The sequence below is a fragment of the Tachyglossus aculeatus genome, chromosome X1 (assembly GCF_015852505.1).
Source record: "Tachyglossus aculeatus isolate mTacAcu1 chromosome X1, mTacAcu1.pri, whole genome shotgun sequence".
Taxonomy (NCBI): domain Eukaryota; kingdom Metazoa; phylum Chordata; class Mammalia; order Monotremata; family Tachyglossidae; genus Tachyglossus; species Tachyglossus aculeatus.
The window spans coordinates 111,523,086-111,636,799 of NC_052101.1; the positions used below are offsets into that span (position 1 = coordinate 111,523,086).

Consider the following 113,714-nt stretch of genomic DNA (forward strand, 5'->3'; position numbering starts at 1 on the left):
AGGGGTGGCAGGTCTTGCAGGATGAAAGGGGCTAGGCACCCGGCTCCTCCGGGGACACAAGTGCACTGCCAGTGGTCCAGTGGTTGGCACTGCCAGTGCTCCAGTGGTCAGCACTGCCAGTGGTCCAGCGGTCAGCACTGCCAGTGGTCCAGTGCTCTTCACTGCTGAGAATGGGGCTGGGGTGGCTGGAGAAGCTGCGGGGACAATCCCAGAGAAAGAGGCTCTCATGTCCAGCTAGCAGAAGGTCCTGGAATTACTGGAATTAGGATGAGCTGGAACACTAGAGTAAACATCCGGGAGTGTGTGTTCCTGCATGTGCACGTGTGTAAATGAGGGTGTAGATGTGAGGAGCTTGGTCCCTAACCCGTGGCTAACATGCAATTCAGACAGGCCCAAATATACCAGGGCTTCCGGGGAAACCAGGCAATCGGTAGTCAAGGAATTGAATAAATTCTCCTCTCCTCACTGTGCTCTTGGAGTTAAAGCCCCCGTTCCTGCTCCTCCCAGATTTCTCTCCGGGGAAACTGAATATCAGAACTGCAGGTGGGTATCTGGGAAAGTGGATGGGCGTGGCCAGTACCAATTCTGCAGGTTGATGATGGCATCTTCTGGCCAGGAATGAGTCAGAGTTATCTGCAGACATTTCTTCCCCTCCCCACACTGCCAGTTCCTTCTTTTTCCTCTCCCCCACTTCCCCAGACCCTCCCCGCAAAGAGGCGGGCCAAGGGCAGATTGAGTAAAATCAACAGAGCCCCAGAGAAGTTAATTGATCTGCCCAAGGTCATGCCCATATATCCCCTTGTCCTAAAAAAACCCTCCCTTGATCCCACAGCTCCCTCCAGTTATCTTCCCAACTCCATCCTACCATTCCTCTCCAAATTCCTTGAGCAGGTTGTCCCCTTTGCTCCACCAGAAACTATCCTCTCAAAGGTCACTAATAACCTTCTTCTGCCTTCAACACCAAGGACCACCGCCTTCTCCTGTAAACATTATCCTACCTTGGCTTCACTGACACTGTCCTCTTCTTGTTCTCTTCCCAGCTCCCTGGCTGCTCATTCTCAGTCTGGTTTTCCTCTGCTCCCACCCTCTACCTGAGGGGGGTCTCTCAAGGCTCAGTTCTGGGCCCCATTCTACTCTCCATCTATACCCACTCCTTTGGAAAACTCATTCACTCCCACAGCTTCAAATACCATCGCTATGAGGATGATGGCCAAATCTACCTCTCCAGCTCTGACCCTCTTTCCTTTTTTGCAGTCTGGCATTTCCTCCTGCCTTTGGGTTATCTCCTTTTGAATGTCCCGATGACACCTTAAATTTAACATGTCCCAAAAAGAACTCCTCATCTTCCCACCCAAATCCTGTCCTCCCCATTCCTGTCTTTCCTATAACTGTAGAGAGCACCCCAACCCTCCCCGTCTCACAAGCCCATAACCTTGGCATTTTCCTCAACTCATCCCACCCATTCAACCCACATATTCATTCTGTCACTAAATCCTGTTGGTTCTACCTTCACGGCATCTCCAGAATCTGTCCTTTCCTCTCCATCCAAACTGCTACCACACTGATCAAGCACTTATCCTATCCTACCTTGACTACTGCATCAGACTCCTCTCTGACCTCCCTACCTCCGATCTCTCCCTTCTCCAGTCCATATTTCATTTGGCTGCCCTCATCGTTTTTTCTGAAAAGCCATTTAGTCCATATCTTGTGCTTCTCCAAAAGCTCCAGTGGTATCAATCAATCAATCAGTAGTATTAATTGAGAGCTTCCTCTAGGCACTTGGGAGAGTATCAAAAAGTCGATAGATGTGATCTCTGCTTTCAAGGAACTTACAGTCTAGTGGAGGAGGCAGACACTTAAATAACAGATAGGAGGGAATAATAGAGCATAAAGACACGTACATAAGTGCCAAAGGAGGTAATGAGTACTTAAGTGCTTAGGTGGCATGGAAGTGCTGAAGTGGCAGTTGGGGAATATAAAGTGGAGAGATTAGGGATTATTTTGAGCAGGGCTCCTGGAGAAGACATGATTCCAGAAGGGCTATGAAGCTGGGGAGACAAGAGGAGTTGGAGGAAGAGGCAAGAATGAGTCGCAGTGATCAGGTTAACTTGAGACGAACAAAGAGTGTGAGCTGGAATATAGTGGGAGAAGTAGGAGAGAGAGAGCCGATGGGGTCCTTTAAAGCCAATGGTCAGAGGGATTTAGGCTTGATGTGTAGAACAATGGGCAACATTGGAGATTTATGAGAAGTGGGGAGATGCGCAGAAAGACATTTTAGAAAAAAGGCCTGAGCAGCAGAGTGAAGTTTGGACTGGAGTGGGGGTAGATTTGAGACCCGGGAGATCAGTTAAGAGGTTGATGCATTAGTTGAACTGGCATATTACAGGTGCCTGGAACAGTGCAGTGGCTGTTGGGATGGAGAGGAAGGAGAGGATCCTGAAAATGTTAGAGAAAAAGAACCAACCAGATTTGGTGACTGATCGAATAGGAGGGTGGAAAGAGCTGAAGGAGTCGAGAATAATGCCAGGTTTACAGACACGCGAGATGAGGAGAATAGAGGTGTTGTCAACTGTGATGGGGAAATTAGGTAGAGGAGGGGAAGGAAGTAATGTTCGATAGTGTTTCCAGGAGAAGGGAATGATCCATAGTGTCAAAGGCAGCCGAGAGGTCAAGGAGAATCAAGACAGAGTAGAACCAGTTGGATTGGGCAATTAATGGGCCAGTGGTGACTTTGGAGAGTGCAGCTCGGTGTGGAAAGAGCCATCAGAGAGCATATGGTTGAAGATGGTAGTCAGGGAGGAGAGAAGAGTGGGCCCTAGTCTTCTTAGAAGATGAGATTGGATGGGATGGGATTAGAGATTTAGAAACCAGGAGGGAGAGACGACCAAGGAGGATGAGAGAATGAATTTGTGGGTGGGAGGAAGCTGGGAGGCATGGAGACAATTTGGGGGGCATTATAATAATAATAATTATGGCATTTGTTAAGCGCTTACTATATGCTAAGTAGCGTTCTAAGCATTGGTAGATACAAGGTAATCAGGTTGTCCCACGTGGGGCTCACAGTCTTAATCCCCATTTTCCAGATGAGGTAACTGAGGCATAGAGAAGTTAAGTGACTTGCCCAAGGTCACACAGCAGACGAGTGTCGGAGCCGGGATTAGAACCCACATCCTCTGACTCCCAAGCCCATTCCCTTACCACTAGGCCATGCTGCTTCAGATTATGCCTGATGGTTTTGATTTCACCCACAAAGTAGTCAGCAAAATTATCAAGGGTGAGAGAGGGGCGCAGGGCAAGCTGGGGGTTGGAGGAGGGGGTTAAAGGTCTGGAATAAGTTGGTGCAGGAAATGGATGCGGGAATCAAAGAGAGAGGGAAAGTAGTGTTGCTCAGCGGAAGAGAAGGCAGAGTTATGACAGGAAAGGGTCACTCAATAGTATTTATTGAGTGCTTACTGTGTGCAGAGCACTGCACTGAGTGCTTGGGAGAGCACAACAGAGTTGGTGGACATATGCCCCACCCACAGAGTACTTACAGTCTAGAGGGTGAATTTTAAGTGACTGAAGTCAACCTGGTGCCTGGTTTTCTGCCAAAAGTGCAGGAGTGGAGGGTGTCAACTGTGGAGGGGATCCAGGACCGGAGGTTGGTAGTGTGCGACAGATGGAGGGACAAGAGGGAGAATGTGGAGTGTGGGAGAGAGAAGGGAACTGAGGGTAAAAATTTGTACATCAAGAGAGGGGAGGTTAGTTAGAGAGCCCAAAGGAGGTATGATGGCCAGGGATGGGGGGAGGAGGCCAAGATATTTGGGGCCTCAGTGGGGGTACAGGACAGTTCTACGGCAAGGGGCTGTGTGGGAGAGAAGGCAGGTGAGGAGGTTGTGATTGGAGAGCAGGATTTTGGAGTTGCAATGACTAGGGAGGGTGAGATCCAAGTGGCGTCCAAGTGGGTGAGAGGGTTGGGTGGGGTACAGCAGGAGGAAGTGGGCAGCTGGGGGTAGGGTCATCAGGAGCATCCCCACGGATATTGACTTCCCCAAGGATCAGTGTAGGGGAGGAGAAAGACAGAAGGAAGGTGAGAAAGGCCTCATAATCACTCAGAGGTTTGCAGGTTCAACAGGAGCGGTGGTGCGGTAGATGAGAAGCAGAGCACGGGCTAGGGAATCAGAAGACATGGGTTCTAATCCCAGCATCGCCACTCATCTGCTGTGTGACCTTGGGCAAGCCACTTAACTTCTCTGGGCCTCAGTTACTTCATCTGTAAAATGAAGATGGACTGTGAGCCCCATGTGGGACAACCTGATTACCTTATATCTTCCGCAACACTTAGAACAGGGCTTGGCACGTAGTAAGTGCTTAACAAATATGATCATCATCATGACTGCAACTAGTAATTGTAGTGGGTGGTAGAGAGGGATAATGTGGGCTTCAGAGGAAGAGAAGGTGAGAAATGGGAGGGATGGGATGGTGCAAATATGCAAAAGCAGTCTTGGGGGCAAAGAGCAGGGTGACACCCCCCACCTTCCCCAGTGAATGGTCAGGGGGTGGGGGGGAGGGAGAAGGAGGAGAGACAGGGGTGGGAACATGAGAAGATGAGCCCTCCTCTGGAGAAAGAGGCAAGGGAGACAGTGTCATTCAGTTGGGGATATGGGATGGAGAATTGGATGGGAATGAGTTGACAAGGTTGAGTTGACCCCGGGGAATCTGGGAGGTGGTGAGAGAAGAAGATGTGGTGATCAGAGGGTGTTTTGGGAGTGGTTATGGTGAAGTCCTGCAGTGGCCAGTCCCTAAATGATCACAACTTCCAGTCTCAGCTTGACGGTACTGCAGTGGTCCTCCGTTTTGCCCTTATCTGTCTCCACAGTGACCTCATAAGGGCCCGGCATCACAGACCTGCACTTCAGCCCTCTCTGAGCTCCTGCCACCTTTGGTGTCAGGCATTCTGGCAGTGTCCTTGGCCAAGGTGGCATGTGGGTCCCAAAACATTCAGATTGGTCACAAGACCCCAGAATTCTGTGGACCTGAACCATGGGATTGGGGGGAGGGGAACTGTTTAGAAACGGAATCCAATGACGGAGAAGGATGCTGCAGCTGCCAGCAGAGCAGCCAGACTGGGCAGGAGGGTGAAGAGGAGGGGGGTGGAGCTAGGTGGGTGGGAGCCCCTGGAGCTTCTCTTCTCAAGAACAGCCCCAGGATCACCCCCACCCCTGGAATCGGAAGGTCAAAGTTCACGATTGCGGAAGGAGCTGAGTAGAGACAATAGCAGCCCTCTCCCTTCTTTCCCTCTATTCCCCTCACCACCCCCTCCACTCATTCATTCATTCAATCGTATTTATTGAGCACTTACTGTGTGCAGAGCACTGTACTAAGTGCTTGGGAAGTACAAGTTGGCAACATATAGAGACAGTCCCTACCCAACAGCGGGCCACCACTTACTCTCTGGCTCAAAGCCTTTGGGGACCCTGAGGGTGGGGGAGGGAAGGGTGGAAACAGGGCCAGGCATTGCCCAGACACTAGGTGTGCAGAACCCAGCGCTTAGAACAGTGCCCAGAGTTTAGAACAGTGCTTGGCACATAGCGCTTAACAAATACCATCATTATTATTATTAACCTGGGTCAGGGCTCTGAAGGCCATAGCTTCTGCCTTCTCGGGCATGCTGAAAGGGACACGGGACCTCCCAGGCAGGGGAGGGTGGGATGTGGTCAGACACAGTTGGATTTCACAAACACCAGCAACCCCACTTCACCCACTTCCCACCGCAACGAGTCTAGGCTCAGTGCCAAAGGCAGCAAAACAGCTCCGTCCTCCGGAAACTGGACCAAGGGGTTGGGACAGTGGTGAAGACCACAGTCTGAGTCCAGACCCACCAAGAGACATTTGCCCTCCTCAGGGATAATCTCCAACCCTTAGCCCAACAGAAAGGCAGCTTTGGGAAAGGAAGGAGAGAGGCTGTGGGGAAACCAAGGCACAGAAAGTTAAGCGGGTGTGCAAATGGGCAGAAAAGCCACACCAGATGCCAGACCCTGCGCTTCATATGCTCGAACATCAGCTCTCAAGAGAAATAAATCTTGCTCCTCCCCGCTAAGTCCACTGGGTTTTCCCAATTTCCATTTCCAACGCCAGAGCAGAGGAGAGTTGGGACCCCAGCCGACCGCCAGATTCAGTCATTCAATCATATTTATTGAGCGCTTACTGTGTGCAGAGCACTGTACCAAGCACTTGGGAAGTCCAAGTTGGCAACATATAGAGACGGCCCCTACCCAACAGTGGGCTCACTGTCCAGATCCCAACCTAGGTCAGCTCACTGCCCTGTCCACAGGCCCGCCGACTCGGAACCAGGACTCAAAGCCCAAGACAGTGAGGGGAGGGGCCAGGCTGGGCAGGGCAACGGAGCGGAAGAAACTAGGGAGCCTGAGGCCTGGGCGCACACTGAGGCGTCTATTCTCCCGGCGTGTTTGTGTTTCCGGAACAAAGAGGCTGTGTGTTGGGATGATGGGATGATCCGGGGCCGGGCCCCCTTGGGGGGCTGGGGGCAAGCCAGGCGGGAGATGGGCCAGACTGGGAGGGGAGGGCAGTGGGAGGGGACCCGGAGGCCACTGGACCAGAGCTGCCCCCTGCTGCTTGGAGCCTCAGCTTCTTTCTCTCTCCTCCCACCTGGGCCACTCAGACATCCGAGGTCCCATCCCCAGCCCCCTTCATCCGGGGGATGCCTTGCCTGCTAAACCACCACCGGTCAATCCACTGATCAATGGTATTTATTGAGCACTTACTGTGTGCAGAGCACACAGGTTGGGCTTCAAGGCTCTCCATCACCTTGCCCCCTCCTACCTCACCTCCCTTCTCTCCTTCTATAGCCCACCCCTCACCCTCCGCTCCTCTGCCGCTAATCTCCTCACCGTACCTTGTTCTGGCCTGTCCCGCCATCGACCCCCGGCCCACGTCATCCCCCGAGCCTGGAATGCCCTCCCTCTGCCCATCTGCCAAACTAGCTCTCTTCCTCCCTTCAAGGACCTACTGAGAGCTCACCTCCTCCAGGAGGCCTTCCCAGACTGAGCCCCTTCCTTCCTCTCCCCCTCGTCCCCCTCTCCATCCCCATCTTACCTCCTTCCCTTCCCCACAGCACCTGTATATATGTATATATGTTTGTACATATTTATTACTCTATTTATTTTACTTGTACATATCTATTCTATTTATTTTATTTTGTTAGTATGTTTGGTTTTGTTCTCTGTCTCCCCCTTTTAGACTGAGAGCCCACTGTTGGGTAGGGACTGTCTCTATGTGATGCCAACTTGTACTTCCCAAGTGCTTAGTACAGTGCTCTGCACACAGTAAGTGCTCAATAAATATGATTGATTGACTCTACTAGGCGCTTGGGAAGGACAAGTTGGCAACCTATAGAGATGGTCCCTCCCCAACAGTGGGCTCACAGTCTAGAAGACTTACCTTATCCACAGTCTTATCCCTCATGGGGCTCGCAATCTTGACCCCTTTTTTACAGATGAGGTAACACTGGCACAGGGAAGTGAGGTGACTTGCCCAAGGTCACACAGCAGACGTGTGGCAGAGCTGGGATTGGAACCCATGATCTCTGACTCTGAGGCCTGTGCTCTTTCCACTAGGCCATGCTGCTTCTCTAAGTACTAAGTCCGGAGGTAGATACAATCAGATCGGATTAGACACAGTCCCTTGTCCCACATGGGGCTCATTGTCTAAGGGGGAACCAAAACAGGAGAACCTGAGGAGAACATCCTCATTTTATAGGCACAGAGAAATGAGGCGATTTGCCCAAGGTCACACAGCAGGCAAGTGGCAGAGCCACCACCGGTCAATCCACTGATCAATGGTTATTTATTGAGCACTTACTGTGTGCCGAGCACTGTGCTAAGCTCGGGCCACTCTCCTCCCAGAGCTGAGGAGGTCACTGAAGCTGGGGTTCAGCTGTAAGGGCAGGAGCCGGGGAACTACGTGAAAGGGGCAGGACCAGAGCATTAAGGGCAGAGGAAGAGGAGCCAGGGCAATAGATAGAGAAGCAGTGTTGCTGGGTGGAAAGAGCACAGGCTTTGGGGTCAGAGGTCATGGGTTCAAATCCCGGCTCCACCAATTGCCAGCTGTGTGACTTTGGGCAAGTCACTTCTGTGCCTCAATTACCTCGTCTGTAAAATGGGGATTAAGACTGTAAGCCCCCCGTGGGACAACCTGATCACTTTGTAACCTCCCCAGCGCTTAGAACAGTGCTTTGCACATAGTAAGCACTTAATAAATACTATCATTATTATTATCGGGCAGCGGGGAGGAGAGGAGGGATCAAGGGCAGCAATACTGCATGGGCAGGGGTCAGGAACCGTGGAAGGAGAGGGGCAAGTTTGGTGGCCACTGGAGGGAGAGGGGCTAGTGATGTCAGCTCCTTTTGACTGCCACTTCAAGGCATAGCAATCCAGCAGTCCTCAGCTGTTGTTTCTTGCACCTCATCCTGTGGGTGAACCTCCCAGTCCGGCCAGGCTCCTCTTCCGTCCTCCATCCAAAGGCTCTGCCTGAAGCCCTCAGTGCTCATGGTGGAAGGGGTGGAGGAGGAGGTGGGGGCAGTTGGAGAGTGACAGGGCTTGATGGCCAGTAAGGCCATCAGGTTTCCCCAGACCTGAGATGGGAGGGGGTGGGGGAAGGATTGTGGCAGAGTGCAAGGCGGGGAGAGATTTAGGAAAGGCAGGGAATCCCCAGCATCCCAACCGCCCCGGCCCCACACACACAGGACACTTCATAGGAGGAGCACAGAGCCCAAGGAGGGCATGTCTGGAGGTCAGGGGAAGCTGGGAGCTAGACATCCTCTGGAGATGCTCGGGGAGCTCCCAGGCCTGGGATGCCCTGAGGATCGTCATCGGGCCCACAGACACGGGGAGGATGAATGATCTCTCAACTCCGGGGAAGGAGTCACGAAGTCAGTTGACCACCTCCGACAAGCAGAGCAGAACTGATGCAACCTCCCTGTTTGGGGAGCTGGCAGCTGGGTGAGGGGAGCAACTGTTCTCCAACCTATTTGACTATAAGTCCCTTGTGGTGCTCATGTAGCAGTGTGACTCAGTGGAAAGAGCACGGACTTGGGAGTCAGAGGTCATGGGTTCGAATCCCAGCTCTGCCACTTGTCAGCTGTGTGACTTTGGGCAAGTCACAACTTCTCTGTGCCTGTTACCTCATCTGTAAAATGGGGATTAAGACCATGAGCCCCACGTGGGACAACCTGATCACCTTATATCCTCCCCAGCGCTTAGAACAGTGCTTTGCACATACTAAGTGCTTAACAAATGCGCTTAGTACAGTGCTCTACACAAAGTAAGCGGTCAGTAAATGATTGAATGAATGAACAAATGCCATTATTATTATTATGTGGGGCAGGGACTGTAATCCTCTGATTAACGTCTATCTACCCCAGCACTTAGATCAATGCTTGACATATAAACGTGCTTAACAAATACCACACACACACACAAAAAAAAGCTAGGACAGGGAGCAGCTGAACACCTTCAATCCTGGGCACTGCCAGACTTAATACTACCACCACCACCACTACATTACTACTACGACTGACTACTGGCAGGTGAGGGGCCTGGAAGATGCTTTGGGTTAATTCTGGTATGGGCAGGACAAGGGATCTAATAATAATAATTATTATTATAATAATGATGATGATGGTATTTGTTAAGCGCTTACTATGTGGCAAGCACTGTTCTAAGCGTTGGAATAGATACAAGCTAATCAGCTTGGACATGGTCCCTGACCCACATGGGGATCACAGTCTAAGTAGGAGGGAGAATAGGTATTGAATTCCCATTTTATGGCTGAAGAAACGGAGAAGTGAAGTGACTTGACCAAGGTTACACCACAGGACAGAACCAGGATTAGAAACTTCTGACTCCCAAGCCATCGCTCTCACCATTAGGGCATGCTAAACTACTTCCCACCCCTTCCCAGCCTTGTCCGTGGAAGTTCAGCTCACTGGGTACCATGCCCCCACCACACCCTGCTCCCCATTTCCATTCCCGCTCTGGGTACAGGGGATTTCAGATCGCAGAGAGCTTGGCAGGGCCCATGGCTTAACTTGGGCAACTGGAATGCTATACATTCAAGAAGCAGGTCAAAATTAGAGAAGCAGCGTGGCTCAGTGGAAAGAGCCCGGGCTTGGGAGTCAGAGGTCATGGGTTCTAATCCCGGCCACTTGCCTGCTGTGTGACTTTGGGCAAGTCACTTAACTTCTCTGGGCCTCAGTTACCTCATCTGTAAAATGGGGATTAAGGCTGTGAGCCCTACGTGGGACAACCTGATTACCTTGTATCTACCCCAGTGCTTAGAACAGTGCTTGGCACATAGTATGCACTTAAATATCACCATTATTATTATTTGCAGATATCAGCAGCCCCTCTCTCTCCAGTGGCTCCGGACCTTGTCCCACTCCTCTCCTGCCACTGCCGTGGCCCCTGAGGATGGAAAGTGGGATGTGATGCTAATTGAAGCAGCATGGTGATAGAGCATGGGCCTGGGAATCAGAAGGACCTAGGTTTTAATCCCAGCTCTGCCACTTGCCTGTTGGGTGACCTTGCGTGAGTAACTTCTCTGGGCCTCAGTTACTTCATCTGGAGAATGGGAAGTAAGACTGGGACATGGACTGTGTCCAACCTGATTTGATTAGTTTGTATTTGCCCCAGCACTTAGTACAATACCTTCCACATGGTAAGTGCTTAACAAATACCATGGGGGGAAAAAAAATGAAAACAGCACTCCACCTCAGACTCAGCTGCATAGCAAGGACCAGTGTAGGCTTGGTTCCTGCCCAGGGCAAATTGACATTTGAACCCCTCTTCACCCTCACTTCCCCTTCAATAATAATAATGGTATTTGTTAAGCACTACTATGTGCCAAGCACTGTTCTAAGGTGGGATGGATACAAAGTAATCAGGTTGTCCCACATGGGGCTCACACTCTTCATCCCCATTTTATAGATGAGGGAACTGAGGCAGAGAAGTGAAGTGACTTGCCCAAGATCACACAGCAGATATCTCTTTCTCATTTCCTCCTCCTCCCCCCACACCTCTTTCTCAACTTGCTCCCCTTCTCTCCCTTCTTTTTCCTCTTCCTCATTTTCATCTCCCATTCTGCAGAAAATCAGTCTATCCATCCATTCCCTTGGCCATCCTCTCGTTCCCTTACTCACTTGCCTGGCTTCGGTTCACAGGAGTAAAGTCATCTTCATCCCCGCTCCAAACAGCTCCCCTCCGGTGGTGACACATTCAAGAACTTCTCAAACCCAAGTGATCCAGATCTCCCCACCCACCACAGTTGCTGGATCCTACTCTACTACAGGGGAAGAGATCAATGCATACCAGAATCTCCCAGGTAGCCCCTGGTGGGGTCCGGGGGAGTTGGAGTGGGGGGTGGAGGTTAATGAGCCAAGCCAGTATTGTGGGGGTGGGCAAATTTAACAGATTTAGGAGTGGGAGAGGAAAGTAGAATCGGGAGGTGTCAGCGGTGTAGACATTCCTTTCCAACTCTTGCAAATAACCTCCCTCCCCTCTTCCAATCTCCTGAGCCCATCCAGCATCTCCTTGGCCTCTAGGAGCAGGAGGCTCTGCACTCAGTCCCAGTGCTTTCTTACTCACCTTCAGTCCTGATTTCTAACTGCCCCATCTCTACGCTCCCAGCCCCAGGAACTGCAGCACTGATGGGATCAGTGGGATTAGAGAGGAGGATGAAAAGGGTCTTGGGAGGGGGTTGAAGGATAGTGGGGAGCCCCCTCCATCCTGCTCTGGTGGTGGAGCCTCTAAGGTGGAGCCCAGAGTGTGGAATGGAGGAGTGGCAATCAGCTCCCCACCAAACTCAGAAGAGAAACTCCAACAGTAATCATTCCCTGCCCCCCACCCCCTTCCTCATTCAGTTTGGCTAATCAGGGCCAATCTGCCTGCCTCAGCAGGTAAAGGGAAACAGGTGAGTCTGAGGGTCTTGGCGAGCTCTGGGGAAAGGGCACTTCCTGGAGCTGGGGGGAAGCTCCGCTTCAGAGAAGCTGTCACCCACATTGGATGGGCGGGGGCAGGGGGCAATCTGTCCCACAGTGCCCAAGGCCCTCTGCTCTTCCCACAGCAGATTCATAATAATAATAATAATAATAATAATAATGGCATTTATTAAGCGCTTACTATGTGCAAAGTACTGTTCTAAGCGCTGATCCAAAGTAACTAATTCCACTGGCACAAACTGTAGACCCAAGGCCAGTCAGTGGGGTGGGGCGGGGGTGGGGGGGAGGAGTGTGATAGGGAGCAGACTGGTAGAGAATGGTCGGGGGTGGGGAGGGGGGAGACTCTCTATCTCCCAGGTGTGCATCAAAGGGGGTGTGTGTGATTACAGTATAGGGCACACAGTAAGTGCTCAATAAACACTATTGATTAATTGGTTGAATGACAGGTGAAGGGGGTTGGAGAGAGGCCAGAGAGAGACCAGGTGTTGCCTGGAGGGAAGGTGGGGGGATGGGAAGGTGCCAGACTGGCCTTGGCTACAGCAGCAGCAACGACTCTTCATTCATTCAATCGTATTTATTGAGCGCTTACTGTGTGCAGAGCACTAAGTGCTTGGGAAGTACAAGGTGGCAACATCTAGAGAGGGCCCCTACCCAACAACAGGCTCACAGTCTAGAAGGGGGAGACAGACAACAAAACAAAACACGTAGACAGGTGTCAAAACCATCAGGATAAATAGAATTATACCTATATGCACATCATTAAAAGAATAAATAGAGTAGTAAATATGTACAAATAAAATAGAGTAATAAATATGTACAAATATATAAAAGTGTTGTGGGGAGAGGAAAGAGGTAGGGTGGGGGATGATGGGGAGGAGGAGAGGAAAAGGGGGGCTCAGTCTGGGAAGGCCTCCTGGAGGAGGTGAGTTCTCAGTAGGGCTTTGTAGGGAGGAAGGGAGCTAGCTTGGCGGATGTGTGAAGGGAGGGCATTCCAGGCCAGGGGAAGGACGTTGGCCGGGGGTCGACGGTGGGACAGGTGAGAACAAGGCCCAGTGAGGAGGTCAGTGGCAGAGGAGCGGAGGGTGTGGGCTGGGCTGTAGAAGGAGAGAAGGGAGGTGAGGTAGGAAGGGGCAAGGGGATGGACAGCCTTGAAGTCGAGAGTGAGGAGTTTTTGCTTGATTTGTAGGTTTCAACTCCTCATTGAAAAATGAAATTGTTGGAGTCTTTGGGGCTGAGCCCTGCCTAGAGCGTGGTGGGTGGAACCACTGCCAGAGGCTAGATGCTTTGAAACTCCTAGAAGGCATGTGCGTCCTGACAGAATGCGCTAATTAAAGGTGCTTCTCCCCTCCTTCCACCCCTGAGAGCAATTGTCCCTAGACCTTGAAGAACAGACCAGACTGAGTGGGCACCCCTAGGTGGCTGTGGAGATGGAGGGACTAGTTAGGCCATCAGGAGGGAGGGAAGGAAGATGGATGAGCAGCCACCCCCATCCTACCCCAGGCTCAGCCCTGGCACCGCCAACACCCTCCAGCACCAAGTGCTCCCCAAGTCTCCCTCCCCTCTGGCTTGGGAATCAGGGGCTGGGGATTCATTCATTCATTCAATTGTATTTATTGAGTGCTTACTGTGTGCAGAGCACTGTACTAAGTGCTTGGGAAGTACAAGTTGGGTAATAATAATAATAATAATGAAGGTATGTTTTAAGCATTTACTATGTGCCAGGCACTGTTCTAAGCACTGGGGTAGATACAAGGTAATCAGGTTGCCCCATGTGGGGCTCACAGTCTTAATCCCCATTTTACAGATGAGGTAACTAAGGCCCAGAGAAGTGAAATGAGTTGCCCAAGGTCACACAGCCGACAAGCGGCAGAGCCGGGAATAGAACCCATGACCTGCATGTCGACATGTAGCTCTCCCAGTCCCGTCCTATGGATATGGGTAGGGCTCCAGCCCAGTCTTCTGCCCAGGAGGCTGAATGGGCCCCTTTGGAATTTAGGGTTCCTCTCCATGGGGCACAGCACCCACACCACCTCCAGATCCCCAACATGGCCTCACCTACTCATCCTGTACCCCAGAGATTCCCCCACCACCCCCCAGGGGCTGAGTCAGCCAAGCTGCAGAGACAAAGGGAAACCACAGCCAGAGCATCCTGGTGGGAGGGGGGTGGGGCACAGAAACCCACCCTAACAGGGCGGGACGGAAAGAGCCAGCTCATACAAACCACTTTCTCCCCAGCCAAACCTCAGAACTCAGTCTGGGGCCGTCAGGCCCCCACACAGCACATAATAATAATAATAATGGCATTTATTAAGCGCTTACTATGTGCAAAGCCCTGTTCTAAGCGCTGGGGAGGTTACAAGGTGATCAGGTTGCCCCACGGGGGGCTCCCGGTCTTAATCCCCATTATACAGATGAGGGAACTGAGGCCCAGAGAAGTGAAGTGACTTGCTCAAAGTCACACAGCTGACAATTGGCAGAGCCAGGATTCAAACCCATGACCTCTGACTCCAAAGCCTGTGCTGTTTCCACTGAGCCACGCTGCTTCTCTAAAAAAAAAATAATAATAATAATGGCATTTATTAAGCGCTTACTATGTGGAAAACACTGTTCAAAGCGCTGGAGAAGCTACAGGGTAACCAGGTTGTCCCACGGTGGGGCTCACAGTCTTAATCCCAATTATACAGATGAGGGAACTGAGGCCCAGAGAAGTGAAGTGACTTGCCCAAAGTCACACAGCTGACAATTGGCAGAGCCGGAATTCGAACCCATGACCTCTGACTCCAAAGCTGCCCCTGCTTCTAAGCGGGGCCAGAGAGACCCCCAGATTGAGGCTCTGTGTAGCCACTCCATCCTGCCTCCTTTTCATCCTCCACACTCACAGTGAAATGTTGTCATCCATGGTTCAGACTACATAACTTCCCACCTCCTTCAGCTTTTTCCTGCGAAAACTGTCCCCCCAGCCCAGTGACGGACCCCAGGACCTTCCTCGGGCCCCTTAACCCATCCTGAGGTCCACACTCTCCCCGCCACATCTAGCCTGCCGCGATGGCCATGTTCGCCAGCCCCTTTGGAGCAGCATGGCTTGGTGGATAGAGCATGGGCCTGGGAATCAGAAGGATCTGGGTTCTAGTCCCAGCTCTGCCTCTTTTCTGCTGTGTGACCTTGAACAAGTCATTTCACTTCTCTGGGCCTCAGTTACCCCCTCTGTAAAATGGGGATAATGACTAGGAGCCCCACCTGGGACATGGACTGTGTCCAACCTGATTGCCTTGGATCTACCCCAGTGCTTAGAACAGTACCTGGCACGTAGTCCCCTTACTGTAGGGGTTCCTTAAGGGTCAGTTCTTGGTCCCCTTCTGTTCTCTATCCATACTCACTCCCTTGGTGAACTCATTCGCTCCCACTGCTTCAACTATCATCTCTACGCTGATGACACCTAAATCTACATCTCTGCCCCTGCTCTCTCTCCCTCCCCTGAGGCTTGTATCTCCTCCTGCCTTCAAGACATCTCCATCTGGATGTCTGCCCGCCACCTAAATCTCAATATGTCCAAGACTGAACTCCTTATCTTCCCTCCCAAACCCTGCCCTCTCCCTGACTTTCCCATCACTGTTGACGGCACTGTCATCCTTCCCGTCTCACAAGCCCGCCACCTTGGTGTCATCCTCGATTCTGCTCTCTCCTTCACTCCTCACATCCAATCCGTCACCAAAACCCGCCGGTCTCACCTCCGCAACATCGCCAAGATCCCCCCTTTCCTCTCCATCCAAACCGCTACCCTGCTGGTTCAATCTCTCATCCTATCCCGACTGGATTACTGCATCAGCCTCCTCTCTGATCTCCCATCCTCCTGTCTCTCCCCACTTCAGTCTATACTTCACGCTGCTGCCCGGATCATCTTTGTGCAGAAACGCTCTGGGCATGTTACTCCCCTCCTCAAAAATCTCCAGTGGCTACTAATCAACCTATGCATCAGGCAGGAACTCCTCACCCATGGCTTCAAGGCGCTCCATCACCTTGCCCCCTCCTACCTCACCTCCCTTCTCTCCTTCAACAGCCCAGTCCGCACCCTCCGCTCCTCTGCCGCTAACCTCCTCACCGTGCCTCGTTCTCGCCCGTCCCGCCATCGACCCCCGGCCCACGTCCTTCCCCTGGGCCTGGAATGCCCCCCCCTCCGCACATCCGCCAAGCTAGCTCTCTTCCTCCCTTCAAAGCCCTACTGAGAGCTCACCTCCTCCAGGAGGCCTTCCCAGACTGAGCCTCCTCCTTCCTCTCCCCCTCCCCATCCCCCCACCCTACCTCCTTCCCCTCCCCACAGCGCCTGTATATATGTTTGTACAGATTTATTACTCTATTTTACTTGTACATATTTACTATTCTATTTATTTTATTTTGTTAATATGTTTTGTTTTGTTGTCTGTCTCCCCCTTCTAGACTGTGAGCCCGTTGTTGGGTAGGGACCGTCTCTATACGTTGCCGATTTGTACTTCCCAAGCGCTTAGTACAGTGCTCTACACATGGTAAGTGCTCAATAAATACGATTCAATGAGTGAATGAATAAATACGATTGAATGAATGAATGAATGAATGAATGCACTTAACAAATACCATTAAAAAAAAAAATCAGCCCCGGGTCCAAATCAAACATACCTTGTGGGACTCTCCCTGGCCAAGGGCACCGTGGAGTTGGTATCAGGGGTTGGCTTTTCTGGCCAGGACCCCTAGGAGTCTGGAAGATCACATCACCCGCTTCCTCTGTATTTCTTCTGGCCTGGATTCCGTTCCGGCAAAGGATCCATTCATTCATTCATTCAATCCTATTTATTGAGCGCTTACTGTGTGCAGAGAACCATACTAAGCGCTTGGAAAGATCCAGATATACCCCTCCCGAGCCCCTGAACAACAATCTCCCTTTGCGACGATGAATTATCTGTGGGTCACCTTCTAGATCGGGTCTTACTCCTAGACAGCACACCCCCCACCAGCAGAACTGTGCCCACCCAATGCCAGGTAGGGCCAGGGAAGCACCATATGAGGGGGTGGAGGGGGTACTAGTGGAGGAAGATGGGGAGGAGGGCGAGGATCTGGATTCCGTTGTTCCTTGGGTGCAGGCAGAGAGCCGACAGTGGCAAGAGTGTAACTTGGGTTGTTTCGGGGGCTCCCAGCCACAGTCATACCCAGGAATGTAAACTCCAGCTCCGGCCCCGGCCCCGTCACCGCGATCACTGTGGACGAAGTGCATGTAGCACCCCGTTCCCAACCCCACCCATAAATGACTCCACAGTCCATCCGGCTCAGGGTCCTGTCTCCGACCTCAGCACCCAGACACTAGGAGAGCGGTGATTCATTCAATCGTATTTATTGAGCGCTTACTGTGTGCAGAGCACTGTACTAAACGGTGATCTCCTCAGGCTCCTCTCCTGGATTCCCCCCCACACCCCCAGCTGGGGATCGATCATCCACCACCCATGATCTCTCCAACCACTTCTTGAACCTATTGAGGGTTCGGCCTTCCTGTGGGAACAAATTCCACCGGTTTCCCCTTCTCCCCACTCAGGGGGGAAGAAGTGTTTCTTTTCATTTGTTTCGAACCTGCCACTTTTGCAATTCAACGGGTGCCCCTTCAACCTGGTGGCAGGATATTTGGGGGAATCAATTCCCCTTTTTTTCACTCTGCTTTGCTCCCGTTCACTGAGGACTTGCAAAGAGCCAGGTTGTTTTCAGAAAGGTGTCTGACTGGCAGGGCAGGGAGTAGGGTCAGGGAGTATTGGGAGCTCAGAACTGCAATCCCATCCTAGGCCAAAGCCTTTTTGTAGCTAGCCTGGCCCCAAGGTTAGATGAACCAGAAGCAGCGTGGCTCAATGGAAAGAGCCCGGGCTTTGGAGTCAGAGTTCATGGGTTCAAATCCCGGCTCCGCCAATTGTCAGCTGTGTGACTTTGGGCAAGTCACTTCACTTCTCTGGGCCTCAGTTACCTGATCTGTAAAATAGGGATTAAGACTGTGAGCCCCCGTGGGACAACCTGATCACCTTGTAACCTCCCCAGCGCTTAGAACAGTGCTTTGCACATAGTAAGCGCTTAATAAATGCCATCATCATTATTATCATTGTTAATCCATCAATCAATGGCATTTATTGAGCGTTTACTATGTGCAGAGCATTGTACTACAGTACTACAGCACAACAGTGCTGTGCACATAGTAAGCGCTTAACAAATGCCATCATTATTATTATTATTATTACTAAGCACTTGGGAGAGTACAGTAACACACAGAGTTGGTAGAGACGTTCCCTGCCCATCAGGAGCTTACAGTCGAGAGGAGGAGACAGACATGAAAATAAGTTACAGTTACGTACGTAAGTGCTGTGGGGCTGAATGTGAAATGCTTAAAGGAAACAGATTCAAGTGCAAGAGTGATGCAGAAGGGAGAGGAAGTAGGGAAAATGAGGACTTGGATGAAGTTTCAGGAAAGCAGCAGCATGGTCCACCGGGAAGAGTATAGACAGGGAGTCAGGAGGACCTGAGTTCTCACCCCGGCTCTGTCACTGGCCTGCTGTGTGAGCTCAGGCATTTCGCTCAACCTCTCTGTTCCTCCGTTTCCACATCAGTGAAATGGGCATAGCAGAGTCTGCCTCTCCCTACCTCAAAGAGTTATGGTGAGGGGAGAATGAGAAGTGAAATAACTTCGGAAGCAGCGTGGCTCAGTGGAAAGAACCCGGGCTTTGGAGTCAGAGGTCGTGGGTTCAAATCCCGGCTCTGCCAATTGTCAGCTGTGTGACTTTGGGCAAGTCACTTAACGTCTCTGTGCCTCAGTTACCTCATCTGTAAAATGGGGATTAAGACTGTGAGCCCCCTGTGGGACAACCCGATTGCCATGTAACCTCCCCAGTGCTAAGAACAGTGCTTTGCACATAGTAAGTGCTTAATAAATGCCATCATTATTATTATTATTATTCGGAATTCTACTTTTACTCCATTCATTCATTCAATCGTATTTATTGAGCACTATGTGCAGAGCACTGTACTAAGAACTTGGGAAGTACAAGTCGGCAACATATAGAGACGGTCCCTACCCAACAACGGGCTCGCTATTGTAGTGTTGCTTAGTGCAGTGCTCAATAAATATCACCGATTGATTGACTGATTGATTGATTCTACAAAACGCTCTACAAATGGAAGGAATTGTTATGTAGGGCCCCCTGCCTTTCCATCTGGCTGGGGGGAAGCCCCATCGCATCCTCCCTCCTCCCCACCTCAGGTCTTCTTTCTCCACATTCTGGCTTGGGTTTGAAGAGCGCGTGGACTCCAGATACAGGGAACCCGATCCTTGCCGAGCCGGAGGAAGCCGGGGGGAGGGCCAAGAGCGCCAGCCGTCCGGATGAGCCGCTTTCCTGAACAGCAAGAGGGGCTGGCAGAGAACTGGGTGGCATCGGGGGTGGAGTCTAAACACAGCCGATTTTGATTTTTTTTTCCCCATCACCACACTCCTGGGCATCTTCTTGGTTTCGGGAACTCCAGCCCACCCACCCAAGTTCTTCCAGACCCCACAGACAAACAAGTCCCAGTTGGAGTCTGCGCTCTGGGCTGAGGAAGATTCTTCCAAAGTCCCTCAGGGGGAGGGTTTGGTGTGGTGGGGGCAGGGAGGGGTGCAGGGTATTTTTAGATAGTACAGAGAGAGCCGATCTATTTAGACAAAGGCTGAGCGCCGCCCACCCGCCAGGCGGGCCCAGGCCCCCCGGGGCCAACTCAGCAGCATCAGGCAGCAATGCTCAGCCCTGGGTGGGTGGGAGGGTTGAGAGGTCAAGGGACCTTCAGTCACCAACTGGCTCGGTGCAGCTGCCCTGGGAGGGAAGGAGGGGAAGGGAGAGCATCTTGCTGTGGGCATCCTCCTAAAAAGGGTACCACCCCCCCGCCCTGCCAGTCATCCTCACCGTACCTCGCTCTCGCCTGTCCCGCCATCGACCCCCGGCCCACGTCATCCCCCGGGCCTGGAATGCCCTCCCTCTGCCCATCCGCCAAGCTAGCTCTCTTCCTCCCTTCAAGGCCCTGCTGAGAGCTCACTTCCTCCAGGAGGCCTTCCCAGATGGAGCCCCTTCCTTCCTCTCCCCCCTCGTCCCCCTCTCCATCCCCCCATCTTACCTCCCTCCCTTCCCCACAGCACCTGTATATATGTATATATGTTTGTACATATTTTTTTACTCTATTTAATTTATTTCTACATATCTATTCTATTTTATTTTGTTAGTATGTTTGGTTTTGTTCTCTGTCTCCCCCTTTTAGACTGTGAGCCCACTGTTGGATAGGGACTGTCTCTATATGTTGCCAATTTGTACTCCCCAAGCGCTTAGTACAGTGCTCTGCACATAGTAAGCGCTCAATAAATACGATTGATGATGATGATGATGATCTGGGCACACAAGGCAGGGGATGGGGCATGGTGGGGGGCAGCAATCCATCTTTGGTGACAGCCAGGGACTCTCCTGGTCTGGCCTGGATGACCCTCAAGGGAATCAGACCAAGGGAAGCACGGCCTGAGGAGAGGCGAGGGTCCCAGTGGGGTGTGGGGGCCTGAGCCGCCGGATGAGCTTGGACCCCGGTGTTTTCTCCTCCCCTCAGACCCACCTAGGAGTAATGCCCCCTGCCCTCGGCCCTCCGTACCTGGCCCAGTTTACAGTTGGCGCACAAGAGACATTGACCGTTTCCCAGAGGGGTGCTCTGGCTGGGCTACTGGGGTAGGAGAAAGGGATCCTTGGGAGAGAGGATTCGGCTGTGGGAAGAACAGGGTGAATCCAACAGACCTTCCCAGAGGCAGGGGCTTGGCCACAAGCCCCACGGGCCACGGGCCACACGGGCCACAAAGAGCCAAGAGAGGGAAAAGAGGAGGGGAATAGAAGGAGGTGGAGAATGAGGAGGAGGAGGAAAAGGAGCAGAGGGGGGAAGGGAGTTCCCAGCGTGCTAGCTCAACTCAGAGGCTGGCCCTCTGTGTCTGGAGAACTGGGGAGCAGGGGTAGACTGGGCAGCAGTTGGGGTGGTGAGGGTGGGGGGCCGACAGCTCCCTCTCCCCTGTCCCAAATCACCCGAACGAGCACCCCTTCAGGACGCATCAGAGTCTCCAGATGGACACGGCAGGGTCCCGGAAAGCTCCATCAATATTTTATATAGATATAGATATAGTTAGATTCACATATATAGAATATCATTTCCTGTACATTTTCAGACAGTGGCTATACGGTGTGTGTACAATCCCATCCCACCCAACCGTGCGCCGAGGCTCCGGCCCCCGGAGAACCACCTCCTCCGGGGCCTGAGAGCCTACGGGCCCCACCCCTCCCCAGCCCGACAGACCGGCCGTCCGAACAGCACCGTCCGTCCTCCTCCTCCACCTCCTTCTTGGACGGCCCCGGCTACAGCCCTCCGGAAAGCGAGAGCGGAGCCACCCCCTTGGACACGAGCTTGCCGAGGGGCCCCGGCCTGGGGTGGGAGAGGAGGTAGCCTGGGAAGGCTTCGTGTAGGAGGTAGAGTCCTTGGCTTCCGATCGGCACGGCGTCTCGGCCCCCAAGGGCTCCCACCCAAGGGGAGAAAGCGGGTGGCGCCGGGCCTGGGGGGCGGGCGGAGGAAGGGAGCGGGAGCCCCGCCGGAGTCCAGCCGTGCCCCTGAGGTAGATGACCCGGCGGCCCAAGAGCCGGGCAGGGTCGGCCCAACACCCCCAGAACTCCTTCGCCGCCCCCGGCCCAGGACACACGCAGCCGCACTCCTTGGCCGAGAGCTCGCTGACCGTGTGGTAGCGGTTCTTGGAGTCCAGGAAGGAGACGCCCTCGTCGTAGGCGAGGGGGCGGCAGCAGGGCTGGGCTCGCACCTTCTCCTTGCGCACCCGCCGCTGCTCCCGCAGCCGGCGCAACCCCAGGTCGTAGACGCGCACGGCCGTCTCGCACGTGCCGCTGCAGTAGCGGAAGAGGACCGTCTCATCCGACACGTAGCCCAGCCCCAGCTCGTTCACGCTCACCTCTAGCTCCCGCAGCCCGCAGGGTTTGTGACGGGCCCGGGCCCGCTTCCGCCGCGCCCCGGCCCGGCCCGAGAGGGGCAGCTCGTGCCCGCCGGAGTTCATGGTCGGGCTGTAGCGCTCCACCAGCGTGGCGACGAGTTCGCGGATCTCGCCCTCGGTGTAGCTCTCGAACAGAGCTCGGTCTGCAGGGGGAAACGGGGGGCGAGGTGGGCGGTCAGTGCGGTGGGGCGTCTGGGGCGGAAGAGACCTCGGAGGGATCGGGACTCGGCCTCTCCTCCTCCGCTGACCGCACAACCAGCCCGCCCTCGCCATCGTCGCCAACTGGCCAGTGATGTCAGGCAGCTCACCCCGGCATCGGGAATAAATACTTCGTGGGGTCTCCATCCCAGCCTGCTTCCCTAGCTGCCCTCTTTGCCCACCCCACCCCGCTTCCTTGGTTCGTGATCTCCGCTCTTCCCAAGCAGACTTCACTGTCCCTCGCTCTCCATCCTCTGGCCCACTGCTCCTATCTCCCCCAACTCAGAACTCCCTCCCCTCTGGGCCTCACCAAACCATAGCCTCCTCCAACTTCAAAGCCCTCTGAAAAACCTCTCCCAACAAGTCCTCTTGATAGATCCCAATCAATCAATAGTATTTATTGGGCGCGCCCCTCCCCCTCCTTGTTCTAATCACTCCATCAGCCACTCAGCACACAATTATGGATTTTTTTGTTTTGATTTATTGACACGTGTCGATTTTGTGCATGTGTGTGTGTGTGTAGCCTCTCACCCTTAACTGTGGCATATTCGTCGCTTGGTATGCCCCCCACATTAGACACTGAAGCAGTAGCGTGGCTCAGTGGAAAGAGCCCGGGCTCGGGAGTCAGAGGTCATGGGTTCAAATCCCTGCTCTGCCAATTGTCAGCTGTGTGACTTTGGGCAAGTCACTTCACTTCTCTGTGCCTGAGTTACCTCATCCATAAAATGGGGTTTAAGATTGTGAGCCCCACGTGGGACAACCTGATCACCTTTTATCCCCCGGGCGCTTAGAACAGTGCTTTGCACATAGGAAGTGCTTAACAAATACCAAAAACCATCATTAGTGGAAAGAGCACAGAGCCGGAACTCAGGGGATCTGGGTGCTAATACTGCCTCTTCCATTAGCATGTTGTAATGACCTTGGGCAAATAACTTCACTTCTCTGGGCCTCAGTTTCCTCATCTGCAAAATGGGAATTAAATACCTGTTCTCCCTCCCCCTACTTAGACTGGGAGCTCCGGATGGAACACAACTTAGCACGGTGCTTGGCACCGTGGCAAAGTGTTTAACAAAAGCCACTATTATTATTATTATAAGGTTCAAGAGCAAGGATCACACATTTTACTCCTTCTGAATGTCCCCTAAGAGCCCAGTTCAGTGGTCTAAATACAGCAGGACCCAGATAAAGTGCTCTGCATGCAGTAGCACTCAATCAACATTGGAGATATTCAGGACCGCCCCTACAGTTTGGGTGGGGTGTGGTGGGGGGAGGGAACAGATGCAGGGCCTGGGCAATTGAGGCTGTGAGGGCCCTGTTGACTGGGGGGAGAGTTTAAAGGATGAAATTTCCACACTTTAATCTCCACGCAACACACACTCCTTTTCCCCCGGCCTCGGGAGTGACGCTACTGCTGCAAATGCCCAGCACTTTCAAGAGAACCAAGCTCTGGACAGTTGCTGCTGGGCCGGGTGGCAGAGGGAGGTGGCGGCATCAAGGGGATGCTGGGACTTGGGCGCGAGCCTGCGACCGCTCTGACCCACCCTTCATCATCCCTCAGTCCGGCTCACTGGGAAGGGCAGGGCCCCTAAGGCTTGGGGCCCCAGGGCAAGGGCCCCAGTTGGCTCACCCTTCAGGACAACCTGCTGGTACGGATCCCATTACAGTTACTGATTTTCATCCCACAACTTGGTCTGACCTTGGACAGCCACAGAGGCCTGGTTCCCCAGTCGGGGTTTCCCAGATGCCAAACTCTCCCCAGCCCTGCGCCCCACCACTCTCCAGACGGGCCCAACCCCACCCCCTCCGATCTGTGGGGAAGGGGGTGGGGTGGAAGTGAGCTGATGACTCCCAGCTGTGGAGCACCACTCCGCTAACAGGTCAGGAGGATTTTCTTGCCACCTGCCCGCCCGAGACACTTTATTTACAGAGAGCGGTGCGGCTTCTCTCTCCCACGGGCCTCCCGCGTGTCCCAGCCCAGAGCTCTGTGATCGCTTTCACGGCTGTTGTGTCTGTGGGGCCAGCGAGGTTCCAGATGTTTCACATCTGGTTCCAGCGGTCGACCATCAGGGACACTCATCGGCCCCAGTACCCCAGGGGGGCTGGGAGGGCTGGGGCTCTCTCCCAGATTGGCTGCAGTCTCAGGGCGCACTATCAGAGGGGGTTACAGGATAGCAGTGACTGAAAATGTAAAAGCCCCACCAGAGTTGGAAGCGATGATGCCGTGTTCACAGGGATCTGGGAGGGGAATGCAAAGGCTCTGGAGCACAGCGGTGGGGTCACGAGCCATCCTGGAGAGAGTCATTTGTCTGACTCCCCCATTAGAGTGTAAACTGCTTGTGAGCAGGGAATGTGTCATATGCTGGCTTTGTACTTCACAAGAACCCAGTACAGTGAATTGCACCCAGTGGATGCTCAATAAGTGTCATTACTACTACTGCTGTTCTAGGTTCATGTAAGTATGGGTTTGGGCGGATTCAGGTCACCTTCCGATTGGCTATCATCGCATTATGCTGTGGGCCTCAGGGCAGCCAATATCTGCAGCCGGCCATAGGGGCAAGGGCAGTATAGATCATGGAATGCACAGGCTATAAGGCAGGGGGGGCAAGAAAGGAAAGGATACTCAGGAGTATTGTGGAAGCCAGTATGGGGTCACTGGCCAAAACCCTTTTGGGCTGAGAGTTGGGAGACCCAGGCTCTGCCCTTGATCTGCTGTGGGACTTTAGGCAAGTCACTGACCCTCTCCGTTCCTCTCTTCTCCAGTCTGCTCAAGGAAGGGCAACCCCGCTTCCCAAGTGAAAAATTGACGGGGAAATCCCCCAGAAACAAAACCACTTGAGGCTCTCAGGGAGTTTTCATTACCAAGCTGGTAACGATTACTTCTGAGTTGGATTCAACTTCTTGGAAAGAGACATTTGATTCTACATCCCCCCTGGAGCTTTCCTTTCTCCTTTCTTCATTCTCCTTTCCTTTCCTTTCTCTCTAGACTCCAGCTAATCAAAGGAAGGGAGAAGCTGGTACTTAGGGACTCCAAGAGGAGTAGACAGGCCACACAGACCAGGAGATTTCAAATCCTAAAGTAAAGCACAGGCCAACCTGGGCAGCATACACAGGCCCCAGCCTATCGGTGAAAAGATACAGCAGTATTTCTGACCACCTCCTCCCACAGGGGTCCAGGAGCAGCCAGAGGCAGGATGTGTCTGTGAAGACACTGTCTCAAGTGTAGCCCCTATTCATCATTCATCTCAACCCCCAGACCTACCATTTCAGCCCGGAAGCCTGGAGGCAGTCCTGACTCTTTTCTAATTCCCCTGAGGACCACGGGCAGAGAGACGCACTGGGTCCTGGGTTTGGATGAGGGTTCAGCCTCTTTGGGTTAAGCATTTGGACAATGGAGGGAGGCAGAGGGCAAGGGGTGTTTGCTGAGGGGTGGGAGTCTGTCCCAAGCCAGGTTGGGGAACTGGGGTTGGGGCGGGGGGTGGAGGGGAAGGGGGCTGGTGGCCTTCCCCCAACATCTTCAACCAGCAGGGAAATCCGTTCTTACAGAAAGCCGAACCAAATAGATATGAAAGTTCGAGGGGTTTGGTGAAATCCATCAAGTGGTCCATAATGGGTCCCTAATGGGAATGTTAGGGTTGAGGAGAAAGTCAGGGGTGTGGGATGACCCATCCTTAACCATAGAGATGGGGGCAGAGATGAGAGGTCCAGGCAGACTACAACTAAACAGTCCCTCTGAGCATCCTGGTGCTGCTTTCAGGATGGACCCTGGGGCAGGGGAGGGGAGCCTGAGTTGGGAATGGCAGCTTTTATGTTCTCAGGCCTCAGAGTTCACTTTTACTAGGTAATTAGGTTCAGCGCAGCTCCCCTAGGGCAGGAGCCAAGGGATTAGAGGACCAGGGAGTGGGGAGAAGGGGAGTTGGAGACCAGGTGACTGCTGGGAAACTCTGCTTTCATGATTTAAGGAGTGACAGGGAGGAAATCCTGGGATTACATTTTTCCTGGAAGGCTCACCTGGATTTCAGAGCAAAGGAAAAATGTGCCCAGGGGGCAGAGGAATCCGGGGCGGGGTCAAAACCTCGCGGACCCACCCAGCATCAGCACAACTCCCTGCCCGTGGGGCCGGAACCCATCTTCTGCCTGGTGTGCGGAGCTCTCTAGGACCCACAGGGCGCAAGCCTGGATGACAGAAGTTCTCTGGCACCAACTCTCTCCATCTCCATTATGAGAAGCAGCGTGGCTCAGTGGAAAGAGCCTGGCCTTTGGAGTCAGAGGTCATGGGTTCAAACCCCTGCTCTGCCAATTGTCAGCTGTGTGACTTTGGGCAATTCACTTAATAATAATGATAATAATAATGGTATTTGTTAAGCGCTTACTATATATAAAGCACTGTTCTAAGCGCCGGGCCTCAGTTCCCTCATCTGTAAAATGGGGATGAAGACTGCGAGCCCCCCGTGGGACAACCTGATCACCTTGTAACCTCCCCAGCGCTTAGAACAGTGCTTTGCACATAATAAGCGCTTAATAAATGCTATTATTATTATTATCTCCCTTTTTCTGGCTTTCTCCATCTCTCTGTCTTCAACACTCCATGCTTTTCCTCTGTCCCTCTCTTCATGCCTCTATACCTGGTTCACCTTCATCTTTCTTGTCTCCCTCCCTGCTTCTAACCCTGACTCCCCCTCTCTCTGCCTCTACTTCCCTGTCTTCATACTCTCCCAAAGGCTTAGTACAGTCCTCTAGACTGTGAGCTCATTGTGGGTAGGGAGTGTCACTGTTTATTGTTGTATTCTACTTTCCCAAGAGCTTAGTACAGTGCCCTGCACACAGTAAGCGCTTAATAAATACAACTGAATGAATGAATGAAAGCTCTGCACACAGTAAATGCTCAATAAATGTGATTGATTGATTTATAAGTAGCTGTACCTCTGTTTCTTCCTAGCTTTTCTCTCCCTCTCTCCCTGCCCCCTTCTTCCTGCCTCTTTGCCCCTCTCTCCCTGTCTCCTTTTCCTCTCTCTCCCTCTCCTTTTCTCTCTCTTTCTCTCTCCTCTCCCTTCTGCCTCCAGGTTCTCTTTGGCTTTAAATGAGAGCGACGTCAAAAGCATTATGAGTGGGATTTAAAATCCCTTATTTAAACAGGCTGCAACCACTGCTGTAACCCAGGAGAGGGATGGGGGTGGGGAGGGGGAGACTTGGAAAAGGAGAGCGAAATCTCACTCAGACGAGGGAGACTTGGCTCCTCTGCACACAGGAAGCTGGGAAGGGGCTGAATAGCAGGGGATCCCAAAAGGGAGGGGGCTCAATCAGCCCAGAGGCAGGGGAATGGATGAGATGACCTCTCCAGTTGATAAAATCCCTAATCCCTAATCTCTTCTAGACTGTAAACTCATTGTGGGCAGGGATTGTCTCTCTCTATAGCTGAATCGTACTTTCCAAGTGCTTAGTACACTGCTCTGCACACAGTAAGCACTCAATAAATACGATCGGATGAATGAATAATTACACTGACAATTCCTTTTCCGTTTTCCCTGGGGACGTGCTCAGGCATGAGTTCCGTTGGGCTTCAGGTGTGCAGGCATGCAGAGTCTCAATTATAGATTTCCAGAGCTGGGGGGTTGGGGGTGGGTGTGCAGGAGGGAAAGCAGGAGGAGGGTTCTCCAGATGTCAAAGGGCATCCTGTCCTTCCCCCTGGCTCAGGGCAGACCTATCCCTCACAGGTGGGAGAATGTCTCTTGAAATCTGCCCCTGGGACATCAGTGGACGTGTTTCTTAAGTCCCTTAAAGGTGAGAAGATCTAAAAATATCAAACCATCAGATCCACTAGTGGGCTGGGCCCCTCTGGACACGTTTGTCTGGCCATGGGAAAGCAACAAGCTATCCCCCTCAACTCTTTCATGGAATCATCCTATGACAGGGACATGTTCGTTGTTCCATCACTGTGGGCAGAGTCCTGGCCTGGAGGCTGGGGGCAGGGACAGAGGGAGGAGAGGCTGATAGGGGAGATGGGACAGACATAAAGTCACAAATGGACAAGTAGACATAAAGTGCCAATGACAGGGGCAGAGAACTTAAAAGGAACAGAAGAGCGCAAATAGCTGAAACCCAAACATGGGGCAAAGTGTCAGCTCTATACCTGAATGCAGGGGACACAGTGAGGGATCCAAATAATCAGAGTCAGGAAAGGTTCACGGAGGAGGGAGGGTTTGAGGAAAGGGAGAGAAGGAAGGAACTTGAGGACAAGGCAAGTAGAGGACACTCCAGATGGGAGGAAACGCAGTGAACACAATAATAATAATAATAATATTATTAATAATGGTATTTGTTAAGCACTTACTATGTGCCAAGCACTGTTCTAAGCACTGGGGCAGATACAAGGTGATCAGGTTGTCCCACATGGGGTTCACAGTATTAATCCTCATTTTACAGATGAGGTAACTGAGGCACAGAGAAGTTAAGTGGCTTGCCCAAGGTCACACAGCAGACAAGTAGCGGAGGTGGGATTAGAACCCAAGCCCTCTGATTCCCAAGCCCACGTTCTTTCCACTAAGCCACACACAATAGCTCAAATGCAGGGGACAAGAAGGAGGATTTGTCTGTCTGTCTCCCCTAGCCCAAGTATTCCCCGAGGACACGGGCTGTGTCTTTCTTGCCCGGCTGGTCTCCTTCTGTAGGCCCAAAAGTCTAAGCCACTTATTTTTTCCAACCCTACCAGAGGACTGGGTGGAGTCCCCTTGACCTGAGCAGTGGCTGGCACTGGGAAAGTGGGGCGAGGGAAACAGCATCCAGGTAGCATGGCCCCGCTGGCGAGACGGCCAGACCCAGGCAACTAACGCTTACAGAACTTAAGGGTTGATACAGCAGCGTTGGTGGAGGTGCCAGCTTTCAGCAGAAAGGATACCAGCTAGACATCAGGAAGACTTGCCTAGCAGGGAGGGGCTGCCGATCCCTGGAATAGGTTAGGGAAAGTATCTTCCCTAGAAATCTCTGTCCCTTGGCCCTGCCCCTAAATTGGGCAACGGCCAATCTGGTTTGGAGGCAGGAGGATGGGAGACGTGACCTCTGGAGCCTCCACACTATTTCGGCAGGTTCTTAGGCTTCCAGGCTCCACAGGGCCTGTAAACTCCCTAATGGTACATTTCCATCCAGCCACACACACCCACGCTAAATGACTTGCGGACCCCTCTCCGGGAAGCCCAGGTAATTAGAGGGCGGGGTGCCCGGCTGGAGCTGGGCGCTCAAGGGAAACCTCTGCGTGGCTCTGCGGGTCAGATGAGCGCTCCCTGGCCCCTTCTCTGTCCTCTGTGACCCATCCGTGGCTCCCCTTCCTGTCCACACCCTCCTCCAGCTGGGTAAACAGCCGACTCTGGCTTAGCCTCCACAGAGACCCAGGTCGACCCAGGGGAGGGCCCCTCTGGAGGACGTCCCGTCTGGGCCGGAGCGGGTTCGGCCGGGAGGCTCGTGGCTTCTGCCCGGGCACGTGGTTTCCAGATGGGCTACTCACCTTGCGAAGACCAGAGGCTGGATTGGACTTGGGCGCAGGCGGCAGCCACACAGCACAGGTGAGGCAGCGAAGGGCCCAGCTTGGGAGGTGGGAGGGGGAGGAGGAGCTGGGGGCCCTGGACGATTGCATCCCCCAACTGTAAGTCCCAGGCTGGGCTCCTGAGAGAAGCAGATGGCAACAGCAGCCAGCCAGTCAGTTAGCCCAGGCCGGTCAGGGCAACCAATTCCCTGATGACTCCCAGCCCCAACAGCAGGGATCGGTGACGGCCAGCCAGCCAGCCCTGGTTATGGGGACTCTGCCTCCTGACGGCATTCAGTGGATTCTGATCTCAACTGAATACACTGAGCAATCAGGCTGGGGACAGGATGTTCAAAGATTTTCCTCAACTCTTATGTCCCATTTCAGTACAACCCCACAGGTAGTGCCTAGCCTCCATCCCCAATTCAGGAGCCTCTAGCATATGGCAAGGTCAGGACCTGCCCCCACCACCTCCCCCTTGGCAGGGCTCTGGACCGAAGTGTGGGATTCCTGCTCTCCCTTCCCATTATGGGACCAAGAGACCCTGGGCCCGTGGGCTGGATTCCCGGGAGGGGGTCTGGGGCCGGGGGACCAGGAGCCAGAGAGAGTGAGTTTATTTGTGTTCAGTTGATTCTCCGGTGCAGTTGGCGGCATGGTGACTGCCAGAAGACTGGACGTTACCCAGGGTTGTGGGGAGGAGGTTATATATTTCACATTTTGACTTCATTTGGGATCTGCACTGAGCGACAGGGAAACCTGGCCTATGTGCCCTTCAGAGCTCCCTGGGCTTTGTGCAGGGGGAGCAGCAAGGCCTTCTCAGAGTGATGGATGAGACCCTCTCCCTCAGCCCCCTGCTTAGCAGGCGGGGGGAGTGGGAGCCCAGGGCGGGGTTGCCCATTACCGCCACCACTTCTGCTACCCCTGCTAGGGCTTTCCCTCCCTGGGCCGAGGCAGATAACTCTGTCCTGGTGGGGGCTGGAGAATGAAAATAATAATAATAAGAAGAAGAAGAATATTTGTTAAGTGCTTACTATGAACCCAGCACAATACTAAACGCTGGGGTAGGGACAAGATCAACAGGTCCCACATGGGCTCACAGTCTAAGTAGGAGAGAGAACAGGCATAGAATCCACATTTTGCAGATGAGCGAACTGAGGAACAGAGAAGTTAAGTGACTTGTCCAAGGTCACACAGCAGACAAGTGGCAGAGCTGGGATTAGAACCCAGGTCCTCTGACTTCCAGGATCGTGCTCTTTCGGGCGGGGCATGAACGGGAAGCCATCTGGACTGGCAGCGGGTCGGGCATCCGCACCGGACGCGGGAACGTATAGGTGCAGTGACAGGGAAAGGGAAGTCATGGTCGCCAGCTCTCTGACGCCCAGTGTTCCACCCCCTACCTCCCCAGGGGTCAGGCAGGGGTCGGAGGGCCACACTGGAGCAGGCCTGGATGTCCCTCAGGGGCGGACAGGCCCCAGCTGCAGGGAAGGAGACCGCCTGGGGTTCTTACACTGAGAGATCAGGGGTCTCCGGTGGTCCAGGGCCCGGGGGGATCTGCGGAGGCCTCCCCTGTTGGCGGGAGGCCGAGCGGAGCTGAGTTGTCGGCCAGTGCGAAATGTGTCTCTACACACGTAGACGGACAGCATGGAGCTGCAGATCATGGAGACGACAGCTGCCAACTTCCATAGCTTCATCTTAGAGCGGGCTGCTCAGGACATCGAATCTGCAAAGACAAAGTAGACATCCTTACAGGGCTGCCCCCTTCCCCACCCCCCACGGGCGGGGGGCAGGACGGGGCTCCTTTTTACTCCAGGGGCGGCGGTGCTAGGCGGCAGGAGACATGCATTCTACTGCCTTCTCTGTGACCTTGGGCAAGCCCCTTAAACTCTGGGCCTCGGTTTTCTCACCTGTGAAGCAGGGAATTCACCCCTTCTCCTCTCTTCAGGCATGGCCAATGAAGGCTTGGGCAGGGTGAGTGGGATTAGGTGGCCCAGCTGAAGCTCTCCTCACGGGCACCAGGATGAGGTGAAAATTTTGGTATCATCTTCATCATCGACATCACCGTCACTATTATAGCTACCGCTACTAATTAAGGACTTTGGTTTCTATGGCAACCTCCATCTCCAAAATCCTGGCACTCAGTTGAACCAGAATTTGGATTCACGAGGCACAGAATAGAGGGTTTGCTGGCTGCGTGAGGTGGCGGATCCCAGAGCTCAGTGCTCCCAGCAGTATGACTGGTCCCAGGCTTCTCTGCTCAGCCATTTCGTGGGGTTGAAGGAGAGCGGAGGAGCAGACACACTGGGGGTCCTTGGATTTCCGTCACTGTCCCCGCCCCTCCACCCCCTGCACCATCACCAGGGACCTGGGGCTTTGAAACCAGCCATCAGGATCCAGGATCACTTAGCGTATTGGCGAGTTCCAGAGCAGAGTAGGGAGGGACCTCGAGAGCTCATCTGAGTCAGTCCCCTCCCTCCCTTCAAGAAGATGAATAATTGAACCATCCAGGAGAGACGCAGCGACCACACTTTATCCAAGACCTCCACGGTCAGAGTCCCATCATCAAGGTTCCAAGACCGTTTCATGACGGTGTGACCGGCCAGATGTTAGGACCTCTGGGAAGCTCTCCCACCTCAATAAGCTTTGGGCATCAACCAAAGTTCTGGAGATAGTCATTCAAGAATTGCTGTGGAGGCACACACCCAAGAAGTCGTGCTAATGATTGAAAACTGCTTGGCCAAATCATCCAGGCATAATGGGATGAAGATCAGTCTAAAGAAGACTGAGGTGATGTACCAGCCTGCACCAGGGAAGCCATACACATGACCAAAAATTCATATTGACAGCACAGAGCTAACCGCCGTCACAAAATTCTGTTACCTAGGCAGCACGCCGACCAACGATGCCACAGTAGACAAGTAAGTAGAAAAACGAATCAAGATAACCAGAACTGTCAGACCGAGTGTAGCGACGGCATAGTATCTGCTCCAGACCAAATCAAAGGTCGACAGAGCTGTAGTGCCATCCCACTCTCTCCTCGGCTGTAAGACCTGGACAACACACAGACATCGCATCCGGCCCCTTGAGCTGTTACACCAGCGTCTTCTACGGGCTACACTCGGCAACAAATGGCAAGACAGCATCACAGACAATGAAGTTTCCAAACAAAGTCAGTCTTTTGGCGTTGCAGCCATGCTTACCTCCACAAAGCTCCGCTGGGTGGGACATGGGAGGACAATGAGCACCAGCAGGATACCCAAACAGCTGCTGGATGGAGAGCTGATATTGGGAAACCGAAAGCAAGGAGGGCAGAGGACATGATTTTAAATGACCTGGTAAAACTAAGCCTGAGACTACGCTGCATCTCCGTTGAAAACTAGGAGTCAATTATGTGGATAGACCAGCATGGCAAGTGAGAAAGGAGTGGCTCTTTTTGATCAGAAGCTTTGTAAGGATCAAGAGACTAGGTGGCAAAACTAAAAACAGTGCCAGGCACTACAAATATCAAACATGACAGCACAACATTTGAAGTGTGCTTGGCATTGTGTGTCCCGAATTTGCCTTTTAGTCAACCCCACACCGATAAACTTCACCATCAGTGGCCTCTTAAGTACAAAGGGATAGGCATGTGTGTGCGTGTATCAGATGACAGGCCTTCTCTCCCTTCACCCTCTGCTCTCCAGGGGAAGGCGGTGATGGGGCAGTGAGGGAGAGGAGGCAGGGCAAACTCAAATGAAAAATACGGAAACAGATCTAGGTACAGAACCCAGCGCAGCTGTTCATAGCCCATTACAGTTCTGGCTTCCCACATTAAGGGTTGCAGTGAACATTGCCAGATGCTGGGAGCCTGGGGAGTTTCCCATGGGTGAGTGTTGCAGTTTCAGGGGAGGTGAGGGACAGAGTCAGGGGCTGGTGTGGAGTGGAGTGGAAGAGAAGGGAGGGTGTGCCGAGTAGGGGGATTGGAAAGGACAGGAGTTCAGAGGCAGAGGTGCGGTGGCTGGAGCTTGTCTGGGAGAGCAGGACTGGGAGGGGAGCAGGGGAGAAGAGCAGGTAGGTGGGAGGAGATGGGGCAGTTGGGGGAGCTTGAAAGCCCTCAGCCTTCGCAGGGCTTGCCACTGGGCATAGATACCAACTTTTCATTTTGAAGTCACATGAAAAAGGAAGCATGGCTTCTGGGGGACAACTAGTGGGACAGAGCTGGGCATGAACAGGGGAGGGCAGGATACGCAGAACTAACGAGTCAGAGAGAACTAATTTGGAATCTTTCCGGCCCCACTGGGCTGCTCTCAGGTCTTGGAATGCGGGGATCCATGAGGCTGGTAGATGGTGCCTGTGCCATAGTATTTCAATCAATCGATTGTAGTGGGAAATCAGGGAGGTGAGGTAGGAGGAGGAGAGCTGATTAAGTGCTTTAAAGTTGATGTAAGGAGTTTCTGTTGGATGCAGAGGTGGATGGACAACAACTGGAGGTTCTTAAGGAGTGGGAAGACATGTGATGGGAAAGTTGGGTGGAGGAGAGGATTTGGGAGGGAAGATGAGGTGTTCAGTTATGGACAAATTGAAGCTTGAGGTTCTGGCAGGACATCCTTGTGCAGATGTCCTGGAAGTAGAGAAAATACAAGATTTGCAGAGGGGGAGAGAGGTCAGTACTGGTGAGGTAGATCTGGGAGCCGTCTGAAATAGGGGTGGTAGTCAAAGCTGTAGGAGTGGATGAGCTCCCCAAGGGAGTGGGTGTGGATTGGGAATAGAAGGGGACCCAGACAGGCCACTGAAGGACACCCAATGTTAGGTGGTGGGAAGCAGAGAAAGAACCTGAGAAAGAGAGTGAGAAGGAGCAGACAGAGAGGTAGGAGAACTATGAGGAGATTGTGTCGGAGAAACTAAGGTTAGTGTTTACAAGAGAAGGGAGTGGGCCACAGTGTCTAAGGCAGTCAAGAGGTTGAGGAAGATTAGGAGGGGAAATAGAGTCCCTGATACTTGGTAAGTAAGAGGTCCTTGGTGACCTGGGAGAAAGAGGTCTCAAACCATGATATTTATTAAGCACTTAACTCTGTGTCAAGCACTGTTCTAAGCACTGGGGTAGATACAAGTTAATCAGGTCATAGTCCCTGTCCTGCATGGGGCAGTCTAAGTAGGAGGGGGAGCGTGTATCGAATCCCTTCATTCATTCCATCAATCGTATTTATTGAGCACTTACTGTGTGCAGAGCACTGTACTAAGTGCTTGGGAGAGTACACTATAACAATAAACAGACACATTCCCTGCCCACAATGAGCTTACAGTCTAGAGGGTGAGTTTACAGGCTAGAGATTGAGGAATATGAGGCAGTGAGAAGGTAAGTGACTTACCCAAGGTCACATAGCAGGCAAGTGGCAAAGCCTAAATTAGAACCCAGGTCCTCTAACACCCAGGCCTGTGCTTTTTCCACTAGGCCACACTGCTTCTCGATGGAGCAAAGAGGGAGGAAACCAGATTGTAGAAGGTCAAGGAGAGAATTGGAGGAAAGGAAGAGGAGGTAGTGGGTGTATACAACTCATTGGAGGAGTTTGGTCAGTAATGGGAGGAGTGAGATGGGGTCAGAGCTGGAGGGTCATGAGGTGTTTTTAGGATAAAAGAGGCATGAATGTGCTTGAAGGGAATGAGCCATCAGAGAATGAGCAGTGGGGTTTGGATGGCTCTTTGTGGGCAGGGAATGTGTCTGTTTAAATTGTTGTGTTGAACTCTCCCAAGCACTTAGTACAGTGCTCCGCACACAGTAAGGGCTCAATAAATACGACTGAATGAAGGAATGAATGATTCTGGCATAACTCAGTAGCAGGGCAGGGGGGTGAAGTGGAAAAGGACAAGTAAAGGGGATAAATCAGAGAAAATGGAAGGGAAGAAGGCTCAGTTTGGCTTGGGAGGGAGGGACGAGGGAGGGAGGAGGGAGGGAGGGAGGAAGAGAGAGAGAGAGAAATCAATGGAGTCTCTAAGGAAATGAGGCTGGATGGATTATGGGTTAATTAGTAAGAGGAGCAAGGAGTGGACCCATAATAATAATAATAATAATGGCATTTGTTAAGCGCTTACTATGTGCAAAGCACTGTTCTAAGCCATGTGTCAATGATTGGGACATCCAGGGCAGCTAAGGGCTCTTCCTCAGTTTCTTCCCTCCAGACCGAGGACTTGTGGGTGGCTTCAGGGAAGCTAGGACTGGGGAGGTAGGGTAGAGAAGGGAGCCGGGGGGAGTGGCACATGTTTCCACCAGATTCGGAGGGAAGGGGAGTTAGACTGGGAGATTGTGAGGATCCAGTGATTGCCTTTTCCCAGCTGAGACTGGGGCTGTCAGTCAGTCTGTGCAAAATAGGATACAAAGGAGCTCACAGCCTGGAGCCCTGTCACTCCCCCACTTCCTCCCCCTCCACACTAGATTGTCACTAATCCCCACCTCCAATTCCACAGAGCTCTGAAAGAGCAAGAACCAACCGACCCCCTCTACATCCCCTCTGTGTTCAGCCCCCCTTCCTGCCCCCACACTGCCTTGCCCCCTTACGGTACCAGGGTTCAATACGCTGCAAGTGAATTGACAGCTTTAGGAGCAGAACAACAGTGACACAGTCTCGATCAGCGCACCCCAGTACCCCCACCGCAAATGTGATCTTGGAGCCAAAGACCTTGGGTCGGGGGAGGGAGAGGAAGGGGGGGTCGTCCTGTGTGGGCCCTTCCAGTCAAGCTCTGCATGTCCGTGCCTGCAGCCAGCCCGGCCCCAAGTTCCAGAGATGGGAAGAAGGGTGTGCAGGCTTGGGGTGGGGGATGGAGAGAGGTGGAGTTCCCAACCAACCAGAGGTTGTTCCCTTTCCTTCCCATCCCACCCAGAAATTGCTAGGGTGGAGTCTAGCAGGGAATATTGGGGGGCACACCCTCACCAGGCCCTTTGGGTGGAAAGCCCACAGATCCTCAGAGAGGGTGGGCAAAAGTCAAGATTCCCCTGGGAGTCTTCCCTTCTTCCCTTGCCGCTGCTTGACTCCCCGGTGGCCCAGCTCTGGGGTGAAAGGGCAGCCAAGGAAGGCTGGGCCAGACAGCAAACTCATCCTCATCATCGAGAGGCAGCGTGGCTTAGTGGAAAGAGTGGAAGTCAGAGGATGTGGGTTCTAATCCCGGCTCTGCCACTTGTCTGTTGTGTGACCTTGGGCAAGCCACTCAACTTCTCTGTGCCTCCGTTACCTCATCTGTAAAATGGGGTTTAAGACTGTGAGCCCCACGTGGGACAACCTGATTATCTTGTATCTACCCCAGTGCTTAGAACAGTGCTTGGCACACAGTAAGTGCTTAACAAATACCATTATTATTATTATTATCCTCTGAGCAGGATAGAGTGGAGGAGGAAGGGTTGAAGACAGAGAAGGGGAGAGAGAGCAAGAGGGAGATGAAGACAGAGACAGGGTTGGAGAAAGCAAGAGAGGCAGAGGCAGAAAGAGACAAAACAGAGAAGGAGGGAGATAGAGAAAGAGACAGAAAGATAAAACCGGACAGACACAGAAACCAAGGAAGCGACAGAGAAGAGAGAGCTAAAGTAGGAAAAGAGGGCAGAGCCCAGGGGCTGAGGGTCTAGGGCTAACGAGAGGTGCAATCAGAGCGTGGTGAGGGTGACAGGGAACCCAGCCATACCCGTCCTCTCTGCAGCCCCCCTGGATTGCTGAGCCGGGGAGAGCCCCAGCCAGGCTCCTGCCTGATCCGGGCTCCCAGCCACCCCCGCCGCCCCTGCCCGCACTTGCCCTCAGTCCCCAGTGGAAAAGCGCCCGCGGTCCGGGAGGGGGTGAGAAGCGAGTCAGGGGCAGGTGGGGAGGTCGTGGGTGTGGGAAAGAGGGAGAAGGAGTGGGAAGGATTCGGCGTGCTGGCAAGCAAACGGGGCTCCAGGCATTTGGGCAGGATTTGGAGGAAGCAGGGAGACCCACGGAATGGAGACGGGAGAAAAGACGTCTTTCCCAGATTCAACAGGCTTTGAGGTTGGCGGGGGGGGGGCGGGGGGAAGGAATCAGGGGAGAGGGACAGGGACAGGTTGGGCCCGGTTTCTTCTCAGCTCCCATTTCCAGGAGTCTCTTCCAAAACCATGCCTAGCCTTGAGGAGAACAATCGGGGCGGGGGGGGGGGGGCAGCAATGTGCCCCCACCCTCAAAACACCTCCCAAACCCCAAAGCAGGCAACCGCTTCCTCCCCTTTCTCCTCCAAATCCTGTAGTTCCCAGAGGTCAGGGGGAAAGCCACGGATTGGCCTCTCAGTCCTTCAGCCCCCCCAACCTCTCTGCAGGGCCTACAAGAAGCAGTGTGGTCCAGTGGAAGGAGCCTGGACCCTGCCCAGATTGGGAATGGGAGGGGTCCAGGAGGAAGAAAGCAGATGGGTGGGGAGGTTAGCCCCAGAGCTCTGTAATTACAACGTTGTACCTCCTGGCAGTTCAGACCCCATCCAATCAATCAATCAATCGTATTTATTGAGCGCTTACTGTGTGCAGAGCACTGTACTAAGCGCTTGGGAAGTACAAGTTCACCGAAACTCCTGGCTGGAAATGGGTGGCTTTGAGAGGATCAGCTGGCCCATCCTCCAGCCTCCTAGCAGGTCCCTGCTCTCTCACTCTGGTCATCTCTCACGCGGCCCCAGCGCACCCGGGGACCCCCGAAGAGGGAGGAGAAGCTCTGTGAATACAGGGCGAGTTGCAGGGTCGGTCCAGGGTTCATTTCCCACCCTGGGTCCTTCCAGGGTGGGAAGCACCGGTGGTGGTGGCCGGGGAGAGGGGTTCTGAGAAAGGAGGTCTGGGGGCCGGTGGGCACAGCCCTTGTTCCCGCCCCCCTCCAAATGTCCCAGAGGCCCAGAGAGACCCAAAGAGTCCAGAATCCAAGCCAGACATCCAACTGCCCAGTCTAAATGAGGGAGAGGAGGTAAGTTCGTCTGAGGCGGGCTGCCCTGGGGACCCGGGGCTGTTGGGATGGGAGCCCACTGTTGGGTAGGGACTGTCTCTATATGTTGCCAACTTGTACTTCCCAAGCGCTTAGTACAGTGCTCTGCACACAGTAAGCTCTCAATAAATACGATTGATGATGATGATGATGAGTGGGGAGGAGGAGGAAGAAGAGAAGGAGGAGGAGGAAGAGGCAGAGAGCTCCGGGAAGCCGGAGATTTACATTCCTGGGCCCACAGCCCTCTCCCCCCACCCACTCCCCAGCCAACCCCCCGCATCTCCACCCCACTCTAAGCGCGGGGTGGTGGCCCAGCCGGGGGCCGTGTAAACATTTACACTGAGCGGGAGCTCCGAATACTTTCTCCAGAACAGGAAATCGCGTGGCTGCCAGTGACTAAACAGCCTGAAAATAGACCCGGGGCCAGAGAGGCAGGCAAGCAGGCAGGCAGGAAGGCGAGGAGGGGGCTCTCAGAGGTCGGGCCCGCAAGGGAAGAAGCAGGCGGGAGCTAGTGACTCCCAGTTTGAGAGACCCAAAACCCGCCCCCAAACACTCCGGCCTCCCAGGAAAAGCACTGTAGGGTTGGCCCGGCCTGGCAACACTCTGGTTTGAGCTCCACTCCTCAAGTGCACTCAAAGACCCCAGCGAGGATGGTGGAGTAAGGGTTTGCGGGGGAGAGCGATGTTCAGAGGAGCAAGAGAGACCAGCTCTAAGGGGCTACGGGGCAACTGAAGGGCAGGAGACAGCCATTTGTGCATCAGAGGGCCCCGAAATCAGTCTGCCACCTGATAACGCCTGGCACAGGACTCCTTCCCTGGAGACGAAGCCCGGGGTGGGCAGTTGGACAGCTAAGTAGTAGCTCCGTGGAAAGAGCCCGGGCTTTGGAGTCAGAGGTCATGGGTTCAAATCCCAGCTCCGCCAACTGTCAGCTGTGTGACTTGGGGCAAGTAACTTCTCTGTGCCTCAGTTACCTCATCTGTAAAATGGGGATTAAAACTGTGAGCCCCACCGTGGGACAACCTGATCACCTTGTAACCTCCCCAGCTTAGAACAGTGCTTCACACATAGTAAGTGCTTAACAAATACCATCATTATTATTATTATAAATGTGGAAAAACAAACCCTTTCGCCTACTCCTCCAGGCCCACTTTCTGTTCCACCTGTCCATAACTCCTAGCTGTCTACACACCCCAGGTGGATCAGCCAGAGGATTGCCACAGGCCTCTGGGGGACCAACCAGTTGGGCATGGGACTTTAACTCAGTCCGCGGGGCCTGCCTGGGACAGGACCGGTGGGTTATTGCCCTCCTCCCTCCCCTGTCCCTCAGGGTAGCTCAGCTCCACAGGGATCCTGCAAATGTTCATAGGCAAAGAGGATTTTCCTAGTGGAACAGTGGGGCCAGTCAGCTGGGGACATCAGACGTGGGGGAGCAGCAGGAAGGTGGAGAAGCTCAGCAGAAGAGCCCTTCCGATTCAGGGTCTTACTCCTCCACGTGGGCAGAACAAGGCTTCTAAGGGTTGGTGACTTCTGTGGTGGCATCACCAAGGGAAGGACTGAAGGGTCTGCTGTCAGCCCTCCCCATCCTCCAACTCTCCCCTTTCTGGAAAGGTCCAAAGAGCGCAGCTCCCTTCCTTGGGTATCAGTCAAAAACTTGGATGTCCTCAGGAGGACTCTGCCCCTGTTCCCACACTGCCATGGTCAGTTGAGCTGGACAGCAACCCCTGAAGACACCTCACTGATCGGAGGGACAAATCAGCCCACTGTACTTGGCATTTCCAGTGCTTGCAGTGACCTGTACTGATCATTAGTGGAAGGAACAGAGTGAAGGAAAGGCACCGTCCTTGCCCTCAAAAGGCTGACACTCACACTCACACACACTCACACTGTCCTAAGAAGCTAGAAGGAGAAGATTCATTCATTCACTCATTCAATCGTATTGAGTGCTTACTGTGTGCAAAGCACTGTACTAAGCACTTGGGAGAGTACACTATAACAACAGACACATTCCCTGCCCACCACAATACGATCCCTGTCCCTGAGGGACTGACGATCCCTTCCGAGTACTGACAATCATGTGGGGAGGGAGTAAGGGATGGGAAGACTGTATATTGAAAGTTCCTTCATCGTCAGAGGTATTTATTGAGCGCTTACTGTGTGCAGAACACTATACTAAACACTTAGCAGAGTACAACAGAATTGGTAGACACATTCCTTGCCCACAGTGGAGCTGGCAGTCTAGAGTCTACAGTCTAGTCCTCAGAGGCAGGGATCACATCAACCAACTCTGTTGTATTGTACATTCCCAAGTACATGGGGCTCTGCACATAGCTGTGTTCAAAAAATTCGACTGATTGACTGACTGGAAGACAGGAATGATCCAAATGAAAAATCCCCAAACCAGAAACAGATCTAGGTACAGACCCCATCCCAGCTGTCCGTAGCCCATTACAGCTCTGGGTCCTCATGCTAAGGGTTGCAGTGAACATTTCTAGATGCTGGGAGTCTGGAGAATTTCCAGTAGGAGTTTAGGATGATGTGAGGGTAGAGTCAAGGGGGTGGAGTGGAGTGGAAGAGCGGGGAGGACATCGCGGGTAAGGGGATGGACGAGGACAGGGGTTGAGAGGTGGAGGAACCATGTGCTGGGGCTGGAGTTTGTCTGGGAGAGCAGAACCAGGAGGGTAACAGGGGATGACAGGAGCAGGTAGGTGGGAGGAGATGGGGCAGTTGCAGGAGCTTGAAAGCCCTCAGTGGGAGCCCCTATAAGGTTCAGAGGTTCATAATAATGGAGGTATTTTTTAAGTGCTTACTATGTGCCAAATACTGTCCTAAGCACTGGGCTCAAAACAAGCAAATCGGGTTGGACGCAGTCCCCGTCCCACATGGGGCTCACAGTCTTAATCTCCATTTGACAGATGAGGTAACTGAGGCACAGAGGAAGTGAAGTGACTTGCCCAAGGTCACACAGCTGACAAGTGGCAGAGCCGGGGTTAGAACCCAGGTCCTTCTGGCTCCCAGGCCCGGGCTCTATCCACTAGGCCATGGCGGGACAGGAACCCAATGGCATTGGTGTCAGAGGTCGTGGGTTCAAATCCCAGCTCTGCCACTTGTCAGCTGTGTGACTTTGGGCAAGTCACTTAACTTCTCTAGGCCTCAGTTACCTCATCTGTAAAATGGGGATGAAAACTGTGAGCCCCTGGTGGGACAACCTGATCACCTTGTAACCTCCCCAGTGCTTAGAACAGTGCTTTGCACATAGTAAGCGTTTAATAAATGCAATTATTATTATTATTATTATTATTATTATTTGAGGAAGGTGAGTCTTGCCACTCTGTTTTTTGTTTTATGGCACTTAAGCATTTACTATGTGTCAATCACTTTTCTAAGTGCTGGGGTAGGTACAGATTAATTAGGTCGGACACGGTCCCTGTCCCACAATGGGGCTCACAGTCTTAAGTGGGTGGGAGAACAGGTATTTTTTTTTATGGTATATGTTAAGCGCTTATTATGTGCCAGGCATTGTATGAAGCGCTGGGGTAGATACAAGACACAGTCCCTGTCCCACATGGAGCGCACTGTCTTAAACCCCATTTTACAGATGAGGTAACTGAGGCACAGAGAAGTGAAGTGACTTGCCCAAGGTCCCAGCAGACGAGTGGCAGAGACAGGACTAGAACTCAGATCCTTCTGACCCCCGGACCAGTGTTCTATCCCTATTTTGGTTATTGGGTATTGAATCCTCATTTTACAGTTGAGGAAACTGAGGCACAAAGAAGTGAAGCGATTTGCCCAAGGTCATACAGCAAGCAATAGGCAGAGCCTGAATTAGAATTCAGGTCCTCTAACTCACAGGCCAGTGCTCTTTCCACTAGGCCACGCTGCTTCTGGCTCAGTGGAAAGAGCCCAGGCTTGGGAGTCATCATCAATCATCATCATCAATCGTATTTATTGAGCGCTTACTATGTGCAAAGCACTGTACTAAGCGCTTGGGAAGTACAAATTGGCAACATATAGAGACAGTCCCTACCCAACAGTAGGCTCACAGTCCAAAAGGGGGAGACAGAGAACAAAACCAAACATACTAACAAAACAAAATAAAAAGAATAAATATGTACAAGTAAAATAAATAAATAAAGAGTAATAAATATGTACAAACATATATACATATATACAGGTGCTGTGGGGAAGGGAAGGAGGTAAGATGTGGGGGATGGAGGGGGGACGAGGGAGAGAGGAAGGAGGACGAGGGGGAGAGGAAGGAGGTCAGAGGTCATGGGTTCTAATTCCGGCTCTGCCACTTGTCAGCTGTGTGACTTTGGGCAAGTCACTTCACTTCTCTGGGCCTCAGTTACCTCATCTGGAAAATGGGGATGAAGACTGTGAGCCCCACGTGGGACAACCTGATCACCTTGAATATTCCCCCCAGCGCTTAGAACAGCTCTTTGCACATAGTAAGCACTTAACAAATGCCATTATTATTATTATTATTATTATTATTATTATTATTATTATTATTATTATTGTGGTTGCCAGTTATCCAGGGTTTTTCTTACCATTATTACTATCATCATCATCATCATCATCATCATCATTATTATTATTGTTATATTTGTTAAGCACTTACTATATATATGTATATATGTTTGTACATATTTATTACTCTATTTATTTTACTTGTACATATTTCTTCTATTTATTTTATTTCGTTAATATGTTTTGTTTTGTCTCCCCGTTCTAGACTGTGAGCCCGCTGTTGGGTAGGGACCGTCTCTATATGTCGCCAACTTGTACTTCCCAAGCACTTAGTACAGTGCTCGGCACACAGTAAGCACTCAATAAATACAATTGAATGAATGAATAAAATGGGGATGAAGACTGTGAGCCCCACGTGGGACAACCTGATCACCTTGAATATCCCCCCCAGCGCTTAGAACGGCGCTTTGCACATAGTAAGCGCTTAACAAATACCATCATTACTATTATTATTCTCTCTCTGCAGGAAGGATTGGAGGGAGCAGAGGCTAAGAGCTGGCTGAGGGAGGGGGAGGGGGAGGATGGACACAGAAGCTGTGACAATAATCCAGGTGCAAGGTGTACAGTAGACTAAGGTAGCAGCTTTGGGAACAGATAGAAAGAGGTATTGAATAGTCTGTTCTTAGCCATGAAAATGGGGGTGTCCAGAAGGTCCGGGGCCAAGCCATGGAAGAGCTCGGAGTTATTGGAGGTGGGGTGGTGCGTGAGCTGGGGAGACAGGAGAGGAGTAGACAGAGAGGCCCAGAAGGAGTCCCAGATGAATCCGAGGCCAGAGAGAGGTTCAAAGAGCGGCGGGGGGAAGCAGGGGCAGAGGCCACAAGCAGGGCTGGCTCCTGTTGGCTGCCCTAAAGCCGGGAAAAATTTGCCACCCGCTCCTGTTTGTATGATGCCATTATGTTCAGCGCTTAGAACAGTGCTTGGCACCTAGTAAGCTCTTAACAAATGCCGTCATTCAATTCAGCTGTGAGCACAGGGGGAGGATCACTTTGTTCCTGAGGCATTGCATTCCTCTCCTTGGTCCCTGTTCACAAAGACACCACTTCTGACTTGTGCGGGGACTTTCAAAATTTTAACTGCAGCGGCCCAGTGGTTGCCCCCATGACAGTGCACCCTGAAGCAGCAGGCTCGCTTGCTTACCATCTGAAGCCATCCCTGGCCACAGGGAGGATGAGGAGCAGGAATAGACCAGGGCTTTGGGCTCTGAGCCAGGGAAGGCTGGCCATAGGTGAGGGCGGGAGCCATGGCTGGGGCAATTTCTGGTCACCAGCCAAGTCCCCTTCTCCTCCTCACCAGTTCCTGGCTTTTGTGAAATCTCCCCGACTGGCACTTGGCCCGCCCCGACATGAGGTCATTCATTCGTTCATTCAATCATATTTTTTGAGTGCTTATTGTGTGCAGAGCTCTGTACTAAGTGCTTGGGAGAGTACAATACAACAGTAAACAGACACATCCCCCGCCCACAACGGGCTTACAATCTAGACTCCTCCGTAAATGGAGCCTGCCATTAAATGGTTTTACCCAAACCTGAAGTATCGTGTGTTTTCAACTCAGCCCAGCCCAACCTGAGCGTTCCCCTAGGCTCCAGGATATGCCATCTGCTAGCCATGTGCAGGGGAGGCCTGGGCCCCAGCCCAGAGGAAGGGGGAAGGGGAACAAATGGAGGCGGGGTGGGAGGGGAGAATATTTCCAAATGGGCACCCCAGAAAACCACACAACTTTCTTTCCCTAACAGAACAGCCCCCCTCAGCTTCAGGATGGGCCCAGGGTCCGGGAGCCCTGAGCAGAGGGAACCATGAAGTGGGAAGAGAACCCTCAGCAATCCCCCCAAATCATAATGATGATCCTCTTTGTTGTATCTGTCTCTGTCTTTGTCATTTTTATTGTTTCTTCTTTCCTTGTGTGCCTGGTGCTAGCCCCCTCTCCCCATTTCATTCTTAGACTGTGAGCCCTCTGAAGGCCAGGGATCATGCCTAATCCTCACCCATAATAATAACAATAATAATAATAATGGCATTTATTAAGTGCTTACTATGTGCAAAGCACTGTTCTAAGCACTGGGGAGGTTACAAGGTGATCAGGTTGTCCGACGGGGTGCTCACAGTCTTCATCCCCATTTTCCAGATGAGATAACTGAGGCACAGAGAAGTGAAGTGACTTGCCCAAAGTCACACAGCTGACAAGTGGCGGAGCCGGGATTAGAACCCATGACCTCTGACCCCAAAGCCCGTGCTGTTTCCACTGAGCCACGCGGCCATGTATTCTTTCCCAGGGCTGACTAATAATAACAATAATGATGGTATTTGTTAAGTGCTTACTATGTGCCAAGCACTGTTCTAAGAGCCGGGGTAGACACAAGGTAATCAGTTTGTCCCACGTGGGGCCCACAGTCTTAATCCCCATTTTACAGATGAAGTAACTGAGGCCCAGAGTGGGTAAGTGGCTTGCTCAAGGTCACACAGCAGACAGGTGGCGGAGGCAGGATTAGAACCCACGACCTCTGACTCTCAAGCTTGTGCTCTTTCCACTAAGCCACACTGCCGTGATTCATTGATTCATTCATTCATTCCTTCAATCGTAGTTATTGAGCGCTTACTGTGTGCAGAGCACTGTACTAAGCGCTTGGGAAGTACAAGTTGGCAACATAATCTGCCCAGTAGGCTCTTAATAAATTCTCCTCCTCCTCCTCCTCCTCTTACTTCAAATTGGTTGAGTGCTTCTATATCAGTGATCTCATTTTATGATTGGTTGGTTATGGTATTTAATATGGAGAAGCAGCATGGAATAGTGGAAACAGCACAGGCCTGAGAGTCGGAAAGTCATGGGCTCTAATCCTGGCTCTGCCGCTTGTCTTCTGTGTGACCTTGGGCAAGTCACTTCACTTCTCCGTGCCTCAGTTACCTCATCTGTCAAATGGGGATTAAGACTGTGAGCCCCACGTGGGACAGGAAATATGTCCAGCACAATTTGCTTGTAACCAACCCAGAGCTTAGTATAGTGCCCGGCACACAGTAAGCGCTTAAACAATACTGTTATTATTATTATTTATTAAGCACTTACTATGGGCCAAGCACCGAGCTAAGGGCTGGAGCAGATAGAAAAGATGGGGCTCTTATCTGAACAATAACCTTGGCAGTTGCCAGGGAGAAGATATGAAGAAATTAAGGCACAGGGGGGCTGTGATGGGCCTGATACCACATGGCAGAAGCCAGGGGCAGAGGTGGAACTTGTTGAATTCCAGGGGTTCCACCAGGACCACATTGCTTCCCTCTGCACTCCTCCTTCTCCACATCTGCCCCACCTCCCCCGACTCCCCTGCACACCTAGTTCCCGGGGCACAGAGTCGACACTGGAAATCACAGATTCCCCCCTCTTGCACTGCTGAATAAAGCTTCAACCCACTGGGGAATTCCTAAGGCCCGAGCAGCCACGGCCAGATTAGCCCCATCACAGGTGCATTTTGGAAGAGCCTCTGCTGTTGACTCACCGATAATGGTGTTGATCTGAGGATTTATTCAATATCATAAGGCCTAGAAATTCCCCCAGCCTCTCCACTCCTCTCGAGATCCTTAGCCCCTGCCCCTCTCTGCCCAGCCTGGGCAGCTTCAGGTGGTGTTGGCCCAGGATAGAGAAACTCCAGGTTGGGCTCAGGGCTCCCTGGGGTGTTTTGCAGTGAGTGGCACGTGGCGTCAGGCTTTCTCGTAGCCTGGGGTGGGGGGAAAAGCGGCCGCCACCCAGATCCATCTTCATAATGAGCTTAGCCTGCCAAGGCGATTAGCGTGATTAGTTGGCACGGATATGAGTGCTGCCAGCTGGGTCAAGCCAGAAGACAGGAGGTGGGAGCAGAGGCCATCTGGCCCCAACTCACACCACACCCCACTGGAGGGTCTCTCAAGTGGTGCCCTCCGCTGCATCGACCCTCCCCTTCCCCTACTCCTCAGTTCCCCTCCACAGAGCCCTGTTTTCTCCCTCTGCCCTGGCCCCAGCATGACGGTAGCGCCTCCTCCTGCAGAAAGATCCCTTCCCCTTTCCAGCCCCCCATCCCAATCTCTAGCTGCCACCACACACCTTCTCCCTGAAACTAGCTGAACCCCAGCAGCCCCCAGCCCCACACTAAGCCTGCCTCTCAATCACCTTCCCAAAAGCTTCCCGAAGTCTTTGCTCCTGGAGAACTATCTCCAGGACCCTAAAAGCTGGGGAAGGGCACTGTGCCCCCCAACCACTCCATCCCAAGGCAGTCCAGTGTCTCTTTCCTTAGCTGGCCCCCCAACTGAGACTAGCTTTCCCCAGGTGGATCCCTCCAGGACCCACGTGGGGCCAGGGGGGCTAAGCCCGCCTCCCCACATCAGCCGCCAGCCCCAGGAATGCCCTGGGATATGCGGCTTTTCCTTCCTATGGTTGGTTGGAGCTACACTATCTATCTGGAAAGAGCTCACGCTGATCGCAAGGATTACCCACAGCAGATCCCTAGGCACAGGGACAAACACACACTCACCACACACTCTTACACACTCCCAGACACATTCACATTCAAACAATACTGTATGCACTCACACACACTCAGAAGCACACAAGTACCCCATACATCACACACACAGACGCATTTTCACTCCCCCAGAGGACCCCCTGCTGTTTTACCAAAATCCCCACCCATGATCGTTTACATGTGACTTGCAAGCCATTAGCACACTCCCTTCTTGTCCAAATCCTCGGGACTCAAGACTCCAGCCCCTGCAGGGTCAGGCTGGGCTGGCCCAGCCTGGAAAAATCCCCCAGTGAGGCTCTCCCCTGTGATGTCCGTCTTGTGGAACTAAGCGGGTGCTGGTCTCCACCCTTCCGCATCCCCTGCCCACACTGGGCCTCTGTTTCTCTACTTTTCCAAGGAAGAGCGTGGTTAAAAGGGAGGAAAGGAATGGCACGTCCCACCCGATCACCCTCTTCCAGTGGCGAGAGGAGGAGGAAGTTGTCCCAGCCAGACCCCAAATCCAGACCCACCCGGGGTCAGGAACCCTTCCCTCCTCTCCCTGCCCTCTTCCAGGCTGGCTGTCTGGGTGAGCAGGGAGCTTGCTGGGGGCAGCCCCAGAGCCCTTGATGAACCTTCTAGATTGACAGGTCTTTTTTGAATACTCATGGTATTTGTTAAGCACTCACTATATGCCAAGCACTGTACTAAGCGCTGGGGTAGGTACAACATAATCGGGGCCCACATAGGGCTCGCAGAGTAAGCAGAAGGGAGAACAGGTATTGAATCCCCATTCTGCAGAGGAAGGAACTGAGGCACTGAGAACTGAAGTGACTTGCCCAAGGTCGCACTGCAGGTAAGTGGCAGAGCCGGAATTAGAACCCAGGTCCCTTGACTCCCGGGCCCATGCTCTTTCCATTAGGCCATGCTGTTTTTCTCCTCTCTGGAGGAGGAAAGAGCAGGGGGAGATCACCCAACTGATTCTCCCTGGAGCCCCTAAGGCCCAAGAAGTGGGTGGATAGTCGTTCTTAGAGTTGAGGTTGGACAGGAAATGCTCTTAATGTGGACAGAGGGCCAGAGAGTCTCCTCCACTCCCTCCCTCAATCAATGCTATTTATTGAGCACTGACTATGTGCAGAGAGCTGCACAAGAGCTTCCTCTCCCCCTTATGATAACAACAGTGATAATACTTGTTAAGCATTTACTCTATGCCGAGCATTCTTCTAAGCACTGAGGTAGATACAAGTAAATCAGGTTGGACACAGTCCCTGTCTCACATGGAGCTCACGGTCTCAAATCCCATTTTACAGATGAGGTAACTGAGGTGCAGAGAAGTGAAATGACACGCCCAAGATCACAGAGCAGACACGTGACAGAGCCAGGATAAGAACTCAGGTCCGGGCTCTTTCCATGCTGTCTCCCTCCCCTCACCTCAGGAAAAGGGTACATTTTCCAAGCAGACCTTCACGAAGAGGGCGATTGGCAGTGGCCAGGTGCCCTGAGTTTCCCCAGTCCCCGGAGGTCATCCTCCTCTCTCCACTCCTGTCCCAAGACTTCTTGAGACTCCTGTTTGGACTGCACTGCACCCATGTTCCACCCCTCTTCCCCCCTAGATGTTTCTGCTTCCTTGTCTGGGGGCAAGCAAGGAGAGAAGGGGGAGCCCGGGCAAGCAAGTACCACGTCAAAATCAGCCAGACAACAAGGGAGCTTGCCATGGGTAGGGGCCTTATCTACTCATCCTTGCACGCCTAGTTTTGAATCAGTCAAGGAAGGCTTCCTGGAGGAGGGGGGTTTCAATTGAAGGAGAAAGAAGGAAAGGGAGGAGAAGGGGATGAGGGGTGTGTTTCTCTCTTCCTTGGTGTCTAAGTTCCTCTCTCTCTCTCTCTCTATTTCCATGTAATAAATCCAGTCCTGCTGCCCTATGTGAGAGACCTGCTTACGCTTTTAATTCACTGGGAAACTCTTCCAACCCAAAAGTCCATGAGCACCCTCGGAAACCTTTGAGGCACCGAGGCAGTCATCCTGCTCTGCACACAGTAAGCGCTCAATAAATACGATTGAATGAATGAACCTAGGAACTTCTGTAAGCGGACAACTGCACTCTAGAGACACAAACACAGGTTGCCGATGATTACGAACCATTTCACAAAATCAGTGAAGATTAAATTTATGTAGCAGCCTGAGTCCGGGTACTTCTACGTATAGTCAGTGATTTTCATGGGAAACAGAGCTTTAATGGTGTTTCCATTATTATTATTATATCAATTATATGTATATATTATATTTATAATCTTATTAATAATAATAATAAAGATGATATTTCTTAATCATTTACTCTGTGCCAAACATAAGCATGCCTGTTCACTTGTTTGGATGTCTGTCTCCCCCCTTCTAGACTGTAAGCCCGCTGTGGGCAGGGATTGTCCCTATTGCTGAATTGTACTTTCCAAGCGCTTAGTACAGTGCTCTGCACACAGTAAGCGCTCAATAAATATGCCTGAATGAATGAATCGTACTAAACACGGGGGGGAGATACAAGTTAATCAGGTTGGATGCAGTCCCTCTCCCTAAGCAGGAAGGAGGAAGGTATTGAATCCCCATCTGACAGATGAAGAAACTGAGGCACTGAGAATTTAAGTAACTCGCCCAAGATCACACAGGAGACAAGTGGCAGAGCTAGGAGAGGAACCCAAGTCCTCCGCGTTCCAGGCCCGGGAACTTTCCACTAGGCCATGCTGTTTCCATTACAGTTCTTTGAATACAGTAAACACTACGTAATAAATACTTCTACACTCTTGCAATGATGGACGGATAAAGAATAGTAAACCAAATGAAGACTAATATGCCTTTGGGAGATTGACAGGCCAAGTTTGACAACAACATGATATCAAGAGTCATACCTAATGGAAGGTCTACATATATTTGCACTGGGCCACGCTGCTTCACGTGTCTTCTGTGGTGCACTGAGAAGTCTGGCCTAGTAGAAGTCAGAGGAACTGGGCAGCGTGGCTCAGTGGAAAGAGCCCGGGCTTTGGAGTCAGAGGTCATGGGTTCAAATCCCGGCTCCGCCAACTGTCAGCTGTGTGACTTTGGGCAAGTCACTTCACTTCTCTGTGCCTCAGTTGCCTCGTCTGTAAAATGGGGATGAAAACTGTGAGCCCCCTGGGGGACAACCTGATCACCTTGTAAACTCCCCAGCGCTTGGAACAGTGCTTTGCATAAAGTAAGCACTTAACAAATACCATCCTTATTATCATTATTATTATCCCAGCTCCACCACTTGTCTATTGAGGGACCTTGGACAAGTCACTTCACTTCTGCCTGCCTCAGTTCCCCCATCTGTAAAATGGGGATTAAGACGGCGAGCCCCAAGTGGGACATGGACACTGTCCAACCTGATTAGTTTGCCTCTACCCCAGCACTTAGAACAGTGCCTGGCACATAGTGAGCCCTTAACAAACACCATAAAAAATAAGGAAAAGGACAACCAGCGTTTGGAGCAGTTTCATCAGTGTCGAGGATGAGCCAAGCGAACCACGAAAAGGCAGGCCAGGATCACCAACAACAGGGTCCTGGAACACAGGTAATGCTTACGTACAGTGCTCTGCACACAGCAAGCACTCACTAGATACCATCGATCGAGTGACCGAATGATTGGCAACGCTCATCGAAACACGGCTTCACTGGGCGGCTCACATGTTGAGAGTGGACGACGAAGACGGCAGGATTCCCAGCCGCTGCGGAATGGTGAACTGAAAGCGACCCCCGCAGGCAGGAAGGACAGAACAAGCATTTCAGACAGGGTGAAGCACAGCTAACCAGGATTGTTGCCTTTTCCTTCTTTTGTGTGTCCCCCACTGGAGATTTCTGAGGAGGGGAGTAACATGCCTAGAGCATTTCTGTACAAAGATAATCCACCAGACCACTGGTCTCCCCATGAGCCCGGGGACGGATCACTGCTACAGCAGGCCCCCAATCAATGCCGCTCATGCCTGATCAGACCCGGGGGGGTGGCGATCGGAAGAGGGGTTGTTCTCCAGGAGCAAAGGCTTGGGGAAGATTTGGAGGCCGAGGCCGAAGGGGTGCCGACTGGATCGGGCCCCAGGCTCTAAACTTGGGTTTGGGTCTGATTCGACCCCCTTGGCTCCATTCAGTTTGGCTCCCTTGGTCCCTGGGCGGAAGGGCAGGGCCGGGGCGGGGGTGCGAGGAGGCCGTGGGGGCAATATTTGAGAAGGCATAAGTGGCAGAGGGGTCACACACCCCCAACCCAGATCTGGGACCCTCCCTTCTCCCCCCTGCAACCTTGCTGCCACAGCTGTTCTGGGCTAAACTGGCAGGGCTCCCTAATTAGGCCAGTCTCCTGCGCCAGGCACATTCCGATTTGATAAGGAGCAGAAGGCCCCCTCCACCTCCCCGAGGCGGAGAAGCAGCCGCCCACAGGCAGCAGCGCTCTGGATTATTGCCACCGCTCCTCTCCCCTCCCTGCACCTCTCCAGCATCTCTGGGACTACCACTAGTGGATGATGCATTTTGGGCCAGGACGAGGAAGGACAGAAAGCAGTCGGGCCCCCAAGACCTGGCGGCCCCCGCCCGTCCCCACCCCGGCCGAGCTCAGTTTTTCCCAAACCCCTGGCACCAGCTCCTGTTCCACCCTGTCCCCTCCTCACCTCCAGGAAAGGAGACAAAAACCCAGCCCAGTCCATCCCCAGCCAAGCCTGGCTAGCCCTCAGCTCTCAGGTCTGGGGCCAGGGACACTGTGTTGACACAATCATCAAAGCAATCACGATGGTAGTTATTAGGTGTTTACTGGATGCCAAGCGTTGGAGGGTAGATTCAAGATCAATAGATCAGACCAGTTCCCGTCCCACGGTCTTAGAAGGAGGCAGGATAGGCATCTTACCCCCAATTACAGATGAGGAAACTGAGGGCCAGAGAGGCTAAAAGACATATCAAAGTTCACGCAGCAGGCCAGGGGCAGAGCTGGGCCTCACACTCAGATCTTCTGACTCCCACTCCCATGTTCTTCTTAGACTGGGAGAAGCATCATGGCCCAGTGGACAGAGCTCGGGCCTGGGGGACAGAGCACCTGGGTTCTAATCCCGGCTAGGCCACTTGTTCGTTGTATAACCCTGGGCAAGTCACTTCACTTGTCTGTGCCTCAGTTTCCTCATCTGCAAGATGGGGATTAAGACTGTGAGCCCCATGAGGGACAGGGACTGTGTCCAACCCGATTACCTTGTATCTAAATCAGAGATTAGTATGGTGCCTGGCATATAGTAAGTGCTTAATAAATACCACAATTACTATTGTGAGCCTCCCCGCAAGGGATAGGGACCGTGTCTAATTCCCACCTGTGTATTCTCTCCCTGTGCTTAGTTCAGTGCTCTGCACACAGTAAGCGCTTAATCAATACCATTACTACTTTCCATTCGGCCCTGCAGATTCATGCCTTCCCCAACAGGTCCCTCATTTTGAAAGCTTCCCTATCCCTATTCCCTATCCTCTTTCCCAGGTTTCCAGCTGCAGGTGAAGCCACTCTTCCCGCCCCTGCGGCCATCTGGACCAGATTCCCAGCCTCGCTCCCCCCCGACACGGGGCTCCGACCAAACCCTAGAGCTTCCGGGCAGGGCCGAAGAGACCCCGGATCGGGGCCCTCTGACCCCCGTTAGCTCAGCGCAGCCTGCCCACTCCTCCCAGCCCCAATCTCCTAGATTCCCCCCCCCCCCCCCGCCCCACCTGACCTACAAATAATCATGGTGGCAATGGTATTTATTGAGTCCTCCTGGGTGTGATGTACTGTACTAAGAGCTTGGGAAAGAACTATAGAAGGAAGAGACATGCCTTGCCCACAAGGACCTTATATTCTGATGGAAGAGACAAATAAAAAATATTTACAAGTAATCAGAATAAACGACTGAGTGTTTATTCAGTCAGTGTTCAGTATACAGGCACAGATAAGTGCTGAACTTATGAAGTCCTGCTTCCTTTCCACTGCTGCCCTAAAAATGAAAAATTGATACCTATGTCCATCCTTGCTCCTGGGCCCTCGCCTCAATCCTTAACACCAGTTCCTGGCTCCGCAAGCTTTGATGATGATGATGGCATTTATTAAGCGCTTACTTTGTACAAAGCATTGTTCTAAGCGCTGGGGAGGTTACAAAGTGATCAGGTTGTCCCACGGGGGCTCACAGTCTTAATCCCCATTTTCCAGGTGAGGTAACTGAGGCCCAGAGAAGTGAAGTGACTTGCCCAAAGTCACCCAGCTGACAATTGGCGGAGCCGGGATTTGAACCCATGACCTCTGACTCCAAAGCCCACGCTCTTTCCACTGAGCCATGCTGCTCGGTGCTCAAAGCACGCTGCTCAAAGCATGCTGCTTTGGTGAGGTTCTACTCCCTACAGCCCCACAGAACAACAGGACTACAGAACTGGCAAGTAGTCAGGAGTACGTAGCTACCCAAACCCTCGATACTATCTCCTCAGTACTAGGCAGACGCTACCTAGGGCCCCAGACCAAATCTGGACTCCTCTGTGGAAGAGAAAGATATTATTATTATTATTATTATTATTATTATTATTATTATTATTATTATTATTATTATTAATGGAGCATGTGGAAATCCTAAGGCTGAAGTGAAGGTAGAACGTGTCTACCGGTTCTGTTGTACTGCTCTGTTGTGTTGTGTTGTTCTGTTGCGGAGAAGCAGCGTGGCTCAGTGGAAAGAGCCCGGGCTCTGTAGTCAGAGGTCGTGGGTTCAAATGCCGGCTCCGCCAATTGTCAGCTGGGTGACTTTGGGCAAGTCACTTCACTTCTCTGGGCCTCAGTACCCTCATCTGTAAAATGGGGATGAAGACTGTGAGCCCCACGTGGGGCAACTTGATCACCTTGTAACCTCCCCAGTGCTTAGAACAGTGCTTTGCACATAGTAAGTGCTTAATAAATTCCATCATTCTCTGTGCCTCAGTTACCTCATCTGTAAAATGGGGATTAAAACTGTGAGTCCCCCCTAGGACAACCTGATCACCTTGTAACCTCCCCAGCGCTTAGAACAGTGCTTTGCACATAGTAAGCACTTAATAAATGCCATTATTATTATTATTATTATTGTACTAAACTCTCCCAAGTGCTCTGCACATAGTAAGAACTCAATAAATACCATTGATCGATTGATTAATTGGAGTGCCGAGGGCAGGCTAAGAGAACCAGGATGAATTCATCCCTTCCTCTCCACTCAAATGTCCACGCTCATTGTGGGCAGGGAATGTGTCCATCTATTGTACTCTCCCAAGTGCTTAGTACAGTGCTTTGCACACAGTAAGTGCTAGATAAATACGACATCATTCATGTCAAGACTACTGTGTCAGCCTCCTTGCTTTAATAATAATAATAATAATGATGGTATTTGTTAAGTGTATACTATGTGCAAAGCACTGTTCTAAGCGCTGGGGGGGATACAGGGAGATCAGGCTGTCCCACATGGGGCTCACAGTCTTAATCCCCATTTTCCAGATGAGGTAACTGAGGCACAGAGAAGTTAAGTCACTTGCCCAAAGTCACACAGCCGATAAGTGGCGGAGCCGGAATTAGAACCCATGACCTCTGAGTCCCAAGCCCGGGCTCTTTCCACTGAGCCACGCACGCTGCTTTCCTTCCTGCCTCCAACTTCCTTCCCTGTCCAGGCCATACTTCACTCTGCTACCCAGATCATTTTTCTGAAACATCATTTTATGCCCTTCTTCTCACTTCTTAAATACCGCCAGTGGTTGCCCATCCACCGCCACATCGAGCAGAAACTCCTGATCATCAGCTTTAAAGCACTCAGTCATCTTTCTCGCTCTTACCTGTCCTTGCTCCTCTCCCACTACAACCTACCTCGCACTCTTCATTCCTCTCAAGCTAATCTACTCACTGTAATCTGTTTTCACCTCTCCTGCCTCCGACCCCTCACCCAATCCCTCCCTCTCAATTAATATTCATTCATTTATTCATTCAATCATATTTATTGAGCACTTACTGTGTTCGGAGCACTGTACTAAGTGCTTGGGAAATACATTCATTCAATCGTATTTATTGAGCACTTACTGTGTGCAGAGCACTGTACTAAGCGCTTGGGAAGTACAAGTCGGCAACATGTAGAGACGGTCCCTACCCAACAATGGGCTCACAGTCTAGAAGGGGGAAACAGACAACAAAACAAAACATGTAGACAGGTGTACAAATCATCAGAACAAATAGAATTAAAGCTATATGCACATCATTAACAAAATAAATAGAATAGTAGATATGTACAGGTAAAATAGAGTAATAAATCTGTACAAATATATACAAGTGCTGTGGGGAGGGGACGGAGGTAGGGCCTGGGGGATGGGGAGGAGGAGAGGAAAAAGGGGGCTCAGTCTGGGAAGGCCTCCTGGAGAAGGTGAGCTCTCAGTAGGGCTTTGAAGGGAGGAAGAGAGCTAGCTTGGCGGATATGGGGAGGGAGGGCATTCCAGGACAGGGGAAGGACGTGGGCCGGGGGTCGATGGCGGGACAGGAGAGAATGAGGCACGGTGAGGAGGTTAGCGGCACAGGAGCGGAGGGTGTGGGCTGGGCTGGAGAAGGAGAGAAGGGAGGTGAGGTAGGAGGGGGCGAGGTGATGGACAGCCGTGAAGCCAAGAGTGAGGTGTTTTTGCTTGATTTGTAGGTTGACAGGCAGCCACTGGAGATTTTTGAGGAGGGGAGTAACGTGCCTAGAGCGTTTCTGTACAAAGATAATCCACCGGACCACTGGTCTCCCCATCTTCAAAGCCCTTCTGAGATCACATCTCCTCCAGGAGACTTTCCTCCCCAAATTTATCTAGTCCCCAGGTTATACCTTCCCAACTATCACCTCCACACTAACGAACTCACAACCACCTGTAGCACTTCTGCATATATCTACTTACTCTGCTAATACCAATTGTCAGCTGTGTGACTTTGGGCAAGTCACTCAACTTTTCTGTACCTCAGTACCTCATCTCTAGAATGGGGATTAAGACTGTGAGCCCTCCGTGGGACAACCTGATCACCTTGTAACCTCCCCAGCAGTTAGAACAGTGCTTTGCACATAGTAAGTGCTTAAAAAATGCCATTATTATTATTATTACAACCCAGCCCACACACTTAACACCTCTAATGCCAACTTACTCGTTGTACCTCGATTTCGTCTATCTCACCGCCAACCCCTTGCCCACATCCTCCCTCTGGACTGGAACTCCCTCCCCCCTCAAATACAACAGACCACCACTCTCCTCACCTTCAAAACGCTCTTAAAGCCACATCTCCTCAATCAATCAACTGTATTTATTGAGCACTTACTCTGTGCAGGGAACTGCACTAAGCGCTTCGGAGGGTACGACACAACTATATAAAAAACACATCCCTTGCCCACAATGAGTTCCTCCGAGAGGCCTTCCCATATTAAGCTCGTTTTTCCTCCTCCCGCTCTCTTTTGCATCACCTAAGCACTCAGATCTGTCCCCTTTAAGCACTTGATAGTCACCCTCCCCCAAGCCCTACAGCACTTTCATCTATATCCATAATTTATTTTCATGTCACTCTCCCCGTCAAGACCGTAAACCCCTTGATGGCAGGGAACGTGTCTACCAACTCTGTTATATTGTACTCTCCCAAGCACTTAATAGGTTGCTTTCCAAACAGTAAGCACTCAAGAAAGTGTTGATTGATTTAAGCCCTTACTCATTCATTTAAGCCCTTACTCATTCATATATCCATCTTTGCACTCGCTTCTTCCTCCTACCTGAAATTTAGTCTTTGTCTGTCTTCCCTGCCAGATTTTAAACTCCTTGAGCCCAGGGATTGTGTCGACTTGCTCTACTGTATTCTCCCAAGCACTTAGTACAGTGTTCAATGAAGACTACTGATTAATCGATTGACTGATTGGCTCAGTCTGGAGAAGGGGAGGCGAAGGGTGGATCCCACTGGAGTCTCCCAGCCGGCTGACCTCCGGTGCCACCAAGGGAGGCCTTGATGAGAGTGGATGAGCTGAGGCTGCAGCAGGAGTGACTTTGGGCAGGAAGGAGGCCGTGTCTGGATGACTTTGGGAGGGGGAAATAAGGGGAGGGTGCAACCCTGAGGGGACAGATGGGGGGAAACTAAAATTTGAAAGAACCCAAGTTGCCCAAACTTAGATGCAGAGAAAGCAGGGGACCCAGGAGAGGTCCCAGACGTCTGAAGAACATCAGGCCTAAGCGATATCAATCCGGGCTCAGTCCCTGCGACCGTGGTCCATTGGCACAGAATTGCATCTCCAACTGCGGCACCAGGATGCTTGGAAGAACCGTGTCACGGTGGCCCTCCCGGTCACTCGCTCTCACGATCACGGAACAGCCCTTCCAGCACTCCAAACTTTCCCCTCGATACCACGTGAGTCTCCTGGCTCAGCCACCCGTGGGCTATCCAGCCCAGGACTCCGTCTCCGACAGCAGTGCCGGGATACTTGAAGGCTATCATCAGTATCATCATTATCATTATCATTACCATCATCATTATCATCATCAGTTGACGGCAGCCCTCATAGATGCTTGTCCGCGTCCTCCTATACCTCAGCCCCGACTTCTTCCCGCTTAATAATAATAATTCTGGTATTTGTTAAGCGCTTACTGTGTGCCAGGCACTGTACTCAGCGCTGGGGTGGATACAAGCAAATCGCGTTGGACACAGTCCCTGTCCCACATGGGGCTCACAGTCTTAATCCCCATTTTACAGATGAGGAAATTGAGGCAGAAAGAATTCATTCATTCAATCGTTTTTATTGAGCGCTTACTATGTGCAGAGCACTGTACTAAGCGCTTGGGAAGTACAAATCGGCAACATATAGAGATGGTTCCTATCCAACAGCGGGCTCACAATCTAGAAGGGGGAGACAGCCAACAAAACAAAACAAGTAGGCAGGTGACAAAACAAGTAGAGAAGTGAAGTGACTTGCCAGAGGTCACACAGCAGACAACTGGCACAGCCAGTATTAGAACCCACAATCTTCTGACCCCAGGCTCTAACCACTACACCATGCTGCTTCCCACCCTCGTAATGTCTCCCTCTCCATTCTCAACTATGCTAGTCCTAGCTCAACTAGGCATTGGTGCCCTGATAATAATAATAACAACAATAACTGTAGTATTTGTTAAATTATTATTATTATTATCATTATGGTATTTGTTAAGAAGCAGCGTGGCTCAGTGGAAAGAGCCCGGGCTTTGGAGTCAGAGGTCGTGGGTTCAAATCCCGGCTCCGCCAATTGTCAGCTGTGTGACTTTGGGCAAGTCACTTAACTTCTCTGTGCCTCAGTGACCTCATCTGAAAAATGGGGATTAAGACTGTGAGCCCCACATGGGACAACCTGACCACCTTGTATTCCCCCAGTGCTTAGAACAGTGCTTTGCACATAGTAAGCGCTTAACAAATACCATTATTATTATTATTATTATTATTATTATTATTGCCAACCACTGTTCTAAGTGCTGGGGTAGATACAGGGTAATCAGGTTGTCCCACGTGGGGCTCACACTTTTAATCGCCCTTTTACAAAAGAGGTAGCTGAGGTACAGAGAAGTGAAGCGACTTGCCCAAGGTCACACAGCAGACACGTGGCGGCACCAGGATTAGAACCCATGTCCTCTGACTCCCAAGCCCATGATCTTTCCACTGAGCCATGCTGCTTCTTACTATGGGCCAAGCACTGTACTAAGCACTAGGGCAGACACAAGCTGATAATACTGATGGCATTTGTTAAGCGCTTACTATGTGCAAAGCACTGTTCTAAGCGCTAGGGAGGATACAAGGTGATCAGGTTGTCCCACGTGGGGCTCACAGTCTTCATCCCCATTTTACAGATGAGGTCACTGAGGCCCAGAGAAGTGAAGTGACTTGCCCCAGGTCACACAGCTGACGAGCGGCAGAGCCGGGATTAGAACCCATGACCTCTGACTCCCAAGCTGGTGCTCTTTTCACTGAGCCACTGAATCAGTTCAGTTCCTATCCCACATGGGGCTTGCAGTCTAAGTAGCAGCAGCATGGCCTCTGGAAAGAGGCCAGAGGACCTGAGTTCTAATTAGGGCTTTCCCAATTGCCTGTCGTGTGACCTTGGACAAGTCACTCAACGTCTCTGTCACAGTCTTCTAGACTGTGAGCCCGTTGTTGGATAGGAACCGTCTCTATATGTTGCCGACTTGAACTTCTCAAGCGCTTAGTACAGTGCTCTGCACACAGTAAGCGCCCAATAAATACGACTGAATGAATTTCTGTGCCTCAGCTGCCTCATCAGTAAAATGGGGATTAAATCCCAGTTCTCTCTGCTACTTAGACTGTGAGCCCCATGAGGGGCAGGGGCTGTGTCTGACCTGATTAAGTTGTATCTGCCCCAGCGCTTAGAACAGTTCTTGACACATACCATAACAAATACCCTTAAAAAAAGGAGGAGGGGGGGACCCCATGGAGACTGAATCCAACCTCCTACCAGTCTCAGCTTCTTCTCTTTTCCTCCCCTGTCCCTTTTCCCGACTCCCCTGCTCTCTGGGCCCTGCTCTCTGACCCAGCAGAACCTGGGAGCACCGAGGGGGGAGGGAGAGGAGCAAGGGCTGGTGCTCTTGAATAACAAATGCGAATGATGTGCACAATCATATGCAAAATCACCCTCCTTTTTCAGTGGACTACTCAAGTGTGTCATTGGATCAAGGTGGCAGCTTTCCTTCCCCCTTCCCTCCGCTGGTCCATCCATCCAAGGCCAACTCGGCCCCTTCTCCCCTTCCTCCCCTCCTCCACAGCCTTCTGGAGAAATGGGAGACCAGAGAGAGGAGCAGAGAGCAAAAGATCCCAGAGGGCATCAGGCACCACACCCCACAGTTCCTCCAAGCCTCCGGATGCCAACACTGGAGAAAGAATCCTGGGCTGGATAGCCCGGTAAATGCTTAATAAATACCAACGACTGACGATCTTACCTTCACAACACTGCCAAGATCCGCCCATTCCACTCCATCCACACCGCAACGTTGCTGGTACAATCTCTCATCCTATCCCGACTGGATTACTGCATCAGCCTCCTCTCTGATCTCCCATCCTCCTGTCTCTCCCCGCTTTGGTCAATCAATCAATCGTATTTATTGAGCGCTTACTGTGTGAAGAGCACTGTACTAAGTGCTTGGGAAGTACAAGTTGGCAACATATAGAGACAGTCCCCACTCTGCTGCCCGGATTATTTTTGTACAGAAACACTCGGGGCATGTCACTCCCCTCCTCAAAAATCTCCAGTGGTTGCCGATCAACCTTCGTATCAAGCAAAAACCCCTCACTATTGGCTTCAAAGCTCTCCATCACCTCGCCCCCTCCTCACCTCCCTTCTCTCCTTCTCCAGCCCAGCGCGCACCCTCCGCTCCTCTGCCGCTAATCTCACTGTGCCTCGTTCTCGCCTGTCCCGCCGTCGACCCCTGGGCCACGTCCTACCTCTGGCCTGGAATGCCCTCCCTCCTCACACCTGCCAAACTGGCTCTTTTTCCCTCTTTGAAGCCCTACTGAGAGCTCACCTCCTCCAGGAGGGCTTCCCAGACTGAGCCCCCGGCTTTTCCTCCACTCCTCCTCCCCCTGCTCTACCCCCTTCCCCCCCAGCCACTGCACTTTTTCATATTTGTACATATTTATTACTCTATTTTATTAATGATGTGTATGTATCTATAATTCTATTTATCTATTTTGATGGTATTGATGCCTGTCTACTTGTTTTGTTTTGTTGTCTGTCTCCCCCTTCTAGACTGTGAGGCCGTTGTTGGGTAGGGATTATCTGTTGCCCAATTGTACTTTCCAAGCGCTTAGTACAGTGCTCTGCACACAGTAAGCACTCAATAAATGCGATTGAATGAATGAATGAATGAATGAATGAATATTCACCCTGGGCAAGGATCTGCAGATGGGTCTCTGGAGCGGGTGATGGGAAAGATGGTCATGTCCACAGGGGCCAACTTTTCACTGTGGTTACGGAACCTAAATGGGGCTCTTGGATGGAAATGGATTCATTCGATCGTATTTATTGAGCGCTTACTGTGTGCAGAGCACTGTCTGGAGAGGGAAGGGCAAGCTGTGAGGAGCAAGCAGGTCAGAGAAGCCCGATTTGAGGTCTTTCTCTCCTGCCCTGCTTGGAAGCTCTGGGGTCTTGTCGGAGCCCCGGGGAGCAGGGTGGGTGAGGTTGGGAGTCTAGGCCAGACAGTCACAGGGATGGGAACGGTGGCTTCGCCCCCCTCCTCCATGACCCCCTGCGGCTGGGAACTGGGGAGGACTGCCCCCCCCACCTCCCCCACGTAGCCAGGGCTTCTGGTTGTGCCCCCCCCGAGGGAGAATGTCTCCTCAGTTAGCTGCCTTCAGCCAATCCAGGATGGAGAACCCACAGCTGACGATCCCCTCCCCCTCCGAGCCCTCTCCCCCTTCAAGATAACACAGATCTGGGAGATTGCCAGGCTCCGAGTTGGTGCCAGCTTCACCCCCGCCCCTACTGGGAGGGCACCTACCCGCCCAGAAGTAAGGCCTACATAGGTTCAGCACCCACAGCGATCTCCCAGCCCCCAGCCTGGAACTCTCCCTGCTCGCCATCGGTCCAGCCAGGGACACCCAGCTCAAACCCCCAGGGCATCCGGTGTCTGGGAATGCCGGGGAGCAGTGTGGACAGTTTAGACGGGGTTCACTGGTAACCGGTGGCTTGTCTTCCCAGGCCTCGTTCCGGTGTGGAGCCGCCACCCACAGTGTCCATGGGCCTCCCGGGGCCAGGGGTGGGGGCGGCAGTGCTCTGAAGCCCCGGGAATGTGGACGGGCCAGGAGTTGGGGAATCGCCAGTGATATGTTCCCTCCTGCAATCCTGACTCCGGCCAAAGCTCCCCCGGCTTGCCCTCCCGGCAGCCGGCACAGCCGACGGAAGCTCCCGGAGAAGAGAACTGATGCGGCTCTGCCTCCCCGCTGGAGTCAGGGCCCACAACCCTCCCTTCCCAAGATCCGCGTGCTCCTGTGCCAAGGAAACAAGAGGTGGCCCTGGGGGAATGACTATTTTCTTGCTTGTCCCTTGGCACACTCCCCCCCGCCGCTGGCCTCTACCCCCAGGCCACCCTCCTCTCCCTCCCCGGGACCGCTAAACGGCTCTTTGGGACAGCCCAGCTTCCTGTCCCCTCCTCCACCAGCCCCGCAGCCTCAGCAGCTTCACCATCCTCTTGGGGCATTGCCACCGCCACCAACCAAGCAGCCAGCCCCTTAGGCACCCCCACCCATCTCCTTCAGCGGCGAGAAGCCTCCGAGCCTCAGCTCTCTCTTCCCGCTCTCCAGAGGTTCTGGCTCAGGGCAACATTAGGCTTGGGTCTGAACTGGAACTCTGACCTCACCACCCCCCTTCCCCTCATGACTGGACACCCATCCGTTGGCTCAGCCGCTCCGGGGATTTCTTGTCCCCAGAGTCAACATTTCCGTGGAATCCCCTCGTGGTCCGCCAGCCCTGCCCGTGGGCCCCAAGGGTCCTGCCCTCTCCTTCTGGCCCAGACTGCCGTCGTCCAACTCCCACTCTCTCCGCGTTCCCCCCTCCCCAACCCCTGCTGTGGGTTTTGTCACCAGGGTCGCCATATCTCCCTCCTGTCACCTACAGCCTGGGCACAGCCCTGGAGAAGGAGCGGCAAGCTCTGCAAAGCACCCCCGCTTTTCTCACCCGAAGCAGGCGGGAGCCAGGAAGTGAGGAGCATGGGCCTGCCAGTAATCATCATCATCATCATCATCAATCGTATTTATTGAGCGCTTACTAAGAGCTTGGGAAGTACAAATTGGCAACATATAGAGACAGTCCCTACCCAACACTGGGCTCACAGTCTAAAAGGGGGAGACAGAGAACAAAACCAAACATACTAACAAAATAAAATAAATAGAATAGACATGTACAAATAAAATAAATAAACAAATAAATAGAGTAATAAATATGTACAAACATATATACATATATACAGGTGCTGTGGGGAAGGGAAGGAGGTAAGATGGGGGGGATGGAGAAGGGGACGAGGGGGAGAGGAAGGAAGGGGCTCAGTCTGGGAAGGCCTCCTGGAGGAGGTGAGCTCTCAGCAGGGCCTTGAAGGGAGGAAGAGAGCTAGCTTGGCAGATGGGCAGAGGGAGGGCATTCCAGGCCCGGGGGATGACGTGGGCCGGGGGTCGATGGCGGGACAGGCGAGAGCGAGGTACGGTGAGGAGATCAGCGGCGGAGGAGCGGAGGGTGCGGGCTGGGCTGGAGAAGGAGAGAAGGGAGGTGAGGGAGGAGGGGGCGAGGTGATGGACAGCCTTGAAGCCCAGGGTGAGGAGTTTCTGCCTGATGCGCAGATTGATTGGTAGCCACTGGAGATTTTTGAGGAAAATCAGCCCCGCAACGTCCCCACCATCCCCACCTGGCCAGGAGTCACCAACTCCGTTAGTTCCACTGCCTTCCTGGAACCACAGCCCATCTGAGCAGCCAAAGTGACCTGGGTCAAGGATGCCCTCCACTCTCCCCCGACTGCTAAGCGGGCAGAGTAGGCGAGGAGGAGCGAGCGCCAGAAAGTCAATCGCCTTAGACTCTTGAATGGGCCTCTCCCTCTCCACCCCCCCATCCAGAAAACAGACAACTCGTCAGCCCCGAGCCCCACTCCCCTGCGGCATCAGGACAGTGATGAGAATGCTCCTACCCCCAGACAACAGTAGTACGCGATGGTATTTACTGAGCCATCACTGTGTGCAGAGCACTGTACTAAGCACTTGGGAGAGTACAACACAACGGAATTGGTAGACACACTCCCTGCCCACAACAAGCTTACAGTCTAGAGGGGGAGGCCGACATTAATATAATAATAATAATAATAATAATAATAATGGCATTTATTAAGCGCTTACTACGTGCAAAGCACTGTTCTAAGCGCTGGGGAGGTTACAAGGTGATCAGGTTGTCCCACGGGGGGCTCACAGTCTTCACCCCCATTTTACAGATGAGGTAACTGAGGCCCAGAGAAGTGAAGTGACTAGCCCAAAGTCACACAGCTGACAGTTGGCAGAGCTGGGATTTGAACCCGTGACCTCTGACTCCAAAGCCCGGGCTCTTTCCACTGAGCCACGCTGCTTCTCTAATATAAATAAATTACAGATATGTACATAAGTGCTGCGGGGCTGAGGGTGGGGTGAATACCATTCATTCATTCATTCAATCGTATTTATTGAGCGCTTACGGTGTGCAGAGCACTGGACTAAGCGCTTGGGAAGTACAAGTCGGCAACATATAGAGACGGTCCCTACCCAACAACGGGCTCACAGTCTAGAAGGGGGAAACAGACAACAAAACAAAACGTGGACAGGTGTCAAGTCATCAGAACAAATAGAATTAAAGCTATGTGCACATCATTAACCAAATAAAAAGAATAGTAAATATGTACAAGTAAAATAAATAGAGTAATAACGCCCAAAGGGTACCAAACCAAGTGCGTAATTGTGTTATTTGTTAAGCACTTACTCTGTGCCAAGCTCTGTGGTAGCAACGTGGCTCAGTGGAAAGAGCCCGGGCTTTGGAGTCAGAGGTCATGGGTTCAAACCCCAGCTCTGCCAACTGTCAGCTGTGTGACTTTGGGCAAGTCACTTAACTTCTCTGTGCCTCAGTTACCTCATCTGTAAAATGGGGATTAAGACTGTGAGCCCCCTGTGGGACAATCTGATCACCTTGTAACCTCCCCAGTGCTTAGAACAGTGCTTTGCACATAGTAAGCACTTAACAAATGCCATCATTATTATTATTATTATACAAGATAATCATGTCTCACATGGGGTTCACAGTCCAAGTAGGAGGGAGAACAGGTATTGAATCCCCATTTTGCAGATGAGGGAACTGAGGCACAGAGAAGTTAACTAACTTGTCCAAGGTCACACACAGCAGGTATGTGGCAGAGTCAGGTTTAGAACCCAGGTCCTCTGAGTTCCAGGCCCGGGCTCTTTCCACTAGGCCACGTTGCTTCCCATAAGTGCATAGTATGAGTAATAGGAGTAGTAGCTGCAGTGAGCACTTAGTACAGCGCCCTGCACACAGTAAGCGCTCAATAAATACGAATTAGTTGCAGTAGTAGTAGTAGCATTTATTAGGGGAGGTAGCGTGGCGTAGCAGAAGTCAGAGGACCGGGGTTCAAGTCCGAGCTCTACCACCAGCTGGCTGTGGGACCCTGGGCAAGTCACTTGACCTCTCGGAACCTCAATTTCCCCTCTGCAAAATGGGGATAATACCTGTCTTTCTAGACCTACTTCCCAGGGTTATCGGGAGGGCAAAAAAACAGATAATTAACCAGAGAGGCGCTTGGGGAATAAAAGTGCTATGCAAAAATCAAGGTACTGTTTATTGAGCACCCACTTGGTGCTGTACACTGCAAAGTGCAAAATAACAAAATGACGTGTTCCCTGCCCACAAGGATCTTACACTCTAATGGAGGAGATAAACATAAAAATATTTACAACTAGACTGGTCAGAATGAAGAAATCGAACAGGCATATGTTCTCCCTTCTACTTAGACTGTGAGCCCCATGTGAGACATGATTATCTTGTATAATAATAATAATAATGATTGCATTTGTTAAGCACTTACTATGTGCAAAGCACTGTTCTGAGTACTGGGGAGCTTACAAGGTGATCAGATTGACCCACGGGGGGCTCACAGTCTTAATCCCCATTTTACAGCATATGTCTGTTCGATTTCTTCATATACTTATACAGCATATACAGCATACAGTGAGCGCTAAGGAGGTTGTAAAATAAGTTCATACCTTGGTGCTTAGAACGGTGCTTGAGACATAGTAAGCACTTAACAAATACCATTATTCGTATTATTAATAATAATGAGAGCTAGAGTTGGCTGAAGGGACGATACACCTGTATATATGTATATACCTGTATATATGAATATATGTTTATACATATTTATTACTCTATTTATTTATTTTGCTTGTACATATTTATTCTATTTATTTTATTTTGTTAATATGTTTTGTTTTGTTGTCTGTCTCCCCCTTCTAGACTGTGAGCCCGCTGTTGGGTACGGACCGTCTCTAGATGTTGCCAACTTGTACTTCCCAAGTGCTTAGTACAGTGCTCTGCACACAGTAAGCGCTCAATAAATACGATTGAATGAATGAATGAATGAATGGCTCAGGGTGCCGGGAGATTAATCGGAAAAGGTTCAGTGGAGGAGATGGGATGTTAGGAGAGATTTGAATGTAGGGAGAGCTGTGGTCTGTCCGCTGTGCGGAGGGAGAGAGTTCCAGCCTGGGGGAACGGCACAAATAAGGAAATGGAGGCAGAAGAGTCAAGACCGATAAGGTTGGGCTTGGGAGGAACGAAGACGGCGAGTTGGGGAATAGCAGGTGAAGAGAGCAGATGGGTAAGGTGGGGCCAGATGGTGGACGGCCTTGAAGCTGATGATGATGAGGTTTTGTCTGATGCAGGGAGACACGGGAAACCGGCAGAGGGTTTTCTGAGGAGAGGAAAGATGTGGGCCGAACCATGCCTCAGGAAAATGGCAGAGCGGCACAGTGGCTTCCGTTCGGCTGCTTGAGAAAGGTGGGACACAGCCAAGGAGGTACTGAATTTCCGCTGGGGGATCTCGAGAAAGAAAGGAGGACTCTTGATGCTCAGGCTGTGTAGCCCTCTGCCTCCGGGCCTCCCGCACATCCCCCAGTGAGAGCACGAGGCGGTAGGGGGGCTTGGGTTGACGACAACAGGGGTGTCCTGACTCAAGCTGTCGGACTCTGAAGGCCTTAGAGGAGGCAGGCGGCATCTGGACCATTGCCCATCCCAGCTGGTCTGGCTGTTCCAGCTGCAAGGACGGGAAAAGCAGAGGCCCTAGTGTGCGTGGAAGGGCACCTGGGGCCGGCTAGGGGTTGGGGGTGGGAGGGTTGACCAAGCCAGACACCATCTGCCCTCCTCCCCCACTCCATCGGCCTCGGCGGAGTCCAAACCAATTTGTCACGGAGCCTAGCCAGGCGGGCAGCCAGCCCTCAGCCCATGGGCTCATCCCACCCGACGGATGGGGGCACCCCTGGCCTTAACACGCCGGCCACTACTCAGCTCAGCGAGAAAGCATGAACAGTCAGGCTAAGAGGAGCCCCAGCAGAGGACAACCAAGGGATTTTCCAATGAAGGCAGACCCACTACGGGAGCTGGGAGAAAAAGGAGAAGGGGCTGGGGATTGGGTGGAGGTGTGCGGTGGTGGGTAGAGAGTGGGGATTCACTCCCTCACTCTCCTTCAACGACTCCAGCTTGATTGGCCCGAGCCTCAATCTGCTGATTCTTCTCAGCACTGTCCCTTCCTCTCTGCCCCCTCAGCCCACCCCTAATCCTGGCCCTAACCCCCCACATCAGTCCCCAAGCCATGCCATTCCCGGCTGGGCCCACGGTCCATCCAACCCAGGCCTCTGACCCTGACAGCGGCACCACGACGCTTGGAACCGCCTCATGGTTCCTCCCTTCCTGATTAGGGGCTGACCATCCAACAACCCTAACATTCCCCTCTGCACCCCGGACTCTCCCTCTAGTGACCCAGCACGGATCGCTCATCCACGGATCTAGCTAAACCCTTCTTGAATCTGCTGATACTTTCAACTTCACAGCTCCCTGTGGGAATAAATTCCACCTGTTTACTCCTCAGCGGTGAGGAAGAGTTTCCTCTTGTTCGTTCTGAATCTGCTCCCCTCCAGCTCCAGTAGATGCCCCCCTCATTCTGCTGGCGGGGGATTGGAGGAACAGCAATTCCAAGTTCACCCTGCCCGCTCCCTTCATGGTTCAGTAAACTTCGATCCCGTCCCGTCTCAGCCTGCACCTTTCCGGGCTGAAAAGTATTTCCTCTCTGCCTTCATCCACCCCCTTGACCATCCTGGTTACCCATCCCCGGACCTTCTCCTCTCACCCGGATTTCTGTAATGGCAGCCTGCCCAACACACTCTGCTCCCCCTTTCCCCGGCCAGGCCACAGCCCCAAAATGGCTCCGAGAAACATGGACAGATCTTCTCCGTGAGTAGGACTAAACCCATTTCCTCTACTCCCTCTCCCTTCTGCATCACCCTTGCACTTGGATTTGTATCCTTTATTTGCCCCACCCTCAGCCCCACAGAATTTAGGTCCACATCCATAATTTATTTTAATGTCTGCCTCCCTCTATATGTCCACATCCATAATTTATTTTAATATCAGCCTCCCTCTATAGAATGTAAACTCCCCGTCGACAGGGAACGTGTACTTTCCCAAGCGCTTCGTACAGTACGCTGAACACGGTAAGTGCTCAAGAAATATGATTTATTGATGTTCCCCACCCACCAACCTATCCACCAAAAGACTCTCTCTGCCTCGAGAAGGTGTGGGAGACCAGGGCAGTGATGAGAGAGGTGGGAAAAGCATGAGGAGAAAAGTCGGGGGCAGAAATCACAAGCTCCACGCTGGGGATTTAACAAGGGTCTCTGAGGTTAGCCCAGTTGGCTCAGGGGGCAGAGGAGTGTTAACTGCGGTGTGGGGAGCCGGTTTGGTTACTCCAGTGTGAAGTGAGGATTTGGGGCTCTGGAGGGAACCGGCTGAGGGGTGCTAACAGGGATCAGGGTCTGTAGATTGCATGGGAACTGGTGGAGTCACGGTGATACCCCCACACATACCTCACCCCAGGTGCCCCTGAGCACGGTGGGAGAGGTTAGGACTTTCTATCTGCCCTCTCCTCTCCATCCAAACTGCTACCGCGTTAATCCAGTCATTTATCCTATCCCGCCTGGATTACTGTATCAGCCTCCTTGCTGACCTCTCAGCCTCCTGTCTCTCCCCACACCAATCCATGCTGCCAGGATAATTTTTCTACAAAAACATTCAGACCACGTTTCCCCTCTCCTCAAGAACTTCCAGTGGTTGCCCATAATAATAATAATAATAATAATGGTGTTTATTAAGCGCTTACTATGTGCAAAGCACTGTTCTAAGCGCTGGGGAGGTTACAAGGTGATCAGGTTGTCCCACGGGGGGCTCACAGTCTTCATCCCCGTTTTACAGATGAGGGAACTGAGGCACAGAGAAGTTAAGTGATTCGCCCAAAGTCACACAGCCGACAATCACCCCCGCCAGCTCTTCCGTACATTCAACTCCCTTCTCAGGCCCCCGGTTCCTCCCCCTCCTCCTTCCCTCACCCCCAACAATCTGGCCTCCTACTTCATTAACAAAATTAAATCCATCAGGTCCGACCTCCCCATAGTCTCTTCCCCCCTTTCTCCATCCCCCCGGCTCTCAACACTCTCTGCTACTCTCCCATCCTTCCCAGCAGTATCCTCAGAGGAGCTCTCCTCCCTCCTCTCAAGTGCTACTCCGGCCACCTGTGCTTCTGACCCCATTCCCTCTCATCTCATGAAATCTCTCGCTCCATCCCTTCTCCCCTCCTTAACTTCCATCTTCAACCGCTCACTCTCCACTGGTTCCTTCCCCTCTGCCTTCAAACATGCCCATGTCTCTCCCATCCTAAAAAAACCCTCTCTTGACCCCACCTCACCTTCTAGTTATCGCCCCATATCCCTCCTACCATTCCTTTCCAAACTCCTTGAACGAGTTGTCTACACTCGCTGCCTAGAATTCCTCAACAACAACTCCCTCCTCGACCCCCTCCAGTCTGGCTTCCGTCCCCTACATTCCACGGAAACTGCCCTCTCAAAGGTCACCAATGACCTCCTGCTTGCCAAATCCAACGGCTCATACTCTGTCCTAATCCTCCTCGACCTCTCAGCTGCCTTTGACACTGTGGACCACCCCCTTCTCCTCAACACGCTATCTGACCTTGGCTTCACAGACTCCGTCCTCTCCTGGTTCTCCTCTTACCTCTCCGGTCGTTCTTTCTCTGTCTCTTTTGCAGGCTCCTCCTCCCCCTCCCATCCTCTTACTGTGGGGGTTCCCCAAGGTTCGGTGCTTGGTCCCCTTCTGTTCTCGATCTACACGCACTCCCTTGGTGACCTCATTCGCTCCCACGGCTTCAACTATCATCTCTACGCTGATGACACCCAGATCTACATCTCTGCCCCTGCTCTCTCCCCCTCTCTCCAGGCTCGCATCTCCTCCTGCCTTCAGGACATCTCCATCTGGATGTCCGCCCGCCACCTAAAGCTCAACATGTCGAAGACTGAACTCCTTGTCTTCCCTCCCAAACCCTGCCCTCTCCCTGACTTTCCCATCTCTGTTGACGGCACTACCATCCTTCCCGTCTCACAAGCCCGCAACCTTGGTGTCATCCTCGACTCCGCTCTCTCATTCACCCCTCACATCCAAGCCGTCACCAAAACCCGCCGGTTTCAGCTCCGCAACATTGCCAAGATCCGCCCTTTCCTCTCCATCCCAACCGCTACCCTGCTCATTCAAGCTCTCATCCTATCCCGTCTGGACTACTGCATCAGCCTTCTCTCTGATCTCCCATCCTCGTGTCTCTCTCCACTTCAATCCATACTTCATGCTGCTGCCCGGATTATCTTTGTCCAGAAACGCTCTGGGCATATCACTCCCCTCCTCAAAAATCTCCAGTGGCTACCAATCAATCTGCGCATCAGGCAGAAACTCCTCACCCTGGGCTTCAAGGCTGTCCATCACCTCGCCCCCTCCTACCTCACCTCCCTTCTCTCCTTCTCCAGCCCAGCCCGCACCCTCCGCTCCTCCGCCGCTGATCTCCTCACCGTATCTCGCTCTCGCCTGTCCCGCCATCGACCCCCGGCCCACGTCATCCCCCGGGCCTGGAATGCCCTCCCTCTGCCCATCCGCCAAGCTAGCTCTCTTCCTCCCTTCAAGGCCCTGCTGAGAGCTCACCTCCTCCAGGAGGCCTTCCCAGACTGAGCCCCTTCCTTCCTCTCCCCCTCGTCCCCCTCTCCATCCCCCCCTTCTTACCTCCTTCCCTTCCCCACAGCACCTGTATATATGTATATGTTTGTACATATTTATTACTCTATTTATTTATTTATTTTATTTGTACATATCTATTCTATTTATTTTATTTTCTTAGTATGTTTGGTTTTGTTCTCTGTCTCCCCCTTTTAGACTGTGAGCCCACTGTTGGGTAGGGACTGTCTCTATATGTTGCCAATTTGTACTTCCCAAGCGCTTAGTACAGTGCTCTGCACATAGTAAGCGCTCAATAAATACGATTGATGATGACAATTGGCGGAGCCGGGATTTGAACCCCTGACCTCTGACTCCAAAGCCCGGGCTCTTTCCACTGAGCCACGCTGCTTCCCATCCACCTCCGCATCAGACGGTACATGCACATATCTGTAATTGTACTTATTTATATTAATGTCTGTCTCCCCCTCTAGACTATAAGCCTGTTGTGGTAGGGAGTGTGACTGCTGTATCGTTATATTGTAGTCTCCCAAGCTCTTAGTATGGTGCTCTGCACAGAGTAAGTGCTCAATAAACACGATCAACCGACTGGCTGACTTTCTGCAACCTAGAGCTTCATTGCGCCCATCAGCTTCGTAGCCTCACTGTGACTGATTGCTGTGTCTGGGGGACAGGCCCCTTGTCTGATTCCCTCCCAGCACTGCGTACAATGTTCTGAACACAGTAAGCACTTAACAGGTACTATTACAACTTAGTTGGTCCGACTTCTAGACGCAGACAGCCAAGCAGACTTTTCGGCTGAATTTGTTGCCCTAGAACCAAAAAATCAGCACCACACTTCACACAAAATGCCATGCTGGTGAACAGGGTGGGAAATGGGGGCCCAGCAAGGATAAACCACTGGTCCAAGATCACACAGCATGACATGACTAGATCCCAGTCCTTTCTAATCCAAGCCAATTTGGAACATCAAATTCAGTGGGGGAGGGTCCTCCTGGGATGGGAGACGGAGAAGGTCAGAATGTGGGGTAAATCACGAGGAAAAGCCCATTACTGAGGAAAACAGTGAGTTGAATGGTGGAAAATGGAAGACTGTTTTTTGCTGTTATTGTTTGTTTTTATGGTATTTGTTAAGTGCTTACCACATGTCAAGCACTGTAGGGAGGCGTGGAAGGGGGTTGAGGGGGTCAGATATAAGAATTAGGCTGGATACAGTCCCTGTCCCACACGCGACTCACAGTCTAAGTAGGAAGGAGAACAGGTACTAAATCCCCCTTGTACAGATGAGGGAACTGAGGCACAGAGAAGTTAAGTGACTTGCCCGAGGTCACAGCAGGCAAGTGGAGGAGCCAGGATTAGAATCAAGTCCTCTGGCTCCCAGCCCTGTGCTTTATCCACTAGCCTCATTTCTGGGGCCTGAGAAGAACACACAGGGGGGCAGGGGTAGGGGTCTCCATGAAATCCTGGCAGCTGAAGCAAGCCCTACCTTCTTTCCCCCAGCAGCTCTGAGGGGCTCCCCAGGGGCCATGGGGCTTATCCTCGGGCCCTAGGCGAGAAGATGAGATCAGGCTAATATAGTCTGACAGGGCTGAGCCAGCATCACCCAGAGGGGAGCCCCTCTGCCTCCCACCTCATCCCATGCAACTGAGGGGCTGCAAAGGACAGCTGATGGATCGGTAGAGCGTAGGGACCCCAGCGGCCGGGGCACCCGGATTCTGAGACCCGAACAAGAAATTCACTTCCTGCCTATCGGAGAGGGATACACGAGGGATGTGGGGCGGGTGGAGGGAGGGTGGAGGTGGGCTGTTGGGAGGAGGCGGGAACACGGCAGACCTGGAAGGATCCAAGCGATCTAGCTCAGCCCCGGCTCATCCTCCGGGGCTTGGGAAGCCCAGCCCAAGTTCGGCTAAAAGCAGACTCACCCCCTGAGGCAGCCACCCTGCCCCCACCTCCCCCAGCGTCGTGTTCTCCCACACACACCTCCAGCTGTGGGCTCTTAGCTGCTTAGCACCCCCAGGACAGGAGTTGAGACCCTGGATGTCCCCTTCCCACCCCCTAATCCACCTACCCGGACACTTTTATGGCCCAGGGTCAAAGGTCGCCGGCAACCAACGATAAATCTCCTACAGAATTTCAGCAACTCTGGGGCCGGCGTCAGACGGCACTTAGGCAAATAGCTTCCAACAGCAACCGACGATGTGAAACACCTGGGGAGGGCAGAGTGGCGTGGAGGGGGTGAAGACCACCCTGCAAACGAAACACCAGTGCCTGGTTCCACCCTCAGAGGCCATTCAGACATGTCGGATAAGTAGGGGGCAGAGAGCCTCTTTGTGGGTTGGATTCATTCATTCAATCGTATTTACTGAGCGCTTCCTGTGTGTAGAGCACGGTACTAAGCGCTTGGAAAGTGCAATTCGGCAACAGATAGAGACAGTCCCTACCCCACAACGGGCTCTGCTCAGCCCACAAGCTCAGCATCTATTTACCTACCTTCCCATCTGTTACGGCATGTTATGTTGTAGTAGTAGTAGTAGTGATGTATATTAAGCATCTACTGAGCGCAATGCACTACACTGAGCATTTGGGAAAGCACACCGCAAGCGAGAGACACGTTTCCTGCCCATGAGGAGTTCTCAGAGGGGGACAGCGAGCTGGGACCAGCATGGAGGATCTGCTATTCAGCACCTACAACCCAACTCCAGCTCCAAGAACCCAACACCTAGAATCCGCCTGATCTGCAGGCTAGAATCCAGCTCCAGGAGCCATACCTAGAATCACCCAACCACCCCCTTCAACTGGGCACCCTGAGGACGAGGGGGTGGAGGAAGTCCCTAAAGGCCCCCCCACACAAACACACACACACATCCCTACCTTGTTCATGAGTTCAACAGCTGAGGAGGAAGCTCCTTCCCTTAGGGAAAAAGTGGAGGGCCTGGGCTCCCTTCAGCTAGGTCCATCGACCCCTCAGATTGGTTCCCCACCCATTCCACCCGCTGTATGTGGGTGTGAGGGTGCGAAGATGTGAGGATGGGTGGGTGGACGGGTGTGAGGGTAAGGAACTATAGCTCAGAGCAGTTGTCTCCAGCCTGGGGTTGGGCTCCCCTTTCCAGGGAGGCCCACACCATGCCAACCAGGCCCACTGACCTGGAATAACCTTTCCCTTTCCACCCCTTCTTCCCTGCCATCCTCCCCCCTCCCCCCCACCCCCGCCCCCCAAGTTCTGGATGGCTCTCCGGGGATTAAGCTTATTCCAGTAGACAGCTGTTCATCCCAGCCATCCAGCCCTCTCCCAGCCTGGTGTCTCCCGCCCTCTTCCCCTACCTCCCCTTCCTTGGCCTCCGGATCCCTCGATCCCCTCTGCCTCCTTTCCACAGGAGCCCCAGAAGACTGCAAGGCCTTCAGTCGAGCCCTCTTCCTACGCCCTGTCTCCCCATCTCCTCCACCCAACCCTTCCCCACCCTGCTTTTCCTGCTCCCTCTTCCCACTGGGGGAATGACAGGGGCTGATAGCGGTAGGATGCTGGCACCCCACCTGCCACCTTGTGCGTGCATGCACAAACACACGCAAGCACACACACGCACACACACACCCTGCCCACAGTAGAAAGAGAGCCGGCGCCATCAGGACCGCACTCCCATTCCTGGGGTGCGCTCCTACGGTCTTCCGCTCGGCCCGGCTGCAACCGCACCTCCTGTCAGCACCACCTCTGAGGGGGGGAAGGGGATGAAGTGGGGGAGGGCGGGAATTCTAAGAGCTGCTAGAGGGCTGCCGAGATTCACAGACGCGGTCCCGGGCCCTGCTGCATCTCCACCCCGATCCGATTCGTCGCCCCGCTTCCGGTCTTCCTCCCCCTCGCTTCCACCCAGGCCCAAAGCCCCAGCCCACTCCAAGCTCCGGCTGGGATCCGGGGCAGGCCTTCCCGGGATAGACACGGGGAATCCGAGGAAGCCCAGACCTGGGAGAGACCTCAAGACACCATCCAGTCCAACCCCCTGCCCTTGGATGGGTGAATCCTTTAACCCCGAGAAGCAGTGTGACCTAGTGGAGAGAGCCCAGGCCCGGGAGTCTGAAGGGCCTGCGTCCTAATCCCGGCTCTGCCACTCGTCTGCTGTGTGACCCTGGGTGAGTCGCTTCACTTCTCCAGGCCTCAGCAACCTCATCCGTAAAATGGGGATTAGAACCGTGAGCTCCACGGGGGACGTGGACTGGGTCCAACCCGATTAGCTTGTATCTATCCCGGGGCTTAGTACGGTACTTATTGATTCGTCCTCTTCCATCTTTCCCACTCGACTTGGTTGAATAATGAGCTATCCCAGACTAGCGGGTGGTCAAGTAAAGTTATCTTGTCCCCGCTGGGGAGTCGGGGAGGGGCTAGAGAGGACTCTGGGAAGATCCCAGCTCTGACGCTTCCTTGCTGTGTGACTTTAGGCAAGTCACTTGAACTTCTCTGTGCCTCGGTCTCCTCAACTGCAAAACGGGGATCCAAAACCCGTCCTCCCTCCTACTTGGACCGTGAGTCCCACGTGGGACAGGTAATCTGTCCGACCGTGCCTCTCCGGCTCTCGGAACAGCGCTCAACACTTAGTAAGCACCTCATAAATGCCACTATTAAGTGGCTAAACCCGACACCCTCACCCCGGGCCCCAGACAACAACCGGAGTTCCTCCCCTCCCTTCCTCCCCTTCGCCCGCAAACGGTAGGGTCCGTGGAAACGGGATGCTGCTCTCCCAAACCTCGCACAACTCTCCGCATTCGGCTTCTCCATCTCCTTCCTTATTCCTACACCCCCCCGCCTCAGTTCCCTCATCTGTAAAGTGGGGATTAAGACTGGGAGCCCCACGTGGGACATCTCCATCTCCTTCCTTGTTCCTACACCCCCCCGCCTCAGTTCCCTCATCTGTAAAGTGGGGATTAAGACTGGGAGCCCCACGTGGGACATCTCCATCTCCTTCCTTGTTCCTACACCCCCCCGCCTCAGTCACCTCATCTGTAAAATGGGGATTAAGACTGGGAGCCCCACGTGGGACATCTCCATCTCCTTCCTTGTTCCTACACCCCCCCGCCTCAGTCACCTCATCTGTAAAATGGGGATTAAGACTGGGAGCCCCACGTGGGCCAGCCTGATCTCCCTGTATCCCCCCCGCTGCTTCAAACAGTGCTTTGCACATAGTATGCACTTAACAAATACCATCATCATCATTATTATTATTAAAGCAAGGAGGCTGACACTGCGGTCTTGACAGGAGTGATAGTCATTCACTCAATCGCATTTATCTATCTAGCACTTGGGAGAGTACAATAGATGGACACATTCCCTGCCCACAATGAGCGTGGAGAGGAGGGGCTGTTGCGAACTCGTGCTTCCCAAGCGCTTAGTCCAGTGCTCAATCAATACGATTGAATGAATGAATGAATGAGTGAGTGAATGAGTGAATGAATTCACCCTGGAGAGGGGTGGATTGGCCCACCCGCGGGCGCCCTCTCGTGGCCAGGACGCGCCACGGCGCCGCTCCCCGGCCTCCGGGCTCCCGTGGGAAGCACAGTGCGCGGGGCGCTGGGGCTGGGATGACCCGGGCTGAATCCCAATCCCGCTCCCCCTCCCCCTCCCGCCGTGTCCCTTCTCCCCAGAGGATAGCGGGGAGCCCCGGGAGGCTTTCGGCAAGGCCGCGTTAGGGTCCAAGGGCCCGGCGGTCGGGGGAAGGAGCCCGCCGGCCCCGCTCTCAGTCCGCTCCCCGATTCCGACCTTGGGCAAGTCCCTGCTTAGGCTACTGTTGACCGCCTGTCCAACCCCCGGCCTCAGTTTCTCCTCGGCTGGCAGGGGGCGGCCACCCGGCGCCCGAACGGCGGATTTGCCACGCTAACGGCCAGTGGCGACACGCGGAGAGCTGCCGCCCCGGGTCCGGCCTCTCCCTCCGACCGGTGGGTCCGGCGCCTTCCCGCCTGGATGCCGCCCCGTGCGCGCAGGAGGCAGGTGTCGGCGGCTTCCCCGTGCTGCGGGGTCCCGGAGAGGGGCGGTCCTTACCTGGGTCCCCGGCCGGCGCTGCCCTCACAGCGGCGGGCTGCGGCCGTCGGGCCCCCGCGGTGCCCCGCCCAGCCTGGGCGTCCTGTCCGCCGGCCGGCGCGGCTGGTCCAGCCCGGCCGGGCCCCCGCGCCTCCGGGCCCGGGGCCGCCGGCCCGGCCGGCCCATGGCGAGCGGCGGCGGCGGCGGCGGCGGCGTCCGGGGCTCCGGAGCCCCCGGCCTTCCCTCCCCGCCCCGCCCCGGCCCGGCCCGCTCAGTCCCGCGCCGTGGCCATCCCGGGATGGGGGGTTGGGGGGGGGGGGGGGGAGAAGGGTCGCCCCGCGCCGGGCTGGGTCCGGGGGGCGGCGGGGCGGGGGGGCGGGCGGCTCCGGCCCCTAGACGGGGCCGGAGGGGGGCGGGACGGGACGGGGGCGGGGGGGGAGCGGCCCCGGGGGCGCGGGGCTCCGGCTCCTCGGGCCGGGCTCCGCCGGGCCCCTCGACGGCTCCGGCTGTCAGACCTGCCCGCCCAGGGGGCTCCGGCTGGCTCCGGCTGTCCTCGGCGGCGGCTCCGGCGGGTCGGGCCGCCCTCGGCTGTGCGGTGCGGGCCGGGGCGCGCACGGGGCGGGGCCGGGGGCGGGCCGGGGGCGGCCCAGGGGCAGCCCGCCGGGGGCGGGTTTCCCGGGGCTCCGCTCGCCGCCCCCCGCCCGGCGCCCTCCGCCCGGCCCACCTGAGGCGGCGGCGGCGGCGGCGGCCACTCCGGCCGCACCCTGCCGAGGCCCCCAAGGTGGCCGGGGGCCCCGGGAATCGGCCGTGGCTCAGTCGCCCGGATTCTGGGGGCTGGAGAGCCACGCTTTCCTGGCCCGAGCCCACCTCTTCTCGCCGCTGTAGACGGCCAAGCCTCACTGAAGGCCCACCTCCTCCAAGAGGCCTTCCCCGACTGAGCCCTTTCTCCCACTCCCTTCTGCATCACCCTCATTTGCCCCCTTTATTCGTTCCCCCCTCACAGGCTGTCATTGATTTATTTATTTATGTTAATGCCTGTCTCCCCCTCTAGACTGTGAGCTCGTTGTGGGCAGGTAATGCATCTATCATATCGTTATATCGTACACTGCCACGGTAGTGGCTCAGTCGCCCGGATTCTGGGGGCTGGAGAGCCACGCTTTCCTGGCCCGAGACCACCTCTTCTTGCCGCTGTAGACGGCCAAGCCTCACTGAAGGTCCACCTCCTCCAAGAGGCCTTTCTCCGACTCCCTTCTGCATCACCCTCATTTGCCCCCTTTATTCGTTCTCCCCTCACAGGCCCACAGTTCTTACGTGCCTATCTGTCATTTATTTATTTATATTAATGTCTGTCTCCCCCTCTAGACTGTGAGCTCATCATGGGCAGGTAATACGTCTATCATGTCATTATATCATACTCTGCCAGGGCAGTGGCTCAGTCACCCGGATTCTGGGGGCTGGAGATCCACTCTTTCCTGGCCCAAGACCACCTCTTCTCGCCACTGTAGACGGCCAAGGATTACTGAAGGCCCACCTCCTCCAAAAGGCCTTCCCCAACTGAGCCCTTTCTCCCACTCCCTTCTGCGTCACCCTGATTTGCCCCCTTTATTCGTTCCCCCCTCACAGGCCCACAGTTCTTACGTGCCTATCTGTCATTCATTTATATTAATGTCTGTCTCCCCCTCTAGACTGTAAGCTCGTTGTGGGCAGGTAATATGTCTATTGTTATATCATACTCTCCCAAGTGCTTAGCACAGTGCTCCACACACGGTAAGCGCTCAATAAATACAATCGACTGACTGACTCTGTCTTAAGATAGCAGGCCTGGCCTCAGACCTCTTTCCCAGGTTGTGCCCCACCCCCTGCTCCCCACACTATGGGAGGTGAATTGCTCACAGGGCACCAACTGCCTTTCGCTGATCCCCTGGGATTTCTCACCAGGCCATTCCTTAACCATCTCCCCACAGGGGGAACCTCCAGCCCCAGCCCAAATCCAAGAGAGATTCCCCAACTTCCAGTGCAGTAGAGAGGAAGAGAGCGTCCTTTTGGAATCATCAGAGGCCAGGGTCATCCCATGGCCCAGGCAGGTTGAGACTGGGACCCCCGGAATATGTCCCCTTGCTGCGGAGTTGTTCCTGACTTAAAAATCTACCTTTCCCCACTGTGCGTGTTTGGAAATGGAAGCTGTGTTCCTGCCTGGGGGCGGGGGGCGGAAAGAGAGAAGGTGGTAGTGAGGGTCCAGGGAGGAAGAGGGATAATGCAGCAAAACCATTCTACAGGCCTCTGTCCTCCCCCATTTCCTTCTTTCCCCTCACCGCTCCTGGCCAGCTCCCCTAGCTGTTGTCCGTGCCCTGGGCCTGGGGTGAGAGTAGGGGTAGGGATCTTGGGGGAGGGATGATCAACAAAGATGTCCCCCTACCCCCGCACCAAGGACATCAGCGTGGCCGATCAGGAGAAGCAGCGTGGCTCGGTGGAAAGAGCCCAGGCTTGGGAGTCAGAGGTCGTGGGTTCAACTCCCGGCTCCGCCAATTGTCAGCTATGTGACTTGGGGTGAGTCACTTCACTCCTCTGGGCCTCAGTTCCCTCATCTGTAAAATGGGGATGAAGACCGTGAGCCCCCCGTGGGACAACCTGATCACCTTGTGACCTCCCCAGCGCTTAGAACAGTGCTTTGCACACAGAAAGCGCTTAATAAATGCCATCATCATTATTATTATTATTATTATCAGGGCCTTTTTGCCTCTGACACCTGCTTCCGAGTCTCTGCCTCCCTAACTTCCAGGCACCTGGGTTCCAACAGCAACGGAGGTGGCCGCGATTTCAACTCGGGAGGCTTCCGCTTGGACAACCGAAGGAGTGAAATGGCCTGCGTGCCCGCTCCCGCCCCCCCCGCAAATCCTGGTCCGTCACCCTCCCTGGCCCAACCTGAACCCCACTATAGAGGAGAAATGCCAGCAACCTGAGGTCCTTGTGGGCTGGGGTCAAGGCTACCAACTCTCCCCAACCCCTTAGTATAGTGCTCTGCACACAGTAAGTGCTCAATATGATTGCTCGATTGAGGGGTTTGGGGCCAGTGTCCCGACCCCCGGTTCCTAGCTGTGGTGGGGAGGAAGTCAATTTTCCCATCCCTGTGGCCATCTGGGCTGGACTCATGGGCTTGCTCCCCCAGGAGTTTCCAAGCCGTGTTGGAAAGTCCCCAGATTGGTTTGTCAGACCTATCGACTTCTCAGAGCCCAACTGCCCCTTCAGCAGCCCTTCCTTCCTCGCTCGCTTGCTCCCTACTCAATCACTCAATCGATGGTACTTGTTGAGCACTTACTGTGTGCAGAACACCGTACTAAGCACTGAGCACACAAGGAGCTTGTAGTTTAGGGGGGGAGATGGGCGTTAAAATAAATGACAGATCTGGAGATAAGTGCTTGGGGGGCTGAGGGTGGGGTGAATAGCAAGTATTTAAAGAGGGCAGATCCAAGTGCCTAGAAGGGAGAGGGAACAGTGGAGATGAGGGCTTAGGAAGGCCTCTTGGAGGAGATGTGATTTTAATAAGGCTTTGAAGGTGGGAAGAGTGGTGGTCTCAGTAAGCGCTCAATAAATACGATTGAATGAATGGAGAGGGAGTTCCTGGTCAGAGGGAGGACATGAGCTAAGTAAGGAGTCAGCGGTGAGCTAGATAAGAATCAATCAATCAATCAATCGTATTTCTTGAGCGCTTACTGTGTGCAGAGCACTGGACTAAGCGCTTGGGAAGTACAAGTTGGCAACATGTAGAGACGGTCCCTACCCAACAGTGGGCTCACAGTCTAGAAGAACAAGGTCCAGTGAAGAGCGCTGCCTTCACCCTCATGATGGAGAGTTGTCACCTCCACCATACCAACCCTGGCCCCTCCCCTGTTCCATCGTTGAACCCCGCCTCAGTGTAGCGCAGAAGAATCCAGCCTGCGCACCGGGGGCACCTCCTAGCTGACCCCGCGGCAGACTAGACCACCTAGAGTCCCTCGCTGTTCTGCAGTTTGGGAGGGGAGGGTCCAACCCTTCCCCAGCCCCAGGTGGAGATCAACGGGTTGAGGGAGGATTTCTGTCGACTTTTCAGAGGAACCGGGGGAGGGAGGCGGGGTGGCGGGAAGATCTTCTGAGAGAGGTGGAAGGATGTTGGTCAGGGGCTGCGCTGGTGTCAAGGGTGTATGATGAGGAGCTTGCCCGCTCTGGGAAGCCTCCCCTGCTAGGATAAAATTACAGGGAAAGGGAAGGGAAGGCTCCACTCTGGGCGCTCTTTTTTCTTTTCTTGTTTTTTTTTCAAATGACATTTGTTAAGCGCTTACGCCGTGCCGGGCACCGTACTGAGCACCGGGGTGGATACGAGCTAATGAGAATGGACACAGTCCACGTTCCACCTGGGGCTCGCGGTCTTCATCCCCATTTCAGATGAGGTCACTGAGGCACAGAGAAGTCAAGGGACTCGGCCGAGGTCACACAGCAGACCGGTGGCAGAGCTGGGATTGGAACTCAGGTCCTCCGACACCCAGGCCCGTGCTCTTCCCGTTAGGCCACGCTGCTCTCCCTCAACTTCCAAACCTGCCCTACGGCTTCCCCGCCCTACACCCCTGCTGCTGAGCAAGGTGAAGGGGGACAGTGGGGAGCAGTCTGCCCTCCCAATAATTGTACCTTGAATAATCACACCTAGAATTTCCAGAGTGCTTTCCTTTTTCCAAAGGGCTATCACATCAGTGATCTCATGTTATCCTCTCCCCATCCCTGTGAGGTGGGGAGAGGCAGATTATTATCTTCATTGTACCAATGAGGAAACAGGGGCAGAAAGAGGTTAAGCGACACTATCCTAATCCTCCTCGACCTCTCAGCTGCCTTCGACATTGCGGACCTCAACACGCTATCCGACCTTGGCTTCACAGACTCCGTCCTCTCCTGGTTCTCCTCTTATCTCTCTGGTCGTTCATTCTCAGTCTCTTTTGCAGGCTCCTCCTCCCCCTCCCATCCCCTTACGGTGGGGGTTCCCCAAGGTTCAGTGCTCGGTCCCCTTCTGTTCTCGATCTACACGCACTCCCTTGGTGACCTCATTCGCTCCCACGGCTTCAACTATCATCTCTACGCTGATGACACCCAGGTCTACATCTCTGCCCCTGCTCTCTCTCCCTCCCTCCAGGCTCTCATCTCCTCCTGCCTTCAGGGCATCTCCATCTGGATGTCTGCCCTCCACCTAAAACTCAACATGTCCAAGACTGAACTCCTTGTCTTCCCTCCCAAACCCTGCCCTCTCCCCGACTTTCCCATCTCTGCTGACGGCACTACCATCCTTCCCGTCTCACAAGCCCGCAACCTCGGTGTCATCCTCGACTCCGCTCTCTCGTTCACCCCTCACATCCAAGCCGTCACCAAAACCTGCTGGTCTCAGCTTCGCAACATCACCAAGATCAGCCCTTTCCTCTCCATCCAAACTGCTACCCTGCTCGTTCAAGCTCTCATCCTATCCCTTCTGGACTACTGCATCAGCCTCCTCTCCGATCTCCCATCCTCATGTCTCTCCCCACTTCAGTCTATACTTCATGCTGCTGCCCGGATTGTCTTTGTCCAGAAACGCTCCGGGCATATTACTCCCCTCCTCAAAAATCTCCAGTGGCTACCAATCAATCTGCGCATCAGGCAGAAACTCCTCACCCTGGGCTTCAAGGCTGTCCATCCCCTCGCCCCCTCCTACCTCACCTCCCTTCTCTCCTTCTCCAGCCCAGCCCGCACCCTCCGTTCCTCCGCCGCTAATCTCCTCACCGTACCTCGTTCTCGCCTGTCCCGCCGACGACCCCCGGCCCACGTCATCCCCCGGGCCTGGAATGCCCCTCCTCTGCCCACCCGCCAAGCTAGCTCTCTTCCTCCCTTCAAGGCCCTACTGAGAGCTCACCTCCTCCAGGAGGCCTTCCCAGACTTAGCCCCCTCCTTCCTCTCCCCCTCGTCCCCCTCTCCATCCCCACCGTCTTACTTCCTTCCCTTCCCCACAGCACCTGTATATATGTATATATGTTTGTACATATTTATTACTCTATTTATTTATTTTACTTGTACATATCTATTCTATTTATTTTATTTTGTTAATATGTTTGATTTTGTTCTCTGTCTCCCCCTTTTAGACTGTGAGCCCACTGTTGGGTAGGGACTGTCTCTATATGTTGCCAACTTGTACTTCCCAAGCGCTTAGTACAGTGCTCTGCAAACAGTAAGCGCTCAATAAATACGATTAATTGACTGATTGATTACTCTATTTTACTTGTACATATCTATTCTATTTATTTTATTTTGTTAATATGTTTGGTTTTGTTCTCTGTCTCCCCCTTCTAGACTGTGAGCCCACTGTTGGGTAGGGACCGTCCCTGTATGTTGCCAACTTGGACTTCCCAAGAGCTTAGTACAGTGCTCTGCACACAGTAAGTGCTCAATAAATACGATTGATTGATTGATTGATTGATATCCGAGGTCACACGGCAGGCCAGAGGCAGATTAGAACTCGGGTCTCCTGACTCCCAAACCCAGGCTCTTTCCATTAGATAACACTGCCTCCCGACATCCCCTTTCTCTAACTACTCTCCACCGCAGTCTCTGTTCTGAGCTAGAAAAAGTCCAAGCCGGCGTGGGGAGGAAACCCCGCACGGAGGGCCATACATGAAGGAGGAGGCCGTTCTGAGGTGAACTTTGGTCCCCTCAAACGGCATATGCCCAAAACGGAAACTCCACAAGACCGTAAGCTCGTTACGGGCAGGAAGCGTGTTTGCCAACTCTGTTGTATCGAACCCTCCCAAGCTCTTAGTACAGTGCTCTGCATATAGTAAGCACTCAATAAATAATACTGAGTGATAGACTGACTGGGCTGATCTTCCTCGGCAAGAGCTTCCTCTCCTCCTCAGCTTCCCATCACCTCCCAGCACCGCTGCGAGAAGCAGCCTGGCTTAGTGGAAAGAGCAGGGGTCTGGGGATCAGACGACCTGGCTCCGCCACGTGTCTGCTGTGTGACCTTGGGCAAGTCATTTAACTTCTCTGGGCCTCAGTTACCTCATCTGCAAGAGGGGGGTGAAGACTGTGAGCCCTATGTGGGATAGGGACTGTGTCCGACCCGATTATCAGTCATTCAATCGTATTTATTGAGCGCTTGCCGTGTGCAGAGCACTGGACTAAGCGCTTGGTAAGTACAAGTCGGCAACATCTAGAGACGGTCCCTACCTAACAGCGGGCTCACAGTCTAGAAGGGGGAGACAGACAACAAAACAAAACATATTAACAAAATAAAAGAAATAGAATAAATGTGTGCAAGTAAAATAAATAAATAGAGTAATAAATACGTACAAACATATATACAGGTGCTGTGGGGTGGGGAAGGAGGTAAGGCGGGGGAGAGGAAGGAGGGGGCTCAGTCTGGGAAGGCCTCCTGGAGGAGGTGAGCTCTCAGTAGGGCTTTGAAGGGAGGAAGAGATTATCCTTTATCCACCCCTACCTACAGCGCCCGGCACAGAGTAAGCGCTTAACAAATACCATAATTATTAATATTATTAGCACTGGCCTCCCCAGCTGAAACTCCAGGCCCTGCCAACCCAGGAGTCGCTTTAAACTCCTCGCTCTTGGTCGCCCTCCCGTCCGACACTCCTGGCCCCTGTCTGTCTCATCGATTGATTGACTGATGGATGAAATTTAGTTGTTCACATTAGTGTCTGTCTCCCCCGCTAGACTGTAAGCTTGTTGTGGGCAGGGAATGTGTCTGTTTAGTGTTATATTGCACTCTCCCAAGCGCTTAGTACAGTGCTCTGCACACAGAGAGCGCTCAATTAGTGCAACTGACTGACCGGCTGACCCACTGACTGACAGATGGATCGACTGTAAGCTCACCGTGGGCAGGGGACGTCTCCTCCAACTCTGTTGTATTGTAGTCTCCCAAATGCTTAGTCCAGGGCCCCGCACACGGTAGGCGCTCAATAAATACCGCCGAATGGCCGTCTGAATTCACTGACTGTCACTGACTGACTGACCAAGTGACTGAACCGACCGACTCACTGTGGCATTTGTTAAGCGCTGACCGTGAGCCGAGCACTGAGGTAGATACAATACAACCGGAGCAGACACAGTTCCTGTCTCACTTGGGGCTCACAGTCTAAGGGGGAGGGGGAGGAGGTATTGAATCCCCATTTTACAGATGAGGAAACTGAGGCACAGAGCAGGGTAGTCCCACCGCCAGCAAGTGTCGGTGGTGGGATTAAAACTCGGGTCTGCTGACTCTCAGCTCTGCGTCCTTTCCATGAGGCCACGCGGCTTCTCATTAGCCCGCTGACTGCCCGGACCAACCTTCCGTCTGACAGACTGACTGAATTAATCGGTCGATCGGCGGTATTTGTTGTGCGTCGAGCACCGCGCTGAGGGCTCAGGAGAGTTCAGTACAACAGAGTTGGTAGAGGCGAGCCTGGCCCAGAGGCACCCCAGAGTCCACCGTGGGAGACGGACCTCAAAGTCGATTACGGATAGGGGAAATAGTAGAATGTGAGGCTATGACCGTAAGTGCAGTAGGGCTGAGGGTGGGGTGACTCAGTGGGTACAGCTCCTTCCCCATCCCCTCCCCTCTCTTCCTTCCCCCGCCCCTTCCTCTTCCGTTGTGGTCGGGGGGTGACTGGCCTGGGCTCTGCAGCTGCCTCCCAGACAGATGTGGAGCAGGACACATGTGCCCAACATGTGGATTCTAATAAACCGGTTGCCCCTAGCAACAGGGACTTGAAAGTCTCCAGCTCTTCCTCTGGGATAGCCAGGGAGCTGGGGCCGACCCAGGGAGAGAACGAGGCAGGAGAACAAAGCTGGGGAGGCATTATAGACCGAGCGGGGCTGGGGGGGGGGGGCAACCTGGGAGGGTGGGGAGGCAGGGCAAAGACCTGGATACGGATGCATTCTCCCCTGCAGCTGCCTTTGTTCAGGTCCCCACTTTAAGGTTAGACATGGGAGAAGAGGGGCACGAGGGCACCTCACCACACTGGCCAAACCCAACCCCACACATTCCATCCTCCCCTCTCACCACTTCCATGATGAATGTAGAGGCCTCCCTCATCTTGGCAGAAGCCAGATTCCGGCCACCAGCCTAAGACCCCCACCTCCACCCCTCTACCATCCCGCGGGCCACCTCCCCCCGACAACACCCTTACCAATAATCTAAATGGACGGAGGTCTTTGCCCAGAGGACAACAGACACACGTCCTCTCCCCCACCCTCAGGACTGATCTCATCAATCTCCCCGCTCAACCGTTTCTGCCAGCCACCTGGTTCACATCCCAGGACACAACTCTCTCACCGCCGGCCCTTTGCCCAGTGCATCCCCTCCTGCCCCACTGTGAAAAATCTCAACCCTTCCCTCCTTCAATACCCTCAGAGAAATTCACTTCCACCAGGGAGTCTCCCCAGTTAACCCCGCCCAGACCCGGTCAATCCTTCCTCGCCGCCCCCACCCCCCTTCCTCCCTGCACACACCGGGAATGCTTTGGAACTTGGTTTATCGCTATAATTATGTGCATACGATTCCGTGGTTTAGGTTCTTATGGCTCTTTCATAAGTTTTATGGCTCTGTCACTTGCGGTTTATGTTTATTTGTGTGTCTGGGTCTCTGTGTCTGTCTTGTCTCCCCCATTAGAACGTAGGCTTCCCAAGGGCAGGGACAACGTCTTCTCCTCCTTCCGTTCTCTTCCACGGTGCCCCGCAAAGATGCCAACTCTCTGGAGGCAGTGAGGGACGCTCCCCCCCCCCCTTCCCCTCCCCATTCCCAGCTGTGGGTGAAACTGTTGTTCCCTCTGTTCCCACCCCCACGGCCATCTGGGCAGGACTCCCAGCCTCACTCCCTCGGGGACTCTGACCAGGCCCGAGAGCTTCCAAACGGGGCTGAAAAGACCCCCAAATTGGGTCTCTTGGGCTCATGAGCTCTGCACGGTCTGCCCGCCCCTCCTAAGCCCCATCTTGCTTATACCTGCTCTCTGCCCAGTCAATCAAGCAGGCAGGCAAGAAAACAGTGGTACGTGTTGAGCGCTTACTGTGTGCCGAGCAATGCCCGGATCATTTTTCTACAAAAACGTTCAGGACACGTCACCCCATTCCTCAAAAAACTCCAGTGGTTGCCCATCCATCTCCGCATCAAACAAAAACCCCTCACCCAGTGGCTTTAAAGCAGTCCATCCCCTTGTCCCCTCCTACCTCACCTCGCTTCTCTCCTTCTACAACCCAGCCCGCATACTTCGCTCCCCTAGTGCTAACTTTCTCGATGTGCTTCGATCTCATCTATCTCGCCGCCGACCCCTCACCCACGTCCTGCCTCTGGCCCGGAACGCCCTCCCTCCTCAAATCTGGCGATTACTCTCCCGCTCTTCAAAGCCTTGTTGAAGGCCCATCTCCTCCAAGAGGCCTTCCCCTACTAAGCACCCCCTTTCCTCTTCTCCCACTCCCTTCTGCATCGCCCTGACTTGCTCCCTTTTCTCTCCCCCCCCGTCCCAGCCCCACAGCACTTACATATGTATCTGTCGTTTATTTATTTGTATCGGTGTCTCTCTCTCCCTGCTCTAGACCGTAAGCTCGCTATGGGCAGGGAATGTGTCTGTTGTTGTATCGTACTCAATACAGAGTACGCTGCAGAGTGGCAGCGTGGCTTAGTGGAAAGAGCCCGGGCTTTGGAGTCAGAGGTCATGGGTTCAAATCCCGGGTCTGCCAAGTGTCAGCTGTGTGACTTTGGGCAAATCACTTAACTTCTCTGTGCCTCAGTTACCCCAACTGTAAAACGGGGATTAAGACTGTGAGCCCCCTGTGGGGCAACCTGATCACCCTATAACCTCCCCAGTACTTAGAACGGTGCTTTGCACATAGTAAGCGCTTAATAAATGCCATTATTATTATTCCCTTCAAGGCCCTACTGAGAGCTCACCTCCTCCAGGAGGCCTTCCCAGACTGAGCCCCCTCCTTCCTCTTCCCCTCCTCCCCCTCCCCATCCCCCCCCCCACCTCCTTCCCCTCCCCACAGCACCTGTATATATGTATATATGTTTGTACGTATTTATTACTCTATTTATTTATTTTATTTGCACATATTTATTCTATTTATTTTATTTTGTTAATATGTTTTGTTCTGTTGTCTGTCTCCCCCTTCTAGACTGTGAGCCGCTGTTGGGTAGGGACCGTCAATATATGTTGCCAACTTGGACTTCCCAAGCGCTTAGTACAGTGCTGTGCACACAGTAAGTGCTCAATAAATATGATTGAATTGAATGAATGAAAGTACTCTCCCAAGCACTTTGTACAGTGCTCTGCACACAGTAAGCGCTCCATAAGTACAATTGAATGAATGAGCTTGAAGAGTTGAAGAATGCTTGGAAGAGAAAAATAGAGTTGGTCGATATGACCCCTGTCCTGAAGGAGCCAACAGTCTAGTGGAGGAGGCAGGCTCTAAAATAAATCAGTATACACATATGTACCGAAGGACCTGGAATAAGGGGGTGTCTGGTACTGGCTAGTGAGGGTGCCCAGCATGGGCAGCTGGACTCCCCATCCTTATCTAGCTTGGCCAACCTTTTCCCTGCCCCTTCCATCACCTCGCCCCCTCCTACCTCACCTCCCTTCTCTCCTTCTCCAGCCCAGCCCGCAACCTCCGCTCCTCCGCCGCTAATCTCCTCACCGTACCTCGTTCTCCCCTGTCCCGCCATCGACCCCCGGCCCACGTCATCCCCCGGGCCTGGAATGCCCTCCCTCTGCCCATCCGCCAAGCTAGCTCTCTTCCTCCCTTCAAGGTCCTGCTGAGAGCTCACCTCCTCCAAGAGGCCTTCCCAGGCTGAGCCCCTTCCTTCCTCTCCCCCTCGTCCCCCTCTCCATCCCCCCCATCTTACCTCCTTCCCTTCCCCACAGCACCTGTATATATGTATATATGTTTGTACATATTTATTACTCTATTTATTTATTTATTTTACTTGTACATATCTCTTCTATTTATTTTATTTTGTTAGTATGTTTGGTTTTGTTCTCTGTCTCTCCCTTTTAGACTGTGAGCCCACTGTTGGGTAGGGACTGTCTCTATATGTTGCCAATTTGTACTTCCCAAGCGCTTAGTACAGTGCTCTGCACATAGTAAGCACTCAATAAATACGATTGATTGATTGATTGATTGATTCCAGCCCTTCACTCTATCTGTCTGCCCCACCTTCGGGCCCGTCCTCTCATTTGCCCCCATGGGTCAGTTTGTCCCCTTCTGTTCCCACCTGTCCCCACCTGTCTGCCCTCCCGCTGCCCCCCCGTTAGTGGGTGGATAGATTTCTCTGCGATTCCGGGTTGACAGCTGTGTCTCCTTGGGCTGCTCGGTCTCTGAGTCTAGCTGCAACGCTTGACCTCAGACGGCCTCGTAAAAGATGGTGTTTACCTCCTGGCACATCTGTACTCCTCGGAAGCTGAATTACAGGGAGCGGGGAGAGTGGGAAGGGCAGGGGTGGTGCAGGGTTTAAGGGGTGCATTGAGGAAGCCAATAGCAAACAGCCTGGGTCTCCCTGATGGATCAGCTAGCAGAGGGATTGGAAGGGAGGGGAGGGGATCCTGCCCTCTCCTCATCCCCACCCCACAACCACAGCCCATCCCCAGGCTCCTCCTCGGGGAGGGGAGTCCCTCTGGGGGGTTGCCCCAAAGCAGTGGAGAGCAGGGGGATGGATGGGAAATGAGACCCGAGGCAGGGAGGGGACAGCAGAGATCAATCAATCGATCCGTCGATCAATGGGATCTATCGAGCGCTTACTATGTGCAGAGCACTGTATTAAACGCTCGGGAGGCTACAGTACCACAGAATTAGCCAAAAGACACCATGGGAGTACTGGATGGAAGCCCTCTAACTGCTCCATGTCTGGACAGCCTGTTTTTGCCCAGCCCACCCATGATGCCCCATGCCTAGCATCCTGTCATTTATTCATTAATAATAATAATAATAATTTTGGTATTTGTTAAGCGCTTACTATGTGCCAAGCACTATTCTAAGCACTGGGGGAGATACAAGGTAATCAGGTTGTCCCACATGGGGCTCACAGTCTTAATCCCCATTTTACAGATGAGGGAACTGAGGCACAGAGAAGTGAAGTGGCCTGCCCAAAGTCACACAGCTGACAATTGGTGGAGCCGGGATTAGAACCCATGACCTCTGACTCCCAAGCCCGGGCTGTTTCCACTGAGCCACTCATTGGCGACATTTGATTGAGCACTTACTATGTGCAGAGCACCGTACTAAGCGCTCAAGAGAATACAATACAATGAAATTGGCGGACACGTTCCCTGCCCATAACGAGCTCGCAGACACTCTCCGTTTCCTCTGTCTGGAATTTATTTCAATGTCTATCTCTAAACCGTTAGCTCCTTCTGGCAGGGACCGTGTCACCCCGTCTATTGTAGCGCCCTATCCTAGGCGCTTAGCACGGTGCTCTGTGCACAGTAAGTGTTCAGTAAATACAATTGATTGAGTTATAGATTAATTCCACCACTTTCTACCCCTCTGCTGCCCAGTCCCAGAAGTTCTGTCCGAGCACCAGCCAGGCGGCCCCAACCCCTACCGACCGACCCGGCTGACCGCTGACCAAACCCAGCCCCTGTCCCGGCCAAAAGTCAGTCCCTAATAAGCGTGACCACCCCTCATTGCCCCCAACCCCACCGCCAGAGCCCCGCGAGCACTGACGCCACCCCAGAGCCTGAGGGACAGAAGCCGCCCACCCGCCTTTCACTACCAGAAGACGAACCGTTTATCCATTTCCTTCCCATCCGCCTCCTTCCTCCCCGTAAGGCGCCGTCCCAGTCGGCCCTGCCTGATTAGCACCTTTGTTTTCTTTAATAACAGCAGTTTTATCGGGCAGGCCGAAGTGTGAAGCCACGCACGACGGGATGATTGTTTCCAGCTTGTGTTCCCCAGAGATGGCTCAGCCTGCAGCCGGCCGCTGCTTCTAGTCACGGGGAACAGGCCAGGCAGTGAGCGAGGCCAAAGCCTTATACTGGGGGTTGCAGGGAGGGCTAGAGGATGGATTGGTCTGATGGGGGTCACAGTATACATATACAGACACACTTATACTCTCTATCTCTCGCTCTCTAGTTCTAGTCTAGGGCATCTCATGGGATGGACAGACCCAGGAGGTGTCAATCAATCAATCGATCATATTTACCGAGCACTTACTTTGTGCAGAGCAATCTACTAAGCTCTTGGGAGGGAACAATATAAAACACATTCCCTGCTCACAATGAGCTTTCAGGCTGGAGGGGGAGACAGACATTAATATACATAAATATGTTACGGATATGGACGTGAGTGCCATGGGCAGGGGGTGGGGGGTGGATAAAGGGAGCAAGGGGTAAGGTGACTGAATGCTTTAAAGCCGATAGTAGTGAGTTTCTGTTTGATGCGGAGGTAGATGGGTAACCACTGGAGATTCTTGAGGAGTGGGGAAACGTGTCCTGAACGTTTTTGTAGAAAAATGATACGGTCAGCTGAGTGATGTACGGACTGGAGTGGGGAGAGACAGGAGGCAGGGAGGTCAGCTAGGAGGCTGATGCAGTAATCAAGGCGGGATAGAATAAGTGATTGGACTAATGTGGCAGTTTGGATGGAGGGGAAAGGGCGATTTTTGCATTGTTGTGAAGGTGGAACTGACAGGATTTAGTAATGGATTGAATACGTGGGTTGAACCAAAGAGAAGAGTCACGGATCACGCCAAGGTTACGGGCTTGTGAGCCAGGGAGGATGGTGGTACCGTCGACCATGATGGGAAAGTGAGGGGAAGGACAGGATTTGGGAGGAAGCAGAAGGAGTTCTGTTTTGGACCTGTTAAGCTTGAGGTGACGGGAGGACATCCAAGTAGAGATGTCTTGAAGGCAGGAGGAAATGTGAGCCCGCAGAGAAGAGAGAGCAGGGCTGGAGATGTAGATTTGGGAATCTAAACAGAGGTGGTAGTTGAAGCTGAGTGAATGAGTTCTCTGAGGAGGTGGGTGTAGATGGAGAACAGAAGGGGACCCAGAACTGAACCTGGAGGGATATCCACAATTAGGGGGTGAGAGGCAGAGGAGGACCCTGTGAAAGACACTGAGAATGAGCAACCAGAGAGATAGGAGGAGAAGCAGGAGAGGACAGTGTGAGCGAAGCTGAGGTCGGATAACGTCTCCAGGAGAAGGGGATGGTCGACAGTGTCAAAATGCATCCGAGAGGTCGAGGAGGATTATAGGATTAGGATTAGGCGTCCTGAAAAATATCTGGCTAACTCCAACGCCTACCAGGCAACCGTCTGCTGGGCTATGATGCCGTGGCACAGCATCCTCACTGAGCCGCGGTCACTGTGGCCACAAATGGGTCCTGTACTTAAAGAATTTTTTTTAAGAGAAGAAAACACTTATGGGCTGCCCCTCTGCTCACTTCACTATGCTAGGCCCCTCCTCAGTTCCTTGCTGAGATCCTTGTCGATCATTCACGATGGGAGACTCCGACATCGTCACAGGGTACCGGGAGGAGGGATAGGGGAAGGCGAGATACGGTCTCTGTCTTGAGGGGCAGGAAGTCTGATGGAAAAGTAGAACAGACACAGACTCCAACAAAAACAACAAAAAGTAGAGATAAAACACAGCTCTGTCAAATCACAAACAACAGCTGCAGGTGTTCTAGCTAATCACTGGTTTTCCCTGCCTCTCTCCCCTCTTCATTCTACACTAAACACCGTCTCCCAGATCATCTTCATGAAATATTGCTCAGCGTATATTTCTCCACTCCTCAAAAACCGCCCCATCTCTCTCCACATCAAAAAAAAAAATAACCAAAAAACTCCTCTCAATTGGCTTCCACGTTCTCACTACCATTCCAGGTGGAGATGGCCCGGAGGCAGGAGAAGATGTGAGATTGTAAATCAGGTGAGAGGGCAGGGCTGGAAATGTAGATTCAGGAATCGTCCACAAAGAGGTGGTAGATGAAACCATGTGAGCAGAGGCTCTCCCTGAGAACCTGACCGACCAAAACATTTCCCACATCCGCCCCTTTCTTTCCATCAAAACTGCCACGTTATTATTATCATTATTATTATTATTATTATTATTATTATTATCATTATTATTATTATTATTCATGGTACTTGTTAAGTGCTTATTATGCAACAGGCACCGTACTGAGGGCCGGGGTAGATATAGGATCAATCAATGAATGGTATAGAGAAGCAGCGTGGCTCAGTGGAAAGAGCCCGGGCTTTGGAGTCAGAGGTCATGGGTTCAAATCCCGGTTTTGCCAATTGTCAGCTGTGTGACTTTGGGCAAGTCACTTCACTTCTCTGGGCCTCAGTTACCTCATCTGAAAAGTGGGAGTTAAGACTGTGAGCCCCATGTGGGACAACCTGATCACCTTGTATCTCCCCCAGCGCTTAGAACAGTGCTTTGCACATAGTAAGTACTTAACACATACCATCATTGTATTTATCTCCCCCTTCTAGACTGTGAGCCCGCTGTTGGGTAGGGACCGTCTCCATATGTGGCCGACTTGTACTTCCCAAGCGATTAGCACAGTGTTCTGCCCACAGTAAGCGCTCAATCAATACAATTGAATGAATGAATGAATGAATTATTATTTATTATTGAGCACTTACTGTGTACAGAGCACTGTACTAAACGCTTGGGAGAGTACACTATAACAGAGTTGGTAGACTCATTCCCTGCCACGAGGAGTTTATAGTCTAGAGGGGACAATCAGGTTGGACGTTCCGCTGGTCCAAGCACTTACTATATCCTGATTTGATTACTGCAGCAGCCTCCTCGTTGGTCTCCCTGCCTCCAGCCTCTCCCCTCTCCAGTCCGTATTTTCTGTGCTGCCGGGTTCAGTTTTCTTAAAGAAAAAAGCTGAGTTCATATCGTCCCCCTCCTCTGAAACCTCCAATGGTTGCCCATGCTCTTTGCAGAACTACTGACTACTGGCTTTATGGCCCTCAATCAGCTCTCTCCCTGCTACTTATCCACTCCCGTCTACACCCCATCTACACCCCGCTTTCCTCTCGAGATAACCTCCCCGACTGGCTCTCTTTGTCTCGTCTTTCCCACCATCAACCTCTTCCATGCACATTCTTTCCCCTGACTCTCCCACTTCACATCTGACAGTCCCTAGGTCTCCCCTCTTCAAAGCCCGGCTGAAATCACATCTCCTCCAGAAGGTTCACCCCGATTAATTTCTCACCTCCCCAGTTCACGCCCCTCCCCAATATCATTTCAGCACCTTCTACGCCACCTCATCCCTTAAGTATGCTCAACCTCCCGGGGTTCATATGTACAAGTCATACATACCCAATTAGTTAAGCACTAACTTGTGTATATGGCCCCCGTTTCCTTCCTCCTCCTGCCTATGACTTATTTTAATGAGCGTCTCCCTGGCTACACTGAAAACTCTTCGAGGGCAGGGATAATATCGACCAAGGCTAGTGTCCTCTCCCAAGTGCTTAATACACAGTAGGTGCTCCGTAAATTCTTTTGTTTGATTGGGTTGGATGTTGCTGGGAGATACGGTGAAGTGGGTCACTAAGGAAGTCATGGGGATACTGGTAGAAGGGAATACTGGAAGATTCATTCATTCATTCAATCGTCTTTATTGAGCGCTTACTGTGTGCAGAGCACTGTATTAAGCGCTTGGGAAGTACAAGCTGGCAACATATAGAGACGGTCCCTACCCAACAGTGGGTACCGGGATAACGGTGAGGCCTAGTGAAAAGACCACAGGTCTGAAAGTCAGAAGGAGCTGGGTTCAAATCCTAGCTCTGCTACTTGTCTGCTGTGTGACTTTGGTCAAGTCACTTCACTTCTTTGGGCCTCACTTACCTCATCTGTGAAACGGGGATTACGACTGTGAGCCCCGTGTGGAACGTGGACTGTGTCCTACCTGATTAGCTTGTATCTACCCTAGCACTTAGTACAGTGGCTGGCACATAGTAAGTGCTTAATAAATACCATTGGAGAAAAAAAAAACACCCTGCGGGGTTGCCACCGGAGGCTGGAGCAAGAGGATACACTGAGCAGCGTGACCTGGTGGAAAGAGAACGGGCTTGGGAATCAGATGTCATGGCTCCGGCTCCGGCGCTTGTCAGCTGCGTGACCTTGGACAAGTCACTTCACTTCTCTGTGCCTCAGTTCCCTCATCTGTAAAATGGGGATTAAGACTGTGAGCCCTGAGACAACCTGATCACCTTGTATACTCCCCAGCATTTAGAACAGTGCTTTGCACATAGTAAGCGCTTAACAAATGCCATCGTTATTGTTATTATGAGAAGCAGCATGGCTCAGTGGAAAGAGCCCGGGCTTGGGAGTTCTGAGCCCGGCTTGGGAGTTCTGAGCCCGGCTCCTCCACTTCTCAGCTGTGTGACTTTGGGCAAGTCACTAAACTTCTCTGTGCCTCAGTTACCTCATCTGTAAAGGGGATTAAGACTGTGAGCCCCACATGGGACAACCTGATCACCTTGTATTCACCCCCTCCAGCGCTTAGAACAGTGCTTTGCACATAGTAAGCGCTTAAAAGCAGCGTGGCTCAGTGGAAAAGAGCCCGGGCTTTGGAGTCAGAGGTCACGGGTTCAAATCGTGGCTCCGCCACTTGTCAGCTGTGTGACTTTGGGCAAGTCACTTCACTTCTCTGGGCCTCATTCCCTCATCTGGAAAATGGGGATGGAGACTGTGAGCCCACCTTGGGACAACCTGATCACCTTGTATCCCCCCCAGCGCTTAGAACAGTGCTTCGCACATAGTAAGCACTTAATAAAAATGCCATTATTATTATTATTACCATTATTAAAAAATGTCGTCGTCATCATCATCATTAAGAAGTCAGGTTCTGCTCCAGTCCTCCCTCCTCCCATGCTGCCCTCTGTGCCGTGGCCCTAGACTGAGGGCCAAGAGAAGGCAGGGGCTTTTCTGCCTAGAGGAAACAGGAACGGAAGCCCACCCTGGAAATCTCCCGCGAGGGAGAGAGCCACGTACCAGAAACTGCAAGGAGTGTAGTCAGGGCCACCAACCTGGGGAGAGGAGGGCTGACAGGCCAGAAGCCGGGCCTCCAACCCGCCGGCTCCAGTACCCTATGGACCTGCCCCAGGGGCAGAGATTTTTGGCGGTAAGCAACGGTCCCAGACGGCCTCCTCTGCAAGAGCTCCCAGCCAGCCTGGGGGGACATCGCAAGATCTCTCTTGCTTCCACGGAATTATGACAAAGATTCATCCCATTCCTTTTCCTCTCACTGGGTGGGAGGAAGTATCATTAAAAAAATAAATGGCCGTTTCGATGGAAAGAAAGGGGCAGACGTGGGAAATGTTTGGGTTGTTCAGGATTTTCCCCTCACCTACTCATTGTGGTGAGGATTTGGGTCACCCCTGTCTCCCCCACCTCACACTGGAGTCCTGTCCCTTGGTATAAGCCAAGATGCGTGGGGCAGCACCATTGCATCCCCAAGAGGATGGCACACAATAATAATAATAATAACGATGGCATTTATTAAGCGCTTACTCTGTGCAAAGCACTCTTCTAAGCGCTGGGGAGGTTACAAGGTGATCAGGTTGTCCCACGGGGGGCTCACAGTCTTCATCCCCATTTTACAGATCAGGAAACTGAAGACCAGAGAAGGGAAGTGACTTGCCCAAAGTCACCCAGCTGACAAGTGGCAGAGCCGGGATTAGAACCCATGACCTCTGACTCCGAAGCCCGGGCTCTTTTCCACTGAGCCACGCTGCTTCTCTATAATGTTGGTATTCGTTAAGCTCTTACTATGTGCCAAGCACTGTTCTAAGAGCTGGGGAGGATACAAGGCAATCAAGGTTGTCCCACGGGGGGGTTCACAGTCTTAACCCCCATTTTCCAGATGAGGGAACTGAGGCCCAGAGAAGTGAAGTGACTTGCCCAAAGTCACCCAGCTGACAAGTGGCGGAGCTGGGATTAGAACCCACGACCTCTGACTCCCAAGCCCGGGCTCTTTCTAGACTGTGAGCCCGCCGTTGGGTAGGGACCGTCTCTATATGTTGCCAACTTGTCCTTCCCAAGCGCTTAGTACAGTGCTTTGCACACAGTAATCACTCAATAAATACGATTGATTGATTGATTGATTGATTGATTTCCACTGAGCCACGCTGCTTCTGAGGGGTCACATGTTACCCCCTCAGTCCCGGGTGCCCCCACAGAGGCCATGTCCTGGGGCATTTCCCCAGCTGGAAAAAGACTTTCTCCCTCGCCCCCCTTCCCCACCACCATCATTCCCAACTCCCACCCAGAGCCCCTCCGGGCACAGCATCCTTCCCTGCCAGAGCTGCCTACTTGCCTAGCAATTAGCACTGTGTATTTATTCCAAGGGTTCCTGGCAGCCAGAGCACACATCTATGCTCAGGTGCCTCACCCACTGGAATAATGTGCCCACCCCGGCTCCAGGAATTCCCCCCACTGATAGCACCAGCCAGTCCAGATGTATGACTTTGAGGCTCTCCATCAGCTCTCTCCTTCTTACCTTACCTAATGCCTATCACAACCCAGCCTGCTCCCTTGGGTCGCTAACACCAACCTCTCACGGTATCTCCATCTCCTCTCTCTCCCGCTGATGACCCACGTCTTCCCTCTGGCACAGTTTTTAGACTGTGAGCCCACTGTTTTTAGACTGTGAGCCCACTGTTTTTAGACTGTGAGCCCACTGTTGGGTAGGACTGTCTCTATATGTTGCCAATTTGTACTTCCCAAGCGCTTAGTACAGTGCTCTGCACACAGTAAGCGCTCAATAAATACGATTGTTGTTGTTGGCCTGGACCCCCTTCCCATCCGACGGACCCATCACCCTCCCCACCTTCAAAGCCATCTCAAAATCCTGACTAACCTCTCTTTTCCCCGGCCTGCTGGCCCTCCCTTCTGCATTATTTACGCTCTCGGGTCTGCACTGAGGAGCATCGCGGCTCAGTGGAAAGAGCCCGGGCTTTGGAGTCAGAGGTCCCGGCTCTGCCAACTGTCAGCTGTGTGACTTTGGGCAAGTCACTTCACTTCTCTGGGCCTCAGTGATCTCATCTGTAAAATCCATCAATCGATCATATTTATTGAGCGCTTACTGTGTGCGGAGCACTGTACTAAGCGCTTGGGAAGTACAAGTTGGCAACACATAGAGACGGTCCCTACCCAACAGCGGGCTCACAGTCTAGAAGGGGGAGACAGAGAACAAAACAAAACATATTAACAAAATAAAATAAATAGAGTAGATATGTACAAATGGGGATTCAAACTGTGAGCCCCCCGTGGGACAACCTGATCGCCTTGTAACCTCCCCAGTGCTTAGAACAGTGCTCGGCACATAGTAAGCGCTTAACAAATACCATCATTATTATTATCATTTGGAGTCAGAGTTCATGGGTTCAAATCCTGGCCTCCGCCAATTGTCAGCTGTGTGACTTTGGGCAAGGCACTTCACTTCTCTGTGCCCCAGTTCCCTCATCTGTAAAATGGGGATTAAGACTGTGAGCCCCCCGTGGGACAACCTGATCACCTTGTATCCTCCCCAGCGCTTCAAACAGTGCTTTGCACATAGTAAGCGCTTAACAAATGCCATCATTCTTCTTATTATTACCCCTTAAGCAGTCTGATACTCACCCCAGCCCCACACAACTTAGGGATATATCAATCAATGGTATTTATTGCGCGTTTACTGTGGGCAGAGCACTGTATTAAAAGCCTGGGAAACTACAATGTAGTAGAGTTAGTAGGTGCAAATCCAGCCCAGCAGGCGCTGCAGTCTACAGGAGGAGCCGGGCATTAAAATCAAATACGGATAGGGGAAATAGTAGAGTATAAGGATATGTTAGTACAGTGCTCTGCACACAGTAAGCACTCAATAAATACGATTGATTGATTGATTGATTATGTCCATAAGTGCTGTGGGGCTGGAGTGAGTATTAAAGTGCTTAAGGGGTTCTCAGAGGGGAGGGCGGATAGGGGAAATAAGGACTTAAATCGGGGAAGACCCATCCTCACACTCTGCCATTTCCCCTATCTGCATTCATTCATTCATTCAATCGTATTTACTGGGCGCTTACTGTGTGCAGAGCACTGTACTAAGCAGACGCATTCCCTGCCCACAACGAGCTTACATTTATTTTCATGTTTGCCCCAACCCCCCTAGACTGTCAGCTCCTGAGGGTAGGGATCAAGTCTGCCAACTCTGTTGTAGTGTAGTCTCCCAAGTACTTAGTACAGTTCTCTGCGCACAGCAAATGCTCAATAAATACCACTGACTGATTTTATTTTAGAGTCTGTCTCCTTTTCTAGGTTGTAAGCTCCTTGAAGGCAGTGATCGTCTCTACCAACTCTATTGTACTCTCCCAAGATCTTAGTACAGTGCTCTGAATGCAGTAGATGGTCAATAAATATATATACCTGAATATATGTTTGGACGTATTTATTACTCTATTTATTTTATTTGTACATATTTATTCTATTGATTTTATTTTGTTAATATGTTTTGTTTTGTTGTCTGTCTCCCCCTTCTAGACTGTGAGCCCGCTGTTGGGTAGGGACCATCTCTACATGTTGCCAACTTGGACTTCCCAAGTGCTTAATACAGTGCTCTGCAAATAGTAAGCGCTCAATAAATACGATTGAATGAATAAATGAATAAATATAATTGATATAATAATGATGGCATTTATTAAGTTCTTACTATGTGCAGAGCACTGTTCCAAGCACTTGGGAATTTACAAGGCGATCAGGTTGTCCCACGTGGGGCTCACAGTCTTAATCCCCATTTTACAGATGAGGTAACTGAGGCCCAGAGAAGTTAAGTGACTTGCCCAAAGTCACACAGCTGATGACAATGACGGCATTCATTGAGCACTTACTGTGTGCCAAGCATTGTGGTGAGCCCTAGCGTAGGTCCAAGATCACGGTATCAGACTCAGTCCCCATCCCACAAGGGGCGAACAATCTAAGGGGGGAGAGAGAACAGGTATTTTAGATTCATTTTACAGATGAGGAAACTGAGGCCCAGAGGAGTTAAGCGAGTTGCCCCAAGTCACACAGCAGGCGAGAGGCAAAACTGGGATTGGAATCCGGGTCTCCTGATTCCCAACCCCGTACTCTTTCCGCTAGGGCTGACTAAACCCTCCTTCCCTCTTCTCCCATTCCCTTCTGGGTGGCCCTGACGTGCTCCCTTTATTTACTGCCGCCCCCCACCACCACACAGCACTTACATAATAATAATAATAATAATGATGGCATTTATTAAGCGCTTACTATGTGCAAAACACTGTTCTAAGCACTGGCGAGGTTACAAGGAGATCAGGTTGTCCTGTGGGGGGCTCACAGTCTTAATCACCATTTTCCAGATGAGGGAACTGAGGCCCAGAGAAGTGAAGTGGCTTGCCCAAAGTCACCCAGCTGACAACTGGCGGAGCCGGGATTTGAACCCATGATCTCTGACTCCCAAGCCCGGGCTCTTTCCACTGAGCCACACTGCTTCTCATCCGTACATATCTGTAATTTTATTTATTTATATCAATGCCCGTCTCCCCCTCTAGACCGCAAGCTCATTGAGGGCAGAGAATGTGTCTGTTATATTGTTATATATCACTCTCCCAAGTGCTTAGTACAGTGCTCTGCGCACAGCGCTCATTAAATATGCCGGACTGACTGACCAGGGCGCTCTGCTGGTTGATTGGCCGCCTGACTGCTGGGGACAGAGGAGTGGGAGAGGACTGGGAACAGGGAGCACTCGGGAATCTGGCTGGAATGGAAATGGGGGTGGGCGAGGGTTAGGCTGTGACCCTCCATAGAGGTTGGGTTGGAAGAAATGAGCCCCAGCCAGTGCCCGGTTCATCTTGAGTCTCTGAGCCTCGAACGCAATGACCCGGGTTTGTTCACCTTCCGGGCTATTGCGCTGGCCTAGAAAAGTGGGCAAAAGAGTAGGAAAGTAGAAGAAAGTAGAAAGTGGCATTTGGAGTCCTAGGGGCACCGGGGATCACGGGGCAAGGGCCAGGAGGCGTCGAGGCCGGGGCCATTGGAGCACTAAGAGTAAAGGACTTTTGGGCCGAGGGCCCCTGAGAGAGGGGCAGAGGATGGGCCGGGGTTGAAACGGGGTCTGGGTGGAGAATGCCTATGAATCCTGACGCTGAGGGTGGTACCTATAAAATGGCATTAGCATCTCCCCTTGGTATTTAGCTAACCCACAGGCCCTACTCATATCAGGCCTGGAGTATTGGGAGCTGCAGCCCGGCCAGCCTGGCCCCAGATATCCCTCCAAAGCCTGCTCCCACCCTGGGGCTCCCAGAGGAAGAACCTACCCTCATCCCCACCTCCCCCCCCGCCCATCCCGGGCGGATCAGGGAGCAGCAAGGTGGCCCTGGCGTGGCCAGCACAGAGTCAGGGGTCCCTGGGACCCACTCGTCACCCCCTCCTTCATGCCTCAATCCTAGGAATCTCACCCGCCTGCCAGCCCAGGCTCTGGGGGGTTGACAGGGCCAGGCCTGAGCTTGCTCATCCCCTCCTGCTCCCTTCCCAGGACATGCTGTGCTGGAGGCCCCAGGGAGGGGGGAGGCGAGAGAGGGAGGGAAGAAAAATGGGGAAGGAGACATGGGAGGAGACGGGAGATGGGAGAGGGAAGGGGGGGGAAGAGGGAGAAGGAGAGGAGAAGAAGGGAGGGATGGGGGAAGAGGAAAAGGAAGGGTAAAGGGAGGGGGGAGAAAAGAGAGAGGAAGTGGGGAGGGGAGGATGTTAGGAGAGGGAAGCAAAGCAGAGACGGGAGGGGCAGAGAAAGGCAGAATGGACCAAAGGGAAAGGGAAATAGGGAGAAGAATGGGAGGGGGGAAAGAAGGACCAAGGGCGGGGGGCTAGGGAGCGGAGAAGGGGACAAGGCAGCGGGGAAGAAGATGAGAAGCAACGTGGCTCAGTGGAAAGAGCACGGGCTTGGGAGTCCGAGGTCGTGAGTTCTAATTCCGGCCCCGTCACTTATCAGCTGTGTGACCTTCGGCAAGTGACTTCACTTCCCTGTGCCTCAGTTACCTCATCTGTAAAATGAGGATTGAAACTGTGAGCCCCGTGTGGGACAACCTGATTACCCTGTATCTACCCCAGCGCTTCGAACAGTGCTTGGCACATAGTAAGCGCTTAACAAATACCATCATTATGATGATTATATAGACGAAAGGGAAGAAAGGACAGGAGAGGGAGGGGGGAGGGGAATGAAGAAATGGGAAAGGAGGGAGGAAACGAGAGAGGGGAGTGGAAAGAAGGAAAGATGGAAGGGAGAGGGGAGAGAAGAGAGGGAGGGGAAGCGGTGGCGGGGAGGAGGGGGAGAGGAAGAGAGAAGGTGGGAGGGGACAGGCGGAGCAGGGGGAGGGGGAAGGCCATCCTGAGAGGGTCTGAGGGATTCTGGCCAAATGTTAAGCGGCTGCTGGCGAGCAGCTAAGTTTCCATCTTAGAGAAGGAGCTGGGCCAGGAAGTGTCTCCTATTCCCAGCTCCTGTCCCCCCCTCAGGGCTCCTGCCTGCTGCCCTTGGCAGCCCTGAGCCCCTCATTCCCCTCCCCACCCCCATCCCACAGCCTCAGCTGGTAGAGGGCAGGGAAGCCTGGGGTGGCCAGACTGGCAGTTCTGCCCACCTCCGCAACACCCTCAGGGGCTGAGGAAGCAAGGGGCTCAACATACCCACCTTCCACCCTAAACTCAGGGGCCCGTGGGGATTCCGGTGTCCTGCCTCCGATGGGGGCCACTGTCCAGGGCCTCTCCCACATCTCAGCCGCAGCTCTCGAGCTCTGAGTGTGCAGCCCTGGGAAATCCGACGGCCAGCTCTTTTAGGTCGGGTGTGTGGGCACCAGGGAATTGACCTGGGAAGCTCTGCGTGTACACGCGGTATCTGTCGGTGTAAGCGTGCTAGTGCATGGATGTGCCCCTGTGAATTTACTTCACGGAAGCAGCATGTGTGTGTGAGTGTGGGGGGGGACATCTGGGGGGGTTGGTGGCTGGATTTGGGTGTGTACAGTGTCAGCGTGGGACTACGCTGTGACAGCACCACAGGATTCTTACGTATGTCCATCTGGGAATGGCTTTGATTCATGTGTGTGTTTTTGTATTTCTCTGCGACGAGCTTGTGTGCCGGAATGTACGGGTGAGCCTGAATATGTTCATTCATTCAATCGTATTTATTGAGCGCTTACTGTGTGCAGGGCACTCTAATAAGCGCTTGGGAAGTACAAGTTGGCAACTATGTGTGTGTAATAATAATAATGATGCCATTTATTAAGCGCTTACTGTAATACGTGTGTGTGTAATAATAATAATGATGGCATTTAATAAGCGCTTACTATGTGCAAAGCACTGTTCTAAGCACTGTGTGTTTCTCTATGTGTACCTGAATGCGCTCCAGTGTCTCTGCACGCGCGCACCCATGGCAGACCCATCAATGAGTTCATTAGTGTGCATCTGTGAATACACGGAAACATGCGCATAGAAAACCAAACAGAAGGCAGGGCCCTGCCGCACTCTAAAGCCATGGACGCCGGCACCGGGAACACGGTGCTCAGTTTCATCATCATCATCATCAATCGTATTTATTGAGCGCTTACTATGTGCAGAGCACTGTACTAAGCGCTTGGGAAGTACAAATTGGCAACATATAGAGACAGTCCCTACCCAACAGTGGGCTCACAGTCTAAAAGGGGGAGACAGAGAACAAAACCAAACAAACTAACAAAATAAAATAAATAGAATAGATATGTACAAGTAAAATAAATAAATAAATAAATAGAGTAATAAATATGTACAAACATATATACATATATACAGGTGCTGTGGGGAAGGGAAGGAGGTAAGATGGGGGGATGGAGAGAGGGACGAGGGGGAGAGGAAGGACGGGGCTCAGTCTGGGAAGGCCTCCTGGAGGAGGTGAGCTCTCAGTAGGGCCTTGAAGGGAGGAAGAGAGCTAGCTGCCATGTCGCGGCTGGAGAAAGGACCGAGAAGGGCCATCGGGATGGTCAGGGGGATCGGGCAGCTGCCGGACAAGGACAGACTGGAAGGGTCTGGGCTTCTTCCGTCCAGAAAGAAGCAGGCTGAGATGGGGAAAGGATCAAAGTTGACAGACTCAAGAAGGGGGTGGATGGAGAAAGCACCAAATTCTTGTTCCCCAAATCCCAGCATCCCAGGACGAAGGGGGGCCCCCGTTGGAGCTGCAACCGAGCTCCGGGAACACTCCTTCACCTCGCAGGGAGAAGCACACACAATTTGTTCCCACAGGAAGCTGGGCAGCCAAAAACAGCAGCAGGTTCAAGATGGGTTTGGATAGATCCGTGGATAAACGGTCCATGCTGGGATCCAGGGGAGTGTCAGGGGTGCGGGATGGCCACCGTCACATGGTTCCCCCACGTGTCCAGGAGCTGCTGTCGAAGACGGAGTCAGGGGCTGGACGCGCTGTGGGGTTGAGCCAGGAGTGACATTGCTGGTCTTAATGTTCTTCCGTTTCTGTGTATGTCTCTGGTGGTTTATATTTCTATGTGTGTCCCCCTGCGGGTGTGTCTACGTGTGCGCTTGTGTGTGTGTGACCCTGGGTGTGTCTGGAGCTGGTGTGTACATGGTCGCATTTGTGTGTGTAAATGTACACGTGTGTATCTGTGTTTGTACACGTAATAATGACGATGATGGTGGCGCTTGTTAAGCGCTTACTATGTGCAAAGCACGCTGGGGAAGATATAAGGTGATCAGATTGTCCCAAGCGGGGCTCACAGTCTTCATCCCCATTTTCCAGATGAGGGAACTGAGGTCCAGAGAAGCGAAGTGGCTTGCCCAAAGTCACACAGCTGACAAGTGACGGAGCCGGAATTTGAACCCATGACCTCTGACTCCCAAGCCCGGGGTCTTTCCACTGAGCCACACTGCTTCTCTACGTAATGATAATAATAATAATAATGGTATTTGTTAAGCGCCTACTATGTGCGAAGCACTGTTCCAAGAGCTGGGGGGGATACAAGGTGATCAGGTTGTCCCAAGCGGGGCTCACAGTCTTCATCTCCATTTTCCAGATGAGGGAACTGAGGCCCAGAGAAGCAAAGTGGCTTGCCCGAGGTCACACAGCCGACAAGTGGTGGAGCTGGCATTCGAACTCATGACCTCTGACTCCCAAGCCCGGGCTCTTCCCACTGAGCCACGTGAGTCAGTGTGTACGTGGCTATGTCTGTGTGTGCATAGGTATATCTACACGTGTGCGCTTGTACATGGGCATATCTTTTGCAGGGGTTGGGGGCGAGTGGCTGACGGCAGGTTCTTCCGAGTCCGAAAGCTCCGTGCTGGAGGTCGCTGATATCCGGGGAGCTGTTCCACTCCTCTACCCCCCAGATGACTGGATTAGCAGAGCCCTGAGCCCCCAGCAGGGATCTGGAGCGGCAGGAAATCCCCGTGGGTGGGCCCGGGCAGAAGGTCACAGAGGAGCCCAGCTGCCGAGAGCTCTCTGGGACAGAACTCTCTTCCCCGGTGAGGGGCTGGGATGGGGGAAAGGCACGCCAGAGAGACCACTTAGCATCCTTGTGTGGGCGGGGAGGCTCTAGAATTGGCCTTGCCTCCTTCCTCCAGGCCCTCGGCCTCCGCACGGCATGGGCACAGCCGGGCCCCGCCAGGGTGCGGTGGGCGAGGCAGCCGGCGCGGGCACAGCGGGGACAGTCACAGTCCCCCTTCATCCTCGCTTCGTGTCTTGATTATCCGGATTGTCCCCCCCAACGCCCCGCCCGCATCTACCCCATCCCTCCCTTCCTCAGCCATCCCATAGGCCCCTGGAAGCCCCCGTTCCCAGGGCAGAGCTCTGTTTCCCTTGGCCCGGGGCTGCGGAAGGGACCAGCCTCTCGCCCTGACCCTGAGGATCGCGTTTTCGCTTCCAAGCATTGCTGGGGCTGGGGGGGGGACAGACAGACGGGACGAGGGGGACGGGGGAGGGGAAGCAGAGGGACACAACTGGGTTGTCCTCTGCCTCCCGCCCTTCCGGCCACGCCAGGGTGCCGCCGGGGTGATGCCAGGTGCTCAGCCAGAGAGAGGGGGCTGGGGACCCCCAAGGTGGGACCAATGTCAACTCAATTAAGCACGCGTCGCCGCCAGCCGTGCCCAGCGCGCTGCCCTACCCCGCCCCCACGTCCCCCCCTCGCCTGCCACTCCCACCGAGAGAATCCGCAGAGCCCGGCAGACCCTGAGTCGGAGAAGTACAGGCCGTGAAGGCCCTTATTGGGCTTGGCGGGCCCGTGAAAGTTACCCAGTGGCTCGCAGGGACCATAAAGTTTCACTGGAGCGAACTGGATCCAGCCTACCCGCGTGGAGTGCATTCCTGACGTCACCCACTCCTCCTCCCCAGCCCCCCTTGAGCTCAGAGAAGGTCCAAACTATTTTTCCATTCTTCCTGGAAAACCAGAGCCCACTCCAAGACAGTCCTTGCCGAGCAGGTCAGAGAGCGAGAGACCAGAGGGCCCCCGGGGCTCATCTGCACTGCCCTCAGCTTCCAGGGGCGGGGAGGGGGACGGGTGGAGAGGTTATGGGAGCCAACGACAGGAAACGGAGACGGGGCTGGGGAGGGGGCTGCCACCCATCCCCACCAGCCTCCGCACAAAGTAAGCGCTCGATAAATACCGTGGATCGATGAACTGATTGATCGATTTCCCCACCCCCTACCTCCCTGCCGTTGAAGGGGGCTTCTGCCCCGGCTGGAGATGGGCTGAGACTGAGGTAGGTGTGAGAAGAGCCATGGGGGGCAACTCGGCCCTTGCCCTGATCCCCAGGGCAGATGCTCAGTTGGGATGTGCTGGAGGTGGGGAGGAAAGAGGGCAGCGTGGGGAGAGCCTGACGAGAGTGGCCCTGAAGGGGGGCACATTTCCAGCCTTCTGCCCCCTTCGTTCCCAGAGCATCCCTGAGGGTGGTATGAGCCGGACCCTAGAGAGCCCAGGATATTCGGAAACCAGATTCCCTTCTGCGGTTTCCCAAGATGAAGCTGTAGAGCAGATTGGTTTGTTCGCCTGGGCAGTGAGGGGGCACGTTGAGGGGTGGGGGGAGAAACGAACAAATTGGAAAAGTTAATCTCAAACTCAACTGGATTAATTAGCTTCTTGGCCTCAGCTCTCTCCCAGCTCTGCCCCTTCCACCCCTTCGCCCAACTCCCGCTGCTCCCAGACGCGGGCGGCCAGAGGCGGGGGTAGGGAAGGGGAAGGGGAGTGTTGAATCCTGGGGAAGACCCTGGCCCAGATTCTAGGGGGCGAGGGGTAAGGAATGACTGGAAAACAGGATGAGACCCTGACCCCCGTCCATCCCCAAACCAGATTGGCCTGCTTGGAAAGGGTGGGAGACCCTGGAACAGAAAGGCCACAGATTTTGGACACCTTTCTTCCCAGGATATTTTCAAGAGTGATAGATGGAAATGGCGGGGGGTGGTTGGACAAAATGACTTCCTAAAGTTCCCTTCCAAGCGGAGGATCCTGGGAGCCACGAAGCTCTCCCTCCGAGCTTACTTTCCCCAACACAAGGAGCCCGCGCTCCGGAAAGGAAAACAGGATAGACGCAGTCCTCATCCTCAGGAGTCCCGAGTTTGGTGGGGAGGACTGGGTTCTCATCCCGGCTCCCATGCTTGTCTGCTGGGTGACCTTGGGCAAGTCACTTTACTTCTCTGGGCCTCAGTTACATCATCTGTAAAATGGGGATTGAGACCGGGAGCCCCACGTGGGATAGGGACTGTGTCCAACCCGATTTGCTTGTAGCCACCCCAGCACTTAGGACAGCGCCTGGCACATAGTTAAGCGCTTAACAAATACCGTAATTATTATTATTACTGTACTCGGGACAGGAAAAAGGAGGTGAGTGGGAGTGGGGTAGGGGTGCAGTCCAGTCCCAAGATGACCCGGAAAAGGCACTTCCTCTCCCTTTCCAGCTTCCCCTCTAGACTGTAAGCTCATTCTAGGCAGGGAACATGTCTACCGACCCTGTTGTATCATCTCTCCTAAGCACTTAGTTCAGTGCTCCGCATCCAGGAAGCGCTCAATAAATACCATTGACTGATCGATTGATTGATTCCCCATTACCAGCTTCAACAGGCCTCACATTCTGAAAATTCTTCCTTAGATCCAATCTAAGTCCTTCCTACTGTCCGGTCAGCTCTCCTTCGCCCATAATTCTCTTCTCCACGAGATTGATCCCCTTCCTCTACCAAACCTCCCTTCGCCCCTCTCTTCTCCAGGATGAATAATCTCCTTCCACCGGGCTTTCTTCCTCCCACACCACTCTGTGTCCCACATGGAGCTCCCAGTCTTAAACCCCGTTTTCAGATGAGGTGACTGAGAAGTGAAGTGGCTTGCCCACGGTCACACAGCGGTCAAATGGTGGAGCCGGGATTAGAACTCTATGCTCTAAGCACTGAGCCACCCTGCTTCCCCACGCTGACCCTTCCCCTAGGGACTCAGTGACCCTCATTGCAGGTCTCCCCAAGCTTGAACCCAGGCCCTCCCGCCCCTGTCTGGGACACAGCCCATCAGGGCATCACCCAGTAGGAGGAGGTGGCCCTTCAGATGGCCAAACATTTTCCAAATGAGGAGGAGGAGGATGGGGAGAGGCACCTCTCTGCCCCTCCATCCCGACCCTACAGTCCAACCAAGCCTTAGTCCAGAGAGCTGAAAACCAGACGACAAGGACATTCACTTTCCTTTTATTTTACCTCCCGATTTCTTTTGCATTCCCCACACCCTCCTCTTCAAGTTGAACATGGCTGAGTCTCCCCCCTACCTCTCTTCCAGCCTGCCAGTTTGACTTCCCTTTCTGTTTACTCTCCATCGATGAAGCTCTCTGCCTTAATCTCATCCTTTCCCGGCTCCACACAAGTAGGGAGATAAGAGGCAGCTGGGAAAGAAGATAAACCAGAGCTGTGCAAATCCATTACCACTTTCCTGGCTCAAGGCCCCTTAGCCCCCTGGGCTTTTCACTCCCCAAACACTCTCCTCTCCCTCAGCTCACTCCCAGCACAATACTTTCCCTCAAGACAGAGCCTACCAAAGAGACCCACGGGAGAGATAGAGACGGAAAGTCACAGGAGAGACAGATTTGGATAGAGATGCATTGCTAGACAGATTGAGGAGGTGAGGAGGTGAAGAAACAGACCCAGAGAGAGAAAGAGCGTGTGGCTGAGGGAGAGGGAGAGAGACAGATAAACCGAGGCCAAGGAGGGAGGTAGAGACAGAGGAGCTGTGGGGTGGAGAAAGTGCTTTTAAGTGCAGAAAAAGAACCCCTACTCCCCAACGGGCCTGAGTCCTGGACTGGAGGGGAGTGGGGCTACCGCCTGGGTGAAGGGCAAGAGGCAGATTGGGAGGTTGGCGGCAGGGCGGAGCGAAGGGATGAGAGTGACTAGAGGAAAATAGCAAAAGGGAGAGGCCATCGCAGACTCATCTCGAGCATGATAAGCAGCATGGCGTGGCGGAGAGAGCACGGGTCTGGGGATCAGAAAGTCATGGGTGCTCATTCCGGCTCTGCCACTTGTCTGCTGTGTGACCTGGGGCAAGTCATTTCACTTCTCTGCACCTCAGTTACCACCTCTGTAAAATGGGGATTGAGACTGTGAGCCCCATGTGGGACAGGGACTGTGTCCAACCCCATTTGCTTGTATCAGTCCCAGCGCTTTCTACACTGCCCGGCACGTTATTATTACTAAGTGCCGTCGAGTCGTCTCCTATTCGTAGCAACTCCGCGGATACACTTTCCGCAGAACGTCCCGTCCAATGCCAAAATCTGCAACCTTTCTAACGGTCCTTCCGTTATCGCTGTTATGGTCTCCATCCATCTAGCTGCCGGTCTGCCTCTTCCTCGTTTTCCCTGGACTTTTCCTGGCATCAGTGTCTTCTCCAGAAAATTAGTCCTCCTGATTACTTGTCCAAAATATGCTCATCCAAGTCGAGTTATTTGGCCTTCCAAAGACCGCTTTGGTTTAATTTGCTCGACAATCCATCTGTTTGGTTTTCGGGCAGCCCAGGGTCTTCGCAAAAGCCTCCTCCGACACCACATTTCAAACGAATCGATGTTCTTTCTATCCGGTTCTTTCGCCGTCCGGCTTTCAGCTCCGTACGTCGTCGTCGCTGGAAACGCGGGAGGATTGATCGTCGTCGCTGGAAACACAGGAGAATTGCCAGAATTAAGCATCATGGCGGCCACCCCGGGGTTGACCGCTGAAGGGTGGGAGAAGGTTGAAAACAGTAAGGCCTGCAGCGTGGAGCTGACCTGAAAAAGTGGACGCCATCCGGCAGAAGATGCAGTTAGGAGTGCATTCTTGGCTCATCCCAGGTCAAACCACTTCCCGATCCCTTACTATTGATTCTCCTGTCTCAATCATACAATCGATCATATTTTTTACACACAATAAATACCATTGATGATGATGATGATGATGATGATGAAGTATACTACTTACACAAAAATGTATTGTTTATAGACTCCTCTAGACTGTAAGCTCCTTGTGGGCAGGGAATGGGTCTACCAACTCTGTTATATCGTACTCTCCCAAGAGCTTAGTACAGTGCTCTGCACACGGAAGTCCTCAATAAAGACGACTGATTCCGATTCTAAAACTGAAAAGCCTGAGGATGTACCCCCGCCATTTTCCCATTGATCCAGTGATTCAGAAGAAGCTATTTCCCGAATGCAATTAAGTGCCGCGGGAAGGGTTTCTGTGCAGTCGGCAGCTGAGAAGGAGGATGGGGTACAGTGCTCCGCACCCAGTAATGAGGACAATGACAATAGCGATGATGATGACCCCGGACTCTTGCGGACCCTTCGCCACGTACCACGCCCCTGCCCACCTACTCGCTTACTGCGCACTCCAGACCCCAGACCGAGCCCGATCAGCACAAGTCACCATCACTACTCGGTGGTATGTATTGACCGCTTACCGTGTGCCGAGCGCTTCTTGTCTTGTCTCATGCCGTCGAGTCGTTTCCGACCCACGGCGACACCACGGACGCATCTCTCCCAGAACGCCCCGCTCTCCATCCGCAATCGTTCTGGTAGCGTATCCATAGAGTTGTCTCGGTAAAAATCCGGAAGCGGTTTACCATCGCCGCCTTCCGTGCAGTAAACTCGAGTCTCCGCCCTCGACTCTCTCCCGTGCCGCTGCTGCCCGGCACGGGTGAGCTTTGACTTGTAGCAGATGGCCTTCCGCTCACCAGCCACTTGCCAAGCTAGGAATGGAATGGTTAGGCCTCTGTTTGACTCTCCCTCCCATATGGAGGTGGATGGGCAACCACTGGTGGTTCCTGAGGAGTGGGGAAACGGGTCCTAAATGTTTTGTAGAAAAATGATCCAGGCAGCAGAGTGAAGTACGGACTGGAGTGGGGAGAGACGAGAGTCTGGGAGTTCAGCACGGAGGCCGATACAGAAATCAAGGCGGGATAGGATAAGTGATTGGATTAAATGTGGTAGCAGATGGGCTGGAGAAGAAAGGGTGGATTTTAGCGATGTTGTGAAGGCGGAACCGACAGGATTTAGTGATGGATTGAATATGAGGGTTGAATGAGAGAGAGGAGTCAAGGACACCGCCGAGGCTATAGTCGGGTCTTTCATGGTTTCGAGAGCCTGAGCCTCCTTTGTTGTTTTCAATGGGGAAGGGGCGGCAGCATGGCCCAGTGGAAAGAGCCCAGGCCTGCGAGTCAGGGGACCTGGGTTCTAATCCCGGCTCTGCCACTTGTCTGCTGTGTGACCTTGGGTAAGTCACTTCACTTCTCTATGCCCCAGTTACCTCATCTGTAAAATGGAGATTAAGCCTTTGAGCCACCACGGGACAAGGACTATGTCCGACTTGACTAGCTTGTATCTACTCCAGTGCTCAGTACCGTGTCCGGTGCATCGTAAGTGCTTAACAAATACCACAATTATTAACCATCATGTTCCTAAACACCTAGTACTAACACAGTGCTCTGCACCCGGCAGACACTCAGTAAATAGTGAATAGGGACTGTTTCATCCCAGATGCCTGGCATGTAGTAAGCGCTTAACAAATCCCATCATTACTTTGGGCAAGTCACTTCAATCAATCAATCAATCAATCGTATTTATTGAGCGCTTACTGTGTGCAGAGCACTGTACTAAGTGCTTGGGAAGTACAAGTTGGCAACATATAGAGACAGTCCCTACCCAACAGTGGGCTCACAGTCTAAAAGGGGGAGACAGAGAACAAAAAGCAAACATACTAACAAAATAAAATAAATAGAATAGATATGTACGAGTAAAATAAATAAATAAATAGAGTAATAAATATGTACAAGCATATATACATATATACAGGTGCTGTGGGGAAGGGAAAGAGGTAAGATGGGGGGATGGAGAGGGGGACGAGGGGGAGAGGAAGGAAGGGGCTCAGTCTGGGAAGGCCTCCTGGAGGAGGTGAGCTCTCAGTAGAGCCTTGAAGGGCCTTCACTTCTCTGTGCCTCAGTTCCCTCAACTATAAAATGGGGACTAAGACTGTGAGCCCCCCATGGGACAACCTGATCACCTTGCATCCTCCCTGGAGCTTAGAACAGTGCTTTGCACAGAGTAAGCGCTTAACAAATTCCATCATTATTATTTATTATTATCATTATCCACCCAGAGGCAGGGGAATGTAAGCGCTCAATAAAGGCAAGTGAATGAATGGGTTCCCTCCCAAACCTTGCCCTCTCCCTGACTTTCCCATCTCTGTTGATGGCACTACCATCCTTCCCGTCTCACAAGCCCGCAACCTCGGTGTCATCCTCGACTCCGCTCTCTCATTCACCCCTCACATCCAAGCCGTCACCAAAACCTGCCGGTCTCAGCTCCACAACATTGCCAAGATCCGCCCTTTCCTCTCCATCCCAACCGCTACCCTGCTCATTCAAGCTCTCATCCTATCCCGTCTGGACTACGGCATCAGCCTTCTCTCTGATCTCCCATCCTCGTGTCTCTCTCCACTTCAATCCATACTTCATGCTGCTGCCCGGATTATCTTTGTCCAGAAACGCTCTGGGCATATCACTCCCCTCCTCAAAAATCTCCAGTGGCTACCAATCAATCTGCGCATCAGGCAGAAACTCCTCACCCTGGGCTTCAAGGCTGTCCATCACCTCGCCCCCTCCTACCTCACCTCCCTTCTCTCCTTCTCCAGCCCAGCCCGCACCTTCCGCTCCTCCGCCGCTGATC

The 113,714-nt window shown here is 52.9% G+C and overlaps 1 protein-coding gene across 1 annotated transcript; it reads right to left on the reverse strand.

Annotated features, from left to right (window-relative positions):
- Window positions 1-14,897: 14,897 nt before the first annotated feature.
- Window positions 14,898-77,631, reverse strand: NRTN (neurturin). The gene is made up of 8 exons (XM_038771763.1): window positions 77,572-77,631; window positions 31,256-31,468; window positions 21,226-22,180; window positions 19,709-19,770; window positions 19,327-19,386; window positions 17,173-17,220; window positions 16,646-16,703; window positions 14,898-14,934 (listed from the first exon to the last, which is right to left on the reverse strand). Exons 2-8 carry the CDS (start codon window positions 31,437-31,439, stop codon window positions 14,898-14,900), a joined length of 1,404 nt encoding a protein of 467 aa, XP_038627691.1. The 5' UTR covers window positions 31,440-31,468; window positions 77,572-77,631.
- Window positions 77,632-113,714: the final 36,083 nt, after the last annotated feature.

Coding starts and splice junctions, on each gene's coding strand:
- NRTN (XM_038771763.1), bottom strand. CDS start 31,439: ATGAAGCTATGGAAGTTGGCAGCTGTCGTCTCCATGATCTGCAGCTCC. Junction 19,387..19,708: donor GGCCTGGGCCCGCCTGGCGG/GTGGGCGGCGCT, acceptor CTTGCTGTTCAG/GAAAGCGGCTCATCCGGACG. Junction 14,935..16,645: donor GCCAGGGAGAGTCCCACAAG/GTATGTTTGATT, acceptor CAGTTTTCGCAG/GAAAAAGCTGAAGGAGGTGG.